A 144,179-nucleotide genomic window follows, 5' to 3' on the forward strand; every position below is an offset into this window, starting at 1 on the left:
ATATCAGAAAAAATAACAAGCAAAAGAGGTTAAAAATTGCCAACAGAATTACTTTGAGAGAAAATTGCATCTATTTGAAAAAATTTGTTACTTTCTGCAGGGAAAAAAAATTTGTTGACATGGAATTAATACCCCAGATGGTTTTTATTTCATATTTCTTGTCATGGTAAGGCATTAGCTATGGTATTTTCTAGCCATATGTCATTTTGCTGGTCAAATACATGAGACAGCTTTTTAATACAAAAATCTTACCTCTGCTTTGTTAAAAAACACACTTTCATGGCAAGCTCCTTAAAAATGTATTTGATGCAGACAACATGTCTGTTTGGATGAGGGTTAGAAAGATGTTATTTTAAAGAATTGATGTGCTTATCAGATTTTGAGCAAAATTCCCTGTACAGGGTCCCAGGTCCTTCCATTTGACTACAATAAAACTGCAAAGGCTGAACAACTTCACCAGCCTTTTGTTATTTGGGCTAACCAGACAACCTGAGTGCATGTGAAGGCTTCTTTGGATAAAGACAGCAGTTATTGCAGCAAGAGGAGTTATTCCTGCCTCCTCCTCTACATTTACCAAGCTGCCGTGTTTCCAATATCCTGGAATAATCTTCCCCAACAACACAGCACCAGCCAGTAATTGGCATCTAATAAGAGACCAAATCACAGAGGTTTCTTGCTGCTCAGCCTTGCATTCTCCACCCCATCCCACCAAGTGTGTCAGGGAAGGGGAAGTGAGCAAGCAGCTGCATGACAGTCAGCAGCCAGCTGGGGTTAAACCATAACAGCATTGTATTTCTATATTATTTCTAGGAACTGAACTATTAAAAAGAATCTAAAATTCAAAGAGTCAAAATTAAGGTTAGTTTTTTGGGAGGGAAGGGGGCTAGTTTAGGGTTGTTTTTGTTTGTTTGGTTGGGATTTTTGATTTGTTTTGTTTTCATTTTTATTTTTGTTGTTGTTTGTGTTGGTGTTTGGGGGGTTTTTCAGTTTTTCTTTTTGTCCAGGCATAATTAACACCCTTTTGTGTACCTTTGTTTAGTGTGTTACTATAGAAACATTCACAAATACTGTAAATATATATTTCTAAAGTCAGAGAAGATCTCAGTGCAAAGACTTGGGTAATTAAAGGACACGCTTCACACGGCAGCTTGGGTTGGCTTCCTAGTTGAAGGTCAGAGCTATCATCGCCTTAAACTTCCTTCTGCATGTCCTGATCAATCTGTCAGAACTCTTGTATGTGCCCTTCAGTGTGAACAGAAGCTGAATTTAACAGAGAGCAGGTAATCAATAGCAGTTATGTAGTGTAGCAAGGTGAGAAGGCACATTATTTGTGAAGGATGTTTAAGGAAAAAGAATGAATTATCACCAACAACCAGCTATCCCAGGTTAAAGATCAATTAATAAAACATTGTAGTTCAGAAACACATCTGAAATTAAATTCTGATGGGAAAATTCCTTTATTTTTTTCTACTTTATTTTTTTATTGGTAATGCATTAACTCTATACTAATACTTCCTATATTCTTTGTAAAGACTAAGACAATTTATCCTAAAGAGTTAAAGATTTTAGATCTCTTTTCAATTAAAATTAATATTGCTACAATATGCAAACAAAAATGACAATAGATGAGTGCATCAATAACACAGCTGACTGCTAAATACTTATTGTCACATAGACAAATACCAACTGTTTCAGAAATAATTTTCTTGGACAATCTTTAAATTTTTGAGTTTCCTGGTTCAAGTGACCTCATAATTTATCTTACTGAGATACAAATGAAAAACTGGGATACAGGTTAAAAAACTCTGCAGGAATTTAGAAGATTTTTATGTGCAAAATGCGTCACCTTGGGGTCATATTACAAATTAGAGATATAATGTATTGGAATATGGTTTTGATGGTGCATGTGCATATGTAATGGAAAATCTAGGAACTCATTCTGTGCACTTGTGAATTGTTTTCCTTTCCATAAAAAGCCATGAAGAAGTACTAGCTGGGTGGGAATGAGACTTGTGCAAGTTTGCAGTCAATTCCAAACTCCAGGGACTGTCCTTGAGAGATAAACGTTTGCATAAAAAATTGACGTAATTTTGATTGAAAAAAGTGAATACAAAACCAGGGAGGATGGGGGAAAAAACCTATCTAAACAAAAAAAAACCTCTGAACATCCAAAGAGAGGCTCCCTCATGCCAGTGTTGTTCCAGCATTGTTCTGTTTGCAAACCAGTAAAGATGTAATTTATAAGAAATTGAAACTAACTGCTGTGCCTGCAGAGGTTAATGATTGTGATAAGTTGATCCAGTGCCTGCATTGCCACGTGTAACTCTATTGTGACCCAAAGCCATGTTGGCCAAAACATTTGAGTTTTAACTCCTCTGATTTCAAATGGACATTGGAATTCTAACTTAAACAACCATTGCAGTTAAGAAAACAGATTTCTTCGTATCTCTTCCTCAGATGCTCCAGAAAGTCTGGAAAACCCCATTTTATTTCTTATAACAATTACAATTTGGCAACCCCTTACTTTTCAGATCTTAATCCTAGAACAGAAAGATCTGCTTTTTTTTCTTTTTTTCTTTATTCTTTCTTGCATTCCCTGCCTATGCTTCACAAACCATTCTATGGTGATCTCAGAAGTAATCTCTTTCTTGGGTTCTACTTCCTATACCTCACATTTTTGAGACATAAACAAATGTTTTTTGTTTTTAAGGAAGTTCTAAACAACACAGTTTGTCATATTGGGCAGGGTAGTCTCAATCTCTCTGCTTTGTCAACACTGAAGAAGAATGTACTGTGCCACTTATGCCACTTATCCCCTTTGCTCTTTTCCTTGGGCATCTCAAAAGGCTCAGTGCCATCCTGTGTGCCAGCTTCCATTCTTTCCAAGGGAAACAAAGGGAAGGCAAAAGAGGAGGAGGACCATTTTTACTTAACTCAAGGCTTGTATCCAGCCTAAAGTTCCACTCCAAAAACTGAAATCTCAAATCTAGAGGTGTCCAAGTGTATCCTTGACCCCAGGTTAATTTTAGCTATCATGCTAAGAACACCTACAGCAATAATAAATTTTATTATATAATCTGTAACATATTTGTAGTTTGCAACAATTAAGAGGCCAAATCAATAAATTGAAAGTTATTTTCTATATCATTGAATGAACTTGCAACACTACAAAAAAGACCATCACAAAATTCCATGTACTTCAGCAAAATTGTCCTTCAAGTAGTGTTAAATGCGCCACATTTATGTCTTAATTACTAAGACATACAGGGAAGATTGACAAAATATGCTTAAAACACAGAGAAGAGCAGCAGCAAAACCAACCAATTAAGCATATACTGCAATAAATAAAACAATTTCTGAGGATTTCTCTCTAAAAGAATGGTACTGCATAAAAGACACTGTATTTGCATGTCTTCTTTGTTTTAGACATAGCATATGAAACCTTTGAAAGTTTCTCTGGACAGCATGCTGTTTTCTGTACATCCTCTTCGGAAGTGCTTTAATGTATTGTGCTGCAACTCACAAAAACCTCAGAGCTGAAGTGGGGCACAGAAATTGCCTAGGGAGTTTATGATGATACAAACAACCCTTACCTATAATCACCTCCTAGAAAGCCCCTGCCCTGAGCTCTCTAGGGATTCCAGCCAACCCTTCTCCTCAATTTAAAAAAATAAAAGACCTTATTACTACCATTCCCTAAGCATTTCTATCATTGTTTTGCATTGATTTAGCAAGAAAACTCATGAAGCTATTTTATTTGGAGAGATTCCTAGGTTCCCCTGGCACAAGTAGCTGCCTTTGCAGTCTGACTTGGGGAATCACTGTCTGTCTGGCAAAATGCTACTTCTTGATTTACAATCCTTGGAATGTCAAAGGTATGACAGATTTTAATACAAGTTCTAGTTAAAAGAGGAATTAATATTTACCAATATAAAGGGTTTGATTAGAACTTGATAACATTACATTGGTTTGACAAGTCATTGCAGTTCACAGCATAAGCTGTCAGTCACTAAATCCACGATGGTGTATTTCAGATAGAAACTATGCTATATTATAACAAAATTGAGACACAGACTTTGTGCTATTTCAGTAGTAATATTTAAAAAAAAATCTCAGAACTGAAAAAGTCCAGATGTGAAGACAGCAGATACTAGAAGCTTTCATTTTACCCCACTACAGGACAAGGAATCTTAGCAGAGCTGGTGAAATATTAAACTGTCAACACGGCAAAGATCTATCATATGGAAGGGATGACCAAGTACCAGCTTCTTGTATTTTCTGACTATTTGGAAGGAAAATTAGGACATCTGTTTGCTTTTCATTTGGGTTAAACTAAGCTCTATTACATTAACATTTAATTAGGAACGGAAAAGTTGCTTACTGCTTTGAGCATTATCCTTGAAAATGGTTGAGTTAAAGCCATTATGAGCATATCTGAAAATGAAGTTAGCTATGCTGGTAATTAGAGACAGCTAAACTGGTGTTAGAAAACAAAGTCTCCCTAATTTTCTATTCATAACTTCTCTTAAATTCTATAAGATGATGCATTCTACATGAATGCTTTGATCATTTCCTTCATGACAGCCACAAATGACATATTTTTCACATTCGGAAATGCTGACTTTTGTTGCTCGTTTAGGTTCAAGGTGGCCGAGTCTCTCCTCATTTCTTTAGCATGACTGGTGTTTCTATTGCCTCCAGTGCTCACCAAATGACTCCCCCATGGGTCACATCCATGGGTATAGTGGTAAGTCTTGATTTTATGAGAACTCTCATCCTATTTGCACCATATTGTTCTTTTGTAATATACCTTTCAACTGAGAATCACAATGCTTGATTTCTAAATTCCAAATGAAGGGACAGAAAATACTGTGAAGCATATTTTAATTGCATTCTGCTGAGATGAGAAAACTACTCAAGTTTGGCTACCTGAAATACTTTTTGCAGTATGAATTCTTATAGCAAATATAATTTTAGAATATAAGTGTTTCTGGTACTTTATTATGATGTATTTCCTTTTCCTTGAATTACTTTTCCCATGCTTTTAGGAGGGAGGGTTTATGTGTTTCAAAATGGCAGTTTAATGGAAGCTGACACTGACTAAGCACTGTGTGTCTCTAACACAGAGATCCTTTTGTCCTTAGACTAAATGAGAGAATGTCAGAGAACTGTTTGAGCACAAGGCAACAGACATTTTTTCCTCACAGCTGCTGAAGCCTGTGAGAAGAGGCATACAGACACAGCATTCCCCAAAATACCTTAAAATGGGTTCTTTCATTAATACAAAGGCATTCAGCCTCAAAGCTGACGTTTGCTCTTGCAGTGCAAAATCCAAGTAGAGCAGCAATGAGATTTTATTGCTGCTTTTTCTCAGCTTTCCTTTGGTGCCTCTGTTTCTCCACATATGTTTTGCAACAACAGATTGATCCTTGCAAACAGCATGTACTGCATGCCATGAAAGGTACTGTATTGCTAGAGCAGGAAGAACAAATGTCTGTGAGTGTGTTGGTTTTGGCTGGGGTAGAGCTGTTTTCCTTGACAATGGCTAGTGTACGGCTGTGTTTTGGATTTGTGCTAAACACAGGGTTGATAATTTAGAGGTGTTTTTTTTATTGCTGAGCAGGGCTTAGAGCCAAGGCCTTTTCTGCTTCTCATACTGCCAGGCTGGTGGGGGGCTGGGGGTGGGAGGAGACACAGCTGGGACCCCAGCTGACCACAGGGACATTCCAGACCATATGGTGTCACACTCAGCACAGGAGCAGGCAAGGACATTTGGAGTGATTGTAGGAGGTTAGAATATAAGAAAATAAGCAACAAGGTAGTGTATAAAGTAAACTTACCCCTAAAGAGTTGCAGCTGGGCTAATTATTAAAGATTAGGAGCAGGCCTGACTTTAACAGGCCACAGCTGTAGCCAATCAGAGTGCTATAAAAGAGTGGTATAAAATTGGTTGGCTGAGGGGACTTGGAGTTAGTGGCTGCTGTGAGAAGAAGAAAGAGTCAGTGCCTGGAGGAGCTGCCTATGAGAAACATCAAGGAGGTATGAAACTCTTACACTAAGGAGACAACAATATGAACTCTTGTGATATAAATGACAACAAGTGATGCTGTATTAATTCCTTGTCTTGCTTTCTTGTGTGTGTGGTTTTTACTTCATCTATTAAACTGCCTCTATCTCAACCCACAGTTTTCTAACTTATTCTTCAGGTTCTCTCCCAGTCTCACTGGAGAAAGATTGAGTGGCTGCATAGTGCTTGGTTGCTAAGAGGGGTTGAAGCAAGACAGAGAGAAGCATGCTTTTGTATCTGATTTTTTTAAACAAATCTAGAAACTAGAAGTATTTCCACTATAATCCTGAAATTTTTGATTAGGACTGGAGAAACTGGAGTTTATATTCTCAGATCTCAATTCTACTTTGGTCCATGAATTTACTGTACATTACTTACTTCCAGGGCTATTTTATATGAAACAAATTTGATATTTCTTTTTGAAATCTTGTAGGGTGAAATCTACTATGTTTAAGATAAATACCTTGTATCATTTATTACAGCTTCATCACAGACTTTGAAAAAAAAGCCTTTCACAAGAATAAGGAAGAAATGCTTCAGCTGGTAATCCAGCACTCTGAATTTCTGACTGTGAAATCTTATCCTAAATTTTTCAGGCATGCTGAAACACCTTCACTCCAAATTTGCCCTTGTGATGTGAAGTATCCTCATTTCATGTGCAGTACATGCCTACATCTTCATCTACAAACAGCAACAATCTGCAGTTAATAAACAATGCAAGAGGAGGTATTCAAACACCAAAGAGCAAACACTAAAGATTGTACTTCATGTTGGCCTTAGAAATCCTGGTAGTTCAGCTGTGGAGCCATCCCTTACGATGAGATACTTTCAAATGAGCAATATGGCAAAAACACAACACTGAATATTGAAGACTATTCAAAAGTGGGAACTAGGAAGGACACTTGGGGTATTAAAGGGAGCCATAAATAACCTTGCAAAAGGACTGTGCTAGACAGAGGAACAGATTCTATGAAGCCTACTCAGTCAATGAATATAAACACATAACCTCTTTCTCCCCACCTCCCTTTTCCAGTGCTATTGCAGAGATTGCCACCTAGAATAGACTTGGAGAACAAAAAAATTTTAATCTAGCATTTCCTAAGTTTAGGTGATTAGCAAATAGCTAACCCATTAATGCTGGTTTTGACAAGAATGGAGGCCAAAAGTTGTGAAACCTTGCCTGGTAGATAAATGGTACCTTTCTCAGCCATATGTCTTACAAATGATCCCATACATACAGCTATTATTTCACTCAGACACTGGAAGCTCAGCAATTGTTCATGGCCTCAGTGAAGAATAATACCTGTCATGCAGTTTCATTGCTCTGACTTTTAACAGACCTGTTTTCAGCTTGTCTCAAACACTGAACAAGTGCACATGAGGAAGCACCAGAAAAGAATAGGTAAGATAAAAGACCAAGGACACTCACATTTCTCTCTATGTAGGTTTAAAACACCTCAGAACTGTCCTGAAGAAAATTGCTGCTAAAATTGCAAATGGTTCTTTACTCGTTTGTGAGAAAACACTGAACAGTCTGCTGCTTTTGGCTGGTATAATTTTCTTCACAGTAACAAGTAAGGGGCTGTGCTTTAAATCTGTGCTGGAAAGAGTGCTGATAATTGAAGGATGTTTTAGTTATTGCTGAGCAGCCCTTGCACATTGTCATGGCCTTTTCTGTTTCGTCAGCCTCAAAGAGGTTGAGACTGAACAATGAACTGGGAGGGGACACAAGCAGGACACTGACCCCAGCTGACCAGAGGGACAATCCTACACTGTGCAGTTTTGTGCTCAGTATATAAAGCTGGGGCAAGAAGGAAGTGGGGGAAGACACACTGGGAGTGATGGCAGTGTCTTCCCAGGTAAGGGGTACGTTTCTCCTCTTCCGTGGGACACTCTCAGAAGTTACCTCATCACCTCCTCTGACTTGCTTACCTGGTGATGCAGGAGTCTCCAATCTGTCCCTCATCTTGCACAACCTCTCCTCAGGTTCAGGCAGACTGGCAGTATGAACACTGCTTACACTTCCTTATTCCTAAAAAGCAATAGTGTCATGCTTTTGACGAGTCTCTCACAATCCTCAAAAAAATGCAAATAAATCTAATAGCCTTCTCTTTTATGTTTCCTTATTCTAGGTTTTCTCACAGAAACAAAGAAGTGTTTCCAAATGCTATTTTTCATAAAACCAGTAAAAATTTTGGAAAGGATTCTCATTAAAATCTTTATACTTCTGACAAGTAAATGTGTTTTCTGCAGAAGTCCTAGTTCCAGCATCATGCCAAAGCAAAGAAAGCTTTCATATGTCTATTCTTTCTGAAACAGGAAAAAAACCCCAACTGGTTTGGCTGCGAATCAGCATGATTATTGTTAGTTGCACATGCTGAAGACTTTGTTTTCAATACAGTATGAAACACTATCACTGTTTTCTCATTTATTTTTTACCACATTTTCTTTCTCTTCTCAGGAGAGAAAATACTTGACACAAATAGAGGAAAAAATACTCGACACAAATAAAAACTGTTTCTTCCTCTTTAGTGCCAACAGAATTTCAACACAAGACAGGCTTCAAGTCCTCTGCGTGAGTTATCACACTTTTAGCTACCAGAAACCTCTGAAACAGTTTAAAATATCAATTGGTATTTTGCTAGATATGGATTTTCTACACTTCTAAAGCCACCTGACTTGCTTAGTTAACAAGGTTACTTTTCTACTCTGGATACTGGCCCTGAACGTTGAAGATCTAACATAATACTCTGCCTCCACGTAACAGACCTTTACCCGCAGTTTACTTTTGTTCAGTTATTGTAAAAATAAACAGTGAAATACTTTTTGGGCCTGTAATCCCATGTCAACCCCTGCCAAAGCTAGCCACCAAAATTAAAAAATGTTGCCACAATTTAGACCGCATGAGGTGACAGCAGAAAAAAAGACAGTAACAGCTCAAATAGAAAAAGTATAAATGAAAGAGACATTAAATAGCATTCAGTGCTTCCAGATGATGCACGAAACAGGCTGTAATGATGTGCCACAAAGTAGAAGTTGATGCTTTGAAATTATTAGGGAAGTTACTGTTTATACAAATTAATGTCTTACCCCAGTAGTAGTTGACCGCTTCCATGGGGAACTATGAAACAAGAGAAAGCTATTTTTAATCTGAGACATTGCAAGCCTTTTTAAGTAGTGGACAGCACTCCTGCTCTGCCTGAAGTAGTGTGTATCTGTATCTTCAGAGATGCCACGAAAGAACAGTTTTCTCAGTCAAATGTTATCCATTCAGGAACATACTAACATATATTTTACTTAGGAAACCTAACATACTGAATCAACAAACTTCCATGCTTGAGCTTCTTCCATGAATCAAAGATGACAAACAAAGCCCTATCTTTTCCTTAATTTACACACAGCAACAAATAAGTCTGGTAAGTTATGGAAGTTGTAACATAAATGTATAAAATGACATGGTGAAATTGATCTACAAGAATGTTCAAAAATGAACTGAACATTTTGTTCAATCTACACCAAAATGCTGTCCAGATCAAATTAGCTTCTGATCCACTGGAGATCTATTTCTTTTACCAAGAGGTTCATACAGGTTGGGCATTGGGGATGTATGGTATTCAACATCTATGGATAACATGAATTCAAGCAAAACTTACCTAGTAACTAGAGTAATTGAACAGTTGCCAGTACTTGTCAACAAGAAATTTCTGACATTACGATCACAGGGATCACATTTAAGCCTGAAAAGAGAGATGGCAGCAAAAGCAGTTTGTATTGGATATGTGCAAGTAGACCTCATTTGAATCCATTTAATCCAAGGGATTGCTTGTCTGTGTGCAGATGAATTCTACCCTTATAGTTTTATTCTTATAGGGTAATTAAAACTGCTTGTGCTTTGATAAAAAAAAATATCAATAAAATTAGATAGCCAAAAGAAGGTATTAACAACTTGAGAATAAGCATTTCATAGGAATGCAAAGTAAATTACCAGGATTCTTTTTAACCTACACAGCCTCTAGGTAGGGTGCTAACTTCAACCTCTAGCAACTATTTTTTTGGAATCTGCTTAGACAGGAAATGCTTTAACCTAATTTCTACTACTTCTCTTTTAATTACAGTACTCTAGAGAAAATTTTTATCACTATAGCAGAAAATAATTTTTATTCAGTTTTGCTAAGATTCAATATAATTTTGCTAGAGTGAAATACAAAAACCTAACTCAAGAACAATTAATATTTTGAATAGAGAACTCAAATAATCCAAACACAGTTTTCATCACAGTACAGTATTTAATGACAAAAATCAGGGTTTCCAGTAGTGAGTCGAGAGCAGGTCCCACTTTTTTTTTTCTCTCCCCAGAATGGCACAAAATAATTTCTACATCTTTGAGAACTTCCAAGGAATTGGTTACAATAGATATCAGCAAGTATTACAATTCTGGCAAATCATGACAAAACCTACCTACCTTTAAGATCAGTTTTAAGAGCACACATTTTTGTTAATATTTCACATAACACACAACTTTTGCTAGACACAAAAGTAACCTTTTAAGACAGAGTTTGCAGTACAGCAGTCAAGTCTAACAATACATAATTTTTATTCTGTTTAGAACTTTAAAAAGATAAAGAAACTAATATTGTTACAATTTACAAATACATTCTTTCATATGAAACATTAACCTGAATCATATTATATGTTATGTACATGACTAATAACACTAGGTTCTATACACTACAAGCTAAGTTCCAGAAGGAAACTGCAATGCTCTAAGATTTACCTTTGGATAAACATTTATACACCTTGATTTTTTTCCTAAAAACTACCAGACCTTGTAGTTTAATGAACAGAAAGAACAAAGTAAACAGACAAACCAACTTTTCCTTCATTCAGAAGACTTAGGTTACCTAAAGTTCCCACAGTAAATGGCTTTTGATGGTTGGATTAAAGTCCTGAGTTATGATAAAAACCATACACTTAAGTGGAAGATACGAAACAACCCATAATGCTGAAAAACTCATGTGAGACTAAAGCAATGTTTTAGTGCAGTTCAGCTCACAAGAGGTCTGGAACTTAGCAGTGCAATTATGATCTTGTCCTGTCCAGCTGATATTTATGTAAACACTTGAAAATATATGCCTTTTAATCTAAATTTAGACAGTTAATTATTTTCAGGTTTATCTGACCTGGGTTTTAGACATTTCTTCTAATTATTTGCAAGCATAGAGGACTGGCTTGATGGCATCAGCTCAGAATCTACTTCCTTCTCTCGAGAGAGACTTGCGAGGTTAGCAGCAGAATATAATTTTAAAAGAATGGAAAATATGACAAGAAGATAGCTATGTGGTCAAAAATGTTCTCCCTGACTGGTCTATAATCCATCTTAAAAAAAAATAGCCTAACATTTTGTATCTAGCACAAGTTTAATTTCGGTTTAAAAACCAGACTTTTTCCCTGGTTAATTGCAGAAATACCCAGTCATTACAACAGCATTCAGATATTTCCAAGGCAAGCATTACTTACACACAGCTCAACAGAGTGTTCAGAACTTGTGTTGTTAATGAACCTGTTCTGATTTATAACAGAAGTGGCCAAATTCCCTTTCAGTGGGTGCTAGATTTGGTAACTGTTGAGCCTGATGCTAAATAGAACTAAATGATCCTATGGTACTGCACAAATGACCCATTCTCTGTCATGTGAAATTCAATAAAAAGCTTCATACAAAACTGTTTAAATTTCAGGGAAAAAAACCCCAAAACCCAAACAGATGTTAAGTTTGAATGCAGTCAGCTAACTAGACAGTGTCCTTAGTTCAAACGAGAATACTTTCCTAAAGGCAAGCATCTTTTTATGAAATGGGCATTTCCATGAAATTTTCAGTTACTTCAGATTGCAGTAAGTAAAATATTCTCAATTACTACAGTAGCTTTTATCTCTCTTGCAAGCACTGCTCTGAGGATTTTAGACTGTTGTGTCATTAATAATGCAAAAATCATATTCTACAATGAATACAGTACATTCATATAATGCCAGCTTTTCTCTGGTAAGATGAGGGTGAACATGAAGAGCAGGCATTTTCAGAAGATGAAGGCTGTACCTCCTGCAAGGATTTATTTTCTAGCTTACTGGTTTAAGAAAAGAAAAAATCAACATATTTTTCTCTTTTCATTCTTGTAGCAGATTAGACCATCTTAAAAATGTTAAGGAAACAGCTGTGAAGGAAAAAGGTAGCCTACTTATTTTTGTAAGAGAAACACAGTGCATATATTTATATAATGAATGCAGATGAAATAGAGTCATCCTTCCAGTGACAACATATTGAAAGCTGAGACTCAAACTAGAAGTTGATTCTAGTGTACCAAGACATGCTTATTTGAAAGCCTCTATATTAAAAAATCAGACAACTTGCTAACAGAGAAGGCATTAAAATCAGACACATTTCTGAAGTGTTCCAAAAACTAGAGAATTTATGAAAAACAGATGTCTTGAAAATAGTGCACTCTCATCTTCCCAGGCCTTTGCATTCTCATTTTCATGGGCCTTTAGCCACACAATCACGGGTAAAAGGAAATGCTATTTTATATCAAGATTGCTGAATTGTAGATTGTGTTTGAGGCACAGCTATGTGCGTATAGATGTACAAATTACTTTTTTCCTCTATTTTGAAACCTCAAGCATACATTCTCTAGGTTTCAGCATACTATTCAAATAATCAATCTGAAAGTGAAAATAGGAACGTGTAAAATGCTGATATGAATGAAATTCAGATATGCACTTCTGAATGCTGGTGCACATGCACGTCCTACATTAGAAGAAACAATTTTTTTCTTTTTCCCAGGACATAGCAGTTTGTCCTCCATTATAGCTACAACCCCAGATGTTTAATTCTAATGTTCATTCACATTTGGCTGATGCTACATTAAATGAAGAAAATTATACCCCTTCTTTGGATTTTATTTCCACACACATGTCCACAATCAGTTCAATCTTTCTTTTTATACAAACATGGAAGAATATTACTATTTTAATCCTGATCAGCTTGTCATTTGGTCCTTTTCCAATGTCTGCTTTCACTCCTGTAACAACTGAAACACAGGTAGAAAGTACCGCAGGACTGTGTAGCAATATTAAAAAAGAGGAACAGAAGGAAGTCAGAAAAGTAGAAACGCAACACTTTTTCCTGCACAGAAACTGAAAGAATGCATCTCCACTGAACGGGAAGGAAAAAGCACACAGAAGACTGAATCTCCTGTAAAAGTTGCTGATTGTAGCCTTTTCAGCTTCTCTTGAGAAGATTTCAACTTTGGGCAGTATCTCAGCATTTGTGCTTCATGGCAAGCTGAAAAAGGAATAAAAAAATTAATTAAAGAGATATCGCCGAGAACGAGAGCTGTATCACTCTAATGTGGCTAGTGTGGATAAGAGGAGTTTGTAACACAAATTCTTCAAAAGATGCCTGAAATCCATTAACTTCTTTGCATAGAGCTATACAGTCATTCCCCTTCCTGGGACACACAGGCAAAGCCTCTCTCTGCCATGCTGAGGAGGCAGGATTTATCTGCTTTCCCAGCTGTGTTTCCCTATGCTCCATTATTTTGCTGTCTGAGAGGAAGGCTAGAGCAAGACACCAGAAACAAAGACATGCTTAGAAGAATAGTAATTTTGACCCAGTGATTTTGATTATTAACTACAATCAGAAATTCCAGACAAGTAATTTAAAACACGTATTCAGGAGCTCTGCCACTACAAAATGATGAAAAATAAAGGACTGATTGCCTTTCCACCTCTGTGATTACCAATTATTTCCATTTCAAATAATTCAAAAATGCACTTAACTGGGAATGAGAGGGAGAAGAAAGAGATGAAGCGACTTAAAACCTGTAAAAAATGCATAGACAAACACGCTTTGCAAACCAGGCAGAGAGCTTAGGGTTAGGTTCCATATAATAAAAAATCGCTATCTGTAGATAATAGCATGCTAACAAAACTGAGATGAGTGAGCTGTCTGGGAAATCACCTAGAAATCAGAACTAGTAGCAGCAGTTAAAATTCACTCATTTGCTAACGGTGAAATGATGACCAATAAATGACTCAAACTAAACTGTCATAAACCTTTGATACTCAAGGATATGGTTACAAATATGCTTTTAAAAGAAATTAATGTTTGTAGTGATATACTAGAATTGCATTTAAGCACCAAAGAACTTAAACCAACACTCTCCTTTCTTTCCTCAAACAGAATTGTTTTTTAAATGTGGCAGGCAACTCTGAGAAGTTTTTCTTTTACATAATTTATAACTTTGAGATCCTGAACAGTCACCAACAAATGGAAGGGATTTTTTAGAGGCAAAGAAGGTGAAGAAGGTGTCACGAAGAGGATTCAATACCTACCCTGAGCTAAGTTCAAGCCTTTATACAACAAAGTATAGATACATGCTTTCATTCAACAAACTATGACAGCCAAATGTCTGACTTTATCCTGCTGAAATCTTACCTTATGTGCAGTTTCTGCAAACTGCTGAGCACTGTTTTTCAGCTCCTCTGTCTTTTCTTCCGCCCGACCTAGCCTTTCACCACGCTCATTCAAGGCCTGACTTGCCTTCTGTACTGCGCTCGTCACACTGTCTGCTGCTGAATGGAGTATGCTGTTTCCTGCAACACCAAGAAGCCATTAGAGTACTCAGTAATAAATACAATTAATTGAATTTATAACGTTCTAGAGCTGGTTTGCCATTTGGACTGGCCTTACTTCACTATAATCTCTTGAGGTGTTTGTAGAGAACAATGAAATCTCCCCTGAGCCTCCTTGAGACTAAACAAGCCCAGCTCCCTCAGCTGTTCCTCAAAAGACAAGTTCCCAGGACCTCTCAGGGCCTTGTTGCCCTTCACTGGACACACTCCAGTACTTGAATGCCATTTTTAAAGTGAGGGGCCCAAAACTGAACGTGGCACTCGAGGTGTGGCCTCACCAGCGCCGAGTGCAGAGCGATGGTCACCGCCCTGCTCCTGCTGGCCACACCATTGCTGATACAGGCCCGGATGCCCCTGGCCTTCTTGGCCACCTGGGCCCAGCCCTGGCTCACACTGAGCCTGCTGCTGACCTGCACCCCAGGCCCCTTTCTGCGGGACAGCCACTCTGCCCAGCCTGCAGCACTGCCTGCGATTGCTGCAGCGCAAGAGCAGGACCTGGCACTTGGCCTTAGTGAACCCCATGCTGCTGTCCTTAGCCCACTGGCTGAGTCCGTCCAGATCCCTCTGCAGAGCCTTCCTTCCCTCGAGATCAACACTCCCACCCATCTTGGTATCACTGTAAATCTACTGAGGGTGCCCTCAATCCCCACATGCAGATCATCAATAAAGATGTTAACCAGAACTGGCACCAAAAGGGAGCCCTGGAGAACACTGCTAGTGATGGGGCGCCAACTGGATTTAGTTCCATTCACCACAACTCTGTGGGCCTGGACATCCACCCACATTTTTATGCATCAAAGAGTCCACCCATCTAAGCTGCAAGCAGCCAGCTGATCAAGAAGGATGCTGTGGTAGATGGTGTCAAGCACTTTACTGAGTCTAGATAAACAACATCCACAGCTTTCCCCTCATCTACTGAACAGGTCACTTTGTCATAGACAGACATCAGCAGAGTCAAGCAGAACCTTCCTCTCATAATCCATGTTGGCCGGGCTTGATACCCTGGTAGTCCTGGCTGTTTCATTTTTTCAACAGTGTTAAAACCAAACATATAATGCTCTTAAATGAGTTATTGTGGTAAAGGTATGAAACAAATTCAGCACAGTCAAAGCGAGCACTATAGCACATCTGCTGTTAAACTCTGTTGTTCTTACCAGCATACAAGGACAAGTGAAAATAGACAAAAACACACTGACTGCTTTTCTCATTAATCTGAGGAAGTGTACCTACTTCAAAAATATTATCGGGTTAAAAAATCAAATCCAAACATCAATTTAAAGGGCTACTTTGCTACTAGTTTATTGTAGTTTAGCCCCAGCCAGCAACCAAGCACCACACAGCCCCTTGCTCACTCTCCCACCAGCAGGACTGGGGAGAGAATTAGAAAGGTAAAAATCAGAAAACTGATGGGGTGAGATACAGACAGTTTAATAGAGAAAGCAAAAGCTAAGCACTAAAATAAAGTAAAACAAGGAATTAATTCACTCCTTCCCATGGGCAGGCAGGGGTCCAGCCATCTCCAGGAGAGCAGGCACACAGAAACAGTTCCTCATGAAAACAAACGTGATTACCCCAAACTTCCTCCCCTTCCTCCTTCTTCCTCTCACTTCATGCACTGAGCATGATGTCATATGGTCTGGAATATCCCTTTGGTCAGCTGTCCAAGCTGTGTCTCCTCCTACCAACCTCCCATGCAGGCCAAACTTCCTTGCCAGCATGGCCAGAACAAAAAGTAGAAAAGGCCTTGGTTCTGTGCAAGCCCAGCTCAGCAATAATAAAAAACATCTCCATATTATCAACCCCATGTTCAGCACAAATCTATCACATTGCCCTGTACCAACCACTGAGAAAAAAATCAACACAGCTGAAACTAGCACACAGTTTCATTAGAAAAAAGAACAAACAATCCTTTCAGACTCAGTTTTCAAATGATAATCCATTCCTTAGAAAGGCCAAACTAACAATGAATTGTGAAGCTAAAGGCTGCCCTGAGTAGCCTGTGAAGCACAGTACAAGCTGCATATGCAGGAATTCCTGAGATAAAGAAAACTGCCTTGCAATTTTAAGCTAAAACTCAACTAGTATTAAACTATGGAGGTGAGGGAGAGACTTAAGAACCTACACAAAGTGACTCACAGATGATGAGTCAATATGAGAAACAGCCATAAAAGAACATCCTGGCCTCCTAAATACCAATATTGTTACATTTTACACATCAGGAGTTAAAAAAAAGAAAAAAAAAAAGTAGATGTGGAACTGCTGCAGGTTTGGTGTTTTTTTTCTATTGTTGCATTTAGAAAAGGAATATAATACTGGCATGCTTGTTGAAGAGATAAATATCTAACAATATTGTGAGCTGGAACTTTGCAGATACAGAATAATCTTTTCAAGTGATCTCCTTTCAGACACTGAGGAGTTTGATTGTAAAACCAAACAACTTCACATCCTGCACACTTTCTTACTTTGAAACTTCTCAGTCAATTGCTATTTTGTTCATAATTTTTTAAAGGAGATTATTATTTTGGCTTCTGTTCAGGCAGCTTTTCAAATAAACACATGTACTGAGCAACACTGCACTGGAAATAGTTTTCCTTTTTTGGTGGTGTGATCTAATGGCTTTGGCCTCTTGTGTCGTGTTAGTTCTCTAGGACAAGAGTTTTAAAAGCTCCCAACACTGAATTAAATCAGTTTTTTACAAGATCACAAAGCCTCTGCTGAATTCAAGGAAAGCAGGCTACATGGACAAACTTATAAAACTAAGCATCTTCTGAAGTTTTAAAATGTGTTGGGGAGTAGACTAACATATTGCTGACCTTCTATCATGTCAATAGGTAACTACAGAACAAAAATATTTTTCATTTTCTATACTCCTAAAAATATTCCTTATTTTCTATACTCCTACTGTTTGTAGATTTGTGGCCAAAGATTGGTATCTCTTGCTCCACGTTGTTTTCAGCACAGAAGAATGAACTTGAAAGTTTGGCACAGTGACAGTAACTATTTTTCCCTCTAGCTAACACAATATTGTGTTCTCTCCAGGTAAGATCTGCTGTATTTTCTCACAGGCAGTGACTTGCAGAGAAGCTGCTATTCTGAGACTGTTCCTAAGAACTACTTCTGGAGTATCCTTACCAATGGAATGTCAGTAAAACAATAAAAAAAATCTGCGCTCATCTATGAGCCACTCAGAAACCCACATGTCAATAGTCTATGGAATTTCATCAGTGTATTTCTAGAGCATGTGTAGGTGGTTGCTGGTATGACTGACTATGCCTCATCCCTGTATTAGTATCACTGCAGGAATAGCAAGCCTTGCACTGGACATATTGGAAAATCATTCATATGAATAAATAATCTACAACCTGGAAAACTAAGCTGTTCTTCAGGAGGTAACTACTCTGATTCAAAATATCCTGAGAGATGTTTTCCATGCTGATGGATTCCTTTAGGATTTCATTAGTAAAGCTCCTCATACTGTCTTTCACAATATCCTTCTAGACAAAATGTCCAGCACACAGCTGGATAAAGAGAGCATATGATGGGTGAGCAACTGGCTCATGGCTCAGGTGCAAAGGGTTACAGTGAATGGGGTGACACCAGGCTGCTGACCTGTCACAAGTAGGGCTCTGCAGGGCCCAGTTTTCAACATCTTCAAAAAGGACTTGGATGCAGGAATCAGATGTATACTAAGTTTTCAGATAATACTAAATTGGGAGGAGTTGTTGACACCCATCATGGCAGAGAGGCCCTGCAGAAAGACCTTGACAAATTAGAAGGCCATGCAATCACCAGCTACATGAAGTTCAACAAAGGAAGGTGCTGGATTCTGCACTTGGGATGAAGCAACCCTAGATTTATGTATAGACTGAAGAACAAGATGCTGGAGAGCAGTGCCATGGTCAATGTCAAGTTGAATCTGAGCCAGCAGTGCCCTGGAAGCCAGGAGGGCCAGGGGGCATCAGGCACAGCATCACTGGCCAGGCAAGGGATGGGATTGTCCTGCTCTGCTCACCTCGAGTCCTGTGTGCAGTTTTCAGCACCACAACAAGCAAAGGATGTAAAGCTATTGGAGGGTGTCCAAAGAAGGACTGCAAAGGTGGTGAAGGATCTAGAGGAGAAGCCATACGAGGAGTGGTTGAGGTCACCTGGCTGGTTCAGCCTGAAGGAGACTGAGGGCAGAACTCACAGCAGTCTACAACTTCTCCTGAGGGGAAGAGGAGGGGCAGGCACGGACTGACCTGCTCAGTTTAGTTTGGATATTAGAAAAAGGTTTTTTACCCAAAAGGTGTTTGGGCAGTGGACAGGCTCCCCTGGGCAGTGGTCACAGCACCAGCCTGACAGAGCTCAAGCAGCATTTGACAACGCTCTCAGACGCATGGTGTGACTCCTGGGGTGTCCTGTGCAGAGCCAGGTGCTGAACTTTGATAACCCTTGTAGGTCCGTATCAAGAGGCTCTTACACCCCAAGAAGTCAGCTTTAGGACTTCTATCATGCACAATGAAAAATACATCCTTTAGCCACCATGCCCAATACCTGAAAGATAGAGGAATACTGTCGTAATCAAGTATTCAAAGAAACTAATTGGTCTCTAGAGATACCATTATTTAGATTGCATCATTTGTTTTATCACACATTCATAAAAGGTTCATCACATTCTTTATTAGCCATATCAAATATATTTCAGCTCAATGCAGAGATTTATCTCTAGATTAGTGATCAGACTCTACAGTGACTGATTTGCAAACACGGGTATTCAATTTTAATTGTACGTGCATTAATAAAGCATTTAGCAACTACCTACTTCTGAGAAGGAAATAAATGCAGTTAGCTTTGATTATTTGTAATTGGTATTCTTGCTATCACTGTTCATTTTCTCATTATTGTTTTCAGTAAATTTTTCTTATCTCAAGCACTAATCTTTGCCTTTTGTGCTTTCTGCTGGAGGGCGAGGGGAAGTGAATGCTGTCACAGTTTTGGTTGGAGCAGTAGAGAGAGGAATACCATTCCTAAACCACAATGCTACTATAAAAAACAAAATACAAGACTAAAATACATTTTGCACTGATCTGATTTGAATGTTCTCTATGTTTCAAGAAAAATTCTGAAGATGTTAACAAAAATCAGTGGACAATTATGAAAATTATAAAAATGCAAGAATCAGCAGACATTTTCAATAAAATTTTTTGGGCAAAATAAATATATAGTGATACTTAACTAATATATTTTCCAAATCTACAATACTATTTGTGGCTTTGGGGTTTTCTTGAGTAAAAGAGTATCTTTATATGTATCTTGACTAAATTATTTCCATAAACTTCTCCAAAAAAGAACCACCCCTACTTTTAGCTCAAAAACTATCATCTCGAACATATCAAATACATCTGGATGATTTCTCGTGTTTTAACTCCCATATTTAAATATATGCAAACCAGAAACACAAAAATGAAAGAAAATCAACATAGCCTGAAACACAGCAGACTATTAGCTGACAAAAAGTTGAAAGCAGCACATGAACAGAATGACTTCTGCAGACCATTGGAAATAAAATTTCATTATGTTGTGAAGATGAGGTCTTAAAAAACAAACAAAAAAACCCCCCAAAACATGACAAAATAAATTACCTGAATAACCTTAAGGGTTCAACATTTTTATTGCTTAGCAAACACAGTGTATTCTCATTTCTCAGTGTGGCTTGCAAAATCTTAGATCAAGAAAAAGCTGTATTACAAAAAAAACAACCCTTATTGTGGTTCTGCAAGGCACTAGAAAAATCTCTTCTCTGGGCAGTTAAGTAGCACAAGTTTTCCTGCTACAGTCATAAGTAAAAGGAAGTTTTATCTCTGATGCTAGTGCCTTTTTATTTTAAACAGTGATATAGGGGCCATTAGAGTAAAACAAAAAAGAGTTTTTTCATTGATGAGGTATCTTGATAATTAAAATACCTCCTGCTCTCTTGAGATTTTCTTTTATTCAGTACTCAACAGCAACAATATCATGTAAATTATTCATACTTTTGAACAGCTTAACTAATTACAGAGTCAAATTCCAAGCAGTAGAATCAGAAAAATTACTTTAGCATTATCTTTGCATCATTCTGTTATAGGAATTTGTCTCTGATCATTACTCTGGTCAAAATCTTGTTAATCTTGGGGTGAGGGCAAGGTATGTGGATTATGCTGTTACTTTTACTGCATTTTCAGCAAATTGATTCTTTTTAAGCAAATATCTTCTTATAGATATATCCCAACAAATTAAAATCAGTATTAAATTACATTCCATCATGATGATTCATTTTAAATGGGGGGATTGGGCTTCCAGCCCAAGAAGGGACCTCTGATCTCCAGAGGGAAGAAAATGGGAAAAACTTCATCTCTGAAGATCCAAATGTGAAAAAACTTTGTATGTAATAACTCTGAAAACCCTGCAGGAAGAAAGTCTGATTTGTTCTCTAGAAAGGGTAATTTTCTTGGGGAGTATAAAATCAATAATGCCCAAAAACCTTACTGTGAAGTGACATTTACTCATTATGACAATTTTGTGTTAAAGAGGCTTACTCTGGAAAAGTTCTGGAATTCAGCAGGATCTCATATTACAGCCAACCTGACAAGAAGCAGAACGTGTAATTAAAACAAAGAACAGCAGCTATGCACCATGCAAGCTTCTGTTTGTCAATGAGCTGGCAAATTTAAATATTAATCTTAGATGCTGCTCCCCTGGGGTCACAAGTGAGAGCTGTGAGCATCGTGAACACCGAAAAAACTTGCAAGCTTTGCTGATTTTGATCAGCTGACAGGTAAAATAAGTGGAAATGGGATAACTCCCATGTCAGTTTTTACTCATATTGATGTCATTCTATAAAGAAAAAATGTGAGGGTTTTTTTTTGTTAAATCCTTCCAGCCATTTCTGCCATTAATAAAATGCTGTACTTACTACATTTCTTCATGACCACACACTGAAATATTCAAACAAACAAGTTTGATTCAAAAGTGGAGTATTTTTCCATAGGGAATATTCAGAATGATGGAACAGATTTCATATAGAATAAGAAAATCCCCCAACCAATGACTACTATGAAAAGTTATATTTAATATTTAAAAGAAAAAAAATCTATTTTTAATGAAAGCCTATGGTATAAATGATGCGAAAAGAATCAGTCACCAGCCTGGGCTAATGCTCAGTCCCTGAGCAATGTCTACCTTGGGAAAAGGTAGTTTCCCCTCCAGTTTTATTGCTGAGCATGCTGTTACATGGCATGGAGCATCTCCTTGGTCAGTTTTGGTAAGATTCCCTGTTTGTGTCCCCTCCCAGGCCATTTTATGGGGGACAAGGCAGAAGGAAGAGACCATGAAGGTCTTGACACTGTGTAAGCACACCTCACCTAAAACACTGGTGTGTTACCAACACAGTTTTGGTCACAAATATAAAATACAACACTGTACTGGCTGTTATGAAGAAAAACAAGCTCCATCACAGCCAAAACCAACAGAAAGCCGAACACACTTTTCCCTGACAAGGCAGTCCAAAGTGTTAACACATCTCCTGATGCAATTTTGTTGTATTGTTTCAAATTGAACTCACTGAAGTATTGACATTTCTTTTAGAATGGGCAGGAGAGTTAGAGAGCAACATGCCCTGAAAATGAACCACAGGATTCTGTTAAACAAAGGTAGTTCCTGCAGACATTGTGTCAATACTATTGATTGAGCTTCTGCTTAAGTAGTGTTAATTATTATTGAGAAACATAATGCATTAACCTGCAACAATGGAGGTATGGAACACAGTGTATTTGTCAACACATTCCTATTTCTTAATGAGGTAAGTGAGTTTGAAAATTCTGTGTTTGCCACCTAAACAGCATATTCAAAATCACCAACTTCTATTACCACATAAACTGAAAATAAAGTTATGGCTCATGAGTAAGAATGAAAACTGAGTAAGAACTGTTCAAGGTCAGGATAAAATCAGTCAAGAGCAATGGCTGCAAACCATCAAATGAAAAATGCAGCATCAGACCTGACAGCAACTAGCTGTGCCAGCCCTTCCTCAGGGAAATGCAGGAGCTATATGGACAGTATTTTAGCACCATCCCAATCACCTAAGACTGGTATGACTGACATATGTTTATGTCTGAATAGCTTTTTCTGCTAATTATGCACATTACTCTCATCTGTTTCAATCAACCACTGTCAATAAAAACCAGCTTGAACATTGCTCTTATAGACAGCACTTTACAAAAACCCAATCTCTTCCTCCGCCTCCAAACTGTACTGAATCACTGAAAACAACACTTTAGAATGAAACAAGTGACCACAGAAAGCTCAAGAGGTAATTACAGGTTTTGCTGATCTGAAAGTTTCTCCTAAGTCTGTCAAGGTTCAGGCAACTCCCACACATTAGCTATATTCACCAATCAAAATCATAGATTTTGTTGGAAGAAAGAACTATGCCATAAAAAAAAAGTTAAGAGCTGCTCATTACTACAACACAACACTGAAGACATGAAGGCAAACCTCTTCTACTGCTAAGACTGTCGTGAAACTGCTGACAATAAAGAATAACTTAGTCTGGAATGATACCCAAGAAACACCACAATAAGTATAAAGGATTTAGTGAAGTCTAAGCATCTAACTCAGGATGCTACATAATTTCAACATCAACTGATGAAATTTCAACTGATGGTCTACCTCACACATCCATTAGCTGCCTCTCCTTGCTGAGTACATTTATTTTGTTGAAATCATCACTACCACAGAGTTACATTTCCTAGACTAACATTAACCCATGGCTTTCCATCACATCTGTAACACAACAGCTGATTACAAAGGTCCACAGGACAAACATGTTCTTCCCCTCCTTCTTCACTGTTACACATCCTTTCATGCATATTGGTGCTGTGATGACAGCCTTGGTTAAGAGCTTCTTGAATAAAAGAGGGAAGAGCTACTAAAAAGACCCAAACAGAAAAAAAACATCTCTCGCTGACCTCTCTTAAACAGCCATGTGAAAGCCTTGTTAAACAGCTTGAGATAATAAGAAATAGTACTTCTGTGATTGTAATCCTGTAAGATGATACACTCTTACAACTTAATGAATTCCACACAAATTGAATGTTCTCTAGATAATTTCAATATTTAAATTATCATCCAGAAAGGATGCCTAAGTGATCTGAAAGACAGTACATTTATAAAAAGTACAATCTTCACTGGATTTCCAGCTTTGAAAACTTGAATCTGAACTTAAATATGAACATCAATTTCTCAATTTATCTTTCAAACATAACTTATTCCCAAATTATATTTGACCATAAAATCTAGAAGTCTCACAGCCTGGACAGCAGGATTGCCATGGACTTTCACTTTCTTTGAAAGTAAACAAAACATTTCTGTAAGTCTTTGCACCTGAATCTGGAAAGTTTATAGCCTTCAAAAAGCCTGGCAACTATTTTGATATAAGTGGTACATATTCTGCACTGAATTAAGCCTTTACCAATCATGCAACATTAAGAATCATTGTACTCCCAAGGGACACAATCAATGTGTCCTTTGATTTTACCTTTGTAAAAATCTTATTCTACCCTGAAAAGAAATATAGGTTTCAGAGTAAGAAGTGATCCCAAATTTAAACTGGTTACAGTACTTTCCCCTGTTCCCATGTGGGCTAGGCAATTTCTTCTGACACATCTGGATCTTTTAATATCCATCAATACAAAAACTGGCCAGGAACAAATTTAAATATAAAAAGGCAGGCAAATATTGTGTATTATGCTGATGCAAAGAGACTTAAAAATTCATCTAATCTGGTATTTTGTTCAAAGGATGTAAGACAGAAAAAGGAAAAAAAAACCCAAACCCAGTATATTATGAATGCATTTTAAACCTCAGTAAAACTATTCATATTTGACCCATACTTTTCAGTCTTACTGATTTGCAATGAAATAAAGCCTATAATATCATAGTAACATATAATATTTTATACTGTAGCATGTTCTAATACAACCCCAGTTTGTCACTTCATTGCTTCTGAACATTATTTACATTGCCCACAATTTATTTTTGTGTATCTGAAATCTTGTACTTTTAGTAAAAAAGAGAGCAAATTTATCTCAACTCTTATATGAAGAAAATGTGTATTTTATTCCTGCTAGTAGTTAAATAATACCTATAACCTTGGGAGTTAAACAGATGCTTGCAAGTTATTTCTAACAATAACAAAGAACACTTTGTGCATCACAACATTATACTTTTAAAAAGGTTCTACCAATTACAGAGGATATATGAGGCAAAATGATCATCCTGACTGTTCAGCATCTTCATTAGCAAGCAACAAAACAAGATAAGCCTTATTGACAACAGAGATAAATTTCTTCCTCTGCTCTCATTAGCCATGTCAGCTCCTTAGATGTGCAAGGTACATTTTAAGATGGGGAAAAAAAAATTGTAGAGCAATCACAGTATCCAGGTGCTCAACAGCCAACTAACCGTGGGCTGAAGCTCACAGTGAACAAAGAGAAGTCTGCTATGGTCCCTGAAGGGAGATAAGGGAGTCTGAAAGACCTTAATTTGCTATGCTATGAAAGCATATGCTACTAAACACCTGTCCAGGCCAGCAATGATTCTCCAAACTGGCAGCCTTTAAGTCAACACTGCAGAGAACTTCACACTCTGCACCTTCCTGACCAAATCAATAACCAGTTTTAAAGCACCACCGTAGCACCAGCCTTAAAGGAGAAGGAAGGAGGGGAGAAGGAAACAGAAAGAATAGTGTTAATACAGGTGTGCAAACTGAGGGTATCTACTGATTTCCAAAACCAGCACCTGGCCGAGGTAGTAATTTTGTATCTTTGCCAAAGGTAAATAAAAGCAAACACTGAAAAAACCCATTTGATGTTAGTGGCCTGGCAGTGGAGAGGGATCAGAAAATGTTATACAGATCCATCAACTATATATTATTTAATGAAGAAAAATATGTAATGCAATGAAGTCCACAGTGAGTGAAGGTGATGTACATCCAATCTGTTTTGCATTTTATGAGTGAGTTTAAATACTGTAAAGAGAGAGACAGAAAAATCAATAAATAACCTACTTAGGAAATTACTATCATAACACAGTGGGCTGTCTGAAACAATCCTTTTTTAAGTAATTCTGAAAAATGCAACACTTTGACCTTAAGACATCACCAAGACTACACACTGTGTTCTATTTATTAATATTTTATATTAAACAATAATGCTAATCCACGAATAGCAAAATATCAAGTCATTGAAACTAAATTCTGTGAGTTATTTTTCAAATGGCTTAAGTAGCCTGGAAGACATTTTTCTCTGCTACCTAGACAAATGGTCTACAGCTCTGTATTTTATATTTACCTCTTCAATGTCAGAAATCTAAAGAGCTTAGAAAGCTGGGTTAGGAGCAAACTTTCATATACATGTACATTTGGAGAACAAATGAAAGATCCCAGACACTTAAAAACTAGGGTTTTTTTTGAATTCAAAGAAGAGTAGAGACTAACATTCTATTCCAATGTGGATGCTGAATATATATAAATAAGCTAGGATAGAATGACAATATCAAGGGATGGAAAAGAGAGCGAGAATTAAAATGTGCTATTTTAAGCATCAGCATTGCCAAAAGACTTAAAAAAATAAATTATGTACACAGAATTGAAATAGAGGAAAGAGATGAAAATATGGAGCATTTTATTGTTCAGCGGTAAAAAAAATTAATAGTGTTTCTTCTGTTAGTAAATAAGACTATCCAAACAAGGTCATCTGTCACAGGGGTCACAAGGGTTGCAGGATGAAGAGGGAGATGAGAATGTTGACCTCATGTTCAGAAGGCTTGATTTATTATTTTTTGATATATATTACATTATGACTATACTGAAAAGACATAGAAGGAAAGTTCTCAGAAGGCTAGCTAAGCTAAGAATAGAAAAGGAATGAATAACAAAGGTCTGTGTCCAGGCAGAAAGTGAGAGCAGCTCTGCCATGAGTGGTCAGTAAATCCAAACATCCAGCCGAGACCAATCACGGATCCACCAGTTGCATTCCCCAGCAGCAGATAACCATTGTTTACATTTTGTTGCTGAGGCCACAGCTTCTCAGAAGGCAGAAAAATCCTAAAGAAAGGATTTTTATGAAAAGATGTCGGTGACAGTCATCCACTTTCTTATGTCAATATGGGAACTGTGAAAGATAAAGAGAATTCTAAAATGCTTAAGAAGAGAAATGACCTATGCTATCAAAGTAGAAAGAGAGCCATTATACATACTGAATTGATACTACTTGTGTCAGTAGAAGAAGTTCAGAAGACTGAAAATGTCAACACTAATGAATTGCTGCTAGTCATGAGGAACTACAATGTACTAAGTTTAGAATGATTTTTGGAATGGAGACAATGCTGGACAACAAGTACAAGTTAATTCACACTTCCTGCTGACTTTGTTCTGATACGTAGTAATGCCAGTGCCTTATGATTTTTTATAGGGACTGATAATGAAAAACATAGTATACAGGATTTTCATAAGAAGATCAAGAAGTGATTCTTTAAACAGATCCTTTCTGACAGACTGGAAAGAATTAAAATTCAGAAAGGTAAGAAAATGATAACTCTGCAGCAATTCATTAAGCACAATATATGTCTGCTTATTTCAGCAACATATTTGAGCGAGCAGCTGTGTGATTTACAAACAAGACAAGGTCAAATATTGAGAGCAATGTCATTAGGAAAAAACCATTATTTAATGCTTCATTTGACTTTTTTGGACTCAAGAAACCTGAGAATTTATGCAAAAATTATTCTCAAGAATCTACGAAGTTCAGAAATACTGAGAAATGTTTCTGGGTTCATTCAACAAAGTGTGTTCCATAGAGGTATTTTGAATAGTTATTACTATTGATGTACCACATGCATTCACTTTCCAGACTGCGAGAAATGCTGCATTAAATGATGTAACAGTGAACTAAAATTGAAACATAGGAAATACCAGGTTGCAGGAACAGAAAAGGAAGATTTTAGGTTTTTAAACAGGTTTTTGAAACATTTGAAACCTGGGCATTCAGGCGGTGGGTTTTTCCCTTTTACCAATGTGTCCATCAACCAAGGTTGGTTTTTTTCCTTCTTTGTGAGAAATAGAAAAGCAATGCTATTTTACATTTCTAACAGTTCTGAAGTCATTATGAACATGGACAATCACCTTTCCACATCAGAGGTCAGCTAGATTAAAGGAAGTTTTATATAGGACAAAAAACTCTGTCTGGTTTTGCTTGGTTACACACAAAGGTGACCAGAAAATAGCTTTCACCAATCAAGTAATGCTCAGCAGCACAAAACAGAACTGACATCCATCTCATTTTAGGCAAAAACTGATGAATTCCAAAATGCTGTAAAATATATATTCAAACCTAAGCCTATGTTTTATCCATATAAAAATTTATCTATGTAAGTATAAATATACTGAGTATGTGTAAATCAGACTTGCACCTTCAAAATCTATCAAAAACACTAAACTAATGAAGCTCGGTGAGGTAAAACAGTGAAAGATATCTTAGTAAAAGAAATCAGGGTAAAAGTGGCAGTGAATAGCTCTGCCACTATGATCATAAATTACATTGAAGATAAATTCCACCTCTGGGTAAGAAGTGCCTCAAAATTCCTTGAGGGGGGCTGAAAGGACTGACAAACTGAGCGTGTCATAACTCAGGTGTGCTAAGACCAATCCATGAGTAAAGAAGAAAAACATCAACCTTCAGCTTACTTATCATCAACTTTCTATAGGAAAGCAAAGCAAATAACATCTACCTGCAGAGAGTATTTGAAACATGTTGCAACCTTTTAATCAATATCATCATTAGTTTATGAGTCCAGGCAGTTGTATTTCATCTTAACTGTACAGCTGGAGGATGTGATCTCTAGTGTTCATTCCCTGTAACACACCATGGGGCCAGGCTAGTTTCCCTTCTCACAGGTAGGATTTTCATAGGTAAGGATTTTCTTATTTTCTTTATACTTTTTTTTTTTTTTTGGTCATTATCTGGTCTGAGTGCTAATAAATGTTCAAATTAAAAAAAAAAAAAAAGGCTGTTATTTGTAGTTTTCCAAGCCAAATACATTCACACACTTTGGGATTCTTCTAGGGTTCAACACCATCATAGCATTTGATGTCTCTGCCTTTCTACATCAATACAGTATTAAAGTTTACTCAAATTACTGAAATTAGGAAATAATTTTCCCTTTTACAGATTTCATTTGTCTGTCACCCAGGACTGTTTTTTTTTCCTTCTTTAAAAGAAATAGAAAAGCCATTATGTTTTACAGTTCTAGCAGTTCTGGAGAATATACACAACAAGGATTAAGAGATGAATGGACAGGTCACAAATTCCTTACAGAAAATCTTATCTTCTCCCATTAATGTCCTTAATTACTGGCATTGATGCCAGGACAGGTTGTTACTATATAATAAGTATTAGTTATACATTAAGAAAATACCTAACTAGGATCAATTTCAGATTAACACAATCTATACCCACTTTCCAAATGGAAAAATATATTTAAACTTGTAAAACTTTAAATTCTAATCTAATACATTTATAATTAATTCTAAGTAAGCAATATTTTCAATAATAATTAAGATTTATACTAAATGACAGTCTAACCAATCAGACACTTTCAGAATCAGTAACGATAACAAAGCATAGAGCCCCAGTCTGGCTCTGTAAACATCAAAATCTAACAACTAGATAAAAAAAAAAAACAAAACAAATAAAAAACCAACCAATTTCTATGGCAAACAGCAATATTCTGCATCTTGAAGAGAACATCTTACTTAAACCTTCAGTCTTCAGAAAGTCAAGCAAATATGTTGCTTAATGCTTTCTACATTACCTTGTCTCAGAGTCATACGTATCAGAAAAAGGAACCAACCTTTATAATGATAAATGTCCCTTCTCAATTTATGTATCAATGGAGATTTTGCAAAAACATAATGTACTTTTGTTTTCCTTACAAGTTTCCTCTTTTAGAGTTAATTTAGAGCTCAGATTATATGCCAAATTTCTATATCAAAAAAGATCTCAACTATTCTTATTAATTTGAATCTCAATACATGGCTTACGTGTTTAAGATCAGTAAAATACATACAGTTAAGTAAAACTGCAAAGCAGAATTAATCTTGACATGAATATGCAGGACATAAGAGCAAGCATCTGAAATAGTCTTAGGCAGCAGAAAACACTTCTAATATTTTCATCTCTAGAATGATAATAACTGAGTATTTGGTATATGCTGGCAAAAAATACCTAAATAGACTGAAAAAAAAATGTTTCTGTATGGGAACATAGCTAAATTTGATTGGTCATTTCAAAACAGCAAACCACCAAAATAACAGATAACTGCAGATAACTCACCTTTGTAGTTATTGTTTTTTGTTAGTTTTTTAATTTTTCAAATTCATTTCTATCAGAATTAATTTACATGTGAATGTCTGCAAGAGTAGTATGCTCAAATATACATTGTTTTCAATGTCTTTCAGGTGAGAACTGAAACAAACAACCAACTACCAGGTATCTGACAGAAGGGAGGGCAACAATTGTCTTTTTTCCCATCCTAATTCACAGAGTCATATAATGGCCTGGGTGGGAAGGGACCTTAAAGATGGATCTATTTCCAAACCCCCACCATGGACAGGGATGCCACACACTAGACCAGGATGCTCAGGGCAATTTCTAACACAGGTTTTTGTTTGTCTCCTTTAGTCAGTCATTAATCTTGCTGTGTATGGTAAACACCACTATATGCTTAGCAGGTCTCAAATGTGGTAAGCCAAGATGAGTAATACTGTATGGGAAAAGTACTCATTACCATTCCCACACTGGCATTTTATTCTTGGAGGAAACACAGGGATTCATTAATAACTCCTGCAGGGTGTCCTACAGAAAAGGTCACAAAGGTAAAGATGCCATCATTTTGGGTTTCCAAGAATATTTTGATTAATTCAGCAGAACAATTGTTAAATATCAATGTGTAGAGGTAGGACAAAGCTTAAAACCAAATGCATTTCTAATATGCATCTAAAGGTGGCAGCAAATGTTTGTTCTTTATTATAGGGCCCGAGTTAATCTCTGAAGAGTTTCAATCGCTGTATCTCAAGGTTCTATCCAGAAATGAGAACCAAATGCATCCTCAGTGTCAGTTCAATGCTATGTCAAGAATCAAGCTGTTCCAATGAACACAACCTCTAAGGGTTTCTGCACACCAGCCATCTCCAACTTTGCTTTGCAAAAGCAATACAACCTGACTAACATGGCCACCAAATAACATAACACAAAGATACTCCAAATTACACACATTCCAGTATCAGAACCTGTATGGCATAAATTTACACAAGGGGAAAAATCAGTCAAAAAAGGCCTCTAGCCCCAAAGCCTGCCTTTCTTCTCCACAATAACATCCAGAATGCATGTAAGCTATGGACAGGGCTCACCTAAATTCTAAACATAAGACAAACCTGAAATATTTAGTTTAAGACACTAGTAGGAGGAATCTTGTTACAGTCTGCCTAAACTGGAATTTTTTCTTTGTTCTCAGAATTAGCCCCCACACCATCAGTCAGTTCTCATTATTGCTGCAAGTACTGATGTCATTAATCAAGTTACAGAAAATAGTCTAGCGTATTTAACTCTGCAAACCATAATTACATGACACACAAATGAAAATAAGGCAAAAAATGATTCTGCAGAAGGAGAGTCAGTAGCAGGGCTCTGGTCTATAGGGGGAAACGCATGGGTATCTGTGTGTGAGAGAGAAAGGAGGTAAAAAGAGGAAGGCCATGAAGAGGATCTGGAATTCCACCAGAATACCCTTATCTACTTAAAGCTAAGCTCCTAAGCACTCCCTGCAGAAACAGGAGTAGCATGAGTTTCACTTTCTTCGCACTTATCCTTTAGGAAGGAACAAGGTTCAATAAGATAAGTAGGCTTGTAAACAATCCCTTCAAGTTCTTTCATCTTCAGTTCCACTTAGGAAGAACTGTTCTTTGGCGGCAATTTTTTTAAAATTTTTGAAAATATGTATTAGCTACAAGATACATGTTACCCACATGCCTATTAGAGATGAGCATATCTATATAATGACTTAAAAAACCATGTGAATGCATGCATATATATATTCTAATAATTTATTTTTAAAAAATTTTGTAGAGTATTAGAAGTTAAATTGTCAAACCATCAAAAAGAAAAAGTATTAATTTCACATCCCCAGAAAGTTCACAAGAATATCACTTTAAATGTTATGCTGCCTTGGCTGAGGGGATGAAGTGACAAGCCTTGAAATCTGACTGCACTAAGATTTAAGTATGATTTGAATATACTGCTTTGACTAGTTAGCAAAAAACACCAACATAACAGCAACAACAAAAAAACCCAAGTTGTAAAATCTCAACTGGATATAATATAGTTCAAACTATATCCTCAGGTCTATGTTCTTTGGTTTGCTTGGCTACATTTGGACATTAATTTCTCTAGTCGGGATGAATTTGAGCTTGACAACACATTTCAACATACATTCCAGAAAATCCTCTTGGCATTTCAGGTTTTGGACTAAATGGGTTTTGATACAAACAGCTGGCTCAGTGAGGCTGACACAGCAAGTCACTTACATTTAGTCAACTATTATTTGGTTTACAGTTTGTACAGGTTCTGTCAAATTTAAACCTACCCATAGGGGTGTATCACCCAGTGGGAGGGAAAAGTTGATAGTGTGAAGAACAGCAGAAGGACTGTATCCATGAGCAGATTCATTAGTTCCTATACAATGTCTATATGCAGCACTGTGTGCGTACATACACAGACCAGACTTGTGCCCAGTCAGAATGGCATGCAAGGAATATGGAAATGGTCATCACCTGCTATTAGAGGATTACTAAATACTCCCATTTTATCTAGGAAGCTGCCAAAGGTAGAATTTGGGTGTGCTTCATGGGACATGGTAGAGTCTACTGTGTGTCGAAAAAGTAGAAGTTAAACATCTATTTATGAACCTCAGTGGCAGTTTTTTCCACTCTGATGACACTTGTTCAGAATAAATTTAATACTGGGTCAGTTGAATCAGGAACTCGATTTTGGACAGGTCAAGCTTAAAAGAATAACACAAGTTCAAAGGCAAAATGAGTTTTGCTTTATTAGTAACAACTTATTTGCAGGAAGGAATGAAGTAAGAAAAGTTAGCAAACAGATAACCAACATGAGACTTCATATATGAAATAGAAAAATTGTAGAGTATATCTTCTCCCACTAATGCAGCTCCCTCCTCACCACTACACCAAGAAGAAAACAAAGAACTTCTATTCACATGGAAAAGGGAAGAATGAGAGAACACACAAGAAATTTTGCACATTTTTTCTTAGTTTGACAAGACACTAAAAGAAAACAGATACAGATAAATTTGTCAATCAATAGTTATCAGTTTCAGTACCTAAAATAAAAGGAATGAAAAGGTAACATAAGAGTGTGAAGTGGTGCTTGGTGGAGAAATGCTGAAGCCTAGAAGTTTACTGCTAAGTTAGCATGTTCAGACCCATGATTTCAAGATGTCATTAGGCTGCAAGATTATCTGAACACAGAATAAATCACATGCAAATAATTTCATGTCCAGCTGCAAAGTATTAAGCTTTGATTCACTTACCTCCCATAATTTTAGATTGGCAGTTGATAAATTCTGGCTTCTTGTCTGTAAGGTATCGCTGACAAGTATGATGTAGAACCTGAAAGAATGTGCATTTTTCTGAAGCTGTGTTTGCTACCCATTGATCAAACGCATTTTCAAATAGTAAATCGAATTCTGGGGAATCCTAGAAGAAAAAAAAAAGAAGACTACTACTATACCTGTTTTACACATGACTTAGAGTAAGATATTTTATCAAACATACTGTGTTGCAAAAAGTAGAAAGGTCATGCAACTAATAACCATCCTGGTATTACTGCATATTTTTGAATGAAAAACACCAAACAGGCAGGAGGGCTCTTTTACTGTTATTTTTAATGAGGAGTAGTCAGCTATGACAAAAAGATCTGAAAAAAAATTGAATTTTACATCAAAAAATTAAAAGCCAAATTCTCATAAGAAACCATTGCTATCTTCAGATATACAGTTATTTGTGTCGTCTATATTATGCAAGCATTTATGTCTCTCAACACAAAATTTATGGTCACTCTACGTTATAGAAGATGTGGATCTACTCTCTATGCTCAACCAAACAAATAAGCTAAGTCCTCCAGCAAATAACAAGTCCTAGTTATTGTATTTAAAGCATTTTCATAAAGTGTTGCAAAGGATTCAGGATAACATGAGCAAAAGGCCACTCCCAGAACAAATCACAGTGCAGTTCTATACCAGATTTGGCTGCCAAAATAAAAGGAATTGATGCAAGAATCATGCTATACATTTAATATTTGGGAAACACTGCTTTGCAAGCTGATCTAGTAAATGATCTATTCCAGCTGATAACCCTGAGAATTCTCAAGGAGAGGAGCTTGAAGGAAACATTTCTAAGCTTAAGAGCTTGGTAGGACTTTCAATCTGTTATGTACCTAGCTGCATAGCAGATGCTGTAAAGGGACCTAAAACTCTTATCCCTTACTTCTTTGTCATTTCACTTGCTTTCATAGTCCCTTTACCCACAGAAAACATAACTGCACTCCTTGCATTTCATAAGGCAGTGGCCAAGGGGTTCTTTTTTGTACCAAGTCTTTAGGTAATAACTAGACTTGGTACTAGGGACTTAGGTACTAACTAAGACTTGGCGAGTGATGGAATTTGGTGCACCATAGTTAAGATGCTTAGGTGGCTGATCAGAGCACAGCTTTGAAGAAACAAGGGAGCTAGTCACAAAAATATTTTGCTATAAAAAGAACACAAAATCACTTTGTGAGCACATAATATGAGACACATTTTTAACTTCTAAATATGTTGTTTTAGTACTGGAGAATTGCATTCATAAGCCTAAGACATATTTGTACAACCTCGCCTTGAGATAGCTCAAGGTGAGCTGTATAGCCCAAATTAAAGGAATAATTCCACAATTATTTAATATAGGGCTGATTTATTTTATTTTATTTTTGGTACTTTTTTGTTTAAATCAGTGTTCACTTGCCATTTGCAGCTAAAGGACACTACCACATTTTCTAGCATAAGATAAGGAATGCCAAAATATCTGAGGAAAGGACTGTCCTAGAAAAAATGCAGGATTCACAAGATTTCACAAACTTGAATCTCAGCAACCTCCCCGTACTTACTTCTACCTATTGCTCTATCTCATAGCACAGCTGCATGCCAAAATAGACCCCAAGAGGCTTAAAGCTGAAGCAAACAAGGCTCTTACTCTGCTCTTTACAAAGAAAAGAGAAAGTAGTAAGGAAAGTATGGAAAGATAAGAAGAAAAAATATATAGGACTGAGTTTTAGTCTCCTCCTATGTTTCCCATTAAAATTTACTTCACATATCCCACTTAGCTATTTCTTTTTTTGAGAATTTGCACTTAAACCTGTATCTTATATTTCCAGATACCCTTTGAACAGAAAGAATGCCTGGTTCCCAAATCAGTTAGATAACAGCTCAATTTTCATTCTCTAGAAAAGAGTTCAAACTCACCCGATTAGGGTCTATACCATTGACCTGGCGGAGCTGCTCGAGCATCCACTGCGTTCTCCTCACAAATGACGTGGAGCCTTCAAATTGCTTCACCTTTGTAATAGATGCTTGGGCTGGTTTCTTGTTTGTCACTGAACATATAGAAAAACATATAACTAAAATGGGCTTTGTGATTCAGGAGCATGCTGTTTACTTCACTTATCGGTAGTTGTTTTGCTGGTGTATTTTCTACAGTGTCTCATGAAGCAAATACATGTCACCAATTCTGACAGCAGAATGCATTATCTTTCCAAGATAACATACTGAAAAGCATATTCCTTATTCTCAGAATGGTGGTATGATGCCAAACAAGCTGTTTAGTACTCAAAATTGGATATATTTTAGCCATTATCAACTTAAGTTACCAACATTCTGTAAAAAACCCCAGCACCCAGCACTACAACAAAGGTCTTTCCATTTCATTCTTACAATCACAAAATGGTCTGGGTTTGAAGGGACCTTAAAGATCACCCAGTTCCTATCTCCCTGCCATGGTCAGGTTGCTCAGAGCTCCATCCAGTCTGTGCTAGACATCTCCAGTGACAGGTCACTGACCACCTTTCTGGGCAGCCTATCCCAGGGCCTCACCACCCTCCCAGTAAAGACTTTTTTTCCTAATATCAAACCTAAATCTACTCTCTTGCAGTGTGAAGCCATTTCCCTTTGTCCTATCACAACATGCTCTTGTAGAAAGTCCCTCTCCAGATTTCTTGTAGGCTCTCAGGTACTGGAAGGCTGCAATTAGGTCATTTCAAAGCATTCTCTTCTTCAGGCTGAAAAAACCCAATTCTCTCAGATTTTCCTCATAGGAAAGGTGCACCATCAATTACCTTACTGTTCTCTTTCCCCCATGCTAATTTGCTTAAGTGTCTCATATCCAGCACTGAGTATTAATAGTTTCTTTCTCTCAATTTAGGAAAATAGAGAAGGAAAAAAACCCCAACCATATGACCATGTAAGTATATACACCTTATGAAAAAAACCTGTTACTTTTGACTAAATTTCATATTGCTGATTGAAAAATATAGTACATGTAGGACATACTTGTATAACACCACCAACATTTGTGACATTTGATTGCCAGCCAAGAAACATAGGTATATGTGCTTACTACATAGTAAATCCATCAAATCAGACAATAGTCTGTGAAAAACACAGGTATAAGAATTAAGGAACTAAAATTTTTTTTGACACCTTCCCTTCCAAATATTAGGTACCACAAACAACCATGAATAATAATATTACTTATTATAAACAAAAGGTATGTTAAAAACCACAAAAAAGAAGACTGCACTGATTTTGGAAAAGAATAAAAAAAAGCAATACAATTCTCAAATAAGCGTATCATTAAGTCAGAATCGTGTTTTCAGAGAGCACTTAATAAGGCTGGCTTTTCAACAGCAGGAAAATTGACTTCCTGCAGTAGATGCTTTCTCTAAACAAATATTCTTTTAATCAGTGTAACCCCATGGAAGTTCTATAAGTAGCTTTAGACACTTTCTGTAGTCAAATGTGTATTTTATTTACATGCCAGTTTTCTGTTGCTGTACGTTAAGTCACTCACAAACACATTTCCAATTTCAGTGAAGGAATAATTTGTATAATCATTGTATTGCATAATCTACTAAAGCTGGTGTGTCATCTATTTTTTTCCTACCTAAACTCTTTCCAAAAATAATTTTACCCATATGGTCCACCAAATAAGAGTATTATTGGAAAAGTTGCTTTTCTCTGCTTTTAGATGCTGGCAGTCAAAGAGAGCTTCTAAAATAATCAAGACTTAAACAGCAAGATTGCTTATTTTTGTGCACCCCATTTGCCCAGATATTCAGGAAAAGTAACAGGCTTCCCACTCTGAAAAAGTGTGCATTCAGAAGACAGTTAAACACTAAGTAAATACTGATATAATACCTTATCATTCCATGAAGTTAAAAAGTTAATATTGGTTCTTAGGATGAAAATTTTAAAACACACAGATCAGTGTCTTGTTTTTAAATGTACTTTGGAATACATTAGCAAAAGCAGATTAATATGAAAAGCTCTATTCAGTATCTCAGATTTAGATGTTTTCAGTTCTGAGTGTGTCTGTGAAAGTCCTAACACCAACTTGATAAACAGAATATTCATTCCAAGGAAATTTTAGCAGGGAAAAAGAAAAAAGAGATACTAGCATTCCACAAGGGAGATAATTGTTTTTAAGAAGCTACCTTGGAATGGAAAGCACAGCTGGACTCAGTATATTGATCAGCTTATTGACAAGAATGTAGCAAACAAGTTGCCAGAAATCTCATTGGCAGTGGAAGCACTGAGAGCCAAACTGGAGCATAGTGAAGTAGGTGATTAGAATCTTACATCAAATGGTACAGAACACAGAAGATCAATGTAGTATCAGAAAGGTGGCAGCAAAATTAGACCACAATGACTACTGAAATGCAAAGACTGCTATTACTAAGAAGTGAGATTAGTATTAAAGATCCATTGCTTGCTCCATGGCCCATGCATCCAAATGTAACAATCCCAATAAAGCAGGGGTGTCAGGAAACCTATCAATACCTACAGGGTATATACAGATTCTGCTTCTACTTCAAACCTACACAAGAGTGAGTGCGAAACAAACTCAAAAACTGTACAAGTTTATGTGCCTATCTTCCCTAAATTTACTCTTTGCTTGTATTCAAACACTTTACAGCATTCTACTAGACTAAGTTTCACATATCTTCTACAAATCAGTACTAATTGAAGGTTATTTAACAGTGGCTCAACTTTTATGGCCTATGGATTATTCTCTTTCCATGCAAAATGGGCAATGATCTACTGCTAAATGAGCTTTGTATTAAAAAGAAAAAAATTGTGCCTACTATATGTAAATCACACATATAATTAACACTATCAGCACTGCAAAACAAAAGGTTTGACACCAGGAAATACTACATGTTTTTCCCTCTGAGTCTCACGGATAACCAATCACAAAATGTATAGCCTTAAACTTTAATACAGCAAACTTCCTATTGTTCTGAAGGCTTATACATGACATACATTTAAATGCTCTTGGAAACAGGGGGCATTAATCTTTAAAGGTGAGAATATAAAATTTTACAGATGATATTTAAACACTAAATGTCCAATCTCAGCATCTCCAGAAACTGGTTCACTTGACACATCCAAAATCTACTTTTCCAAACTTCTTTATATAGCACTTTTAATAATCAATAAACAGCAGCTTTGTCTTCATTTGGAGCCATTAGTGCTCTGCACTGCAGTGAAAGATTTACATTACATTTCCAAACTTCATTACCTCCCAAAAATGCCTATTATTGATCAATTATAAAAGCATCTTGATTAGATGACTGTTTCTGTATCATCCACCACATAACTCTGGGAGAGGCCAAGAGGGCTACTCCTCCACGAAGGAATCTACAAGGACTTTGGGTATGTCATCACCTTAAGCAGAAATTCAGTCTTAAAATAAATGGTGCAATCTTCTTGAGAAAACAGCAGCTCCTCCTTTACATCTCACACTCATGATTACTGTGCACAGCCAAACAGATCTAGTTGCATTTCACCTTTTGTGTGGTAGTATTTTAGGAAACATTAGCATTTCTATAGCATTCAAAAAATCAGCTTCTCATGAACCCACCAAACATGCTTTAAAACCATCACTTAGTCCACGACAGCTTGACAGTAATATGGCAGTCACTGTAACTACTGAGAAACCCTTTGGCAGCCAGGAAAACCATCCTCACTAGCTGCTCATTATATTGCTTAAAAAACTAAAGCACTTCACCAGCCACTGACTGGGAGTTATCTTGCAAACACGTAAAAAGTATTTTCTAAAAAAAAAAAAGAAAAAATGTTGAAGTAATTACATATACCTAGACGCATTCCCTCTCCAACAAATCATTTAGGCATTTTTGCTAAGATCTTACATAATCATCATCTATCTTAATAAAAGCCAATATTTAAGTTATGCTTCAATCTTAAGTGGTTTTTTTGTTTGCTTTGCCTTTTTTTCTAAAACTGTAACACTGTGCCTTCAAAATAACAAGCTGTAGCAGTGTGGACAAAATACATTTATTTGGAAGCCATCAATAAATGGTAGGTTCATATAACATTTCTGCATGTCATAGATGAAAATAAGATTTATTCTTTTTAAGCAACATAGAGTTATCAGTGAAGTAAGAAAATGTGAGAAATCAGCTACAGCAATTTATGATGGAAGACTTTGTGAGGTTGGTGACTTTTTTGTATCTTTGTCCAGTTGCTACTCAATTCTGCAATGTTGTCTCAGAGGACAAAGCACAAATAACTTGTAGAAATGCTTCAGAAGTTTGAGAAAGAAGCATTTCTTGGGTTTTCTTTCAAATGTCAAAATACAAAGGCTCGAAGAAAAGGCATTAAGATTCTATGAGGCCTGGCCCCCATTTGCTATTCTTACCTATATAACTCCAAAGCAAAAGGAAAGAAAAGATGATCTATCTCTATTCCTTCAGTATAAGAAGGTATTTCTGTCACTAAGATAACCTTACAATTGTTTTCCCCTCATTTCAAAATCTTACACTCTTCCCAAAGCAAGGAAATGAAGACTAGGCAGGGGAAAGGACACACACATATTCCCTTAACCCTTATGATGGTAGAAGTTTGTATTACTCTGTTCTGCAAGGCTACAAGGTAGTTCAAGCTACTACTGTTCAGGTCACATGGTCCCCAAAGCATGGTCTTGGCAGGCAACTTCCAGATTTTCCTACAATACCTTTCCAACAATCAGAAAAATAAAGCTGAGATCAAGATGGAGCAAACAGGTGCATTCTGACTTATTTAGGTCATGAGGAGTAAGAGCCAGATATACATGAAACTGTCTTAGTATAACATGTGAATTTTAGGAAAACTGTTTCCAATCTGCTTTGCTACCTATCAATTCCAGCTCCAAGTTTGAGCACCAAAACTCGTAGTGTTTCATGTTTTCTCAGAACAGTTTCAACTAATACTGATTTAATGTGCAGTCTGAATTAATTCTAGAACTTTGAGCCTTCCCACTGTGATTGTCCAACTATTAGCTCTTGCACACCTGCCACACTTCTTAGACCTCTACGATCTATATATAATACAAAAGGATGCTATGAGAAGACTGTGGCAAAAAGAATTCAGACTTATGTTGCCACTTCCAGGATTAATTTTTTTTTTTTGGTACAGAGAAAAGAAAGGATATGTTTGCAGCAAAAGACAGCTAGCCTCACTGAAAATAAACAAAACCAGCTAAAACTGGGGCAGGTTTAAATTCCCGCTTGCTGGTCAAAATGTTCATAAGTTGAGGCCTGACTTCTCAGAATGGCATCTCCTATTTATTTTTTTTTTGCCCATATTTCCTCTTTCCTTCATTTGACAGTGCTGCTTTCTCACCATCTGGGATCTAAGGAGTTGAAAGCAGGGACAAGCAGCACAGTCCCACCTTCTCCACTTGCCAAATAGGACATGAGGATGTAAATGGCCCTAAATACACAGCAGTGTAACCAAACATTAATTCCTTCTGTTTCTTTAGGCACAGCATAATGTTTTGACATCAAATTGGAAGAAAGAGAAACTTTCAGATACAAAAGAGGCAAACTACTCCTAAGTCTAAACACATACTGGTTTTCCCACAGCCCTTCTCAGTAGTTCAGATAACAATGTGCATCATCTGTCTGCTTAAATCAGCTCTACTGCATCACTGCCCATAAGTTGCCAGCCTCATGCTTCAGGATAAAAATCTATGAAATGCCTTTCTCTTAATTAACGTATATTCATACATTGTTTGAAATGAAGTCTTATGTAAGTAATAAATTTTCTTTCTACATGCAAGTTATCTTTATTTGTTGACTGGTAAAAGAAAAATCAAGTACTAAAAAAATTGGTTAACCTGGAAATTCAGGTTAAGATACGTGCTGTATCTTCTTAAGATAAAGGACTAGATAAAAAAGTGTTCTGGTGACTTTAAATGAAAAAAAAAAATTGCTTTGAGTTGCAATGAAAAAATACCTTTTTTTGTTCATGCATATGACACCATGAAGTGTTATAAGCCTGAAGTGAGAGTCTTTGAACATGACTGTATTAATAAAAAACTGCTACTTAGAGGCAGAATGCCTTGCCTTTGGTTCCCCCTCCCCCATTTATTTTTCACAGAACTATGTAAATAATTGTCCTTAAAAACAAACTTTATGACTATTCAAACACCTGAACCCTTCATCATCCATATCCATTGCAGAAGACTCATCTTTTGTTTCTATCAAAATTTTAAAGCTATAAGTATAGAAATTTTTCAGTTTTAAATTAATAACTTGCTTAAATAATTCTTAAAATACTACAGCAATATAGTTTAAGTTACTGATATCAAGGCAACTGCTTTTCATAGTGGCAGTCATATAGACAAATGTAGGTAACAGTGGCAAGAATGGCAGACTTCATTTTGTCACCAGAGAGAAAGTTTCTGCTTAACTGCAAATATCTGCAAAGGAATCTTATTAAACACATTTTCACTTCCAGAATGATGACTGAACTTCCAGGTTTTGTTTGAATTGCCTTTTACTACTTTATATTGCAAAGCAGCCAACTTTCAAACTTTTCCCACCTCCTTTTTCCTGCGCACAGTCAGCTGCATCTGAGGACTCAAGATACTTCTAGTCAAAACCAGCAGATTTACTGTGTGTGTTTTTAGTTAAAACCTAGTTGAGAGGACAGCATGGTGCTCAGGCAGATCTACCAAAGCAGGGTCACTCTAGGGAAGATAATAGATATTCAAGCCATGTCCCAGGGAAGAATGATGAATTTCTCACAACACAGACACCAAAATCTTCATCAGGGGACCTCTCAATTAGAATAGCGCTCCAGCTGCTCCTGACCTAGAGCATTTTATTTTAGTAGTTCACCTTTTCCTGGCATGATAGTCTTGTCTCTTAATTGGAGAATATTTGGTGATTGAGAATTTCAGTTCACTCTATTTTTCTGGATCACTTATACCCTCAATCTTCTTTGCTCTCCTTCCCTTAAAAGGAAGGCAGCATTCTACAAAGACTTTGCTGAATAGCAAGCATACTTTAAAATCACTTTGTAAGCATGTATGCACGCTGCAGAAAATCTCATTTCAATTTATTTTAGAAATCATGGCTCAAGACACAAACCATAGTGAATACATGTGTGGGTCATCCTTTTATCACATTCTGGTCACTTCAGCACCTGAAACTGTGAGGAACCAATTAAAATCAATAGCACAAAAGTACTTGTCAACTTAAGTGGAATTTGGCATAATTCCTGCGCAAGTTAACAGATGTGCATCCTTAGCAGAGAGTACACTAGGAATTACCTCACCAGCCTGAAAACAATGTTTGAACTTCACAGCAAGTGTCCTGAGAGGCAGGAAGAGGCTCTGGAAAATTAAAGCCTCAATTTGTTACTCAGTAACTCATACAAGGAGAATGGTATTTAACAAATAGTGCTCAATTTCTAAGCTTGCTCAAATAACTTGAGAGGCTTCAGGTTATGAAACAAACTGGCCAACAACTTTTAACATCCTACATTCTAAGAGAATCCTGTTATAAGAGGGTAGAGGGTTTACTGGAGCTTTCAAAGTTACTTAGAAAACTCTGTTTTTCTTGATTTTGCACTGAATCAATGACCTAAAATACAGCAGATGAGACTGCTACTAAAAAAATACTTTCCATTAGCAGATGTGAGAAAGGGCTACTACAGTCATCCAAGACAAAATCCCCAGCTTTTGCTATGCAATGGCATAAGTCAGAACAGCAGTGGGCAAATTATTCCACGCACTTGTAACTCAGTCTGTCCGAGAGAATTCTAGAGAACCCTTCACATACAGGTGCTATGAAAACATCTAAATCTCAATATAAGCAACTAAAAATGTCTGTCAGACTTCAACCACTTAAAGCTATGAAGAAATTGAAACACACACGTACACGCATCCCCAAACCAATAAACACCCCAGAAATATATCAGTGGGGAGATACCTAAAGGTACAGCTGAAATGTGATATAAAGCCAAATAAGAAAATAAATTTCAGCTTGGAAACATTTTAAAGTTTTATTTTGGACTCCAGGTCAATACTGAAGTATTATTCAACAAGTCTATGTGGACTGAACTAATTTTGTTCAGTCTGTAAATACCATCAATAGAAGCTACTACTAGAGAGGTACATTCTAATTTCGCTCTACAAAGTAACAACTATCAAAAAAATCCAATCTGAAACAAAAAACTGCCATGAAGCCAGAAATAAACTCATGTCTGTTAACAGCACTACTGCTTGGTTAATTTTGTTTTGAAGTACCTGAACAATAAGATTTTATCTGCCCAAATAGATAAGTATGAATTATCTGAAAGCATGTGTTTTGCCTGACTAAATTGGACCAATTTCCTACCAGAAAAGAGCCAGTGAAAGTATAAATTAGTTGACAGTACACAAAGGATAAGGTAAAGGAAACTTACACTGAGGGAAGTATACTTTTTTTAAAGCAATATCCATACTGTTCCTTGACACAGTACATTAATAACAGCCCTTGAGAGGGGAAAATCCAATTATTCTCTGCAGATTTTGTGTATTAGAAATACATTTATATTTATAGCCAAATTAAAAATGGGGGGAAGGAAAAAAGAAGAGTTGTTCCTCAGATCTGGGTTTCTTCTACATTCAAAAGGTTAAGACTAAAGATATTCTATAGCAGATAAATGCAACAGTTTGAAAGACTGTCTGTGAAAGAAGAAAAAAATGCCCAAAGAACGGGCATGAAACATATACAAAGTCTGGATCAGAGAGAGCTATAATCTCAAATATTTAGTTTCACTGTCTAGGACTCAGCAGTTTGAACTTGAGACACCAGACATGCCCCCTTAGCTTCCAGCCATGCTGCGAATGCTGGTACAAGGTCTACAATGGATGGAGCTGCCTGCTGTCTTGGTGGGTGGTTCTACAGAGAACATTAGTAGTACTGCAGTCAAATTTAAAAAAAGCTCCTCCATAAATCATATATCAGGAGAGAAAAAATACAATGTTACAATAGTGCAAAAAAGCCCTAAACCATATTAGCATTTAGAGGACAGACACTTCTCCAAACTAGAAGTACAGTAAAATGACTTTAAAGAGGGGAGGGAGAAAAAGAAAAAGAAAAAGAAAAAGAAAAAGAAAAAGAAAAAGAAAAAGAAAAAGAAAAAGAAAAAGAAAAAGAAAAAGAAAAAGGCCATAAGAACACAGTCTGGATATGAAGAAATGCTGAAAAATTGCCAACAATCTGAACATTGAGAGAACTGATACTACAAGCAACACTATAATGTCTTGAAGGCTTGTTCCTACTTTTGTCACTATGCATTAATCCAAAATGCAACGGGAGGGGTGTATTTTACAGTGGACAAACTGCTCACTACATCTCCCTGTACTTAACCCTTCTAACTGATTTTCAGCTTTCCTAAAGTAGAAATTGAGGTGCAGACCAGCATATGATAAGGCAAATTTGGTACCTGGCAAGACTGTGAAAATGTGAAAAAAAACAACAAAAAATATTGGCAGGTTTTGTCAATCTTTCTAAAAGTATATATTTGAATTTATGAACTCTAAACACAAGCAGATTGAAAGACGAGCACAACCTGAAAAATGAAATGCGACGTTGCAGCTTTTTTGTCTCGTGACATTTTATCATCTTTTGACCAACTTTTTTCAGTCCCTTGCAGTGCATTGGAGGTAACAGAGTGTATCATATGTACCACGCTACATGTTTCACAAGAAACTCTCCAGCCAGACACTAGAAGGTTCAAACTAGACCAGATGAAAATAATTATTCTGATTTGTTTAAAATGGAAGACCCTAAATGAGGCCACTTCTTGTATCTACCATAATCTGTTGAGAAGACCCACCATACTTGTTGCCTAAATCTTGAGAAAATGGGTAATTTGTGTTCACTTTCATACATCTTTTGCCACACTAAACCTAAAGCAGAACATATCAGGTCCACCCATTCTACAGCAAGATACAGAAACACACCAAATAAAACCATGTCCATCCAACAGTTTCAGAATTAACATGTAACATCCACCACTGAAAAGCAAAGTAAGATTCAAATACCAACTTTAATAAGTAAGACTTGACTGTCAGACTTCCTCACATGGGATATTACTCTGGAAAATTAAAATCAAACACAATTTCTTTCACAGCATAATATTGTTCCAATCTTGACACACTACACTGCTAAATTCTGGAAAAGATAACCAACTAATTTATGATTGAGCAGAGATACTTTTGACAGTACTTTTAGGGAGCAAGTATAAAATCAAGTTTTTTTTTTGATAGAACCTTTCATCTCTCACTAGACGTGTTGCATTTTACAGCATCCTCATTCTTATTTATTGTACTTGTCATTCAAAGAAAAGTCCAATTCAGGACTAACAGAGATATCCAAACTCAATCTTCAGGGAAAAAAAAAGGCCACTGGTACGTGACAGTCTTCAAAAGCATCCAGCTTGTTGACAGAGATTTAATCTGAATTTAACACTCTGCTCTTTCTGCAGAAAAGTGTATGCTGCTTGTACCAATTCCATCATGAAACTCTAAGAAGCCTGTACACAGCACTCAGATTACCAAAACATTCTTGATTTCAGACAGACCGGAACTACTTTGTCAAAACATGCCAGAGTTCCTTCACAGCTGCCTGCCCATTTATACAATTTAGGATCACAAAAGTGAATTTGACTTCTCTCAAGGTCACCTAGTCAAACCCCTGCTCAAACTGGGGCAAACATTATCATTCAGTGAGGTTACTTAATTGCCAAAGACAGTAAATCAAATGAAGAACTTCACTTTCCTATGGGGATTGTTTTTCCTCTCCTGACTTGACAGGCAGCCCTCTACCCCGGCAGGGAATTATTCCAGCCCAGGTGCAGGATTTCACACTTGTCCTGGCCAAACATCAGGAAGTCCCTTTCTGTTTCCCCATTCCCACATCTAGAGCCACGTTATTGAAAGCCACACGAGCCACGTTACTGAAAGTCCTACCTCCCTCCCCTCCAATTAGGCATCACCTGCAAACCTGAGGGACAGAGCACATCCTGTTATCTTAGTAATGGAAAAGGAAATGAACCAGGACTGGCTGCAGAGCAGCTTCCACAGCCACCATGCCACCAGCAGCCATCCCATTGTGACACTGAGCCACTGCACAGACACAGAATCACAGCTCTGAGCCCCGTGTGCTCCTCTCAGCTCCTCCTCTCACCTCATAGCTCCAGCTCTGCTACACAAATTACCCCAGCTGCCTACAAGGACAGGGAAAGTTGTGCTACACGACTCTATTCCCATCTAAGTGAGTGATATTAGATCTACTCAGGTATTCATAAATTCCTTTACAAGCACCAATTTACTGCTGTAATGTAGAACATTAATGTAATGAACTATAGATATTTTGTCTTTTAGTGTCAGCTTAGGTAACACAATTTTTACCTGCACCAATACTTTACTTTAGCATTACTTAATTATTGAAAGCTCAGGGTCTAACACTTAAAATCAGATGAAACATAGTGTTTAAGGGCCTAGTGCTGAGCAGATTTACAAATTAAATTTGATTTGCAATTTTCAATTTAAGTAATTTTTCCTTAAGCTTATAGTGAGAGCTTGAATGAACTCTAAAAATACACAGAAATGACACACTACCCAGAAATAACTCTGTTTTTCAACTTAACTGCCCTCTTCCTGTCAGCATTTACTTCTGATCAAGTTCTATATTCTTAACATTTATGTCAGTCATTTTTACTGCACCGACCACTCTGTAAAAACTGCAAGCACTTTAAGGTAGGGAAATAAAGTAAAAGAAAAAATACACAGTACTTCTACCTGACTATAATTTTTTTCTCTTCCCTCCATTCAAAATTAAACATATAAAGAAAGAGAAGAATCTCCAAACACCAGGATTAACAACGGATTGTCAACATATGCAAAACAATTCCTATTTTTCTTGCATGAAATTTATTACTATACAACTTACATACATTTTTGTATTTGCAGTTGTCTTTGTAAAAAGGGTTTTTTGTCAGTTAGTTTATGACTTCTTGGGAGGTTTTTTATTGTCTGCTTCATATACCTCTAACACAGAAAATTCCCATCCTGAAAGAAAAAGTCCTCTGTCTCAAGTTTTAGGTACAGTAGAGCACTTGCTTGATTTTTCTGTCCTCTAATACACAGTATTAATATCATCCATTATTCTAAGCCTCATAGCTTGTAAATTTGCTGCTAATAGCTTCTTCCCACTGCACAGTTACAGGCAAGAATCACCATGACTGTTGGCTTGTCTGCTGCCTAGTCCATGAAGGCTGTCCTGTAATTAACCTGTTTGAGTCATCCATAAATACTCTTTGATAAAACAAGACAAATGGTGCAGCAAAGAAGAAAATCTGTCATCTTGACTGTAAATGGCTTAGTTTAAATGTATCAATGTGTTTTTCAAGGGCTTGGAACTACACTAAAATTTGCTGTTTAAGACATGAACAGAATGGCTTTAAGGTTTTTCAGTTTCCTTAAGCCATTACTCTTTGTGAAATAAAAGTCTTTCTAAGCTTGCCAAAAGTCTTGAACATATAAAACCTTTATAGTGTAGCTACAGAGACCAGCATCTAGCCATGTTCTCCTCAAGACAATAACTGGCATTTCCAAAATAAAAAAGTCCAATATAAAATTTTATTATAAAAATTGAAATGAAAATACAGTTGCATTACTGAAATTATTAATAGCTGCAGACAAAACATGTGACTGCATCCTGAGTAATATCTTCACAAAGCAAATCAGTATCACTGCAACACATGCACTCATACTCAGCTATGGCAATTTAGAAAGTAAATTCTGAACACTGATCAGTAGGTAAATCAAAGCACTTTCCCTAAGATACTCCATGAACTATTTCTGCATATTCTACATGAATTAAGGACATATTTTAGAAGATACTTCAAAATTTTACTTCATTCTACGCCTCCTTGCTGCCAATCTCTATACTAGAGTATTAGTAATGCTTTGTATTTTCAATGCAGATTAGTAATTCCCTGGTAAATCAATTAATGATACAGATGTTAAGTCAATGTAAGAAAAAAAGCTAATGTCCTTTGAAATTACATTTGCCATGTGATCAAACAATCAACTAAGAACCGAAGCCATAACATTCAGAACATAATTTACACGTATTGACTTCTGAGCTTAAAAGCATTAAGAGAAAAGTATACTTACAGAACAATGGCACATATAATTACTTTTTAAACTTAAAATTCAAAAACAATATGATGAGAGCTGACCAAAAAAAGGGTCAAAACTTCCTGAAGAAACTAATTTTCCTTTTAAGTTGCAGGTTTTGTCAATTAGGTTAAGCTTCAACAACTTTGTCCAGAGATGTAAATTACAAAATTGATCCCTCAAAAACACTCAGTGAATAACACTTTTATAATTCCACAGAAAAAATATGACAGTGTTGACTCAGATTTAAAAAATTTAAATACTGTGAAATTGTAAGTTTCTGGTGTATCACTGTCAATATATTAAAAGCAAAACTGACTTAAGATACCTTATTTTACTGAGAACTTTAGCATTTACTGAAGACAGAAGACATGAAGTCCCTCTCCACAGACTACAATATATTATGCAGTCTGTCCAGCTGGTTGACAGGCTGTCAAGAGGTGTAAGTCCCAGTCCAATCCTGATTTACACACATGGCCTTTATAGCCACTCATCAACTGATGCAATCAATACCAATCCTTTCATGACTGGCTATACCGAGGACTTAAGATTGGATGTTTTATGGATTAAAGAAGCAAAAGAACAACAAAGTTCAGCCAAAGCAAGAAGAGAAGTAACTTCAGCATCATAAGCAGCTCCCAGTGAATGTTGTTTTTAAGACTTATGTTGTTTAAGACTTATTAAGAACCCTCAAATTTACAAAAAATAAGTCTTGGAGAACAGTGTAACAGGATAGTTAGTAAATAAATGTAAGCATTACAAGCAATCTATTTCTAGTTTTTAATGCCTAAATGGCACTTAAAAAGTTGAACCAGGACTTACTTCAGAGAATAGTGACTTACATAAAAGCCAAAGAATGGCTATTTCTAGTAAACAGGTTTTAGACTGCTCTCCTCTGCCCCTTACCCCAACCATCTTGATTTAGATGAGATTATTTTTGTATTTTTGGCAAGGATATATATTTTTGAAGTTATGCCAAAAATTAAGAAAAATGCATATCTTATCTTGAAACACATCATCTTCTATACTCTAACACCCTTTCACATTCTTTCTGAATATAGAGAATTTACCACTGAATTATCTGTGCTTCCTTGTGCCCTGTGCTCCTCTCCTCCCCTTGCCATGGTTAAAGAACTTATTAGGACTGCATAGCCATGATCAGAGGCTTCTTTTCTCAGTGCAACTCTATTAAGACCACTCCCATCTACATAAGAAAAAAAACCCTTTAACCAATATTCCTGTGTAATACCTTTTTCTCATGCAGAGACAATTTTACATATTCAAGAGTGACTATTCTAGCCTGGAAGCCAGCTATACTGCTGAACAAGGTATTATTGGTACCACAGCAACAAATCCATATAATTCCACTTAAAAAGTTCAAGCTTAGAAGCAAAACCAGAAACACTAAACCCAAGAGATGAACGAAAAGGTTTGTAAAGTCTGTGCTACCATCAATTTAAAAAGGAATTACTGATCATTTCAACAAAATAAATTATCCAATACTAAAAAGGAAAGAAATATAAAATAGAGAGAAGAATAAATAATCATTATCTGACAAAGACAGACTCAAGGTGGCTAAAGGAAAATGCTGAGCAGTAAAAAGAACACTGTAAAAGTCTAAAGCATGCTAGTGAAAGTCTCATTTCAAATCAAAGGTTATTTACTTTACTGGGCTCAGCTCTCTGCAGTTTCAGGAAGTGGGGCTGGCAGATGCAGGACTGCAGCCCATCTATCAATTTCTCAATGCTTAGAGCCCCACATTTGTATTACACACCACTACTGTCTGCACAGTTCAGACTCCTAACACTTCCCTTTCCTATCAGAGCACTGCAACAACGGTATGACAATCTTCCTAAGTCAAGATAAAAGGAGAACAGACAAGGAGCTTTGCCACAATCTATGTTCCCCTAATGGTTCTCTTCTGTATCATTTCCCAGCCAGCCAGGCCCAGACATCAAAAGAGAACTGGATCAGAGCTTCATGTCCCTGCCCAATGTTTCAGGAGAAAACAGCTCCTGACCACTGTCATATACACACGGCCTAAGGCTAACATTTTTTTGTTTGTACACATTGAGGACAATTTCATCCATGCAGTGCCAAACTGTGTCCTGCTTCAGCAATAAATAACTGCTTTGATTTGCTCAGCCTGGAAGAACTCACTACATTGCATCAAGACCTGCTTTATTATTAAGATCTATACTTTGTGGTTGGCTCTCTCAATGCCAGGAATCCATTTTTTTGGTACAAATAAGCTCTAAACAGTGAATAATTTTAATGTTTTGTTTCTTTCAGATAAGCACACACCTTAAGGAGACCAAGGTAATTCAAAGCAAGCCAAATGTGGTGCCTTTATAGCTGGTTTCTCTGTCCTCTACCCACCAAGAAAATACAGTGCACTTCCAGACCTTTTCCTTCTAGAAAACTCAGAGTATTTGTTGAATTCCTTAGAAACAAAAAAAATTAAACAGAATGGCTGCTGAAGAATTTCTGTTAGACAGGGGGAAAGCATTTACTATTTTTCCATAGGAGCAATAAAAATCAAAAATTAGTCCCTGCAAAGACAAACCCATTCAACAAACCTTTATTTTCCTTTCTTTTGCATACTAGAACCTTACTGAATAAATAAATTTCAGATTAGAGTTATAAGTTGGAAACAGAATTGAAATTTTAAAAAGGGTTGAAATAAAAATGCAAAAATCTTTGTACTTAAAAAAAACCACACAGGGTTTGCTTCACACTCTAAAGACTTGCTTTCACAACTTTGAAGAATTTACAATATGAGCATATTGTCAACAGCTATCATAATTTCTGCAGGTCTGACCCTGTCTCCCGGTGAAGGTTGGAAAATCATCTGGATATTTCCAAACCCCAAGACTGTAGCAATAAAGCTATCATATCACATAAGTTGCTCTGGAGTGAAATTTAAGAGAAATTTCCTAGAAACACAAGTTTTTAAAAATTATCAGTATTCAATAGCTGACTTGCCTAAGTATACATTAATAGTGGCAGTTAGACACAGCACCTTAAAAAGGGGGGTGGGGGAAGGGAGGAGAAACACCACAGCCCACCCTACAGGCTAATTCTCCTGCTGAGAAACCTTACCTTGTTTCACAAATATTAACTTCCACTACTTTTCCATCTGGTAGTTATTCCCAGTTAATGACCCGTTGCAAATACAGCCATTTCAGCTTACACAGAACAGCATTCTGCTACTAGATAAGATGTTCTACTAAAACCAAAGTTGTTGTGCTTTACCCCAAAATACATAAATAAAAGATCAAGAATAGGACCCCTTACTATAAGGGGTTTAATTCCCCATTCCATCTTTTCACATGATCATTTGAGAACTCAAAAAATTTAATTAAAATTACATATTGAAATCATCACACCATTTCTATTTGAGTTCTTCTTTACTTGGCCTTTTTTCTGTCACTGGCTTTTCAAGAAGCAATAACTTGTCTTTCAAAACTTAAGTCTCTGTTCATGAAACAGTAAATGGGACATGAGAATACCCGAGAACCACTGGGACACAGTAATTAGTACCTGTCATTTGATTTGCCTAACTACTGCAAGAGCTGTTTGTTCATAACACTTGCTGCAAAATCTCCCGTGGCATCAGCAAGAGATGCTCACTGAACCCTTTGGTCCTGCCAGGATTGAGAAAATTGAAATGGTTTTCTCTTACATGAACTAAGGTCTTAAATCCACAAGATTACCTATGTATCCAAAAAGGTTTTGTCTGTTGGAGACAGCTATGTACAAGCAGTACATTGCAGCATCAGCTGGTTCAACAGTTCTTAAGGGAACACATCTGCATCCCAGTTCTTGGTTTCCCACAGACTGACTCTATCACAGCTATACAGAATATGCTATTTGGTACTAAAAGAAAGGAGCACTACCTTAGAAAATTTAGATGCTACAGGGACAGGTATTCAACTACTTAATAATTTGGCACTGCTAAAAGTGCAGGGGTGTGTTCCTATTAGCATGTCAGGACAAAAAATGATGGTAATGAGGCCTTCAAAAGGCTCTTTAGAAGGCAATTTAGCCTTTTCAGAGATTTACTGAATGTGGTATAATTGCAAAGACTGCCAACACAAGAAGTTGAATGTGATCCAGAATATAGCCATAGAAACTACACCATGGAAAGAAAGCAAAGGCATTTAGACTAAAAGGATACAAGGACTAAAATTACAGGGGAAGGGAGCAGAGCAGCCTTATCTCATTTGAAGGTTTCCATCTTAGCATCTTGCTCTCCCTAGTAAAACTCAGCAGCATGATGCACAAGAAATACAGTAAGGATGAGCAGACTTTTAAAAGAAGCATCTCAACAGATTACAAATGCTCAAGGATTACTGGACAATTACATGGGAATAGTAAGGTCTCTAGGTTTTAATTATATTTTAAAGGGATGTCTGCTTCAGTTGTATTTTGTGTGCCAAGTTATGCTGGAACATTCCCTGATTAACAGGTATTGAATATGACTAGAAAAAGTATAAGAATACAACCAGGATCAGATTACTTTAAAGCAAATAATTAAATCACACCAATGTATCTTAAGGAGAGCTGAAGTGCATAATCAGCCAAGTGTTGTTTCACAGCTACAACACCCCTACATACCAGGCATTTAGAAAAAGGAATCTAAAAAAGGGGCAGAAACATTTCCACACTTCTATGTTGGTCAAATTATCCAGACATAAGTTACTCATTTAATTTTAAAAAGACCTTGGAGAAAGGTCATCCATGCATGTGCCCACCCATAGGAACACACTCATTAGTATTGTACTCCTATGACAAAGGGTGCTATCTGATGCAATAGTTCTGTTTTAGAGAGAAGCAGTCCTTTACTGATATCCCACCATAAGATACAAGGATTAGAATGTGACAAGAAAAATAATTGCATATGTTCTTCCCAACTCACCTGATGCTACCAATCAGAATCAACATTTTCCCTTAGAAAGATAAGGATATATTATACATCTATTTTTGAAACTCATGACATGTTAATTGCCAAGCATATAAAAATGAATATTTTTATTTATGTAAATTTTTTCAACATTGATGTAATACAATGTTGATACTTAGTAAGTCTTCATTCAGTGACAATAAAGTACAATAGATTCGAGGAAATAAATAATATATTTCACATAAATCTGGTAGAAATAAATGTTTTAAGACAGATATCCTCTTTACAATGGGCTAGCCATCTGTGAGGCTTAGGTGACTGAACCAAAACACTTATTTGGGTTGATGTAAATACTTTTGCTGAGAATGCTCTGCTGCTTGTGAATATATTCATTCATATAATGGGCTGTTATGTCACTAAGTTCCTCTAAATGTATATCCTAGTATATATAACTGATTCATCAAGGGGAGCCTATGGAAATTACTATTTTAGTTATAAGGGGGGAAGCACATTTGAAGCAGCGGGGTAACACCACTTGTCGCTGCTTAGGAAAGCCCTTGCATAGTAAATAAGCCTTGTGAATTTCACTTTGTTCCTGTTTTGCTTATTAACATATAATATTTTTATTTTTTACTTTTAATAAATGCAGAACTTGTTTATGAAGACACCATTTGGTCTCAACAAATTCAAATACAGCTTTGGCCAAATGCATGGAATCAATTTGTTCAGGATTTGCACCAGCACCAAACAAGAGCGACAGTGCAGAGGCAGCAGAGGTCACGGTCACAAGTTTGGTACCTCTATGCCATAAATCAGGTACTGCTGCCAGGTGCCTCCTCACATTGCCTTGGCTTTCACTCTGTCCCATGCCATGGCTTTCAGTCACAGGTGGAACCACACTGCAGAATGAGCAGGATGAAAAAGAACACAGGAAAAGAAAAAATATTTTTCAGTTGAATCAGTTCTTGACCTGGATCAGTAATATGACTGCACAAACTGCAGTGCCATTTGGAGAGGGAGAGAATGGGAGAGAATGGCAACTCCTTAAAGAGCCACCAAAGAAATAAAAGTAAAGATTTATGCTGAAGAACTTGCTTTACAGATTTTTTTTCAGACTTTATTTCTTGCTCTGTTTTTTTTTTTTTTTTTTTTTTTTTTTTGGTTTTTTTTTTTTTTTTTTTTTTTGTTTGGTAATTTTTTTTTCATTTTGAAACATCCCCTGGTACATTATTGAGCTAATTCCTTTTCTTTCATGACTTGGACTATATCAGTCCCCACTAGGTTGGATAAAAGCTGACTAAATCAGTTAAACATCAATTTGGTAGACAGACATTTTTCTAATCTAATGTTTTGTAAGTTCTGGTTCAAGCTGTCATCCACCTGTTGATTTAACGCTTGTTTAAAACTATTTCAAGTGTCAAAAAGTAAAAACAACCAATACTTAGCAGGTTGAGTGAGAAGCTATGAAGTTGTCAGAAGTTATACCACATTAATACACTTTCATAAAGAAAACAGACCATACTAATTTAAAACAGTTTTGTGACCTGTGTTTCCTATAATACTTTTCAAGATAGAGTTGGACTCTATCTTCTGACATTCAATTAATTTAAATATTTACCTAATAACTTTATCCGAAATTATGACAGCTTAACATATGAGATTAAAAGAAAGGGTCTATGTCTTTCAGCAAACAATTAAATATGAAGCTATCATCAAGCAGCTCAATTCCTTCATTTTTATAAATGCCTTAGGACCCTATCCACTTTCCAATTCACCAAACAATGTAGCACAATGTGATACCATTACTAAAATAGCATGCAAATTTTGTTCATGTTTTACATCTTACCTGTCTTTTACTGCTAGGTCAGCCAGACATTTCTCTCCTTAACAAAACCACTGACAACAGAACACTAAGTACAGTCTCCCATGGCAGCACTGCCAATTAGACTTGGCTGTAAGAGTTACAAAAGAAAGACAGCACGAAGTAGATAATTAAAACCTTACAACTACCAGCACAATAGGCACCACTGGATATATCACTAAATTCACCCAAAGTACCTATATTAATGCTGAGGCAAGTTCTCTGGATTATTGCTAGAGATGCTGCTGCTCAAACAGGAATGCAAACACATGGCTTTATGAAGCTGCTTAAGATACTGTGTTTCACATATGCCTGAAGGGTATCCACCAGTTGCATTTAATTACAGATCAGGGTAAGAAGATAAATCACTCTAATCTGGAAAATCAAATTAAAACACAAATACATTCACACTTTGTTCACAGAATTTAAGAATGGCTTGGATTGTAAGAAACCATCAGAGATCATCTAGTTCCATCTCCCTCTGCTGTGGGCAGGCTAGATCAGGTTGCCTAAAGTCTCATCCAGCCTGGTCCTGAAGACTTCTAGGGATGGGGCATCCACAACTTCTTGGGATAACCAAATCCTAACACACAATATATGAGTATACTTTTCAAAAATTCTACTTAAGTATCTGTGATCTGTTGCAGATCAATTATTTTAACATTATCAAACAAGGCTTTTTCAGGATTTTCTTCATAAACCAAGTCAGAAAGCTGAAAATAAAACAAATCTAAGCAACAGACCTGCCCTGCACTCAGCCTCAGATACATCCTTCTTTTTTTCCACCTTGAAGTCTTCCCTACACATAAGATCAAGACTTTTAATATTTGCAGGTTTCCCCACACAATTTGCTGCATTAGGGGTGAGACTAGGGGTTTGAGCTACATACCAGCATCCTGAGAAACACCAGTGTGTGCTCTTTCATGCCTATTAGTCTAAAAATTTCATGTATAAACACACAAATTCTGTTTAAGAATGCCTGGAGTCCTCCTCAACACCACAAAAATCTCACTCAAGTAATACTTCACTGAGAAAGATAGAGAGCTATCAGAGTTGCATGTACTTCTCTCACTGAAGCAAGTAAACATGGATTCAAAAGCCCATGGCCTGGAATAACATTAGGAATAACATTAGCTAGTTCAAGTCCCTGGAGTAGAAACATACTGATACTTGGCTGAGTTATTCTCCCTCCCTGCTTGTACCTGTTTGAGAAAAATGAGTCGTCTCAACATCTACTTCAAGTTCCTATAATTCTTTACCTTTCCACACACACAGTTCAGACCAACTCCTCTGTTGAACAAGTCTCAGGAGGGGTTGTATCTTGAGAAGTTAAAAAAATGTACAGTATTACTGGTAGTGTTTTGCAGGAGGGATAACTCCTCAATTTTTAAGATTTTCCATGAGCAAGCAAGAAATTCTGATACCCTACGTACTAAAGAGAATGAGATTTTTTTAACAGATTATTTTCAAATCAGAATCTTATACAGCACATACTACCATTGCTCTCAGATTAATATCTCTTTCAGGGATTTCCTTTACCAATATAGTATACTAATCAGTTGGCTTTAATAGGAATCCCAGACTTTAGTAACTCATTATTTGATCCTATGATGGCCAGCCTTAAACTTAATTTAAGAGACTATACAGCAAGTTCATAGTGTATTCTTGCTGTATTAATGATTAAGAACTTTAGAACTGAACACAAAATGAAGAAAAAGGCTATATGAATTGCATCTGTATATCCCAGACTGCAATAGATTTCTCTTGCCATTGTTATTAAACCTATATTTATTTATCTTTCTGTAATGAATACATAATGAAAAGGATTCAGTAACATCAGCAGCAGCTGCATCTTGAAAGGTTATACAAATGTTACCCACAGAGATCCTATAGAATATGTAATACAAACAAGACACAGTAAAGACTGATTATCATATGAATGACCCTGCAGAGTTAAAAAACTCCCAGCAATGCATAAGCAGAAAACCATTAAATTTTATTACTGCATTATGACAATGCTAACCCATAGACTGAGGTTTTACAGATTACACAAGTGTAATCAATTGTACATCACCCATTTACTGGTACAACCCAAAAGATGGGGAAGACAACAAAGTAATTTTGAAACATTTTCTGCACTTCAGAGCAACAAAACAATCCCAAAGGTTCACATATGAAAAGGGCTAACATGTGACATCACTCTGCATTTCCTTTGAAAGTACATCCAGTTCTTTAGAGATGTCCATAAGAAACACTGTTTCCCGCTCATATATTATACTGACCCCTTCCAGATTCTAAGCCTTACCAACACATGGTTTCCATCTATTGATAAACATCAGTTTAGTACATCAAACTCCTTTTATAGGCCTCAGTTTGCTTTTTCAATTCATTACTGTACACTGAAAGGAATGCCATCTCATTTATTACTATTACTACTACTACTGTTCACTCTTTTCCTACTGTATTATACTGGTGAAGAAACTCCTGCAGATCCTCATGGCATTTGAAATATCCAGAAATAGTATCTTGATGACTTGTTAAATCCCATTTTGGATGTTCTGCAGCCATCATAATTTCCAGTGAATAATATTCTTTGTGGCATATTATTCAGTGAATAATATTCTTTCTAATTTATGCTGGTTAATCCCTTAATCCAGATTGCATTTCAATACAATGACTACCAAAAGCTAAAATAACAAATCTGTGTTAAAATAACAAATCTGTGAGCACATGCCCTATGAACATGTGCTCAGACCCCTCAGAGGTTCTGAGCCTCATTCACCGGTGGCTGATGATTCCACTTAAAAAGATGTGGCCAGAGAGCAGGTATGAGCAGAGGAGTTACCCAGCTGCACCTTAAGATGCAGGCTACACATTGTACTGAGCACACCTTGCACAGCATGGCATCAGCTAGTCCTGACACTTCCAGACACCTGTACCTCTCAAAGATCCTGCAACTCTCAAAGATCCTGCTTCCACTTGCTTTAAAAATGAAACTAAGCACTAGCCAACACTTAGGTAAGAAGGCAGTACCACACCTTGTGGAAACACAATCCTACAATCAACTACATTATGATTTGAGGGTTCTTGTAAGATATCTTTTGGTACTCACTATCCAATATGACAAAACTAAATTCTGTACAAATTGCAGCCACACCAGTGTCAAAGAATTAACCTGGAAAGTTAGACAAGAATTTTTAGATTTATACTGGAAATATCAAAAGTGAGCAGTCTACCCCTTTTCTTTACAGTACTAATTACCCCTCATGAAAGCTTATAGTCACTTAGCAACTTGGTGGCAACTGCCTTTGTTTCAAGAATATTGATAACTAGATTATGAAACTACTGATTCAGTAAAAATAACATCTTAAAATAAAGGACATGTCAGTCAAGTTCCTCCTATTCTAGGAAATTCTATGTGTACTCTGAGTCAGATTGCTTTGACAGATAAAGCACATAGTCACGAAATAGCTTGACAAAGCTGCATTTGCCTATATTAAATTTTCAGAATTTTCTGAATATCAATTCCATCTAGTTCTTGAGATATTTGTAGTATGTTCAAAATGAAACAAACCCCATGCTTTAAAAAACATTTCTATAGTTAGGAAAACAATTTTAATATAAACCCTCAAACTGATGCATTCCTGTAATGATTAAATTTAATTGTCTGCTTAGGCAGCACTTTAAAGCTGAAAGAATTTTCATTTCTTCTATTCTATTTTCTATATACATGCAGATGTTTGACAAACTGTGTTATTAACATGTCACACTATTAGAGATAAAGTATTTTATGAGAAAAAATGAAGTCACCATATTACTGATTTTTTTATCTGTATTCTTTTGCAAGAAATGCTGTGAGAAAACTTATAATAGAGGAACTATGTCTAAAGCTAATTTTAAAACATAAGAAGGTGTATGTGTTGAATTTGTACCCCTTTCTTCCATATTTACTTAAGCCTCAACACATGGACAATGTAATAGACTATTTGTTATATGTGACAGTATTTGTGGAAGACAAAAAAAGCTGAAGAGGCTGCAAATTCTCTTTTCATTGAGATTAACAGGCGAAAGAGAATGAAGCATGAATGATAAAGCCAAAAAGCTTTCCTAGAGGGAAGGAGTAATACACTTAAACAGGTGGAAAGCAAGCCAGAGCACAACCATAGGAGTTTACAGATAAATGTCAAACATTTAAAAGAATACAACACAGTTTTTTCCAGTACTCCATCCCTACAAATGTGTCCTAATGGACATTCACTACTGACAAAAATACAGCCCTACAAGGCTGCTCTAGTAATCATTATTTCTTCACTGTTCTGTGAGCGTCTTACTTTTTTCAAATAGTTTTAAAATCTAGCTCTATTGCCAAAAAAATTCCAACCATTTTGTAGGAACAGTTTCTCTGCCCTTCTGTTATGTGCAGAAGCTTTCTGCACAGAGCTGAAAAGCAATTCCTAGGACTGCTTTAATCAAATATTACACAATTCAACTGGATACCTTCTGATCTCCTATTAGCCAATCACTAACAAAGCATGGAGTTCCCAAAACCTGCCAGAAATATCAAACATCCAACTGAAGCGCAGACAAAGTGGTCAGGGAAAATAAGAAATAGGAATTATGTACTCCAAGTGATTCCTTCCTCCTGAACTTGGAATGTAGCCAAGTGATAGCATATCAAATTTTCACGGAAATGGCATAGCGGAAGCCTGGGTTTACAGCTGCAGCAGGACTCTAGAAACAAAGGGAAAAACAAAGAAAAAACAAAAATATGGTCCAAAAGAGCAGATGAGGTTTTGAAACTTGACTGCAAGATGGAAAAGCCAGAAAGTGGATTCTTTAAAAAGAGCAGGAAGATAAAAGAGGGTGGAATAATCCCATCACGTTAACAATCAGCAACATTACTAGTGTTAGGAACAGAAAAAGTTGGCATAGGCAGAGAGAATTAGTGCTATGTTTTGTTTCAAGAAAGGAGAGATTTTTGCACAAAGCTGGACAGCTGGAGATTGAGTTAAGCAGAAATAGAGCCAAGGGGACAATGGCTTGCTACTAGCGAATATTCACATTCAGGAAGGAAGTGCGCAAAATTAAAACAAGAATTAACTTGAAGTGAAACAACTATGGTTAGCAACTGAAACTTCTCCAAGAAGCAATAGCCATGGCTAAATAATGCAATTGATATATCATAAAGAAAAAGGCATATTTTAGAAGTGGAAGTAACAAAACAGAAACCTTGCCAAAGTAAAACTTCCACAAATCAGAGGACTAAAAGAAGTTGTTCACAACTGATTTGTTTTAGAATTGTAGCTACTCACAGAAAGAGGGAATTTCAAATATTTTTCCCATCTTCTAAAGGCATTACAGATATGTGAAAAGGGGAAAGACATCATGAAACCAAGTGGATTGCCCTAAATAATGCAGGTGTTTTTTAAAGAGAGAAAAAAGCAAATGGAAAAAAAGAAATACTGTTTGAACAGGTCCACATCAAACTGACCTGAGAATCATATGAAATTCTTTAAAGAAGTGACTGAGCTGAATCAGTGAGAAACCATGGGTTATGGATAAACACAATAGAAGAAGCAGAACAGCAGATAGTCACAGATACATGTAATTTTTACAAGATTTTCTACACATCATTAAATTTCCAGTCTAAAGCAGTAGTACACCTCTGGTCACTGAAGTCTTCGAGACTGTGCTACCTACCTAAATGAATAGTTACAACTATTCTTGACACCATTTCTACTTGTTTAGGCTGCTGCTCTGGATAATTCCAGCAGACAGTCTGAGCAACACCAGTGCCTCACTATACACTATTTTTTTAGTATATTATTGAACAAATAAAGACTGGACCAGATGATTATTTTAAGGCTCCTTTCAACCCGGGCTATTCTGCTATTCTCTGATTAGTGTAACACAAGGACTGAAAAATGATTAAACAAGGAAACATTTTTATCATATTTAAAAGGCAATTAGAGCCTTTAAAGAAAAGTTGTTTCTCATCACACGGATCACAAACTCTCACAACCATTATATACTTTAGTCCTCACAGTATCTCAGTACAGACTGAAAATGCTAACTTGCACAATGGCAACTCATGCTCCAACACATCATTAGAGGCAAGAGAAGTATGCAGTTCAGCCAGCTGGTGTAGTTGCACACGTTGATTCTTTCTGTTCTGTTCTTCCCCTCCTCACCCTTCTCCCTGGCCAGAACAAAAGCTATTTGACCTAGGCACAAAAATATTTTATTAGGATACGTCAGGTTCTAGCTGGAACACAAACAAACCTCACTTTTAGTTAAAAATGATATTAACACCGATCACAGAACATATCCCTGGAGATGTGAACATGTTACTTCGTGCTACAGTTTGGCTGACAAGGTGATGACTGCTCAAAGTTGGACTCAATGACCTTAGAGATCTTTTCCAACCTAAATGGAATTTATGGAATTATGTGATTCACAATACTTCCAAAGTACAACACAAAATCCAAAGGCAAACTTGTAGGCAAACTTGCTTACTTTTTTTTATCTCTAGGTGGTCAGGGGAAAACAGGAGAAAAAAGGAATACCTATTTTCAAATTAAAAAAATAATTTAGGAGTCCAAATGAATAAAATATGAATTGCTTTATCAGTCAATACACACAGTGGTTTATGAGTTTAGACTCTTGCTAATGTCACTGTAAATACCCTGCCTTCTCCCAGTTCCTAAAATATTTCAAAGCATCTCCTTGACCCATTTTCTGTTCCCCATACTTAAAGACAATTTTTGTTTTGTTTCCCAACTACCTTTCATTACAGATTGGACACTGGGAAAAAATGCAGCATTCCCTGAAATGGTACAGCTGAAGGATTGTTTGCATATTTGTATGGCAAACTTATGTGTGCTAAACCTAAGAAAACTACTCTTAAAAGAAATAATGATATATGCGTACAAAAATAAAGGCGAACAGAAATTATTCCAGAACTTTTAAGCATTCTTTACCTAGATGTTGTTTTCTTTTTAAGCAAATTCAACAAATTTCAGCTGCCTAAAATCTTCTCAGATAGTATTCTAGACAACTTTAGATATTCCCAGACACTTAAATTTTCTTTAGCAATCTGTCATTAATGCAAGTGAATAAATATAGTATCTGAAGGTCTAAAGCTTTTGTTTACTTCAGCTTCCACTTTTTTTGCCTCACTCAGAAAAAGCATATTTTGCATAACTGCTTTAAATACATGTTGTAAACCCTTCTCTTGCTAGAAGTAAGAGAATGTTCTTTGAACGTTCTATTCCCTTCCAAGCCATTGATCTAGTCACAGAAAATTGCTCTTGCCATTATTATGTGTGTTCCACACTATCTGTGTTCCACAGAGTGACATGAGGCACAGGTTTAAGAAAACTAACACAGCAGGGGCTGATATCATATTATCCAGGAAAAGCATTTCCCAGTTATTTCATCCAGCAAGACATTTATGTTGCAGCTTCCCTTCCAGCTGAGCCTGTCCTCCCAAGACAGGTCTAAGTAGACAATGTGAAAAGCGAATGAAATGCTTAAAGTAATTTTCCAATAACTATTTAGAATTAGGGGCTAAAAATGCCCAAGGAACTTTACTGCCTGACAAGTATGCTCTGCAATGTTATAAAGTTTTCTCAGACTCAGCCCCTGAAAATTTCACCCAAATGAAATTTTGTTTAAAACAGTAACATTAAAGAATTTGTAGGATTTTAACTTTGTCACTCCCTGAGGCTATCTGAGAGTTACTGTGTGCTGCTGAGCTCTAATGAACAGAAAAGCAGCTGACTGGGTGTGCCAGACTTTCTCTATGAAGTTGTTCCAACTAAACAGTTACTAGAGATTGTTTTAACTTGGACTAATGGGTAGGCTCCTCCCTGATACAAGGCCAACAAAACTTTGCATAGTTTATATTCTCTCAGCCTCCCCACCCTTCATATGTTGTTTTTTCCTTCTTGTTAGGATATGCATAATCAGAGTACAAAAACAAGTTACTAAAAATCTAAATGCAAGTAGGCTGGAGGAAAAACAATGCCTGCTGTAAATGCAGAGCACTTGTTCACAGTAGCACATATACATGCATACATGAGAATATGAGCTTATTTTTAATGCAAAAGTCTGAAACATTCAGATATTGTAAGAGTAAGGGACGATCAGACAGACTTAGCCATTAACTAATTCCACCCTACTGCGTTTTTCAGGTCTGTCTTGCTACTTGATTGGTATATGAGCTCCTGTGGCAGCAGTTTGCATAAACTGGGGACACAGGCTAAACAAACCAGAAAATCAATCATCAGTTCTGATCTTTTTTCAATTTTACTTGCTTTAAAAGGATTATTTACAGATTAAAGTTCCAAACAGAAAATATTTAGAGATCAGAACTGCATTATTCATCTTTCTCTTTGTCAAGGCAACAATAAAATCTACCTAATGATAGAGAAGCTTGATGCAGTATTCTGATCAGCTTAGCAGTTCCTTTGTTAAGTATTTCTTACGTGCTGCTCCACGCTGAAAATTATTCCATAGTACAGTATTTAAAGGCCAGATGTATGGTGCAAATTTACAGGCTTTGACTCATACAGCTTGGAGTACTATAAAAGGATAAGATTTTAATCTGATGTTTATCTACTAAAAGAGTCTAATACAGTAAGCATTGGTCAGGCAGAAAGAGAACTTCTGGTTTTGTTCACAAGATGATATTACTCCTAAGAGCAGAACTATACAGCAATCAATATAAATGCTTTCTAAAATGCAACATCAAGGGAACATTCCAGATGTTTTCTGCCCAGTATGATTCAAGTTCAACAATCCATAATGCAGTGAGTCAGGGTATTATACATACTACACTCCAGCACTACAAAAACTAAGACTGTTCAGAATGAATCCTATTGCAAAGCAAAACACAGCAGTTTTAACTGTTATGGTACCACAAGAACAGCTTCTGCCAAAGCTACCAATTAGGGGATACTCACACAGGTCTTATGTGCATGGTTGCTGTACTCCAACTTGAAGGGACAGCTACCATGAACATTTGTTAAGTACAGCCTTACTTTCCAGCTCTGCATTTTTATCACATACAAGATAGCACCAAACCCTGCCAAAAGCCTCACTTGGACCAAGAGTGAACAAACTGTTTCAAAAGACATCATGACATTCAAACATTTTAACCTGGCATTAAACTTGATGCAAGCATCTGCCACGTTCTGGGCAAAACATGGCACTGAAATACATCATCACCACTGAAGTAAGGTGCTGCCAGCTCTTGAGGAATACAAACCTACCCAGCACAAGTAATTACAATAAATGGATAAAGCTCTACACAGCCCCCTTTCTCTTTGGAACACGGAGATGAGTGAGGGAGTCTGCAACATAACTACTTCATGTAGTAATTTTTGCATACCTCCATGAAAATGCCCACAAAGTCCAACTAATAATATCATCAAGCTTCTTTTATGATGAATGAGGCAACAAGCAGCTCTCACTGTACAACTTCCAGTCTACAGTTTTACAACCAATTTGTTTTATGCATAAATCTTGTTGCATCAAAACTGGCTTTATATTTATGAATATTGAATTTATTCCTTTTAATTATTGCAAATTTACATACGACTGAATAAACAGATCTGATGCCTCACATTTTCCAATGTCTTTGTTTTCAATGTCTTTGTTTTGCTCACATTTTTTCCTTTCTCATTTTTCCAAGATTTCTCATTTGAGATTTTGGAAATCTTTTCAAGGAGTTTATGTCGGATTGAGGTGGAAGGAAAAACAATTTCAAGAGACCAAGTCAGAATAGAATTGAAAGCAACATTAGTAACAGAAATTCTGTGTATTCTGAATAGAATTGAAAGCAACATTAGTAACAGAAATTCTGTGTATTGACACATTTTTTTAAAACGGCTCAGAGAGTCACAGAATCATTTAGCTTGGAGAACACCTCAGATCATTAAGTCCAACTTTTGACTGAACATCACCATGTCAGATATGCCATGGCACTACGTGCCACATCCAGTCGTTTCTCTTGAACACCTCCAGGGATGGTAACTCCACCACCACCCTGAGCAGTCCATTCCAATGTTTAAGAAGCTCCACTGTGAAGAAGTTCCTCCTGATGTCCAGCCTGAACCTCTCTGGCATAACTTGAGGCCATTTTCTTGTCTTATCACTGGTTACCTGGGAGAAGAGGCTGACCCCCACCTTGTTACAACCTCCTTTCAGGCAGCCACAGTAACATCTTCCCTGAGCATCCTTTTCTCCAGCTTAAACAACCCCAATTCCCTCGGCTGCCTCACAAAGGAATTACCCTCTAGAACCTTCCCCAGCTCCATTATCCCCCTCTCTGGACATGCTCCAGCACCTCAAAGTCTTCCTTGTAGCGACAGGCCCAGAACTGAACACAGGACTTCAGGCGCAGCCTCAGAAATGCCGAGTACAGAGGGACTGCCCTGGTCCTGCTGCCCCCACGGTTGCTGATACAGATCTGGATGCCATTGACCTTCTTGGCCACACACCGGAACATGTTCCTCCAGCTGTTGACCAGCCCTCCTAGATCCTTTTCCACATGACATCTTCCCAGCTGCTCTGTCTCCAGCCTGTAGTGCTGCCTGGGGCTCTTGTGCTCCAGGATCTGGAACTTTGTTGACTCTCATACCACTGGCCTTGGCTCATTGATCCAGCCTGCCCAGATCCCTCTGCAGAGCCTTCCTGCCCTCCAGATGATCAACACTCCTGCCCAGCTTGGTGTAGTCTGTAATCTGTCTGAGGATGCACCTGATCACCTCATCCAGATGATAAATTAAGATATTAATTAGGACTGGGTGCAATACTGAGCTCTGGGGAACAATACTGATGCACAGTAAACTGCTAAGCTTTATCATTCTGAAGGAATTTGAGGGGGAAAAAAAAGTGCTGAACAGCAGACACATAACCACGTCTTCAGCTTGCCATTTAGAAAATATTTCCTACATGTGAATAAGCTCAAGTAGGGTATTGGGAGGATGCACAGGAACACACATACATTCCTCCTCCACCTTAAAAAGAGAAAAAAAGAAAGCAAACCAAAACACACAAATCTTAAGACTAAATGCTTTCAAATACATAATTCTGTAGTGTTGCTGTAAAAAGATGCCCTCCTACACAAAATTCTTGTGGAAAAGGACTGGTTATATTACGTTGGACAACTCAGAATCAGGAGGGATCAGAGCATCAAGACATATTAAGGATACAATCAATAAATGCATCCTACCCTCCAAAGTAGTTCATCATTTTCTCTTCTATTTCAATATATACAGAAAAATCAATAATGAAGAAGAGAAGGTTAATCTGGCTTCCACTCAAAATGCACCAATCTTGTTTTTCAAAGACCCTTAAGAAAGGATTTTAAAATCTCTTTAAAATTATGAGCAACTGATATTTGACCTTATAAAATTCCTCATGGGAACCTTGGAGCTAAAATACCAGAAGTACCTAACAAAGACAAAATATGTTCTGACAAAGGAAGGAAGAGAGTCTTGGTTAAGAACTATAGTCAGTATCATAATAATTTATTATAAGTAGATGAAGACAATTATGTTTTGTTAATATTAGCACTAGAAGTTATATGCTGTATGTGTACATTTAATATATATTTATTTAGACACACATAATACCGTACATGAATATAATGAATGTAACCACACTGTGCAACAATTTGAAAAACATCAGTGCTTTCCATTATCCAACTTATGGCCAGTTTAAAGCAGTAAATTTAGGTCACTGAACACACAGCAAGAGGAGCTAGACATTATTTGCCCTACAAATATCCGAACTATCAAACCTTCACCTTAAAGAAGCCATTACCAAGATAAGATAGTGAAGAAAGAAGCTTGTTTGTTTTTAAAAAATTAAATTTTCACAACAAAACACAATATGAAACTTGCATTGGACTTTGTTCAGTCCTTGCTGAACATCCCAGTCTGTGCCCAGATGTCCAGCATGATCCAGTCTGGGTCCATGGGGCTGGGCAAAGCACCACAACTGGCCTGCAGCTGTCTGCAAACAGCTGTCCAGGTCAGAGCTTGCAGAAGACCAGACCATCATTTGGCTGGTGTGCCCTTCTGGGCTGACCAATTCTCTTATGTCAGTCATGACCTTTTTTGTATAAATATTCAAATACACAATGGAATCTGACATCTAAGTGGGTCAGATTGAAAGTCAATATGATGAACACTGAAGTAAAATTCTCACAACATTTAAACAGAAGGGAAAATACCAGCCATTGGCAAGTAGGCCAATGACCTATATTTCTAAGTGACCGTTTAAGCATTTTATCCTTAATTCAGAATTCTAAATAAGGCTAAGAACTATTTTAAACAATTATGTTTCAATTACATAAGACAATGACGACAAAATTAAAACTTAGACCTGATCCAATAACTCTCACTAGGTCTGCTAGTGTGGAGGAGGTGATAAATATCCACTTTCAGCTTTGAATTTCTTGTCTTTTCTCTGTGTTAAATCCTCTTTTACATTACAAAAATCCCAGTGTTCATTTTCTCTGTTCTGCCTACAGCCACCCCACCTCTGTGTTTCCCATCTGTCTACTCCTTTCTTGTTCTTCTTCAGCTAAATAACTCCTTAAAGTCTTGGCTCTGTTTGCCAGTTTAACTTGGCTAGCTCCAACACTAGGCTTGAAAGCTGCAGGTAACCCAGCTGCTTGGCTACCACCAGGCTATCAAGCAATCTTGCTACAGCTTTCTTAGCTCAATCTTGCTACAGCTTTCTTAGCTCAATAAGTTTCAGATTACAGGCTTTATCTATGCCTCTTTCAAGCATTAATGTTTACTTCTAACATCTCAGTATTCAATATTGTACAATCAAAAAACCCAGTACATACTTCAAATACCAATACTAAAGAAGAATCTTCCTTACTCTCCATCTTGTGCTGCTCAATATTTGATTCTTTTAAAGGTTCACTGGCCCATCTCTGAGGCTAAAGGCATTCTCCCTGCTCAGCATCTCTATCCACGCTTCCAGAAATTCAAATAAACAACTATGATAAAATGTCTTTTCAACACCAAAATTCAGTTCAACACTGAAAGGCAAACATTCAACTCTGGTTATAACAATTTGTGTAATTTCTCAGTTTCAAAGTGAGCATCAAATAGAAGTAGCTGTCACAGTGGCTGATGTTTCATTTTCTGTACCATATCTTGGATGAAACTACAACTAGACATGATGTTTTATATTTATATCCCCTAAGGATATAAGGAGTCAGTTTCTATTCTTTCAACTGTCAAATTCTGTTCTAAAGAGTAAATTATCAAATTCCTTTCAGCAAAGGCCAAACTGAATAAGTCCAAGAAAACTATGAACACAGAGATATTCCGGTCACTTTGTTTACCTAATACATAGCAAACCTGGGACAAGAGTCAAAGGCTGATAAAGGCATTTCCAGGGAAGAGGTTGCAACACTCAGCACTAAAGCACATGAAATGTTGCCTGAAATGTAAATACAAATTCAGAGGTAGCCACCATTTTGACTGCTTCACAGTGTACACTGTACACTGCCTCACATTACATCAAAAAAGGAAGGTAATCAGGTATATTCTGCTGTCCCAAGATACAATCCATCTTGGAACCTTTGGGGCACAGCTAAATTGCCATGACTACATTAACTTAGCCCTACTAAGCAGAAACTTTTTCTGTTGCAATGTGCTACAACTAAAAGCATTGTTACTTCACAGCCATTAGGAACAGGCAAAACTCACAGTTTATCCCCATCACGATTTCTTTTACACAGTGGCAGAATCACTGGCTCCCCAATGCGTGGTTTTGCACCTTTGATGATTCTAGACTACATACATAACTGCACTTGACCCTACTGAATTGCATAATCTTGCTGAGCAGGCTCTTTGGAATGTGACATCAAACACAGCCAGGCAGTCCTCTCCCATGTCACTTTGTTGCCTATTGATATTACCAATCATACTGTACTCTCATAGTATAAACTATAAATGTATATGAGGAAACCTGGTCTCAGATCAGTGCAAAACACCATGAATAGTGAGCCATATGTGAGGGTTCTTGCACTATCAATATGCAGCTTTTCAGTGTCTGCCACAAAGTAATTTTATTTAGATCCTGAATGCTTCTCCTTATCATGAGTTGCAAACTCTGCTTAAGTCAGGACATCCACTATTTCTTCCCTACTCATAATATGTTGTGGCAGTAAAACAATAAATGCATTTAAGACCATTCACTGTCTTAAAATCCATGTTGACTGATATATGTGAATATGGGGTGGGGAAGCAGAAGGAGGGCTAAGTTTTACAGAATATCAAATAACAAAAAATAAAAGACAAAAAAATCCATCCATAGAATATTTAGCCTACAGAAAATTGTAAGCATAGAGAACATCTCTAACCTTTAATCATGAACATGGGTATCAAACACCTGTGTATCCCAAAACTTACTGCACAGAATGTGATTGCTCTTTACAAGAAGACTTAAGAAAAAGAAACTGGACTGACATTTGAAAAATATGACTGCCAAAAGAAGAGTTTAGCTTTGCTTAAAAACATTAATGATTTGAACATTTCTTTAAGAGTTCAAAGGCCTAGATTGGTTTCCTCTACACCTTGAGAAGACTGAAGCATGCAGTTCTTACATTAACACAGAGTATTCCAACCACAAGTCTATGGAACAGCCTAGGGGAATAAATTTTTAAATCCTTCCTTGAAGTTCTCTATGTGGGGAGAATGGCTGAGGTCACTTGGCTTGCTCAGCCTAGAAAATAAGAGACTGAGGGAAGGCCTCACTGTGGTCTACAGCTTCCTCAGAAGGGGAAACAGAGGGTCACACATTGATCTCTTCACTCTCATGGGCACTGATAGGACCTGAGGAAATAGCATGAAACTCTATAAGGGAAGGCTTTGGCTGGGTATCAGAGAAGTGCTCTTTATTCAGAGGGTGTTCAAGCCCTTGAACAGGGCCCCCAGGGAACTGGTCACAGCACCAAGCCTGGCACAGTTCACAAAGCATTTGGAAATGCTTTCAGACACATGGTGCCATTTTTGGGTTTACCAAAATGCAGGGCCAGGAGTTGGCCTTGATGACCCTTGTGGGTCACTTCCAACTCGGGATATTCTATGATCCTACAATGACAAGCAGAATACTCAGCTGTAAATGAAAGGTCCTCTGTTTTGTCTCGTTGACCACGGCATGTGTGTGGAATTCCTCTGCAGCTTGTATTTTAACAGAAGTATTTGTACATATGTATCTGAATACATCTCAACAACATTCAGTAAATGTACACTTTTTGGGTAGATGTGCGATGTGATAGAACAGTAGTAGAGTCACTGAGTTTTAGCTCCTGTGCTTTGAAAGTTTTAACATTATTTAAAAAAATAACACCACAATTTGAAAGATTCATGAAGCTCTCATTTAGTTCAAACATAATTGTACTTTTCTGAGAGTCACATTGCTTTTGGCCACTAGCTGTACTTCCAGCAAGATGCACACACACAAAGGGAGCAACTGATATGCCTAAAAACATAAGTGACTAAATCATCGTAAATACCAAAGGTACTCACACACACTCAGCTGGCAGTCATTGAAACATGGCATAAAAAATTACATTGTATATCACTTCAATATCCTGAAAAGTTCATCTTTCTAAGAAATATCTTAATCTGGCTAAGGAAAGACTGTTACTGAATATTCTATTTGTTCATACTCTGCAGCTGTGCTGTGAGAACACCTAGGGGTTCTTAAGCAATGAAACCGCCTGTTCAATTTATTATAGTACATAAATATGAACAGCCTAGAGCATGTGGTTCCTCAAGACAAAAGGTACAAGTGCTACAATTCTCTCATTACACTATGAAGATTCGAACAATCCAGCTCCTTATGGCTACAGACAACAGTTGCTCAGTTAATCAAAGATAAACCTAAAGAAATAACTGGATGTCAAAAGTCATTAAACTTACCTGACAGGCATATGTATGTTAAATATTCACCCTGACCCCCAGTAGCTAGAAAAGGAATCTTTTTTTTTGTTCTTCTTTTCACTTGAACAGCTCCCAGCATCCTTTCATCATGTGGGGCAAAAATCTCTTTGCTGATTGCAGATTTAGCATTCATCGTAGATCACAAGTATAGCAGACTGGTGCTCTCTAAAAATAAAAATCATAAATAAAAATAAAATATAAAATCATAAATATAAAACAATATTAGAAACTCTCAAGTTGTATCAAAGTCCACAATATTAGAAACTATTAAGTTATATCAAAATCTACTTACTCAGGCATTAAAAACTCTGACCTTCAAAGAAAGTTTTTAATGCCTCAAAGAATTTAGAAAATAATTTCCTATTTGTAAAGGCAGAATATTCAAAGTATTTAAGTGTCTTCACTGAAGTTCTCCACACTTCTTAAATTTGCTCATACAAGCTTAGCTGATTTTGGGCAGAAGCACTAGCACTTCAGTATGTTGCAAAATCTTCTCAGAGAAACACCCTGTTTAACTTCATGCAGCATAAAAGCTTCATTAATTCCCCCTCTGATAACTGAGGGAAACTCAGATCTGTGTCCCACATACACAGGGAAAGCTCTGCAAGGGCTTAGGGAAGGAGCACCGTGGTTGTGCTGGCACAAAAGTCACGTTCACAGAGCACAGAGACAGCTTCAGACTTGGTGAGACTGTTCCTTCGGGAGCACTGCTCCTGGTGACAGCACCTGATTGCACAGCTCTTGCCGCTTCAGCACCTCATCCCCTCAGCTCTGGAATTACTGACTGGGCAACTGCACAGGAAACAGTGTCAGAGACACCATGGGCATCAACACAGACACAACCACACCTCTACTTTTGGGCTGTGTCATTTTGACCCAGGTCAGTTCCTCTATGTGTTTCGTAACAAAACAGCAAAGTTGATTTAAGAGAGACGTTTGTCTCAGGAGAGACATACACATTCATATAGGAAAAAAATATTGTAGAGAACAGGGAGGGAGGAGGGAAGCTGCTTAGTCATGTACATCCCAAAAAACAAACCTCACCACAGCCTGGAGAGCCTCCCTCTAAAGGAGGGAGAACTGAGAGGCAACATTAACAGGTTCTTTGTGCAAGCTGTAACTCCCACTGGTTCTGCACTGATAACACACACACAGGCCCCCATTCACAGAAACTGTTGAATCACACCTTTAATTGTCCCAATGTAATGGCACTCCAATGCACATACATTAATTTACACATTTCTGTATTACTAAAACTTTCAAGCTGACAGATCTTTTTGACATCCTTACTATGAAGATGATTATACTCAGGTCTGAACTACCTGATAATTCTGCCTGTGGGATCATTTGATATTTGCCATAATTTAAAATAAATGTCAATAAACTACAGTCAAATTAGATTATGAACCCAATAGAGCCACAGATCCATTATTTTTTGTGCACATACTATCAGCAAGGTAATTGCCTTAACACTTTCAGTCTCAACGTTTTGTTGTCACTACTTATGACATTCCCTTATCTTAAAAAAATGAGAAAATTAAAAAAAAAACTACATATGAGACAGCACAACTTAGTCCAAACTTAATTCATCACCTGCTAATTTTGGGATGCAAACAGAATCCTGTGCCATTTTACATGAACCTTTAAAAGAGTGAATTGGATTTAAAAATTTTCTCCATCAAAAGAAAAATCCAGACCAATTTCAAGGGATCAAAGAATGCACAGCTCCTGACAAGCTGTGATCTTGTAAACCCCAACATCTTAGTTACCTATCCTTTAAAATGAATATATTCACATGACAACAGAATCAAAAGAATAAACTTACATGGCAGTTACTTAGAAAAAAGTTCTGAAAGAAAATGTGTTGGTTTCACATTCATCACATACTTCTCTCTTTTTCTGTGTTATAGAAATATTTGCAGAGTACATCATACCAGCATTTAAACTGTTGGAACACTGCAATTAGTTTTGGGTTAATTTTTTTTCTTTTTTTAATTCAAGGCCACTGTTAACAACAATGGATTTAAACACACAGACCTCCTCCTGACTGAACTAGAGACTGATAATCTTTGCAAAACCCAGACTTTCATGTGCCTAAAGAATTTTCAATGATTAGCTTTTTGGGAAAACACACAGAAGTACTGTCAGGTTAAAAGACACTCAAGTGACATTCAACTGAAAAAGTGCTTTCCAGATTGCAATGATTTGATGCTGTTAATTCTGCAACTGAGTTGCTGAATAGATGTTTTCAGAAATTTTCTTAATGGTCACGGACTGTAAAATAAAATATGACTTTAAAGATTACTCAGGTAATGCAAGTTTTTCTTACCTACAGTATCACAAAATGTTAGTGGTTTATTGCTGCATGCTGCCACTGGCTTTGACATTAAGCTGGTTTGTATACATTTACCAGCAGCTGTACACAGACACAGCAGATACCTGCACTGTAACTGGAACCTCCAACTAAAGTGTGGACTCCTGACTTCAGAGACTGTGATCTTGATCCTTCTGTTCCCGGAACTTGGGCTCACAACAGCTTCAGAAGCCATATTCAAACAATTAATCTAACACAGAGCGTACTTGACACAGCTGCCAAATCTGATGTGAAAACTGACACTAACACAAACCACAAAAGCCCATTTATTTAAAGAAGAAAATAACTAACTGTGCCTGTGTACAAACAGACTTCTGAGATTGAGATGTCAATATAGTTTAGATGAAGTTGTTTTTCATAGGTCAAAAAATCAGCAGCTGAATTCAAATAAGCAACCTTCACCTATGCACTAGTAGAGGTATGCAGAAGACGTCTGTTTAAATTAGTAAAGCCTTCCAATGCTCCCTGTTTTCACAAGTGGAGATAATACTCTCTGGCAGTTTTACTTAAAAAATCTGGCAGTTTTACTTAAAAAAAAAAAAAAATACACTTCCTCAAGGAACACTATTAAGTCGCATTTTTTCCTATTCTCCAACAAAATCCCTCTTTTCCTCAAAAAAAAAATCAAAACCAAACCCCTGCCTGTACATGCACAACTTTATGTTGTATATGCATATTTCTTTGCACAATTATGTTTTCTCTTGGTGCACATTCCAGGACAAATTCAAACCATCAGCAGTTTCCACTCAAGGCCCCTATGAACTCATGCACTGGAACAAAAATTTTTTCCTCCCATTTGTACTCAAATACAAAATAAAATCCTTAAAGAAACTTTGTTGGAGGATCTCTGAGCACTCTCAGACAGTGCATTACTGCTTGCAGCATTGTCCCCTCTGAGGTAAAGGGGGATTTAAATGTTCCAGTAAACCTAACAGTTCAGAAAGAGACCACATTTCCTACCTCACATGCTTTGTTCCACATATTTACTTCCACTCAAATTATTATACTGATGCTTTAGGCTAAACAAAGACCCCCTTTTTCTTCTGCAATTTTTCACTCCATCTACTATAGCATTATGGAACAGAATGTCAGCATTTACACTGTGGCCCCAGCACAAAGAAGAAACACAGAGAGGAAAGATTCCTGTGTGGATTTGAAAAAGTGCCTGCAATGCGCTGCTCATTTGCATCTTCTCACATCTTTCTCTACTACAGTTCTTCTCCACTATATTTCTATCACTAAAAGCTCCCTCTGTGAACAGCTGACTATTCCTCTAGAAGTATGTGAGGGGGCAACAATTAAAGGCAATTTCTTAAAAAGAAGACTAATAAAACCAAGATAATGAAGCTGAATCCTTAATGCATCCCACGTGTTCAGTAACAAAAAAAAAGCTGGACAGTTTTCTGGTCAGCCAGAATCTCAGACTGTTTTCAGGCACACAGCCAGCAAATGGCTAATTTATCTTTACACCCACATGTTTCATAGGACTCTATGCAAATAAGTGGAAAAAAGGGGATTTACAGTATCTTTGTTGAGGGTATAGGTATGCAGAAAGGAAATTAATCCTCAAGATTCAGAATTCAAATAGGAGTAAATTACAATACAAAGCAAGAGCTGGAAAAGGACATAAAGGTTTCAAAAAGAAAGGAAAAAAATGTTCAGTATGCTAAACCTGGCTGTTTTTAAGGATCTTCAGTTTAATCACAAACAGGGAAGGGCTCACAGGACAGGCTAACCACTGAAATGCTGCCTGCAGTGAGAAATCATCTGAGCAACCAACTATTCTTGGAACAGTAACTCTAGCAAGCACTCAAATCTGCTTTTAATAAAGCAACTATCCTGAAAGATGACATTTACTTAAGGAAATAATTGCAAGACACACTGTTGCCAAAAGAACGGCTTTTGCTATTGTGATACTTGCCTGGTATTTACTTGCTGGAAGTGTTTAAACTACTTTGAATATTACAGGTCATCAAAATCCTGTATTTGCTGTCATCTCAAACAAATAGCTAGTACAATTCTGAAAAAAAGCAAAAAAACCACATTTAAAACCCAAGGAAATTTATTTATAAATCTTCAAAGAACAAATATTAAAGCACACAAGTTTTGAAAGTTGGTTTGCAATACATTTATTAATTGTAATTTTATCGTAGAGGAATAACACCAAGTTTAATTAGCTCTGCATACAGGGATCAAATCAGTTGACCAACCTTATTCCAAAACAGTCAAGGTAAAATCTTTAAAATGCTTGATCATAAATAAATCAGATCATCTTCTGTCATCCTATTTTCAAATCTAACTTTGCTTGAAAGATATTTATTTGAATTAGGACAATAGCAGCAGCCACTGCAGCAGCCAGAAAAATTTCATTACTTCCCATTAACACAGGTTTACGACTTTTAGAAGTATTTACTGAGAAAGCCTCAACCATTCTCCAGAGTTATTTGTAGGCTGTCACATTTCCAATTTATTTTTCCAAATAACTTCTCAACTAAGACTGGTTCATTTCAATAATGTATTAATTTTAAAATATGAAAATCATTAAATTAGAACTGTATTTGTAGCAGTTCAAACTAGAAACAAGAAATGTGTTTTCACTTACATATGTAATTACAAAATAAACTGCCCAATCAAGCTGAATAGGACATAGGCAGACTTCAGAGAGCAGCAGCTCCTGAACACAAAACTTGAATCTCACATGCTAAAGCAGTAACTTCTTTCTGTCTTCTAAATGAAGGTTTATAACATAGCCCACCTAATCCAAGACCAACACATGGCAGAATTTACTGTAAATTTGAAATACAAGCCTTAACTTTGTTTTTAATCAAGACATTGTTTGATTACGGGAATTTTGCAGCATTGTTTACTGAAACCTTCCAGAAGCCTTGCTTGAATCACTGAATTTCTCAAAAGCTCCTAGAATAAGAAAAAAAACCATGAAAGACTATACTGACTACCATATTATGTGGCCTGAGAACATGTGATGGTTTTGGTGAAGGAAAAAAAAATTGGAGAGGAGAAGTGCACATTAATAGGATCTTACAGTCAGACAGAAGCAGTAAATGCCTCAATGCTCAACACATTTCTTCACCTGAGGCAGGCAGCCTGAGGCCCTGGGCATTTCCTAAAACCTTTCATTACAAGAGAAGTTGATTTGGATTCTGTGCAAGTAGTATGGACCTACAGATTTAAAGAGATAAAGAGCTCTGAATGGAATGCATATTTATAAAGAGACAGTAAAAAAAAGGAAGGTACTTTTGAGTTTATTCAATCTGTAACACAATCTTAAAAAAAAAAAAAAAACCTAAAAGTTTGGTACACCCTCCTCTATCACCTCACAAAAAACCCAAACATCTCCTTACAAAGACAGATTATCAGGGACATCACAGAAATCCCATAAATGGGCAAATGAGAACCAGTCCCACTTGGATGTGGAAGGCAGAGCAGCTGCTTTCATTTCTGCACTCTGCTCTGCTGAGTGAAATACATACACAGACCATCATGGTAAGTAATACCTTCCTCATGGCAAATGCAGCAAAAGCAGAAGATGCAGTATCACTTCATTCTTTTGAGACTGTGCCCCTAAACTGTTTCTAAATGGTACAGAAAATTAAGTAGGAGGTGACATAAGGCACCAGAAACATACTGAGGGACGGGTTACTGTATATTCCACGTCATATATCATGTTCTGAAAAGAAAACATCAATTCCACATCTAGAAGCTAAGGTCCTAGTAAACAGTATCATAGATTCCAGTTCAAAAATTGATGTAATACTGAAAAGAATGTAAAATACTGCAATCTGGGAAAAATCCAACTCAAATGTAAGACATAACATTTCTATACTGTGATTCTGTGTGTGAATAGCTGCAGGCTGTTAGTAGATTATTTTAAACAGGTGTGCAGAAAACAAATATATATTGAAGAACTGCAGCAAATCAAAATTAATTTCTGCTTATGTTTTCACAGCATTCTGGATCGAGACTATATTCATAAGAAATTAATAAAATAATAATGCAAGAATCAATGGACGCTGATCCTTTCAGCATTTTCTTAACTGCCAAAAGCAGCTGTGTTCCCTAAATGTGCCTTCCCCTGGAACTGGCATGAAAAGCAGGAGGTGTTTCTGCGAGTTGCCCCAGGGAGGCAAAGGCATCTCTGTAGAGGAGGTACAGCCCTCTCCAGGTCTTTCTGAGTAAAGAGCAACAGTTAGAGAGAGACCCAACTCAGATTCTCCTTGCAAGAATCCCACAATCTGAAAGTCATTATTATTTCAAGAATGTAAGAATTTGAAAATAAAGATGGACAACACCACATTAAACAGCACCCCGCAATCTACAAAACTGTCTACCAAAAGTCAGTCAGGAACTTCTTGGAAGCCTGTGCTAGAGTCATCCTTTTTTAACAGGAACATTTTTAATCACACAGATTCACCAAGAAATTTAGGAACTACCAGATGTTATAACAAAGCCACAGAGAGACGAGATTTGCATTTCTAGAAACTTGCCCTCAGGACACTGGGACATTCACAACAGTAAGAACTACTACTTTTGCATAACAACATTGCACATCGTAGTCTTAAGAGGTTAGCTTCATTCTTATGACCTTTCAGAAGTGCTTACATCTTAAGACCAATTATTACATCCAGCCCTAGACTTTCATTTGCAGGAGGAACTGCCACAGTTTCTTCTGCCATTCCTCACAGATTTCTTCCTCCAAACACCTCACCTCTCTAGGCCTTTTCCCTTTACCCTAGATCTTTTCTGAAATGCAATCCTTAAGTCTGGACTCACAGCTTCATTGACGGTACCAGAGTCAAGTGAAAGAACTATTTGTTGTGTCTTCGGAACAGGCTCCCCAGGTAAATGGCCACCTTACCAAGCCTATCAGAGTTCAGGGAGCATCTGGACAATGCCCTTATCACATGGTTCAGTTTTAGATAGCCCTGTGAGGAGAAAGGAGTTGAACTTAGTGGCCCTTATGGGCCCCTACCAACTCGAGATTTACAGACTCCTATAAGGAGTGAGCTACTGCCTTACACAGCTACTGCCATAAATAGTCAGCAAAACACAAGAGCTTCACTTCAACATCTACCATGTTCTTCAATCTGTTTGTGGGAAAGGAAAAAAAAAAAGACATTTGACACCTGAATAACTAATTATTCCAACTTAACAGGGGATTTTTGTATTTACTGCTTTAAGGCTATTTATCCTACTGCACAACAGTTTTATAGTCCAATTCTGTCTTTTAACACTTGCAGTTCTCTAGATTGACACCCACCAAAAGTCAGGAGATACATTCTGTGTGCCATCACTTGGCACAGTTAAAAGGGTTTGAGACATAACACAGCTTTCTTTTGCTCCTCCAGTAAGAACTAGAAAGATACCAACACCTTAGAATACATGTCTAAATCATTTGTTTCTACATCTTATGCTACTTTCATGTGAACTCAATTTCCTTAGTTAATCCAATGTGACTAATATCACATGAGACAGCATCAGAGACACCATTAAACCAGCTCCAACTTATTCACGTGGCCTAATACTTTTATCACAAACCCAAATCAACTGATCTGAAGTTGCATTTGAGCTATTATTGCTTGTTCAATTGTTTGTCTGTATTTTGGCAAAGAAAAATCACTAAAAATGAAATTAAAGGATACTGGTGAGAAGGAGCAGCCATGTTCCTCAAGGAAAGGAGAACTAGTTGAAAGGGCTGTAGTTTAGAACATGCACAGCTTCTTTTAGTAGTTTGTGTTGTTTCTCATTGAACTTATGACCACCACAAGCACTTGTACTGGCAGAAATTACTTATTTCCTTTTGTACTTCTCTTCCTTATGACAGCATAAATGCTTCTGTGGTAGTGCACTGAACTAGACGAGAATTAATCCAGTTTTAAGCTATCTTTAAAAAATAGTGATTTCTTTTGGTTTTACTCAGATCAAGCTCCCTGATACAGTGCACTCCACAGCTCTGTGTCAGCACACAGGAATGAAGTGCAGGTGGTGAGATTGGGGCTCCCACGGGCCACCAGCAGTGTTAGTTTACAAGGATCATGAAACTGTGCTTTAAAGAGAGAAGAACCCAAAACGTCATGTACTTTCATCAAATATTGAAATCACTGACAGAAGACATGGCATGGAGCCAATCTAGACAAAATTTTTCAAAATCAAAACTTGCTACAAAGAACCAAGCTTACTAAAAAGTGCTAAAACAGGAGCTCATATGGGTCTTCTTGAAAAGAAAAAAATGGGGCTCAAGATAGTATACAACTTCTTGGTATACTGACTCCATTATTTGTTGGCTTAAACAGAGAGGCAGCAAAAGTCATGTTAAAAGTTTGTCTCTGTTACACAGCTATCAGAACTGTTGCCTATAGGAATATACAAAACAAATGATGCAATGCTATTACTGCAGTATAGCGCCCATAACTACAACACACTAACTCACATCACCTACTCTGTCAAGACATTTCACAGGAACCAGATTCTGACTTATTAAGTACTCATAACTGAAAAAGCACATTAAATGGATTCATAATTTAGTGTACAGGCTGCCAGAGAGACAGGTTATTCCTACAGCATCAGCTGAAGGTGTTTTAAAGAAAAAAAATATAAAAATCCACAAAACTGTTTGAACTGACGGCTGGCACATAGTACTCTTACCATTTGCTTTCTCCAACTAGTATAATTCAGTACACTCTGAAATCAGGTTTTACAAATCCTCCCAGTTCCATTTCCATTCCTCCTCACATAACTGATATTGGTACAAGTTGCAGTCATCCATTAAATTAAATATCCCAAAAGAGAAGGAGGGAACAAAGTCAGGCCTTTCAAGCTATATATTTTCAATTTTCTAAACTGCAACCTGCAACACCCACACCAGAAAAAAAAAAAGAAAAAGTTCCTTTTTTTACTTTAATGCTGAGGAAAAGTACAAAAGCATAGTAATACATTGGGACTAGACAATAAAAGATAACATCGAGGTATTAAAGCATTTCATTTCATCCATCTAAGGTGAATCAACATTCCTTGGTAAATATAAATAGTGGGGTTTTATCAATCACTCCAAATGCCTAAGAAGAATAACTTACTAGCAAAATGCATAATGCTTTTAAGAATGAAATGTATGCAGTTCTGGGGACATTAAGATATCTGTAAGAGCAGACACACCTCTATGACCTACTACATGAATGTTTTTCTTGAGGGAAAACAAACACTGTAAAAGTAGTAAACCATCTGTTGGCCATGTGCTGATACTTTGCAGCAGTTAAATAAATAGTTTTTCTTTCTGGCAAAAAACACAACCTGAACACATTTCTGACATGCTGCATACTTCTTTCCAAGAATCTTCCAGCAGTTACAAGGATCAGTCACTTCAAAATGGGTGAGTTCAACAAGGCTTGCAAAATTGCAGAGTGTTCTGCAAACTTAAGAAATTACGAACAAAAATAAAATGGTCTGATCCAGTGTTTTGCTCAAGGGATGTTATCAGCTCAGAAATGATTAAAGTGTCATCCACAGCTTCTAGCCCCCACTATGTTTGATACTTAGCTCTGCTCTCCTGGCAGAATCTATTTAAGAAAACCATAACTGCAAACAGACCTTGCACATTTAAATTTATGGAGTTTTGTGGGGGTTTTTATCTTTGGTTGTTTGGGTTTGAGGACTGACCTGTTCAATCTTAGAGAAAGCTGAGAAAAACCTAGAAAGGAAACTACTGGCTTTTCTCATCTCCTCTCAAGTAAGTTCTCCTTAATTATTTTCATGGTAATTTCCAATCAGTGATCAGTGGCAGAATTGTTTTATTTTAATAGCTAGAAAGTTTCCATCAAACATGGCAATGCAGAAATTTTGTCAAGTGATAGCCTCTTGGGAAGAAGACAGTCTTCTTTCAAAATAAAAGTACTTGTTCCTTGCAGGGAACAAGTAGGAACTTCTTGAGGTAGGGGAAGGTTTCATCAGGTTTATGGATGCGGACATACCATTAAGTTTTAGATTAGTATCTCTTACAGATCAGTGTGGTATTAATCAATGTATGGGATACCTGTAAAACACACAGCGAAATTTTCCAGTTCTACACTAAATTCTGAGAGCAACAGTATAACAGCACAGTGAAGGATGAAAGAATTATGGTAACCTAGACAGCCCAAGCAAACGAAAAACATCCTTCTCTATTTCTATTATGTTTTTTTATAGTTTGCCAAGGAAGAGACTGGAATGCCTTTATTTGAAGTGAAAACATTAGGAGAATCATGTCTGTTCTGCATGCCTGAAACTAAGACAATGCAACATGAGGGTGTGAGAAGGTGGATGAAGGAGTAACACCTACATTTGCTAAGAAGCATCCTGTCCAGGGAATGGGGATGCAGCAAGACAATTCAACACAAACTCCCTGTGTCATTCACTTCATACATTTAGGAGAGGTTCCATGCTTATTGCACACAGATCTTAGACTTACAGGCACCAGACATCTACCAATTTCACATGTCAAAGTAAGCGGGCTGTTTAAAAAAAAATAAGCCAAACAAAAACCATGACAAAATATACAATGTATGTCTTCCTTCAGACAAATCCCAGAAGACACCAGCTCAATCAATGTATCAGACACCCTTCCAACTTAAATGTCAACCACCACTTTGCAATGAATAATTTATGCAGTCTCTAAAGAGCAGGCACAGCTATGGACCCTGAAATAATATAATCTCTCAGTATATCTCCACAGGCTTATGAAAAGGTAATTTTAGCACCAAATGCACACTTGATTGATAAATACACATTTTAAAATTGAGTGGCATTTTCAATTTTCCCCTATGAGATTAGTATGTATAGTAACTCACAAGGTCTACAGCAACAAATTCTCTGCAACAATTCTGTGCCAAAATCAACTTCATACAGCCCACATCATATTTTACATGGCCAAACCCCTAGATAAAATGGCATCCAACCAAAAAAATAAGCACAAATTCCATACAGAATTATGATTTTTACTCCATAAATACATTCTGCGCCAACAACAGGAAGAAATATATTCCATCTTTAACTAAGACATCTGAATACAAGGTAAGGGAAAACAACTGACAGCCACATAGGCCTTGCTGTGGTGTGCAGCCTACAAAACAAATTCATGTAGATACAGATGTGTTTATCTCAAATCACTCTTTTTCTACAATAAACAGCCTTATGAAAATCTTCCTCCTATGCAAAGCCTAACCACCACTACACAATAGTAGCAACTCATACAATTGCTCAAGGACAGAAATTTCCAGTTACAGATAAGAATACTGTTTCTCAGAGAAAAAAATCTAGTCCTGTCCTCAACCAAAAGAAGTTTTTCAGTAGTGGCTTATGCCAGATAAACTGTGGGATGTTACCAAATAAAGGGGTCAACATCCTTCATCTCCCAGTATTTTCCTGATTCATTAGAACACTCAACCAATACTAAAATTTGCAGCTGCACATTAGTATCAAAACAGTGAGACTGTGGAAGGAATATGCACTACTCTTGGCAGTAATCTACAGTTCACTGGGTTAATTCATTCTTCAAACCTTACCCTCATCTCTGCACATTCCTTTAGAACCAAGCCCTAAAATTACATTCTTAGAATTTATTATTTTTGAATCCTGACTCCATTTCAGAGACAATAATACATCCTGTTACAATGAACTTACAGACTCATCTGCAGTTTTTATCTTTTTCTTTCTTTACTCAACAGGATCCACAACCCCTACTAATCCTAACACCACACTTCATTAAAAGCTATTAAACTACTTTGTCTTTGTAATCCAACAATCAATGTAAGTAGTTAAATGCAGTTCCATAATTCAGTAATTAACTGCTTACATACAGCACCCAGAAAAAATTTTAAGTACATCTTATGTTAAATCAAGTGGTGTTTTTGCTATAGGTTTTTCCTTTCATATATTTTGCAGACATAGTAACAACAAAACCCATAAAATTCATAAATGGTATCAGTAGCATTATCTCCAGACTTGTAACTCCTCAAAATCACCCATCTAGAAATCAGGTACATTAAAAGAGAATGGTTAATCTAATAACATGAATGATTCAATCAAGCTTCACTTTACCCTTTACTTTTCATTTCACATAGTCAGTAGGTAAATAAGCATGACTTTATAACCTGATACTTGGCCATTCATTAGACTTAATCACTCTTACAATTTACTTCAAACATATTCATTTCATAATGGCTAACGCAACAGTCAAAGAAGCTTAAGAACTTACACAGGTGGCTTTAAATTCACAAGACACATTTACAACTTCCAACACCTAAAATATGCTTGCATGTTTAAGGTATATAGGAACTTATTAAGACAAACAATGTACTTTGAGAAACTGACATTGAGGCTTATTTCTGTGGCTTGTTGATCCACACTGAAAACAGCACTTTGCCAACATTAAGTACATAATAAACAAAAGGCTTACTACATCTGCCTTAAAGCACTAGCTATCCAGATAGGCACCATGAGCACAGGTACAAGGAAGGTAGGATGTATGTGAAACAAATACATTTTTTTTCAAACAGTATGGGTACAGTTACAGTCAAGAAACTTCAGAGCAATCCCAGCTTCTGGTGAAGAATAGATGGGACACAGAGAATATCTGTTGAAACACCAGTAAAAATCAAGTATAACTCCAAGCACAAGACCTTGATTAAGAAGCATTTGGCAAGTGACAGAGTAACAAACTACTTTACCACAAGAGATTAACAAAGATGTCTCCACATTCCAGACAAAAGGGTAAAACTTCTTTTACCCACATAACATAATCATCTCTGAGCAGAGGCAGAAAGAACCCAAACTCTACCAGAGGAAACAAACTAATAACATAAGTAAGTTATTTATAATAATTTATTAAATAACAGAAATAACATAGGTTATGATAAAAAGGGGAGGGACAAAGCTCCACTTCTCAAAATGCTACGATGCCATCAGAAGAGAAGCACATTGCACTGGGAGTACGTATCTTGTCATTTTGTTCAGCCTCCACAAGTCTCCTCTCAAGCACTGAGGAAGATGTTTCTTTTACTACAGAAACTCCTGTGCTAGTGGAAGCCAAGCCTCTCCCCTCAGAAGCACTGAAGGTGGTTCTCACAGGCCATTCCATAGAGTGTCAGTGTGCATGGTGAAATCCAGGACTGGGCTTCACCATGCTGGGCTACAGCTATGGCAGGGGCTGGCGAGATAAGAAAATGTCAAAGACTGTCAAGAAGCAGTTCAGTCCTGTGCCCTAATAGCCTTGCCAAGGATAAAAGTAACAGTTCTTGCTCCAAAAGTCTTCCTCCTCAACTTCTATGCATCTAGGACATATTAACATATATAAAATAAACTTTGAAAATTCAAACCCCCATAGAAAATTCCACTCTGAAGAGGAAATAAAACTATGCAAGGGCCTATTACTAATAAATAGAGCACAGAAGCCCACTGCTTAATGAGATTGTCAAACAGAGAATCTCAGAGTGAGAATATATGCAAGAGACATGGAGACAGTGCCACTGACCACCACGGTAACAAAACACCTCAAACGTGGGATCCAGCAGCTAAGGTACAAATACTAGACTCTTTTAAGGGCCTGAGACTGGATCAGTTTCTATACAAATCAAATTTATAGAATTGTATAAAGTGTTAGGAAGGAAAGATCAAGTGCAAAGTGATTGCGCTAACATGACTGTGTGCATTTCTGCCAACAAAATTATTGACTGTTCTCACCTTAAGAGCTACAGCACCAAATCCAGAGAATACAGCTACAATAGCCTTGCTAGACAGTATTAAAAAACCTGCTACAGCTCCTATAAAAGTTAAAAGGAATTAACTGAGTCAATTCAATTTGACTGAGCAGCAAAGCACTGATCACTTCAATTTCTTCTTGTAAGTAAATAATAACTTAGCTAGATAAATAAACTAACATTTCATAAACAAAACCTCAGAAAAGGCAAGTGCAGAAGAACACAGTTTCATTTTCAATGACTATTTTCCATCTCCTAGCGCCGTAAGACTGCTTTTCAAGTAAGTTACAGTTAAAATCTTATTTCCTTTTAAACATTTATGGACTACTTTTAGTCAGTCAACTCAATTTTTTTCCCTCAACAATGCTATTTACCCATATATAAGTTTAGGCCAAAACTGAATTGGCAACAACATACTGCTCCTTACCACTCCTGACATTCTTCATTTCCTCTCATCACATTCAGATTGTTAACTTTTACTAGTATAGAAAGTCTTGTCCAAGTCTCTGTAATGCTTTATTGGAGAATAAAAGGAAACTGCTCTCCTGGAAGACAGTTCCCAATATCATAAAGGCATAAAAGTAGGTGGCCATGTGCAAATGTAAAAGGAGGGTAAGCTTTACTAACTTCACAAAATATTTTTTTCTTCCTGGAAAACACAGTGAAAATCCTTAAGTCTTCTGGTGATCTCATTGCGCTGAGACCAGCACAGTTCCCAAACCCATGACTCATTCCAATCCCAGCAAAAAAAACTGCTGGAGAGACAGATGTTTTGTTTATGAATTAATTCCTTCAGTACGTCCTGCTCATAATAAAAAAATAATCAGGCTTTACTTTGTATGCAAAAGATAAAGCAGGACAGTCCTATTGCTGCATTACTCTTTTCTAAAGGGCTCCTCTCCAGCTCCCTCCAGGTAGCCATGAGCCCCACCAAGCCAGTCCCACCTGTGGGCCCACACCCCAGCCTGGCCTCAGGCCATCCCTACAGCCCTGTGAGACCCAAGTTCCTCTCAGCAGAACTTCTTCTGATCCAGCCCCCCCAGCTGCTGGTGGGCTGATACCCCAGCCTGGGCTTGCCCTCATCCCCAGGGAGGTGCCCATGCCCCAGGCTGAGGCCACCCAACAGCCCGGGCCCCAGGGATTCCTCACCACTCCTGGTGCCACAACCACAGGGAACCTCCAGCTCTCAGGGCACCTGGGCAGGTTTAACAACGTGAGAAACCAAAGATCAACTTAAACCACCAGCAGCTGTTTGCACAAGGAACACCAGCAACAGCTTGAGTAAACGCACTAAGCAGCAAACAGGATCCAAAGCCTGTGCTTACTCAAGCCTTTTGCAATTATTCCAACTTCATAAGGACAGGGGAAGGGAAAACAAAGGAATCAAGCAAACAAAACTTATTTTTACTTGCTTTTAGAAGGTTTTAAGTAATGGATGGCAGATAATGAGAGTGACTACTGCAGAAGGTACCAGGCAAAGCAATGGGAGTAGAGAAGCACAAGGAAGGAAAGTCAGAACACCTAATCATTGCCTGCACACAGAAATGCAGCAGCAGTAGCCAGCTGGAGTTTTCTTCTTCAAATAAAAGGTAATTATACAAGAGACTGCCCAGCTCAGCAGTGGGAAAGAAGACAACATGCATCTGAAAAGCTACACCACTGAATCAAAAACTTTCTGCTTATATGTGTACAGCAAGGGCAGCAAGGACTTCAAAACTGCAGATGGAGATCTTCAGAGGGAGGGCTGCAAAACTTCTGCAGAATGACAGCAGCAGCCTGATTTAAGGATGACCTAAAAAGGCTGTAGCATCTCCCTCAGTCACCACACCTCCTGTAGGCAAGCCTCAATGCACAGGGCCAAAGTAACTGATAATGTTCTTTGAAACACCAGCATCACAAGGACATACATAATCCTGCTGACAAGCTCTGAGCTGAGACTTAGTAGAAAAGAAAAATGATACAAGCAATTCTAGTCTAATAAGAGCACATTAAAAATTGCTTCAGTGACACTGGCAAGAAACCCAAATTAGACAGGAGGCAAAGGAGCTGCCAAGCCTTGCCAGTTCTTCCACTCTAAGTCAAGACAAAAAGATAAGCACTTCAACAACACTATGATAATTAGAGAGACATATACATCCTTTATGTGTCAATAAAAATTCCTGGTTATTCAAATACAATATGCATAATAGCGCTCAAACTACAACTCATCAACATTTATCAACATCCTGGGAGCATAATCCCATTCTAGTAAGATGATAAATAGAGCAGGCCAAAAAGGAGAATTATGCACAAAATGGTCTCGCTCACAGTTGAGAATGGTTCCTGTTCCATATGGGCCACCAGTAGGCAGTCATCTGAATTTAAGACAGTAAACTCAAAATTAAAACAGAAAATAAAACCTTGAACCTATAACCACATCTGAACAGAAAGAAAAACAAGTTCAAATAGTTAGCATTGCTATGGTGTACACATAACAGAGGAATTAACACTTAAAATCAGATTTTTGAGCAATTTGTGCAGTGGTTCAAAAAAAGTAAAAGCAGTTTCACAGATACTAGAAGATGTAACTAGCAGTAAGAGACTAGGCTACAAGCCTAAATAGTTTAGTTCTATTTTTCAAAATGCTGGGTGTATAAAAAAATAAGACTGAAACTTCTCCCTGAACAGTTATGAGAAATTTTGAGGTAATATTTCAAAATACACCTTGCTGAATTTCAAAGGCTTATTTTCCACAGGATTTTCCACAGGATTGCTCCCTGTTTGGTCAGTGAATATATAAAATGACAAGCACAACTGCCCGTTGTAAACAAGCACTCTTATACCCACTTACAGATAAAAAAGATTCTTTACAGCATTCTCTGTTGCATAAGGAGGCGACGTTTTGAAATTCAAAGCAGAAAATATCAATAAAACCTAAATAAACAGGTACCAATGACAGGCATAATTTCAATTAAGACTTACTTATAGTAGAACATCAAAAACAATGGATCAACTCATTTTTGGTGACAGGAGAATGAGGCAGCTTTTGTTCAGAAAGAAGTTTAAACTCTACGGAAACTCAGGAAATAGATTTCAAAAGTATTTCAAAAGATCCATTCCCTACTGGGGGTAACTCAAACATACATTATTTAGAACTGATATTTCTCTAAGCAGTTAACACCAACTCAAGGTAACCTCCTGTGGGAAACAGTAAAGGTAAGAAGCTTTCAGAAAGCTGGGAAAGCAGGCCTTAGAAACAGAAAGAACAGAGAATTAACTGCAGCTGCAGCTAATATTAGGTAAATAGTAGTATAAAGGTATCTTTTTGCCCCAGGACATGAAATCAAGAAATGTCATTGCTACATCTGTCTAAACCAAAGGAAACGCCCCTTAAGCATACAAGATATAAATAAATGGAACAAGTAATTGCTTGGCCTGTTTTAATATCCTTTAGTCTAACTTACTACTAATGTCATTTATTTATACCTCAGCTGCATCTGCATAATACTTCAAACTCACAAACACTGCCAGGGTGCATAAATGCATTAAAAAATAGTAATGAAACTAGTAATCTAACATTTCAAAATCAGAAGTCCCTATCTTGATAAAATTAGTTTGAACAGCATTAGAATTGGATAAAATTAGTTTGAACAGCATTAGAAGAAATACAGATTTAAATCTTTGAAATCGAAATTTAAAACTGAAAAAAGTAAGAGCTTTCCATTTAGCACATGATGATTCTGTCATTTAGCATCTGACAGATCAAAAACACCACATATCTGTCCATGCAAAGGATGAGCACTTACTTGGACATTTTGGTCGCAGAATGCACAGCTCATATCTGACAGACGGACACGTCCTGTTTGCGCCACGCTTAATTGCAGTGCTCTGCCAAGCATTCCTCTCTTACCTGAGCATTCCCTGTTACACACCAGGCTCATGCCTGTGCTTGTGACACATAAGCATGAGGTAACTGCAGGGCTTATGCACAAGATAAAGGTATGCAACAGACTCATGAATCATGGGTATCCATGCTGGGATTGCTCAGCACTTTTGCAGCAAACCACAGACAGTACAATGGGCAAAGGATAAATGGTGATCCTGACAGTGTTTTAAGATGGGCTCCTTGGAATCTGCTGAAGAGATCCTACAGACCCATTAAAGGCAAGGGGTTTGATATAATCTACAAAAAATTTGGAAAATTTGTATCTATTTAAAAGTGGATTTGAAAACTGTCACTTACACTCAAGCTGTCATTTTCACTCAAATAAAAATCCACAATGACAGCCATCAAGCATTCCCAAAGGAGAAGGAAACTAGAAACATAGAGCATATTCATAAAAAGAGGTTAGGTGAAGAAATGAAACCAGTCAAGTCTTTAGTGACAGTTGAAATCAAATGAAAGATTCCAACTCCTATTGAGTTTTCCCTTACAGTTATTAATTTTTTCAAATACAAATTACAAGTCTTTAGGCAGAAAGCTTAATTGCTTGCTTTGTATCAAGCAAGTTCCAGACAGAAACAGACAGTTTTTCTTCTTTTCCAAAATTAGGCTTTGACTGAACAGAATTTCTGGGATGATGAAACATGCTTACCAAGCACTGCCAATAGTGAAATTCTGTGTAACCTCCTTTTGGTTTCCTTTGAATTACTGCACATGTGAATTAGTTACTTGAAGAACAGTAAATTACATTAACTAGAAGGCATCCTTAAATAGTATGAAAAAGCAAGGTGCCAGTTACCACCTTCTAACACAATCATACAAAACAAAGAGGTAACTCAATGAGCAGAGAGCACATCTCTTCCTTCAAGCCAGAGCAGCAAAAGATATTATCAACTTCACCGACAAACTGTTACATTTTAGTTGGTCTAATAATACGAAATGCTCCAAAATACAAAATTAAAAAAAAAAAAAACAACAAACAATTGAATGGTCAATCCTAAAGTTATGAGTAGTAATGCTGTGTCAAGTACATAAACAGATGCAAACTGAAAGTATACTGAAATGAAACACTAGATTTGAAAACTCACATTCATAAATTGTATCCTTCTGGCCCATATAAGATTCCCTCTTCCCATTTTAGTTCAGAGACAGCACTCCACATACTATAACAGAGGGCTTAACATAGGTTAATCTCCAGTATACCCACTCTATTGATAACCAACAGGGGAAAAAAAGGGAAAAAAAGAAGCAAACCCATATGCAAAGGTCAGATTTCCAAGCCATTCTCACCTGAGTAGAAGGACAGTATCACAGGGGAAGGTTCCCTTTCTCTTCCTGCTCTATTTCAAACTGACCTTTCTTTGATTACCTTCATAAGCTTGTTTTGCTAAATTGGAATATTTACAAACATTGCTGTGCCCACTGGTGGAAAACGGTAGGCAAAAGGATCATCTTTGGTCATTCTGAATCTTGAACATTGAAAACAATGCAAAAAAGAATATCCAGAAGAGCATCCATTTCTATTTCCATAAAATTATGTACAGTATCTGCACTACCAGTGAAGTCTAGAATTTAGAACAGCTCATAGAAATAGTATGTATTAGGCAGCCACCACTGGCATTATGCAAGCTTCAGTGTGACATCAATGTTCTCCTTTTAAAACTCAAACCACTAAACAGGATTGATGCCTACTGACTTGTGGATTAAAAGAAACTGCTTGCAATGAAGCATTTGGTTGACTTAAGAGATTGCATTTTTAGAAAGCCATTTTCTGGCAGTCTCACTGTTGCGCATATTAACAGAAGATCTCAGAAATCATATTCTAAAAGAGGAATTGCCACCTCCACCTTAGAAAGGAAAAAAAAATCATCCCAACTAACTTTATCAATGTAGTCATAATTCTAGTGTCTGGCAGGAACAGTCTGTCTCTTACTGTAATGTTTCCTCTCATTATGTAGTTCAAGAAAAAAACGTTTGTCTCTATGCTAAATCAGCCCCAATATCCTTTAAAATTATCCAGGCACATGATTATTTATTCACCACAGTACTACTTTCTGTTCAACACCTGTACTTCAACTCCATCAAGCTGTAACTCCTGTCCTGTGCCAACTCCATCAAGCTGTAACTCCTGTCCTGTGCTTACTGTTTCAATATAGTTTTGAGGAATGTCTTGAGCAATTCAAATCTGCAAATTTCATACCACAACCTGAATACACAGAAGTGATAATGAACTTAGCTGGTTACAGGAGATGAAATAACTTCCCAATTTATGGATCTCCAGAGTACATTTTTTGGGGGGGGAAGGAGACAGCAGTACTATGCAGGTGATACAGAAGAAAAGAAATTAGGAGCAAAGTGTTGGATCTGAATGCCATACCTGTGGAATATTACCAATTCTGATCCACACAAGTCTGCTTTTATTAGCTTTAGCCCAAAGAAAACAGAAAAAGAAATTACCTACTACCACTTTTTACATAAACTTAGTTTCAGTAAGTGCTTACACTATGTGGTGTCTGATCTTTGAGCCTGTGTCCTCTAGTTCACATATATTGGCAGACTACATTTTGGAGTATTTCAGTCTTGTTTGAAGAACAAGGTTTTGACGAGACAGAGAGATCTAGGACAGTTTTCCAGCTCTAATAAAATGCCCTCATTGTTATTGATCAATAACACGCTTTCAATGACAATAGGAATTATGTCATTTTTCTTACCTTCATTTAAGGAGAGGCAGAAACCTACAACACTGCAACCACACATGACAGAAATCGGTGGTACAATCCCAGTATGATTTCAAAATGTGAATAGAGGGGTGCAGGTGAAAGGCAGAAAAACATTCCCAACTTGCTTCAAGTTACCCAAGTTTCATGAACAAATGTGAGTCTACATATTTCAGAGCTTTCAAATCTACACTGAACAGTCTACTTGAAATTAACATGTTATTCCGGCAATCTCTGCTGTAATTGACAATGAAAGATGAATACAATCTTGAATCTTCCCTTCAAGCCCAGGTAATCTTTTTTCATTTGCAACTTGTCAACACCCCAAAGATATTAACCATAGTCTTCAGCCCTATTCCCAGGCTACACTATTGCTGGGACAGAAAATTGCAGAATGTTTTCATACAGTGCTTTCAAACCCAGTCAGTGTGGACTCTGAAGTTCTCACAAGAAGGTTACCTCATTCTCTCTTCCCTTGTACTGCAAAGATGATGCTAACTGCGCTTCACACACAGAAAGAACTAGGTCCTTCAAACATCAGCAGGTTTTCTCTGCCTTCTGTTATGAGAACTCACCCCTCCCAGGATCTTATCTCCCAGTAGTCAGGAGGGTAGTGCAGCTGTATTCACACTGAGGAGATGTGTTCTCAGTGTACCAGTACATTTGGTGACTTTTAAGTTTACTCTAAGACCTGTCAGGTTTCCTAAAATAACGTACATATGTTTGCTGAGCATTCAAATGTGAGCAGTATTCCTTCTAGCTTTTGCAGATCTATTAACTGCTTCAAGGTATCTGACTCCCCGTAAGCCCAAGGTACAAACACCAGAGGAAAGGCATAAATGGAGAGTCAAATTGCTACTCACCTTATCACCAAAAGTTCCTGCTCTTCTACAGTCAAAGCAGATAGCCTTGTTAAATAAACTAAGTAAATCAGATTCAAGATCAAATGCAAATGTTTACTGTCTTTTGTCTTTCCTGCTATACAACAGAACTATTTACCGCTCTGATGCCTTTTCACAACTGTAATAAGAACAATTCAGACCTAGTACTTCCTTGTACACAGCTCTGGCTTCACCAGAAACACAATTCCCTCCTCTATTAATTCCTAAAAGGAATTAAAAATAGCTTTACTCAGGGGGTGTAAGCCCTGCTACAATACAGTGGCAAGGCCAGAGAATTGTGAGAATGTACACTGAAGTCAGAAGGAAAATATTTTTAAGCAAATTAGCATCAACTAGGATTGATTGTTCTAGATTGCGAAAATCTTACCCAGATTATTAATACACTTCTGTGAGTACTGTGATCAATATTCTTTACTGAAGTGTGCATGGCATTCTACACCTTGTTAAATATCAAGGTTTTGTACATTTTTGCTGGTAGTTTAACACTTATCTTTGAAATCTTCTCCTTTCAATATCAAGCTTTCACACTAATCATGCTGTAACCTGAGTAGGCAACCTGATGCAACTAGAGTCTTTTTAACCACCCATACCTATGTGAAATTTGGTGAAGGAATGAAACAGAAGATAAAAGAAAGGCAATCTGAGTATGTAACACCAGAACAATGAGAAAGAAACTTAAGAAAGACGAAAACAAGAAAAGGAAGGGAATCCCTACTGATTTTTATATAAAAACAAATGTGCAACAATGACAGGACAGACAAAAGAAAGGAGAAATGTTTTCTTCCAAGACAATCAGTAAGTGTCATCCATTCAACAGGGACCCAGAATCCTGTGAGGCACACAAGTATCTTTAAAGCTAATGACGGTCTGTGCTCATTATGTTCAACAACTGGAGAAATCCCTGGGAGAGATCTTCAGGACGGGCAGGTAAAGCCTCACAGATAATTACTTATATTTAAGAGCTCTTTCAGTAGCTTTCCCATTACGCAAGGATTCAGCCATGCATTTTATCATAGATGTTATCACTAATAAAATAAAACACAGTATAAACAAAAGACAAAGGCACATCAACCTCGAATGAACCAAAAATTTCCCACACCCCACAGAGATAAGGCAGATCCGTTTGATTCTGCACACATTCACTTTGCAAATAACATTTTCATCCTTACCCAGGAAGTATCAGCTATCATGTTACCATCACAATAGTTTCTCAGGGTTGCCTATGTAAGTTTCAGTCTTCAAGCAAAATAACCCACACAGAAACTCAAAGGTCTGAATCTAAGCCTTGGTAGGTATAAGAAATACTAAGAAGTTGCTTGGGGTTTTTTAATAGTGAGTTTACATACAATGCAGATGTACAGTATACATTTCAGGGGTGATGCTGAGTCACAATATGAACTAACAGCCTTTATTCAGCCTGACAAGTACAGCAAGGCCACCAATGAAACACACTGTATACAGACAGGAAGAGAAGTTTCAAAAAAAGGACCCACTAAGCAATATCCTTATTAAGGTCTTAGTGCACCCTAAATGGAATTTAGATGTGTTTTCTTCCGGTCATTCATCACTAAGGTAGCTGAACTTAGTCTTCCATAAGTTCATATACTTCCAAGAGTCCAACAGAACTAATAACTTTTTAAAAAGTGGGATATTATCAGGATTGCAGTGATTAAAAATTTTTACTATTCTTGTCTACATGTTAGAACATTTTTGAAAATGAAAAGAAGAGTCAACTACATTTTTAAAGCTAATATCCCAAAATACTTTGGTCAGGGAGAAAAGGAGGGAAGGGGAAGCTTAGGGTTTTGGTTTTTTATTCAAAAAAGTATTCACATTACTCCATTTGCTGAAAAAAAGAAAGAAGCATTTCATTTGCAAAGTACACTTGTGTTATAGACTACAAGATCTATTAGTATTTTAGAACCTTCTGTCTCTCCAAGAAAATTTCATACAGAAAGGTTTGCAAGGACAGGCAGCTCTGTAAAAATCAAGATCTATAATAAAGGAGTCATGAATGTAGGCACATAGCACATGGTACAAATATTGCTCTTACAACTTCTTAAAAGGCTTTCATCTAGCTTTTACAAGGATACTAATTTCTCAAAAGCTACATCATTATAAGAGCTGCTTCTAAATCCTCATGAGAAAGATTCTGAAATTGAGAAAGGGAGTATTAAGTGCATTCTGTGCTTTTATCTACTATGCCTACTGATGTTTTAGTCTTTCTTCAAAGACCAATCTTTTGTATGGCCATCTGCACAGCAAGTAAAGAAAGCAAGAGATGTTTTCCCAAATAAAGATATCACAAAACTGTGGGTATAGCCTTAAAACCAGATGCATACTTGGAATTCTTTGCAACTCATTAGTTTTAGTTGCTCGCTCAGCTTGACAATTCTAGCACCATTTGTACTTGAGAGACTATTTTATTACTGTAGGAAAGAACAATTTCATAGGACCCCCAAGAGAACTGAGAGATTTCCATCTGGAATCAAGCAAGGATCTACTGCTAATAAACCTTCCAAAAATGTTTTTGCCTCAGATGTCCATGTGGACCAAAGACCAAAACAAAAAAAACCAAAATATTGTGGTTATGCAGAGATGCGAATTCACCTCTTAAAAAGCAAAGATCTCAGGTACACATACATATGTAATTAATTTAGAAATAATGTAAATTATGTACTAAAGATAACCTTTAACCAGTAATTTTAAAGAAATACAATAGAAAATTCAAAGTATTATATATATATTGCCCATACTTAAAGTGCTCAGACATTTTAGAACAATGAAAAATGCCAACCAAAAGTAGAAGCAGCCCTTCAGTGTCCTGCACCCTGTAATACAGATAATCCTACACTGAAATCAATTGCTCCATTCAATGAAAGATTAAAAGATAACAGATGCATTTCTCTTGTGTTTGAATGTACATTACTCACATTTTAAGCTTAATGGAATACAGAATACTCTGCACATAATAAAGTATGTTAGACTTGCCAGCACCATACGGAGGCAAACAACCACCCACAATTTCAAATTTGTCTTTTTCTTTTCAGTGACCCTTCAGCACTGGCAAAGCATTGGCTTCTTTTGTTCCACAACAGAATAAGAAGCAACCATTTAATTACATATCTAACATAATTCCAGGTCTTTCCTTATTCTATCTACATTTCTTCAGACTTTTCATTTTAAGATGTTCAGAAACAAGTAATCCAGCTCTGCTAATTTAAAAGCATTTATTCATAACAGCTATTATTTACTCAATGTGTGTGGAATATTTCACATGCTGTCACAGAGTGCAGTAACATATCTGGAAAGATCCAGAACATACCACAGTGGCATTTGTAGAACACTTACCTTTCACCCCTTATCATCAACAACTTTGTTGTTTCATTTAAAGTATGCAACTCAGAAGAAACATTGTGAAAGGGGAGTAGAATTGCAAGTGGAGGGAAATGGAAACTACAAAGTAAGTCACACAACTGCAGAGCTATGGAATGGCTTGGGTTGGAAGGGACTTAAAGGTTATCCAGTTCCAGCTGGATAACACATGGTGCCTCATGTGCAGCCTCTCAGCCAGCAGCACCCCCAGGTCCCTCTGGGCAGGGCTGCCCTGGGGCTGCTCATCCCCAGCCTGTGCTGAGACTGGGGCGTGCCACAACCCAGGAGCAGCACCAGCACCTGCTCTTGTTAGAACTCCTAAGATTCCCATGGGCCCAGCTCCTGAGGTTGTTCAGGTCCCTCTGCATGGCATCCCATCCTTCAGGTGTGTCAACCACACCACTCAGCCTGGTGTCACCTGCAAACTTGCTGAAGGTGGACTCAATCCCTCTGTCTATATCAATGAAGAAGATACTAAATAACACACTTTACAGATCCCTAGGGAACACCACTTGTCACTGATGTCCCTTGTCCCTGAGCAGTTGACTACTGCCCTCTGGATGTGACCATCCAACCAATTTCTTATCCATTTAACAGTCCACTCAGCAAATCCTTCTCTCTCCAGTTTAATGAGAAGGATGTTGGGGAGGAGCATGTCAAAGGTCCAGATAAATGACATCTACAGCTTCCCTTGTCCACTGATGGAGTCACTCCAACACAGAAGGCCACTTGATCAGGCAGGACCTGCCCTGGATGAAGTCATGCTGGCTGTCTCAAGTCACCTTCCTGTCCTCAATATGCCCTAGCATGGCTTCTAGGAGCATCTGTTCCATGACCTTCTCAGGCACAGAGGTGAGGTTGGCAAATTGGTAGCTTTCAGGATCCTCCTTTCTATCCCTTTTCAAGATGGGCAAAATTCTTCCCCTTTTCCAGTCATCTGGGTCACATCTTACTCTTCCCAAAGTCACCTTGTTTCTGAGATAAACTAGAAAAAGGGTAATTATTTAAATGAGGAAGCAAGAACATGAAGAAAGGTGACGACTCACCTATAAATAGAGGAAATCAATCTCTAGTCAACATTCTTTGACTAAAGATGCCAAAGTTAATGTTTAAACTGACACATGACAGGGAAATACACACCTATTAAGGCCCTTAAGAAATCACTAGGGACTGCTAAATGAGGTTTGAAAGAGAACAGCCCCATGATTAAAATAATGTACAAAGGATGCTAAGATAAAAAATAGTGAGAAATGAAGAAAAAAACAGACAAAATTATAAAGGCAGAAAACAAAGAGTGACATTAGAAGGAGATTAGACACAGCTGAGACCATGCTACAGGAATAATCCTCATCCATGGAAGACAGCTGAACCAGTGCTACTGGTTCATTAATAAGATAAATACCTCCCATAGCTCCCACACCTCAGAAGACAACTCATTGCACCTCTCTGTGTTTCAGTGGTACTGAACTCTCATTTCCTCCCATCTCAGACATGTTTCTAGGGGAATTGCTGCATTTCCTGGGAATCCTCTAATATCTCTTTTCTATTTTCAGGAAATTTTATTCAGCATAACATACTACAATACAGTATATCACAGTCTGGATTCCACTTTTCTGAACCCCTACTATCCCCTCCTCAGCATAGCTCACTGAGTGAAACGAAAAGCACTTTCCTCTTACTGCAAGCTAAATTATGTATTTACCCCTCTATCAGAAAAGCAAGGTTCCCTTTTAGTCATAACAGACATCAATTGTCAACCTCACCTCATGCCACCCTTTTGAAAATGGAGGGAGGAGAAATGTTTAAATGAAAAGGCAAAAGTAAGTATGAGTGCTCATGTCAAAGCTGGGAACATCCTGAAGTTCAGATAAGCCTGTGCTGTACAAACATGAAATAAATCCACATAGTCGGGGGAACATAGGGAAAAACAACTTGGGATTTACTGCTTTGTCACCAGCAGGAAGTGAGAAAATGCTCACAGCCACCAAACCAGCTCCCTAGGAAACATCCAGACACTACACCTTCACAAGGGTGGCTTTTATTGCTCCACCTGTGAGAATTCACTTCCTTCTGTGCAGAGACATGCACAGACTATGTGTGGGGTACATGCACAAACTATGTCAGACACAGAGGAAGACACAACAGATGCACCATGAAACAGACAGAAGAACAGTCCATATACACCACTGCCTGTTTTACTCTAAAAACCTAAGTAACAGGTTTGTTATAAGTGGGAAAGGGAAGATGTTTGTGTTATATATTGGGCAAGATTCTCCATGAGATGAATTCACAAATTTTTAAGAGGCCTTCAAATGCACACAGAGTTGATTACAAATTTCTTACTGCTTAAAAGATAAAGTCTGATACACTGATAATATATAAAAACAGAACTAGAAAGAGGTCTTATCACAGTTTTACTACAGATATCACCTTGAACAACTCATTTACGATCATTTCCTTCTGCAGAAAATGAGGGGTCACCACACCCAGCTCATGAATGTATGGGAGAGTTTGGCATCTGCTAAGCACTTATGGGACCATCAGGTCAGTGTTACAGGGCCGCACAAACGCATTCTTCAACTTAATCACTGCTCAGAGAGAGCTGGAAGGAAGCCTCACTTAGCACCCGAAGTGGTACCTGGGTTACTGTCAGACAATCCATTCCTGCACTTTCCACTGTAACCAAATAGAAGAGAAAAAGCAAAAACAAAACTGCACATTTAGCTTTTGAATTAACACCAAGCCTACTTTCACACACAAAACCAGTCAGTATTACCAAGTTAAGATTTGAAGACATCAGCTATTACTGTCTGAAACAAGCTAATCACAAGCTATGTCAGCATCTTGACTATATCCTGCTTCACAAGTTTCCACAGGGAACAAACACGAAATAAGTGTCTGATACTTCTGGAGAATTCGCAGTTTTCTTTACCCAAACATCCAGAAAACTAAACCAGCTCCCTAATAAACTAGTGGAGAGGAACAGAAAGCAGAGTTACAAACATGGTCTTATCAGTCCCTTAAGAGGAATGCAGAAGCACTGTTATTGCACTCCAAGGACAACAGGATCAAGCCTTGCCTCAGCCCAGACCTGCCCACTCTCACAAATAAGCAATCATTTCTACAAGAATGATGAGAAGATTTATACAGAAGTAACTAGGAATAGAACTGGACCCACAAGCATCTGGAACCATCATAAGCCCTTATACTCCCACTCCAAAACACTGTTGTATCTTTCACAATAACCACCACTGAAAGAAAAAGAAGGGCAGTTTAATGCACTGTTCTTTTACATGACATGACTAACTCCAGTATATCTCTTAGCTTACACAGCTTATCCTTAAAGTTTTCTTTTTGGGAGGTTGAAATGCATAATGTTTGCCCCCTAAAAAAATTAAGTTACTGAAGTCTAATATTTTTTAATTGCATACTTCTTGTCCCCTAAAATGAAACACTGTTTAGCAACCAAACAGAACCTGAAACTAGTCTTTTATGTAATCTCACAAGGACCTGAAGGTGCCCTATACATGGCTCCTATCTACTAAATTCCTGTATCAAGGTATAGGCACACTGGTTTCTTAATCCTTTAAAGGCTGTCACATTAGCCTTTGGTCAGATAAGGGCTCTGAGTTAAAATATCATTGGACACAAGGAGTTTACTTTTAAGACACTAAATGCCATATTTCAGATCCCATCAAATCATTAAAGTAAGTTAGAAGTCCTAAGTCCTAGCTTCCTTCTGAAAAATTTCACAGATAATCAATTAGCTTACCTTCCCAAAGCTTTCTCAAGAGACACCCCCAAACATCTGATTTCCTGGGCTGGGGACAAGAACCATCCACAATTCAGTACGACCTTGGCAAACTGGGGCGAGCAGGGACAGTGGCGTGTCAAGATGTGTAAATGCGGTGGAACCCAACAGACACAGCTACCTTCAGCTAACGCAGCAGTGACAAAATTGTATTGCCTTACTCCCAACACACATAAAAGCTATTTCTTCTGTTCATGCTTTTTAACACTGCTTACTGAAGTAATGTCATTACTATTTTGTGAAACACTACAATGCTGTGATTCACGCCCCCAAGGCTTTCAACTCCTTCCACTGACTTGACAGGAAATGTGGACACCTCAGGTCAGAAGACAATCAGGTGCCTAAGTAGACAGCATTAACTCACAAGTCAATGCAGAACTGACATAAAAGAGACTCATTTTAAGCCCAGATTCAGTCAAAAACACAATCTGTGTCTAATTAACAACTCTGCAAGGTAAAACTGATCACCTATGGCAAATCCTTAATCTTGTATTTGGATATTTAAACAATAGTTTATATACTGTAACAGCATCTCAGCATCTATGAAACACATTACCCAGCCCTATAGTTACATACTAAAGGAACATCTGAAGCCTTACTAAATACACAGGAAACAAACATTAAAGAAACTCTGTGGGACAAAGCTTGCCTACCTGCTCTGTTCAAGTCCCAGTGAAGTCAGCTACAGCCTTTAGCTTCCACAGGAGTCAAATTAAATCAGAATCTTCAAAACAAACACTTCCATTGTGAATTTCGGTATGTATATTTCAGGCCCTGGTAAACTGAAAGGGATCCAAATACCCCAACTTATAGCAAACGCAGTCTGATGTTATAGCCAAACTAGTCAATTGCCCAGAAAAAGAAACATGAAAACATGTAAAGATTCAGTCTTGGTTACATTTTTCAATTACAGATCATACGTTACCAATGATGTGGGAAGCATCCAGCACCTCATATGCTGTTGAATCATTCTTTGCTCCTCTGACAGTCACTTCTGAACAGCTGAAAATGCACACAGGCTACAGTAAAACCAATGTTTTAAATAAATAATTGACATATTAATTTTCTTAAGTTGTGAGTTTTACTAAAATCAGTCAAGAATAATGTTTTTTCAAAGAACATATTGAAAGTGTGTTCATACTGAAACTGAAATTCTGTACTGATCGAGACAAAAATTAATAGCTTGGGCACAATGTAAGATGATTCTTAAAAGGTCCTCATTTAAGGTTCAAAAAAATGTAAGTTAGGAAAATTTCAGTTCCAGTAACCAAGAACTCCATTCCATCTGTGAATGTGCCTCTGACTTCACTCAGCTGTCTGCTTACAAAACAAAATCTTCTTTGTTTGATATCCCCTCATACTAGCGAACCTCTGTATTTACAAGCTGCAACTTCCTTTCTATATCTCACAAAACAAATCATGGAGCATCCTGAGTTGGACCCTCAAAGATCATGAAATCAAACTCCTGGCCTTGCACAGACAAGCCCAAGAATCACACCATGGGCCTGAGAACACTGCCCCAAAAAAGCTAAGCTTAACACAGCACTTCTCCCAAAGAGAGTGGTATAATAAAACTGTAAAAAGGAACTTCCAGAGGTCCCATCCAAAATCAGCTGTTCTATGATTCTTCTGGGGGGTTTTTGTTTTTTAAAGTCAGACTGCTTCTTTAAGGCAACCCCTTCAGCATAGATCTAGATTTTAATTGGTAAATTAAAATTGTAAATTTGTAGTTTAAGCACTCACCTTTAAATCTGTCCTTAAGACACTAAAGGCATCTCAATTCAAGTTTTTTGTTGGCCCTTTCCTGTGGAAAGGCACCAGACACTTTTTTGTCTCTCTGAATCTTGTAACTTTCATGCAACGAAAAACGTGGCAAAGGCCCAGGTGCAGAGCCCAGCTGCAGTGGATGCCTACCAGCAAGGAGCTGGTGGCTAGCAGGAAGCCAGAAAGAAGCCCCTTTGCATTGTCACACATGAGCAGAGCACGTCTCTGAGCACCCGTCCTTTCTCCACACTGCCTGAAAGCCTAAGGCCCCAGCATGGCATCCCACAGACTGACAAGTGTTTGCTGTTAGAGGGTAGAGTTGATTGTTAACCTACACTGAACAAACTGCCACTTCAAAAAACTGCTTGCCGTGTTTATATTTAAGTCACAGAGGTGCTTACAGACTGGTCACTAACCTCTGGGTATATCAAAGCTCTTGGACACTTTCTTATACTGTCAGGAACCTGCCATACCAGCTCAAGTAAATAACTAACAGGAACTCACTCTATGTAATTCAAATCTGTCAATAACTGATCATATTTTTCCATATATGATTAACAATGTTGAACTGAGCATTGTGTAGCTTTAAATGAATACAGAAAGTTGATATGCTCATATAATGGCCCATTAAAGGCAAACAATTCAAGAGGAAGCACATGAACATCCTAGAATTTCTATTAATTACCAAGAGGGAGTTTTCCAAGTGTATACTGCATATGGCCAGTTGTTTGCTCTTCCCCTCCTCCTAAATACACTAGCAAGTGGAAAGGTAGGAAAAATATTAGATTACATCTCAATTTTGCACCTCAACAACCCTGAAGAAAACCTATAAGTAAAGTTAAGGAATTACTGTTTTGGCTCTCCAAGCAAGTATTCACAAGATACAAAGAGTGTTTTCTAAAACAGCCTGCAAACATAGCACAGAATGGCCTGTGAAAAGGAGACCCAAACCCAAAATGTGTTAATAAAAAATTTGTTGGCCAGCACAGTTGGCAAGAAGAAATTAAAAGTATTTCTTTTTTGCAGATGAATTGCAGGCAAGCACCAAATTCTAGAGAAGTTACAGTTCCAGTTTTATCTCATGGTGATGCATCAAGAAAAAGGAATTGTTTCCACAGCAGCAGAATCTTAATAATTTAACCATGGCTTAAGTAGGAGTATGTTAATTTCTTATATTGAAATCTACTCCAAAACAAGTTTATTTATTACTGTTATACATTTAATTGCACTGTTTTATGCACAGACAAGAAAAACTCAACCTACCCAGAAACCTGTTTTCCAAAGTCTCTCCATGCTAAGTGTTTCATACAGATATACATAATCTGGGGGCTTGCCCTATTATTAACGGATCTGTCTGTAATTACACAGAGTGTCTCACACTACTTAGAAACTTCACATATATAAAAAACATGTGCAATCTCTCTGAAGAGATAATGAAGTGAAAGTGTCTGAAGTTTAAAACCACACAAGACAGTAAAGGCAGAAAAACAAAAAAAAAAAGATTGCTGGAGCTGGCACCATTCTCATGTCTACAGCAAGACTAGAACCAAGTTAAAAGGGCAAAAAACCCCCAAGTTCAGCTTTTAGTGCTGGACTTTAATCCGCAGTTCATGACCTTAAAAACCTTCAGTAACTTGGATTCACAGCCACTGGTAAGAATTGTGCACCACTGAGCAACCTTGAACTCCCACAGTGCTCCTGTTTCACTGAGGAAATCAAAATGCTACAGAAGTGTCTGCTTTTTTTCCCCTTGGGGCTGTTGACAGTAGATTAGCACTGTTATCTACATATAAAAGTCTGAAACTGACAACACACACATAGAGAAACCTGGGTCTTCCAAGCATCAGAAATCCAATACAATTGCTGTCTTGTAAAGAACACAGGAACATTACAGTCCAAACTGCTCCCAGACCTGCAGCGCTTCAGCACAGCAGGAATCCTTTCCCAAAACTATCTGCAAAGAAAAATGATGAAAGGGAAAGTAGGAATATGTAATGTATCAAGCTAACTCATAGTCATGCAATCCCATTTACAAAGGAATCTTTTATACTTATGATAAAGAAGCCCCACAGCACTGTCTGTGTCAAAAACCTCAGGTGAAGAGGACGTCTGCCTAAGCTTAATATGGAAAAAAAGGCAGCTTAATGTTCAACTATGAGCTATAGAGCACCACAATGAACAACATGCCAGAAGTCAGCTGGGCCTCCAACAAATGTATACTGCAAAAGAAATTGGACTACTGGGAAAAGATTTTTCAGGATGGAAGAGGATACTGGCAATTTTGAAAGAGTTTGAATACAATTATTTCGTTAAATGGTCTGATATCTTTTTGGCCCTCAGTTACCCAGTGCATATATTTCATGAGTCTACTTCTGCTATATACAGCTTCAGAAATGCATTTGCTTTTGAAAAATCATCATTCCTTTCTGTGATAGCAGGTTACCCAGAGGAGAGAAAAAAGTAGTAAGAGGCAATGTCCTTCCTCCCGCCTCCCTAAAACCACTTTCTCCCTGCACACTACAGCCTAAATGTTCTATGACATCATTTAGGCAGGAAAACCAGTAGTCCCATGTCTTGTTAACACAGTTCTTGTTTTGAATTACTATTACTATTTTCCTCTCCTTTTCTCCAAGCTTAAGAAATTTGTTGGGGATAAGATTAAAGATCTGTATAACCAAGGAATGCTACACAACAAGAAACCGTAAACAAACACACAATGTTTATTAGAACTGATAAAATACTAGATACAACCTAGTTTGCATTTCCTGACTCAGAACAAGAAACAAGCAAACCAAAAGCCTAAATTTAAACATGCTTCTATACAGTTAAAGCAGAACTAACTCTGCAGTCATATGCAAAAGTGTATTAATGAATTCACTGGCATGTCTGGATACAATATAAATTAATGTCAAGACTTCTTATTTCATCCATTTTTCAAATCCCCAGCATCACCAGATCACCAACCCAGGACTAGGAAAATTAAGTGTTCCCCTGATGGACTTGATTTTTCTCTGCACACATGTTAGCTATGGCATTCCTGCTTGGTTAAAAACAGAAGACAAGTTTGTCTTACCACCATAATATCCGAACACCTGTGGTTAATACACTTTTGTACAACCTTGGCAATGTTAGCTTACCAGCTGGACACTGGAAATAGACATTAAGTTACAATGAAAGAAGAAAGAAAGAACAAATGCACTATTACTTAGACAGCATGCTTCTCCCCAAAGGAAACTAACAGCTACTATTTTGCAGAGCTGGCATTTAATAGAATTTAATTCATTATAAAACAGAAGATATCCCATATAGTCTTATATGCTGCATTTTTTAAAAAAAAGGTATTTTTAAGTTTTCTAAAATGTATGCTTTAATCTAATAACAATACTAGAAACACAAGAAACAGCTATTGATGAATTCATCTTACTTAAGAAGTGAACTTCTAGTAAAAGAAGCCTTAAATAGTACAAAGAAAGAATATTCAACTAGGACAAAAAAAAAACCTTCAGACTGAGGACTTTATAAATGGATTATATTATTTTCACTGTCCAAACATCCCACATCCACACAGGACTGAGGTGATCTGAACACAAATCTCAAAGGAAAAAAAAACCATAAAGTACTTCTCTTTGCCCTTTCTATAGCTCATAACACCATGTTATCATCACACTTCCCTGACTTTACATGTTCCTATCCAGACCATGTCTAGGAGACACTCAGAAACCTGAGAATAAATGAAATAGAGATGAGAAATCAACATGTGCAAGTTAACAGAAATCTCAGTCACCAAGAAAACACTCTTACTCAAGGGAAAGATACCCCTTACTTTCCATTGCACAATTCTTCACAGCCTTTTTTTTCCACCTGGAAATTTCTTCACCTGAGGAAGCTATCACAAAATGGTGATTGGGCTAACTTCCAAAATAGTGCTTTCACTCTACACTCAAAATGTTACAGTACATTTTATTTTCACTGTTTTACCTCAGCATATTTTTAAAGGTGCCATGCAACTTTTAAGGCATAGTCCTGAAAAAATCAAGAGTAATAGATAGGAAATTAAGGCAGCATGACTACAATGTAACTGCATTTCCTCAAGCAGAAAGGCCTTAAACATTTCACTGAAAGTGACTTTTTCAAGTATTTACCAAGTAGAGCAAGATCAGCCCCAAGGGGGACATTCTTCCTAAGGGCAAGAAGCTGTAAATTCCTATTCACAGAGCATGGGGAAAAAAATAAAATAAAGCCCAACACCTCATTATGATTACTTGCACTCAAACTACCACAAGTATTCTGTGTTCATTATGTTTTGAGTTCTTAGGACCTCATTAAAATAACTTACTAGAATTACAGAAAAAATCAGAGGTAAAGTGTGCTTGGAAAATACAGATGTGACAAAGAAACCTCTGGGTTGCTAACGCAATGCATCACCAGCAAGATACAACTTCCCTGCCCTCAGCTTACTCCTCCCTTACAAGAGATGACACGTTACAGACCTCCCCTGCTGTTAGTCACTGCAGCACTGATTAGATGTCATAATCAAAAGAAAATCAAGATAACTTATCGTCATCTTCCAGTATTTTAGGCTGGAAAAGGTCCTGTCTGCCTCAGTAACGTTAAGCAGAGTCGCCAGATGATCCCCATCACATGAGCAACAACTCTTAAAACTCTGAAGAGACGTGTCATGGGTCTGTGGAGCCCGTTCAAGCAATGAAAAGCAGTAACACTAGCTCTGACTCACAAAAGGAAAACAGCCAAGTTGAAGACATCCTAAGACAGCTTATATTTAGAGAAAGATAGAGGGATTTGCAAAGTGATGCAATTCCTTAAACATAAGCTCCTCTGTTTGACAGGGGACAAAATATGATGAAAAAAGAGTAACACATTTCTCTAAATAATGGTAAATATTTCCTTGAACTTCAGATTTCATCAGCTGTGGATTATCCATCACAAGTGGGTAATGACTACAAGCTACTGTAAATTTTACTTTTTTCCATTAGCAAAGCTGGCTCAAACAGAAAGCGGGGAAGGTGGTGGTGGTCGGTCCACTGGACTGACAAGGTTGCTTTTGAAACATCGTGTTGGAAGGGGAGCACTGCATCAGCTTAACATTTACTGGCCGGTTCTGTGCTTCTCTTCCATCACCCGCAGAGCCTCCCGAGGACGGTCCACAGGGACCGACCACTGCCGGGCTGCAGCAGCGGCTCCAGGCAGACTTCGGGGCCGGTGTCGGAGCACAGCCTCCCGTGCCGGGGCTGCAGGCCGGCCCCCCCGCTCCCGCAGCCTCCGACGGCGAGGGCTGAAGGGCTGCGCTGCCGGACGCGCCGCCCGCCTCGCCCCAGCCGCGCTCGGCGGAGCCCCGCGGCCCCGGCCGCCCCGGGAACGGCCGCCTCGCCCCGGGGTGCGCGCCCGGCTGCCTCGGCCCGGCACCCCCGGCGCGCCCAGGCGGTCCCGGCGCCGTGCCGGGGCGGGGGACGCCGCCGCGGAGTTGATCACTAACTCGCCGGCCCGCTCCCTCCGAGAGCTCCGCCCGCGGGCGCCGCGCAGCCGGCAGCCCCAACGGGGCGAGCGCGGCGCGCCACCGAGGGAGCCGACGGGCACATCGCCCACCCCACGGCCACCGCGACCCGCAGCGCGGCGCCTGCCCCCCTCCACACCCACCTTTCCGCAGGCTCGGCTTGACTCCTCTCTCTTCTCTCCCCTCCCCGCCGCAGCGCCGTGTGCGGTGCGCGGAGACCCGCGCGGAGCGGAGCCCGGTGCGCTCCCCCGCCCTGCCCTGCCGTGCCCCGCGGCGGCGGCCGCGCTGCCAGCGCCGAGGCGTGAGGGCGGCCCCACGTGCGCCGGCTGCGCCAATCGGGGCCGCCCGCGGGCCGCCCACCGCCCCCGCCGCCACCGTCCCGGGCCGCCCGCGAACCGGCGGCGTGGCGCGGCGGGGCGGGCGGGATGCCGGGGAGAAGCGGTGGCTGCGCGGGCAGGAAGCTGGCTTGGGAGGCAGGAGGAAATAAGCGCGTTGGAGCGGAGTTTGGGAGCGCTGAAGGGAGGGAACCCCAAACGCTGCTGCTCGGGGGCTGCGCGCCGCCTCCGCGCCCGCGGGGCCGCCGTGGGGCCGGGCTGGCGGCAGCGCCGCTCCGCGAGAGCGCTCCGCAGGACAGGCGTGCGCCCGCCGCGGCCGGGAAGGCTCCCGCGGGCCGGGTTCCGCCGCGGCCGGAGTCCCGCCGGAGCCGCTGGGGCAGGCGGAGGAGCCCGGCGCCGGAATTGAGAGTTTAGACGGGCAAACCTCCAAAATGAACGTGTAAAGCGCCCTTTCAGCTCTCTGGCGAGTTTCGCAGCGCTAAACGTGCTGGGAACAGACACGCGTTCTCACCTTGGCACAGAGAGCCCGCGGGCGGGAGTCGGGCTCGGCTCTTCCCAGCGGCCCGCGGAGATCCCGGGAGCGGTCAGGTGTGCGATCGCTGCCAGGCCCCCAGCCGCGTTCCTGGAAGGCATTGTCTCCCGCTAAAGCGTCACACGAATCACAGCGGGCTGTTCCTCCACGCTCGGAGGATAAGGCTGGAAACAAATTCTGCTCTTGTATTTCTACATTGGGTGTCAGTGACGTGTCCAGATCCTGGGCCACACGCACTGCTGTGTGTCCACTGTGGCAATGCTGGGAATGTAATGCTTGGAAATAATGAACCAGTCAGTTAGAAAATAAACATTCGCAACATTGCAAAATATTTTTGTACTCTATTTTACAATGTTTAACGCTGAGTTTTTGCATGGTTGTCATTGTGAACTGTAGTTGGTACAACTTCCGTTAGTGAATAGAAATGTAAGCGGACTGTTTCCTCAGGGGGTGTGTGTGTTTTGATCCTGTCATTTAATCAATGGTTGTTGATGCTACATAGTGGCAGTTCCCTACAGCCTCAGTTTTTCAGACCATTACACTCACTTGTGCTGCTGTTCCTTTCGATCTCTCTTAGAAATGCTGTGAAATCCATTCAGTGACTCATATTAATTCCAATAAATTTTGCATGGATATAATGGAAATAGGTCAATCTACTTTTGTAGGCAACAGCCTCCTGCAAATGTCTTCCTATTTTATGTATTAGAAGTTCAACCTCCAGTGGCCTTCAGGTGCCCCTCTGTATTAAAACCAATTTTTCAAAAGGGAGATCCCTTTTTTTCTGTGAGTATTATGGCCAGTAGAGTTCAGTGTCTCCAGCATCTGTGAATTTCAGGCCAGATGGATAGGCATGAATGGAAAACAGGGACGACAGGCCACAGTTAGGAAAGGCAAAGTTGGAAACAAGGTTTGGTATTTTTTTTCTGATGAATCTGAGCATTGAGGCCTTCAAAGAGTTCAGCATGACCTTTTTTAGAAAGATAAACTTGGGAACATCCAGGTAAGTGATGCATCTTTATCTACTATCCAAATACTGGGTCATTTAAAATGTTATTTTCTAACTTTTGTGCAGCCATACAGACTAGGAATGCTGAAGTTACAATGGGTATTGCCTGATTACAGAAACCAAGAGAAAAGCTGAATATGTCTTCATGAGCACTAATAATGACACTTTTCAGCCCTTCAGCCTTTCACCCGTTTTTTCTTCTCTTTTAGTGTATTTTTGCAAGCTTTGGGTTTTGGGAATTTTTTGTTTGTTTTTTTTTTTTTTTTTTTCATTTTGTTTTTGATTTTTTCCTCTTCTTTTGTTTTCTGGTTCGTTTTTTTTTTTCCCCTCTTGTAGGTTCCCCTCTTGCAAGCAATGTGTTTTAGGTAAGAGTAGAAATTAAAGTTCCAGCTTTTATTCTTGCAGCTACTCAGACTTTTCAAATTTGTCTAATTTTTGCTTCCATTGTCTTTTGAACTGATAGTATTTAATTTGAGTTACTGGACTGATGTTGCTAGAAATGTATTGATGTAAATTGTATTGCTGGCCTTGAGTTTATATTTAAGCATATAGCTTGTCATTTCCAGTGACATGTATGCTTGTAAAATGTCTTCAGTGTCCTTGGGCTTGTCAGGCTGAGTGGCATGCTTGGGCTCAGCCATTGTTCTCCTCCTATGGCTGGATAAATTTATTAGTTACAGATTTAGCATACAAAAACTGTCCAGCAGCTTTCAACCTTCATGCCAAACAGGTGGGTTGCAAGTGAGTTTCCACATGGAAAGCAAGGAAAGCAAGTGGGTTTCAACATGGAAGCAGCCGTAAGCAACACAAAAAAATGTGTCAGTCAACCACATAAAATTATTTAAGTTCCTAAGGGGTCCAGTTAGATGAATGAATTTGAAAGGTTAATCCCACTGCAGTATTCCAGAATTCTTCACAGAGCTTACCATCTTGATAGTAGAACAGGACATGTTTGTGTCTCTCCTACCCCAATTCATAGTCTGTTATCTCAGTACAAACAAACCTCACCTCTAACATAAACATTCCTTGTAGCAATCTCTGGCCAGGAGACAGAGCTTGAACCGAGGTAGTGATAGTGTTTTAAATAATTTTAAATTATTGTACCAAAGCACATCTCTAAGAAGAATACTATTTGTAGGAGTGAGATCTGAGAAACAAAGTCAGAGCTTGCCTGTATGTCCTGTAATCCTGTGGGATCAGGAGAGAGGTCCAGATTCAGAAAGGTTCCCTCTTCATCAGTTCCACTGGAATAGAGATGAAATAGAGATATTGGTGGTTTTCTGTGTGTAAGACTCATCTGAGTATTCAAAAGCAAACCTTAGCCTTTGCTCCAGGAACACATAAGGCTATCGAAATGGTTTGTGTGCAAGATACTTAAAATTACGTTTAGATAATAAACTGTTTCTGAGAAACATGACCTCAGGATTAAGGCTAAAGAAGTGATTTGTGGGCCTAGAGAGCAGAAGTCTGACTGTTGCAGTTATGCAGTTGAACTACCAGAATGTCACTGATAAGCAGCTTGATAAAGGACTAACAAGCAGATATTTACAATTCCTCACAGCACTAACAGTGCAGGATACCCGAAGTCTTATATAGGAAATAATTTTTAAATGCATTATTTAAAGATATGTAGCATAAACTGAATGTACAAGGCTGCTAATGACAAGTGCTGGGCCTCATGCTTAGTGCATAGCCAAAGTCATTAAGCAATTTAAGTGCTTTACAGTGGCAAGACAGAGAAAATGGATCATAAGAAAGTGTGTGATACAATTTCCTGATGAACTATATAGAGAGCAGAGCTGTGTCCTGGACTTTAGAATTCTCAGGTAGGAGCCAGCACTGGGTTCTGAGTCACCTGCATACACTGCCCCCCCAGCTAATTGTTCTAGTCCTCAGATCATGAAACCCCTCATGGCAAATCCACCAAGTCTGTGGGTGGAAGTAGAGAGAGTCAGGGGCTGGGTGGTGGCAGGGGCAATCTCTAGGGCAGGCAGAGTTCCTGTTGCCTACTGGGAGAGCAGCCAGGCTCTGAGTCAAGAGGGGCCCTTTGAAGAGCTGGTGGCAGGAGGGGTAAACCCTTGTGCAGCATGGATAAAAGCAGAAGCTACTCATCTGTGACCAATGCAGAACTACAGCACATCCCCACTGTGTCATCTGAAGGACCACCACTGTTTTTCTTTATGCTTCAGAATAAATAGGTTGTGTTGTTTCTTCCAATGATGAAAGAATGCCTCCATATGTAGAAAAGTGGACAGATTTTCTTCTGTATTTTTGTGAAAGATACAAATAAAATTTTAACATAAAAAGATACTTCCCATGATCCTTGCTGAGTCGTATTTTCTTGCAGAAGTCCTCAGTATGAGCAAGTTTTGCTAAACAAAAAGAAATTTAATACAAGCCAATCCAGAGAATTAATATGATTTACTACAGTTTGCAAAAAAAAAACCATTATGTGTCTATGCAATGCAAAATTGATGTTTATAATAATAGATAGAGACTTTTTAGTGGTAGTAGGGTCATTTGACGAATTGCTTCTAGCCCTTTCTTACCAATGGAAGGAGCATTCAGGAATTCTGCACTTCTTTCAGCAGCAGAATGCATTGGCAGGTAGCAAAGGAGGCCTTCCTTCTCTCTTATCTCCAGGACTGTGCCTTTCCCATATGATAAAAACATATCTCCCCTCAAACACCTTCTTGAAAGTATTCCTTCTGTGCAGCTGAAAGAGCAGCCACAAGGACTGAGCATAGGAAGCAAGACAGGCTGAGCAAAAAAGCATGTCAGGATATGGGATATTCCACAGCAGGATCTGTGGGACATGTAAAGCAAAGGAGGTTCATTGTGGGCCTCTCATCTTATGGCACCATAAAACAAGAGCAGGAAGTTTCACTACTCCAATATGTCAATAAAAGAACAGCATATGGAGAATGCTGTTCCACAGTCAAAAGATGGTTTTATTTTCTTTAAGACAGACAAAATGAGGCAAGAGAAATAAATATTTCACCATTTTTCTGTTCATTCTTTATTCACTGATATATTCTGGTGTTTATTAATTTCCTGTTTACACTAAAAGCAATATCTCTAACTGCAAACTCAGATGTCTAAGCCTGCCAATTGAAAATTAAAATGTTTCATTAAGTAGGAACACTGTCCAAAATAAATAACCTTTAATTCAAATTAATTAAGATAACATCAAGATATGCAGAGACATAGATAGATATGTGTGTATCTATATGTGGACAGTCCAAATCCCTAATTACTGGGATACATTAAAATTGTCCCAGTTCCTGCAATGAAGGTACTGGATTGTGTTGTCAGAACATGCTTGGACAAGTTTAAAAATAACTATGTGAAAATGAGGTGAGTAATTGCCTTCATTGACCAGTGGTGGCTCAGAAGACTTGCAGGCACAGCAAGGCAGAGCAGGGTGAGGAGGCACAAGTGAGCCTCAGACATCTTGGAAATGTTTGTGATATTTTCCTAAATTTCTTTTAGAATATGCACTTTTCTGAAAAGACATACAATGTGTTAGGCAGCAGTGGAAGCTTTTCAGAGATTTGATTTTTCCATGCTTCTAGGACTGGAAAGACCCTGTCATTTTATTAGATCTGGTTGGCTTAGTCACTAATTACAGGTTTCTTTTGACCAGTAGATAAAATCTGTGCATAATGTTTATGATTATCAGGGGAGTGACATCATGTGCTGCCTGGCCTAGCACAGTATATGACCTAACCACAGAAATTCTGCTGTGATTTGTAATAGGGTATGGGGAATGCAACATAAAATTATATATCATTTGCACAGCATGCCTTACTATTTATCATCACTTAATGGTTAGTATCATAGCCATGTGGACAGTGGTGTTAAATATCACGGGTCTGAGTATGACATCCAAGGACTTTAGAAAGGTTAGAAATATGCTTTCATGACAGTTAATTTAAAAATTTTTACATTTTGCTATTTGCTTTGGAGTCAAGAGTTCATAGAAAGTTAACAGCAATTATTTGAAAAAATACCCTTCATGGTAAAGGGGAGAAAAAGCAAATAGCACTGCATAATTTACTGTGATGCCTGTACAAAGCCCTTGTGTAATGTTTTATCAGCTCCATAGTATTCTTTGCTAAATTATGTCCAAGACTAGATAATACAAATGAAAGAAACAAGTTTATTTTTCTATTCAGCTTGCAGCTGTGAATAAAAAAACGAGAAAAATCTGATTGCTTTGGGAAAGTTTTGTTCTTCTAGAAAACCATTACTTCGTGTTATTTCAGTGATTATGAACCGTAATTTTGTTTAATATGTAAACCATTATATGGTTTATATTTGAAATATAAAATGGACATGAAATATATTTCCTTCAGATAGGTATTTTTTTTAAATAGTATATTTGAAATAGCTTGATGATAATGAGAGGTAGTTTTAAAGACCATAGATGTATATAACTGAAGATATGTGCCACTATATGCTAGAGAAGGCATTGAAAATAGATTTCTGGAAACTGTAGTCTTTTTATCAATATCATATTGTTGGTTTCCCAATTGTTTATGAAGATGCAGTTTTCAAAGCCTCCTTAATCTGACTTTTATTTTTGCATATGCAAGTGACAAAATTAAGGTCAAACCACCTTGACTTTCAGTTGGCTTTGAAAGCTATCTGAATGCTTTTGCTTGTGTGTGCAACTGCCTGGACTCATACCTAATACATATATATAAATATATATATACAAGCTCTCTGAATTTTAATTAAAGGAAAATAATTTAGGCAGAGTCTTGCATTCCATTTAAAGTGTAATTCTATGAGACAGTCAAAGCTATAAACACAAATATTTACAGAAAATTGTCAATACAAAGGAATCCACATTTAATAATACATTGTACCTAAAAAACAAGCATCTCATATCTCATGTCTGATTACAATTCAGAATTAGAAGAGTACCTTGTACTTTCTAGTTGTGAAATTAACAGATTTTCTAATATAAGTGGAGCCATGGATGAGAGATGTGGATAACATATGCTCCAGAGCAGTTGTAGATATTTTGAAGGTGAAAAGAGTGTTTTTAGTGAAAATCCACAGGTAATGACAGGTCAAATTTACCATTCTAAACCAATAAATGGAGTTACTCCAATTTTTGACAAATGGCATGCATAAAAGTTTATAAAGTATATTTTACCTTTCCGAGTAAAGGCCAGATATGCAAAACACTGCATCTTAGACTTGAATAAACATTTTAAATGCATAAAATAATACACAAGAATAAGAAATGTAAAGTTAGAAGTATATTTTAAAAGTGTGGCCATGATTTCAAGGCAGCTGTTAGGTTTGAAACAGTACATTTTGTTCTGTAACTTTGTGGTTAAGGGGGGCTTGTTTTCTTAATGAGATTTACTGATGTAACTATAATAATTTTGCCTCAACTACAGTATTGTCCATAGACACATCTGTAACTAAATTCTTGGGCATGAGAGTGATGGTACTCTCTCAGAACCAAGGGAGAGGTTGCTCAGGGGAGCAGTGGAATAGCCATCACTGGAGTGGGCAAATCTGTCCTTAAAGTGAGCCCTGCTTTGAGTTTGGGAAAAATTACCTCTCAAGGTCTCAACCCAATAATATTTTCCAGTCACTCCATGACTGAGTTAGATTCAAGTGTCCACCTGAGGAACTGGGAGTAGGATCTTGAATTTTTTGTAGGAACCAGCCCAGACATTCTGGATCTGGATTATTTTGAGGCTAGCGCAGACATTCAAAACCTGCCTGAGAAGGTTTTATCCTGACACAGCCCTGAGTGGGACACGAGGAGATGAACCTGGACTGCAATACCTTCTGCAAAGCTGTGCTCTGTCACCATGGTGGGCAGATGCCTTTCTCAGAGACTGAGAAAGTTTCTTATAATTCTTGTAACATCCCATGTAAAATCCTTCAAGGATTTCCAAACTGTGTATTTCTGAATCTTCAAAGCAGGAGTAAGTCATAAGAAAAATTGAAAGGACTCACTTACTTATAAAAAAAAAAAGGGAAACTTCTGCTTATAAATACTCATCATAAGCAGAACACAATGAGAAGGCATGCTTTTGGATTACACACTGAACTGTAAAAATTTTTACTCACCAATATTTCTCCTTATATTTTATTTTTTTTAAGAATCACCAAATTAAACCATAAAAAATCAGAAAATTAGTATCTGCAGAGCAGTGGATTCAGCATCAGTCAAAAAGTGGAAGAACATAAATCTTTGAGAAGCTTTGAGATCTTGCCAGGCTTTATTCTCCAGACCTCAGATTTGTTGTTCTAATGAGTTTACTTCCTGCAACCAGCCTGAATAAAACACAAGAAGGCAGATACAAAAAATCGTTCCAAAAATAATTTTGCATTATTGCTCTTTGAACTGTGTTGACAATTTTTTTTTTCTAATACAGATTTGTAAAATTAAAATAGACTTCATAGGGTTTTATCTTTGTTTTTCTACAACTGACCTTATGTCTGCCTCTTGTAAGGACATATTAAATTGAAAATAGTTTCAAAATTGTCACAGACTTAATGTATGAAGTAGTGTTAAATTCAGGGATAGATTTGAGTCTTGCTGTAAAATCAGCCACAGGCCCTGTTAAGGCATTTAACAGTAAAAGATGTTCACTGTTTGCCAATTCCAGAGGTCATACTGAAACTAGGTTAGAAATAATTTGTGTGGACATGCTGCTTGGATAAGGATTTATGAAAGTAGGAGAATGTCAGAGAATGATTTTTAGAATAGTAAGGATTATTATGTAGAAACCCACTTGCAATCTGAAAGCTGTAAGATGCATTGCCCAATTATCGACAGTAAATTATGTCTTGTATTCAGAGGCAGAAAGAGTAAAATCAGAGGTCTTAACAAGGAAATTAAAAAGTTATTTAATAAAAATGTTTAATGTTTAAATATGTATCTATATCCTACATTTGCATATATTTCTGTGGGGATACTATTTAAGATTGTCACATTCTGAAATAACCACAGTTCTTGAGGATTAAGTACAAGTGCCCTGAGACTTTCTGCAGCAGAGGTGAAAAAGCCGCTCGCAGGGGGGCGTAAGCAGTGCAAGGCCAGTGCATCCTCTCTGTGTCCCACCAACCCTGCAGGAGCAACAGGGATTGCACAATCCTTGCTGCAGAGCCAGGAGCCTTGCAGTTCAGTCAGCTCCATCTCCAGCCATAAAAAGGTTCCACTGCGTAGAAAAAAAAAGAAAGCAGCAAGTGCGAATACTTAATAATTTTTGAGTTTCACTTTGTGTGTAAGATAATAAATTTTCAGCCCGTACATAACATAGTACTCAGCCTCTTTAGCTATTAAAAAAATCAGTCAGGTGAAATGGCTTTGTGTACTCTGACAAATAATTAAATGCCCAATGGATAGTTATGCACTCATAATTAGCTGATTAATGCCACCATTTCCTCTGGGGACAAATGAAACCATATTTGTCAAAATAAACAGCTATGCATGTGTGCAGACACACACATATGCATGCACAGAAAGGTAAGGCAATAGATGTTCAGTCTGTTTATTTCTTTCAAAGATGGAGTCTGATCAATACTGTGGTTTTGACCCTAAATCACTTACCAAATAATACAACTGATAACACCATGAGGTTTCTTTAAATACTAAAAATGTTGATTCAATATCTGTAGCCAATATACAGACATAATCAATTTGGGGAGAGGTTACTGTATTAACAATACTGCATTTGAGGGATTTGAGCACATGTAATGGATAGGTACATTAAAAATTTATAGTCTTGAGATTTAAATAAGAATACTTTGCCTTAGTGTTAGAAAATTATTTAAATTGCACACCCATTTATGGCCAGTAATGTTAACTTCCCAAGAAGGATCATAAACTCTCCAAGTAATTGAAGTTTGGTCTTCTAGATATTCAGGTAATTTTAAAGTGTGGTTTGTTCTGAAAAGCTTTCAGTCTCTGTATAATAGTAACAATAGACAAATTTCCTTTCATTTAATTATTGATGTAAACATTTCTTAGCATAAGGTAGGAAGAACCTCTTTGCACTTTAAACTTTGTCTTGATTAGGCTTTGTGTTTAACATTTCTAATAATGACCTATTTTTAATGGATTCTAAATTATATCTCTTCCCTAACTTTAACTTTCTGCAAACTAAGAGAAGAAAAAAAAATAATAAAACATCCTCTGTCAATAAAAGAAAGAGATAACATAATATGAAAACCAAACAAACTCTTGAATAAATTCAGTTCTCAAAGCACATTGAGTACTGTTACCAGAAGTATTTCCTGTGAGGCATTTCAACTAATTATATACAAAATATTAGAATGGCTTTCGTTTGATAATTTGTTAACAAGTTCTGTTGTTACTTAACAGAAATAACGATGAAGATATGCAATGGATAAAATCTAGAATTTGGTTCCTACAAAATAATCCCTCCCACCTCCCCGAACACCAAGGTTTAGTATCATATCTCTAATTTGTATTAACACTTCGTTTTGTTACTTATTCTGCTTTTGAGTCATGCTATCATACAGGATAACTGAGAAGAGAAAATCTGTGTAGAAAATAAGAGCATTTGAGAAAAAAACTTACTGTATATAGAATTAATGTGCTTTCCATTGTTAGGCCATTTAGTTGTCATCTGGCACAGTGTCATCATGTGTTTTGCTTCACTGCCATACTATTTTTAACTTGCATATCTCTGGCAAACAGTTAGGATAAATTCTTTTTTTTATGAGCACTTTAGTGTTTAAATAAGCAGCTCTAAAATGAGCTTTCATTGCACCCATCCTAAGTGAAAAAAGTGAAAAAACTGTGGATATCTCTTGTGTACTTTTGCTTTTGTATCTAAAGGTAAACTTTTTGGTTTTTAAGGTGAAAGAAAAATAAATGAAATATCCACGTTGTGCAACTTCTGCCTCCTGAGGCTTGATTCCTTCTAAAGGGAAGTGAAGAAAGTAGTCAGGCTAAAAATACTTAAAATAAAAAGGGCAGTTGAGGAAGAGAAAACTGTGAAATTATACACTCTTGTTAATGTCCAAATCCTGTTTTTTAGTGTTCTGTGAATGAGAATGTTACTGCAGCTAACTTGTGTTTTTCCATTGCATATCAATGTTGATAATCAGGATGTGCTGGCCCTACTCTGAAATGTGCACTTTGACTTTGCTCTGTTCTTGTAGCTCCCTAATTTCCATGGAGTTACTTCTTGTTTGATCTTGTAATCTTCTCAAAATTATTTTCTCCATTTTGCTCTGATGAAAGCAAATACTTTGCTTGTGTACCAGTAAAACATCTTTCTATGACTGGAAAAACATTTTTTTTCAGCTGTTGTCATACAAACATATATATATATATATATATATATATATATATATATATATATATGTATAGGATTTTAAAACCCCCAACACTCTTCTACTGCTTACAGTCAGTAAACCAAATTCACAAGACATTTTTTCTTTTCAGCTGCAATCTTTTGTTTGCATGTGTTTAATATTCTTCTGTGCAACAGTGCAGATACAAGTATTTAAAATGGTAAAGCCTTCTCCCCGAGATAACCGGGTACACTGCAGCAATACAGAGAATGATATACAAAGAACTGCACTGTGCCCTTTTAGAAGTTAATGCAGTTTAAACTAAATAAATTGAAAACGTCATGGATCCCTTGACCGTTTTCAGAACATATTTGGTTTCAAAATACTGATATGTGATTTTTTTCTCAGGTGTTAATACTGAGAACTCTGAATCAGGGAACTTTAGCTAGAAGGAGTGTTTGACATAAGAAAAAAATGAAATTAAACTAGGGAAAAACTTTTAGGAGAGAAAGGATTTTGTGAGTACCTAGGGCCATACATTCCTGTCTGTAAGATTTTCTGTGCTGTTTAAGTGGCCTGGAAAGGCCCAGGGATGGCCTTGAAGAGCCCGGCGCTTCAAATGACGAGGAGAGACTTCTGATCTTGTCTCGGTCTTGGTGTTTATTAATTGTTTATCTAAAAGATTTTCTTTCAGTCCAACAGAGGTCTGCACAGCAAGTCAGCCATGGGCACACTCCCGAAGCCCCTGGGCGGTCACTTATCTTTATACCCTAAGTTACGTGTACAATATTTATCATTTCTCCCCAATACCTTCTACCCTTATTAACCGGTGCACTTCTAGTAATGACCAATCCCCAAGTGCCACCACCACCACAGAAGATGGAGGCCAAGAAGAAGAAGAAGAAGGACAGGACACGCCCCAATTCCTCCATCTTACTTCTTTAGACCCCCCTGTACCAAAATCCTAAACCCTGTGTTTTACACTTTAACTAACTTATCCCTTCACCATTCACCCAGTGGAATCCTCCCAGTCCTCATACAGGTCTCATCTCCTGTGTAGGATCAAAATCCTGCCACCAGACACTTCTGGCAGCATTCCGGGACTCCCGAGCCCCCCAAGGGTGGTCTCGGCCTCTCTGCACCTCCATCCTGAGGTGCTGAGATCCCACACCTGTCGATTTAAGAGGGATCCCTATGGCCTCAGCTCACTTAGTAGTGCAGATTTGAATAGGAGTAGGTAGGAGTGCAGAAAAGCTCATACTATGGCATTTACATCTGCACGCTCTGTGGGCATGTGGGAGCCATTCCAGACTGCCTGGTGTTTTTCCTCTGCTTATCTGCATGGCACACTGAGGAGGCTTTTGGCAGCTGGTTCCTAGGCTCTCCTGTTTCTTAGCTCTGCCCTGCAAAAATAGCCCCTGATAAAGAAACATCACTGTCAGGACAGCATTGCCTTTCAGCCCCATGATTTCCAGCGTACCCTTTAGAAACCTTTCTGGTCTGCAACCTGAGAGCAGCTGGGCTTTGGGAATGGAGCTGTGCAGCCACAGAACATCTCCCAGCTCTCCAAAAAGTGCAGAGTGGTAGGCAGGGAACAGAGCTGGCAATGCATCTGACTGCCAGATGTCTCTCAGAAACACCCAGACACCAGCACCAAGCAGTGCCTGGATGGAGCCTGGGCACAAAACTGACTGAGGGCTGTAGTGTGGCCGTCAGTGAAGGGGCAGCTTCCAGAAGAGAGAGTCGATGCCCATGCACATAAATCCGTGCCGAGCTCCCCCTGCAGCTGGGGAGGTAGACAGGGGCATTTCTGGCCATCAGAAGGGCTACTGCTGAGTATCGTCTGACAAGGAAATTCGGGAGGTGGCATTCACCAGTTCAAAAGCTCTCGCCCATCATCTTGGTGAGTGACAGGTACAGAAGGGATCATCTTTGTGCTTTCTCACCCCAGTTGTGTCTGGGTTACGAACATGATGCTGCCTGTCATGTCTGTTCTTTTTAATTCTCAGTTCTTCACCAATCAGCACCCAGAAGAAGAAGAAGAATCACTAACTCAAAACCTAACAATTTACTCAGATTATAACTGGTCTAACCCAGGTGTTCTGGTGTTTTTTATAGATGCCCCAAGCTCTCATGAAGGAATTCTTCTAAAGAGCTAGTCATCCTGACAGTCCAAAGCAATGTGACATTAAAATCAGTCAATATTTATTTCACTTTCTACTTTCAAGTTGTTAGTTAAGGTGATTCAGTAATTTTTTCTATGACTCTATAATAAAATAAAAATTTTATTTAGTATTTATTCAAATTTCATGATGAGTAAAGAGATTTTTCAATACATAAGGATTTGTTTAAAAATCCAAAATGTCCTACAGCTCTGAGACTGTAATTAGATTTTTCAAAAATCACCACTGATCAACTAATTGTTGAAAATGCAAAGTGAGCTGAACAAAGAGTCTGTTTTGAATTTAGCTATTAAATATTAGAATGAGCTTGTTCCCTAAAGTCAAAATTATTGAAGAACTTTACATAAATATACAGATACTGATGTCAATACTTTTGGACAATTGTCAGAAGAAATAAGAAAAAAAACTCAAACCACCCACTATTGAGTTTTATGTAATTTTTATTTACAGATCTTTGGAAACAGAATATAGCAACAAAGGACCATAAGTGCATTTCCTTAAAAATATACTGCCACTTTGTAGTGTGCAAAAAATATTTAAAATAGACAGAGTGAAGAGCTTGCAGATATCAAGGTAGGTAGTTATTTTTAGGTAAAAATCCCACAGAAGAAGCACATAATATTGAAAAACACTGAAACATACTCCCAAAAATATTTTTTTTCAATGTCATTTCAAGGGGAAGCAACTTAAAATACAAAAAAGAATTCACGTTTTTAACTGGGAATTGACATTTTGTGTTAACCAATTAGCTGGGAATTGACATTTTGTGTTACAACAACTTGTCTAGGATAAAAATTGTATATAGACAATAAATATTATTATGTAATGTGATTTTTAATTTAAAAACATATAAAATCATATATAAATTTATGCTTTTGCTTCTTAAGATGCCACATTGCAAGTGCTTGCTTCTCATGTGGGGGATAATTAATTCCATCAGAACCTAATTTTGCTGACTGGGCTGAAAAAAACTACTTCCTAGTTTTTTGATATATCACATCATATATGAAAACTCTTTCTCAGATATTTAAAATATGGTTCATTTAATGTAGACACAAGAGCACTAGGCTTTTCTTTCCAAAATGTAGAGATCTGCAAATAAGATGCAATTGCCTTAAAAACGCACAGAGTCTATAATAAAGAACATACACTTGCCTGATCAAATGGAGGATGGGACACAAACTCAGACTCAGTTTTCATGGTGAAACAAGTCTAACAATAGAATCTTTTACATGATATGATAAAATCATAACACAAAAAGTTAAAAGTCCATACTCAGATAATGAAGAGCACTTTGAATCAGAACTGTATTTTTAAAACACCTTCATAGGCTACTGTGTCTGACACAAAAGTTATTTCAGTATATGGTCATACTCTGAAAATGTTTCTTATATTTTCTTAGATGATGATAGGGGACTATGGGGGTTTATTTTTATTTCCAGAAGGAAGTTTAGATGCTGGGCTTTCAGGTAGCTGAACTCCACATTGTAGATTCAGGTTTCTGGAAGAGCGAGCGTGGTTATGTTAGATATTCCATTGCGTAGGTGGAAATGTAAGTATAGGAAAAGAGGAAAGGAAGGGCCTTAATTTTCTATTCTTGGTCTCAGAAAATCTACCAATTTGTCATGTTTGTCCTAGTGAGAATGGATAGTGAGCTCTTCACAAGCTCCTTGCTCTCTTGCCGTTGTGGAAAGGACATCTGACATAAGTGTCCAAGTGTCTGTACCTGAAACAGAGATGCTTTGAGTGCTTCAGCTCCCTAGGCCAGCTGAGTCATCACATGCATGACTTACTACTTGGGAATTTTTCAGTTGGTATGCATTTTTTCATAGTTCCTTCCATGTGAAATCCCTCTCCATATTCTTTCAGAGTATCCCCACATGCTCTGCTGCATTTGGAGAAAAATCTGGATGAATTCTTTCCTTGGGGAATTGCTGCCAAATTCAGAGTTGTGTTTTGGCCAGTCTGAAAGTGGGAAAAAGAGAAGAGATATCTTGAGAAAAACATGAAAAGGCTTGTGGGATTGACAAGGGGACAGAGAAACAACAGCAAGTTTTCTAGAACATGTTCTGGCACCAGCCTAGGCAACATCTTCATCAAACCTTGGAGTCCTTGGATGCATTTTTATCTGCAGTCTACATAGAGCAGATTGCTATTATGTACAGTTCCAGTTTTAGTGAAAGTTGGAGAAAAAAGGTATGGTGGTAATCAAGGCATCTGTGGGGACCACCTAAAAACTTATTACATGCCAAATATTCCCATGTAAATGGGATGGAGGGCATTCATATCCTGAGGACAAAAAAAGACCTGCACATGCCAGTGAGTTGCTAGATACCAGAAACGAGGGGGTTTGCATCAGCAAGGAGAGGAATGTTTTTATTCAGTTCCTGTGTGGCTTTTCTGGTGCTTGTAAGGACATCTGGGACTGACGTGGAAAGAGAAGAGAGGGTCATGAGGAAGTCACGATCCTTTGGGGACACTTCTGCAGAAAGCAGGTACTGTTGTCAGATGGATGCTGCTAACACTGCAGAGATGGACTGATAAACACATCTGAGCCTCAGATAGTTTGGTAGAGTAAGACACAGCTATGGAAGAAAAAATTACCACTGATTTCACTGAAACAAATTTTCTCTTCATGCTCTAGGCTATGAACTCGTGGACATTCAGCAATCTCTTCACCACTCTCCCAAACACTCTAGGAGTGTTTATAGAATGGCATGGGTGGAGAGTCTGTTCACAGCAATTATCTCTGCTTCAGCAACTAGAACCACAATTCCTCACACTCACTCTAAGTGCTATAATTATCTCTCAATACTTGGTGACTAATTCAAAGCCAAGCTCTGTTAGAGGCTGCCCAAGTAATATTTTAAGTATATTTTTAGAATGCTTGTTTTTTTGGTCAGAAACAAAATAAATGAGACTCTGGTAGTTCTTACTACCTAACTAATACACACCCTGGACACAAATGCAGCAGAATTTAATTCTATCTTAAGTCAATGAAAAAAGCTGTATTCTGGCAATACAAGCTGCATTTTCTATAGTCAGTAAGGGCACTTTGCATTTCAGTCATATATTAATCTGAAGAATTTAGAAGTATGTTGCTAATCGATCTCTACCAGAGCCTTTGTGAGAATAGATGTCTGTTTCCTAAAGAGCTTAGATTAAGGCAAAAAGATAAAAAATGGGAAGAGAAATTAGAATTCTCTGACTCAATGACTAAATAATCCTTTTTTCCTGCATACTTTGCAGACAGTAGAGGTGTGAAATACTAGCCTAAAAGGTAGTTTTCCTTTCTAAATCAAGCTAAAGGAAAAATAACATCTTGTAAGAAAAGCCTGCAGAATTTTTAGTGTACAAGACAGCATAGCAGGTCACAAATATACTTCCACAGTTTATAAAAGCATCAGTGTAACACTTTCCTGAGGCAGAGACAAGAACTTTATTTTCCCAGCATATATATATATTTTCCCCAGAGGACATCTAGGAGTCTGATATCCCTCGGTGAATACAAAGGAGACAGAGTTTTCTGAATGCAGACTGCAGGCATGCAGCCTTTAGCAGTTTACAGTCCACTGAGAGCAAAATCATGAATCTCATATTCCTTGAGAGCCCTTGCTCTGCTCTGACCCATATGCAGGCCTTCTGTGGTCAGAAGAAATTTATATCCAGATTTTGAAGCCCTGACAATAACCCATTTCAGGCTGTAGAAATAGCTTTTTACATATCAGTTTTTTCTAGGTGCTTTGACATGATTTGATGGACTCACAGCTTCTGGGGCTGCTCTTTCAGGAGAAAGTACAGTCATCTTGATTCAGTCTCTACTATAAAGGCAGGAGGGTAGAGCACAGTAAATGAAAAATAAACACAATTTTTTTCCTGTATTAAAAAATAATAGAGAAAGATAACTTTAGGATGATAGTTCCACTTATAGCTGATAAACATAAAATGTTTCTTTTAAGCCTCAAGTTTTACTGATCTTCCAGAATCCAAAAGAGAAAGGATAATATAAATACCCTGGTTCTTGTGCTCTTCTGCATGCACTCTCAGCCACTGCAAGGATTAGATAAGCATTTGCACTGACCCTATGCAATATTCCTTTTATTTCAATTTTCAGCTCTTGCATGAAAAGTCAAGAGAAACATAAAATAAGAACACTCACAATAAGAAAATGCAAAACTAATAAATTATTTCAAGAATAATGATGTACAAAACTGGGGAAAATAATAAAAAATTCACAAAGAAAATTAGATTTATTTTTTAAATTTAACATTAACGGTGTAATACCAAAGGGAGAGGCTAACAGAAAGTAAGATTTCTTTCTTAATATTTTTAAGTAATTCTATAAAAGCATATATTATTGTGCAGAATTAAGTAGTTTAATTCTTACCATCATATTCTGAACATATTTAATTTTCTTTCTATAAAATTATGATCCCTGTCTGGATCATAATTAATATGAAAGACTTTCTGTGAGTTACTTGTAGTGTTAGTCTTTAAATACTCTAAAGTACTGGAGTGCTCAACCCAGTGACATATAGTTATTTATTTTACCTAGCATTTGTTTCACCTCTCTGTACTCTGGAGGGGTTTACAAAACAGGTAAAGGCTCCACCATGACACACTGTAATCTGGAATATGGATTAGTATGTTTATATTTATATTTAATAGTTTATATCTCATCTCAACCTGCTGCTGCCAGTAGTATTGCATAGCTGCTTAGCTTGGATTTGCAGAGACCAGTCAGATATAGCCACATACTTATTCACACCGATAAAGAAAATTTGTATTGCAGTGTTATATATTTCATTATCACATGATAATAGGATTTCCCCCTTCTCTTTCCTTACCTTTTGGGAAAACATAGAAATTTAGTGGCTTGTAGTATAAACCTTAGCTTTTAAGCTTTCAAGCTGACTTCTTTTCCATTGCCTGCAGTATTTGCAAATGTGCAAAATGATTCCATATAAATGGATGTATGGAAGTATAGCAAGGATGATTCCATATAAACTAACTGCTGTATTTATTTAAGTCTGGTTCATTTCAAATAAGCAGCACAGTCAGATATGAAGCAAGCAAGCAAATAAGGAGTGACCTGAAGCTAGAGAGCTACCTGGTGAGACACCTGTGCAGTGTAGTTTAATACACATATCTGGAAAATTACAGCCTCGTGCTTACAAGGTCACAAAAGAATTCAGCATATTAAGTTGTGTAAAATTTTTAGAAACACCTAATAGCACAAGTCTTTACACAAAGTAATCTGTTCATGGACAAGGATCTCAGCTGGTATTCATCTGACATATTTGCAATTTCAAGCATTTTTGAATGATTAACCCCTCAGATACTGTTATACTAAGGAAGAGTATAATTTACAACCCCAATTTGTCCAATATTCATTTTCTCAATAATTTCTAGACAGATTTTTGTAATTTCACAAGCACGAAAATTTTTCTTTCCAACTCATTTCTCTTCTTCACCTGTCAGATTTACAAACTCCATCTGGAATCTGAAAAAAGCAATCTGTTCATTCCTTCCACTCCCCTTTTAATGAGGACTCTGCAGACAGAGAGCTAAGCTGACAGTGTGGATGATGTAGAAGGAAAGCTGGAGACCAGCTCAGCTCGTTCTTCCATAACTGTATTGATACCATAGCACAGAAGTGGAAAAAAAATTAATGGAAGTACATGTGACTCCACAGCATCCAAGGGTGTAGATGAGAGTAACAGGACAATAACATTATTTGTTTTCCTGACCATAAGCTCTGCAGATTGGTTTATTGTTGTATTCCGTTTTATCACATTCTCACGATGCCAACAAGTAATGAACCGTGAATGAATTTATTTCTTTATCTGCATCAAGAAGAAAACATCTCTGTACAGCTTCAACAACAATACAAGAAACACCACTGTAGGAGACTACAATGTCTTTCTCCCTGGAGAAGGAGAGCCTTTTTCGTTGCCCATAGAGCATTGTTAGACTCAATCTGATTATTGTGTTCTCTTGTGAGTAGAAACACACATTCAGTACCTAAGTATGAAAAAACTCCAACAACGACAACAGCAACAAAAGATCTGATTTATGAAACCACAAAATAAATAGGAAATAAAAGATATCTGTCATCTTAAATGACAAGCTCATACAGCTAGCCTTTTTTGGGACAGTGCCAGTTACCTCCCACATACGTGACTGCAGCTCTAACATTAAAAAAACAGACATTCAAATCATGTAAATATAACCAACTTTCTGAGATACAACAAGTATTAAACAGTTTCACATTCATTCATTTGAAAGCATATTGGAAAAATAAATCCAATCTGCACTGACATCTGTTATTTTACAGTTTTTCAGTTAATGTAATACAGCTAGAAAGTGGAGTATTTTCCCTTTCTGAAAACTGTAAATATTCTTTTCTTTATGAGAGAAAACAAAGTAATTTACTTGGGTGAGTTAAGAGGTATTCAGGGCCTGCTCTCTTTACTGTGTTTGGCGTATACTTGTGGGCAGAATGAACAAAATAGACCATATAACAAATATCTGACAATGAGAAAAACAATTAAGAAAAGATATTCATAATGAAATTCTGCAGTCTGTAGTTCCATTGTGTGAACAAGAATTATTTACCTACTAAAAGCACAGAGAGGCAGGTAAGAAACATAATTGGAATTGTTAAAGGATATTACTTGACTTATATCAGTGAATAATAAGAAAAGTGTTAAAATACATTTTATTTTTCCATTTGCTTGACATATGTGCTAATGGACGGGGAAGGAATTCATATTACTTCATTAAATGACAGCTGTTCCCTGTTCCAATATGCCACACAAGCATTTAAACTCAACAGGGTGAACAGTGCCACCTTCTGAACCACACGGGATGAACCACACGTATTGGGTGGTTTTGTTAAAAAAAAGAAAAAAAAAAAAAAAGTAAGGAATGTCATTTCTTTTCTCATGATTTACCAATATTTGTCTATAAAAGGAAGCTTTTGCCATTTCATGTTGAGAAATATTACTATTAAAATTACTTCATATAGGAAAAAAGCTTTTTTTCTTAGGAACATGGATACATTAAAAAAAAAACCAAAACACCACAAAAACCCCCAAAAAATGAAACACAAAAAAACCCACCAGGTAAAACAGAAAATAACAACATCAACATGTTTTGTTTTTCCAGCAGCAGAAGAAGATTATTTCATTACATATTTATGTTAATTTTTCCCTTTTATTCCTGGGGAAAAGTACATTTATATATTCAGCTATTTTTTTTAACACTCCCACACCCTCAAATTTTTTCCATAGATTTTCATTTTGAAGCTTATTTTCTTGGTCTTCTTTGTATACAGAAGCTAAGAGGCCTCAAAAAGAAATTTTGGAAAATTTGGCTACTGCCTAAACCTGCTGCTTTATATTTTTAACTTTGTCACTAATATATGCATCACAGGTATGTGAACTAGAATGACTCTGAAACAATTGGCATTTTGTCCTCTAATATCCTATCAAACTCCCTTTATCATGGGTATAAACAGCTTTCAGTTATGTGTAATTCAATATCTTCTCTGAACAAGGATTCATGTAGTATTAGCTAACTTCTAATAGCTATTAAGCTGTAATTTAGAAATGAATCAGTTGTAAATTTCTGGTTCTTGGTAATAGTTCTCTGCAGATTTCTTCCATAGCATTTAGCCTATTAAACAGACAAAAATATTTCATAAAAAGGACATTTTAAGAAATTATTTGCCATTAGTTTCAGTACAATAGATTAAAAGACATTCAAGTTCTAAAGATATTTCCTTTGGTTTTATTTAATGTCTAGAAAGTCAGCCCTCTTGGGGGGATTAAACTTGATTTGCTCAGATAAAAAATTATTCTAGTATTCCATATAATTTAAGGGCTTAATTCACCACTTGAACAGCTTTGTCATAGTACAAATGACCTTTTTCAGCTCACAGCTTATTATGATAGGTATTAAGAGAAGATAAAAACCAAAGGAAACAACTATTTGCAAATTCTCATGTTAGATATTTATTATAAATGAACATTTTTATTTAATCATTTGGATTCCATTACCCAAGGAAATAGTTTTGCTTCAAAAATATTCAAATAAAATCTGACTTGTTACAGAAATTAATAACATAATTCATAAATATTTATAGCTTAATTCCAAGAGTCATTATAAATTTAAATGGAGTCAGCACAATTTTAAAAATAGTTTTATAACTAATCTACCTTTCACATATACACAGAAATGCCCTTCATCTAGTGTAATATAAAGCTCATATTTTGAGATTTTTTTCTTATAACCCATATTTTTTACTGATTAAAAAAGTCAAGCCTTATTTTGTCAAGTTACAGCTCATCTATCACTGTAGATCAGTCCAAAGTTACCACTGTTTAGCAAAAGCCTTTGACAAACAGGCTAGAATTCTGAAAATATGCACAATTCTTCCATTTTGACCCCACCTTTTTTTTTAAACACAAAAAGTTTAGTCTGTTCAAGAAATGCTGTAATTTCACTTACTGTTCTCTAAGCGCCAGGGGAACAAGTTTTCATTATTCTCACCAAAAATAAATGCAAGCCTTGATGTAACATTTCAAGGCCCTCAGGTTTTGTTTTTTGGGAGAGAAGGCTGATCTAGCAAAGGGCCATGCATCCAATTCCGTCTCCTCTCTGTGCATTCAACCCCTCTTTACCTGGTCACCACAGGCAGGATGGGCACAGCTGTCAGGCTGCTGCTCCCAGGGCTGCCTCCTGCTCCGTGGCTCTGGGCTGGAATGGGCTCTGCTGGGGGCAGCAGAAACATCTGGGACAGGAGAAACTCCTTCAAGGTGTAAAGAGACCTTTTTGCCAAGAGGATCAGGGTGGCCCCAGATGCTGCAGGCTCCCCAGTCTGCAAGATGCTCAGGGCTGCTCCTAGCCTGGAGAAACCTGGTGAAATGAGACCTGCTCTGAGGAGGGGGCTGGGATAAATGCTGAGGGAGGTGCCTTTCAACTAAGGCTGATCTGGTGTGAGAAATGGCCAAATGACAGTAGTCAGAAGAATGAGGTGAATGGTTCCTTCCCACACTGGAAGGCAAACATCTGGATGAGCAGGTTAGTTGTTCTGGTATCAGTGTCAGTACCCAATCCAGCAGTTACCCTTTGGTCATAAAAAATTTATTATTTTAGTTCTTCCAGCATTTATCAACCCTGGAAGAACTAAAATATACATGAACCAGAAAAAAATATACACGAACACAGTAAAATTTCATGAAGCTATCATTATTTCTTTATATTAAGGTGTGATTAATAGAAAATTATTAGGGCCTTAAATTTCCACAATATGAAATGAACTTCCTATGATAGATTGGAAATTGCATTTGCAAACCCTATGTACTATGTCTGTTGTTTGATTTTTTTTAATTGCAAGCACCAAGTTGTCTGTTTAGTACCTTGAAAAATACTCCTGCTCTGCTTTATCTATTCTCCAGCCCTTTTATTTTCTATATATTTAAGCTTCAAACCAGTAAAATTTATATTGCAGCTGACACAGCTGTCTCTAAGACCAGTGGATAGTTAATCTCCAGAACTCCTGCAGCTGTCCTTGTGTTGATGTTACAGCACAGGACACAAAGCCACTCCTCACCCACTCACTTGCAGACTTACATACTGAGCATACTCAGTTGTAGCCATGGTAGACTTGAAATGTGACAGTATAAAAACATGGTGCTTTAGTGCCAAAAGGAGCAGATACCATTGTTTTCCCCAACTTCATACATTATGAGAGAACAAGCTGTACAGGGAGAAGTTCTTAAAGGGCTACAATGCATTTTTACCTCTAAATATATGCATGGACAGTATTTTATATGAGGAGGCCTTGTGCTTCAGAGAGAAGGTAATTCTGTTTTTAGCCTAAGCCTGAAAGATATTGAAAGGAGGCTCCAACAGTATGGAAGCATTTTGTATTTTCAAGTATTTGGAAAATGGCTTTACATCTCAAAACACAGCCTCTATAAAAAGCAGAATAGTATGTCCTCTGTGACTTCTTAAGAATAGGAAACTGAAGCCAAGTTTTTATTTGAAATCCTCTTTTAAATTCACCTAAAAAGTCTCAGCCATTCTACCAGTAGTAAAAAATAGACTTAAAGAAGTACTTCAGCTCCAGTAAGCCCCACAGCAAAGAGCATTCCTCATATAGCAGAATGAACTGTAATGAGTCTAGACTAACCCACATCTCAGTGTAAATGGCCTAACACCTCACTCCTTTCTCTGTATGACCATGTGTAGATCCTAAGATGGCAGTATCACTGAATAGATGAAAATCATGGAATCCAGGCTAAAGTATAAGAAAGAAACCTGTAATATAGCAGAAAAGAAATCTAACTGTAAGAGAAAAGTAAGATTGTGGTAGGTTATTCATTCTGAACTTTACTGCATATTTGTCTGATTTACTTGCCAATATAATCCTGCAACAAATAAATGCTGCTAATAAAATCTCTAACTGTCATTTTAAAAAATATTTGAACCAGCACAGTAAGCTTATACCACAATCTAATTCTGGCAATTCTCACAAGGAAATTTCTCAGCAGCCATTTCAGCAATTACAGGTCACCACTTCCACCAGAGAAATCCTTCTCACTCCTTACCTGTATGCTCCCTGCTCTCAAGGCTCAGATGTGTCCAGAATTTGTTCATGTGTCAAAGTAGTGCACTGGATGCAGGATCTGATCTGACAGAAAATGATTCCTTTGCCTCTTCTCCTTCTTTCCATTTTTATCTGTGCAGCTCTCTTGCTGCACGCTGTACAAGCACACCCAGTCATTTGTGCTGGTGTAAGGATGGGAGGAATGAGAACAGGAGCATGTTTTTAGTGGTGGCAAGGAATGCTCTTCCCAGTATCTGTGCCAGCTTACATGTGCTGAAGATGTTTATTGAACAACCTAGCTGACTCTTCAGTAAATCTGATGTAAAATTTAATTAGTGCTTTGACTCTATTCTTATATGCATTTTCAGCAATATTTTGGTAAAAACACTTATGAATTCTATAAGTCACCAAACTGACTAAACATTATTGATATATTGAAACTGCATATATAGCATGTGTTTTAATATACAATGAAAATATATGATGCATAGTTTGCATCAGAGAAAATATATGATGGAAAATTTGCCCCATTTTGCAATAACAACCAAATTTTTGGAATTCTAGGGATTTTACTCTCTTTTTTGGAAAAAAATATTTCTTTTCTGTCTGACATTACCTGCTGAACCCCCTCAAAGTATAACTGTTCCAGATATAAATCTCTTACTCCTCTTTTTAAGCCTTCAACCTTCTCACTTTCTGCTCTGTCAGCATCATTATTTCAGAGAGTTATTATTTTAGAGTCTTGAAGAGTTATTCAAGTATCAGAAGTGCTTTTCTATGTAATATGTCTTAAATCAGATGAAATAATAGTTTCTCCTACAAATGAAAAACAATGAAAATTTTAACAATGAAAATTAACATATGAATTATATACAATGATAATTAACAATGAAAAACAAATGAAAATTTTAAAAAAGACAAAATAGTATGGAAGCTTGCATTTAGCATTGCCAGTCCCTAAAGCTTTCTAAAGCTGCTGAATTGTCTTACAAATCCATTTGGGTTCCACATGGAGTTATATTTTTGTTTATTTTTTTTGTTTAACTTACCTTTTATTGTTTGTACTCCAAAGTTTTTCCCTGAATTAATGAGGACAAGATCCTTACTTGTTATACCATGAAACCTGAGGCTCCAAGAGAGCACAGATGCTAAGTGCTAGAGTTAAAAAAAATCCAAAATCTGCTAGGTAATGTTGATGTCTAGGGAAATCACAAAACTGCCATTTTATTAACATATAGCTGTTATTATAGCCAGGAGAAAAAAAAAAACCAAAATGCTGGTAACCAGGAAAATGAATACAGAATTTCAGATACCATCTGTCTGTGGCTCAATAGTTCTGCTTTCTTGGAAGCTCTATTTACAGTGCTACAAATGGTGTCTATTTACTGTAGTAACAGTTATGCAGTTGAATTTCAAAGTTCACATTAATTTAAGAACCTCTTTAAAGTTTGATCAAATCTGGGAAAGCATCACCCTGGAATGGGGAAAAAAATGGATGCATTCCTTAGATGAGAATACTGATTATCTTTTAGCATAACCTATCACAGAGAGAAATGAGGTTCAAGAAGTGTTTGGACAATGTTTTCAGGCTCATGATGTGATTCTTCAGGCGTTTCTGTGCAGGGCCAGCAACTGGACTTGATGTTCCTTGTATGTCCCTTCCACATAAGCTTATCCTAAGAATTTGTGATTCTACCAAGGTCATGTGTTAGAGACTAAGTTTCTAGAAGGTGTGTAAGAAACAAGGTAAGCTATTAGCATTATAGAGGAAGGATTCTTTCTTTAAACTGAGCTGCTTTAAATTTTCCAGAGCTCATATGCAGAGTGAAGGTGTCAAGTTGAACGTAGGCAAGTGGGGAGAAGCAGTATGTTGTAATATTTTTCTCTGTTTCTCACTATCTGAAATATTATAATGGGCAATAAATTAATTTTCCTCAAGTCAGTTATTGGTAACTGATGTCCCTGTCTTTATCTCGTTACAATCTTTTTTATCCTATTTTCTCCTCATCCTGCTGAGTAGGAGGAGGGAATGAACAGCCAAGTGGGAGTCTGGCCTTTAGCCAAAGTTAACTCACCATGTGAAAACCAGTTGAACATAGTTTGCAACTTTTCTAACAGTTCTGCTTGTGGACACCATCTGACTCATCACAGCTACTTACAGAACCTTTGAAAAAATGCATCAGAACATTAGAAATAAGTCTCCAGGTTGCTGCACAACTACATTAAAATTTTCCCTAGAGTGTTTATTGACACAATAAATATGTTGATTAATGAACTCCAGTTAGAACTAAAAATAAAGATTCAAATATTGTTATCCTGAAATTTGCATCAGGGTACATTTCCACAGAGAATTTCTTTTGTAGACATGTACAATGGAAAACTTGGATTTATGCATATGTATATTACGGTGATAATTTGCTCATGGTATTATTGCACATAATTTTTGATGCAGTTGTGCTCCATGCACAAATAAATGTTTTAATTTACAGACGTATGTTCAGTGCTGTGCAGAAACTGCTTGAAGAGGAAGCTAAGTCAAAGAAAATTATATTCTGTTTTGGTTTCTGAGCATAGACAATTCTTGAGAAAGAATTTTTCTCTAGGCATGGAATACTAAAGCTGATCTGAGCTCTCAGAGGAACATGTTTATTTGTTGCTTGATCAGATAGTTTTGAACTGTAGTTGGTGCATGCAAACAACTTTGCATGGGATTATATTAGAAATTAATTAATAAAATCTGGGTACTTAGTTTTTAAAATCATTTATTAGCTGCAGGTATCTATGACCAATATGGGAAGAATCAATTTGCTTTTCAGAACTAGAAGAGAAGAAGAAAAATTATGTTTATATTTCTAGAGAAAATGCATTTTTTCTAGGAATCAAAGTAGGCAGAATTCTCTTTTTTCTGTACTAGGCATAAGAAAGCATGTTGCAAAACTTAGGGCTGGGCATACCTGTTGTATGACACTGGCCAAATCACTTCATGCCACTCTGTGCTCCACTACAAGGTGGGATAAAAAATGTTTTGACATTTATTTCCAAAAGAACATGTATGAATTAATAGCTGTTATTAAAAAATTTGTGCGAAAATTGAACTGAAGATAGACTACAAACCTGTAAGAAGAAAGTGAAAGATCTACCTTGTTCCTTAACAGAATTCCTGTTTATTTGCATAATTTAAATAAGGCGAGGAACATACCGACAAAAGCAATCAAGGAAACCTTTTCTCCAGTAGGTTGGATGTATGCTGCATGACCAATCCTCCTCCAAGCCTCACAGTTAGCAATGAGACATTGAATTGTCTGAATTGTCTAGCAGTGAACCCATTGTTACAGTGCAGGGGCAGACTGTGGGCTCTAGGGACAGCCACATTCCCCTGTCACCTTCACACTGAGCATGGACAGGGGAGCAATTAGTAGGCACAGACGGGATATGAGCTGTTGATCACATTTTTACACACATAACTACACCCAAAGTCTAATCACAAGCTCTCACACATGAGAAGAAACTGCTGCGTGAGAATCTGATAAGCGTCACAGCTGGCCAGCAGCAGCTTCAAGTAATAAAAGTCATTAGGATGAGAAAGGTTTCATCAAAGTTCAAAACAGTTCTTTGATTTCTCCTGAAATATTTATTCCAATGCTTATTTAACTAATTTAACTAACTATCCTGATTTAACTAGTACTATTGGTTCATAGGTCTTATGAAAATGAGAGACTGAATACAGAATTCTATATGAACTGCATTAGTAAACAAGCATCTTTCTTTGTGGCCCAACTGCAGCAGTTTAATTTTAATATCTAAAATATTGGTGCATTCTTGTCTGTAAAAGCAGATATAGCAGCTACTGCCAAATTGGGTGTTCCCTGATGTGAGGTGTGACTGTAGGTCTGGTAACTCAGCAGGAAACAGCTTGAGGAAATAGGAGTAATTTAAAAAGTAATTTATTTCTTTTTCCTGCACGGTGGATCTCTGAAAGAAATAATTTAATCTGCATCAGTTAATCCTGTTTATTGACTTACAAGAAAATTATGCTTTATTTCCTGCAAGTTTGGTTCAGTTACATACTAGAAGTAGTCTAGTGTGAGAAACACCACTTCTTTGGTGACGACTTTTGAAGAAATTACTATTATAGAAAATCTATTATGTTAAGTAGAAACATTTCCAGTCTGAGTCACTTTTCTTGATAGCAGAGGCATATTATTATCCAATAAAATTATATTTAATATTCAGCAACACCCTAAAAGCAATGCACAAGAAAGTCATTATGTTCCATGCTTTTAAAAGCTCATTGAAATAAGACATTAATGTTTTCAACCTCTAAAATTAACTTTTGCAATCAAGTTAATCCATTTGTGGTCATTAGTTTCACTTATCGCCATTAAAATTTGGGGAATGCTGAATGTATTTAATATATGGGCTGTGTAGTGAAGCTATTGGTTCTACTTTTTTAGTAGTACCAATAAAGAAAAAGGAAGTCTGTGCTCTGGGACAGTGTCCAAAAATGGCTTTTAGATAAATCTCTACTTAAGGTAATGATCAAGGAATGGAAAGAAAATCTATTGTCTGAATTGCTGCTTTAAAACTACTGCTACTGAGACTGGGGCCTTTGCTAACAATGCAGCTTCTCAATGTAAGATCTTCAGAAAGAGATCAGGTCTGTATTTTTCTCACAAAGAATAATGCAAAGTTATGTTTTGTGTCTCCAACTGATTTCCTCTCTCATTTTTCTAAAATGTTATATTCAAGAATGCCTTGCAAATCCATAAGAAGTTCCACTGCAAGGAAATCTTCAACTACATTTGCAATTCCTCAAATTCTGTACTTTTCTCACACTACTTTCTATTTTTCTTTATCCACAGAAGTCCTTCCTTCTGATATAAATGAACATAAAGCATTTACTGTGGGAGCATTAAGTTGATTTGATCAGATAAGGGTCTGGTCCTTGAACATGGGTGACTGCAGATTTGAGAAGCACAGGCAGCACTCTGACCGCAGCAGATTTCTGTTGTGGGGCCTGGCACTTTGGCAGGTTTTCATGCACTACCAGCAAAACAGGACTGTGGCTTCTCTGTGCTGTTTCTAAGAAAAAACAACAAAAAGCCAGTGCTCAGAAGGTGCCTAAAATGACATTTAAATGTTTAGCTGTTTAAACACTCAGGCTGCCATCATGCTTGTTCCTGTCTGCAGATCTTGAGGATAAATTTCCCAGTTTTTTAGTTTTTTACTACAAAATACTTCAAAGAGAATATTACCTCACCTCAAAGCTGAAAAATACTCCCAGAAAGGTAAAAACTTAATGCCTATTATATCCATCTGTCTCTCAGAACATTTCTTCACCTCTTATACCAAAATATAACTCCAGACACCAGCAAAATCACAAGTCCCTCACATTTTCCTCACTGTTTCTCCAACTCTGTAGGTTTACTTTTCCTTAATTTTTACTTGACAGGATATTTGAGAAGAGTGGTATTGAATTTTTGTGTTAAACTAACAAAGTAATTTTGTTAATTATTTGAAATTGCATCTAGCAATCATCAAAAAGTCTAAGGAGGTCAAAGTTTTAACTATGGAATTTTACTGGGGAAATGGCGCATCGAGGAAGATAAATTTGATAATTAAACACTTTCAGTATGCAAGGTTGACTTTAAGGAGAAATGTTTCACAGATCTTCTAAATAACAAAATTATGTGAAGCTACAGGTCCTTTTACTGTTAATTTTTTTTTGAACCACAAATTGTTATTTTACCTTTAGAACAGAATATACTTTCCCAAAAGTATAAAACACAGAATATAGAATTTGTACCATATGAACATTCTGGAAGCAAAGAATCATCAGATTTTGAGTCAACCTTGGCTTATATTCAGTGAGTGAGACTTTTGAAGATGGAAAACAGGCAAGATTTCTCTTGAAGCATGTTCATGTTGAGATAGTACCAATACCGTATAAGTGTGTGAACGAACACAATATGCCTACTAACTTGAAGAAAACTCAGGTGTTGATAAATATTACCCTCTTCTGTTCTTTTTATCTTCCCTTAATGTTGTACTCACAGGAGATGAAAGTATAAGATTCAGAAAGTCTCAGAAAGTGTAAGATTCCTGTCTTACAGAAACATTAATTGTGGAGAAGAAACAGGCGCCGAGTCCATATGTCTGAAAATTGAAAGTGAAACTGACGTTTAAGAACATTTGCAGGATGAAAGCTTTCATAATGTTTGATTCTGGGCATGTTCCTGTGTGCTTGACAATGTGTTGCCATTTTATTAAAACTCTTTTGAAATCACAAGGGTTTTTAGTGTCAAATGTAGTAAGTTTGCAACTCACAGGCACACTGCAGCACCAGCCCAAGCCCTGATAATATTCAGTAGGACTTGTGTGGTGGTTTAGGAATGATATTGCCCAATTTAACACTCCCACTAAACACAGGCACCTCTCACTCCCCTGTTCCTCCACCCCCTGGGCTGGAGAGTAGAACTGGAGGCACAAAGGACAAAGATTACAGGTTGAGATAAGGACAATTTGCTGAAAACCACAGGGAGATAAGAAAACAAAGGTTAACAGCCGCAGCACTAATGAGAGAAGGTGCAGAAAGGAAGGATTCAGGAAATAATCCCCCTACAATAAACAACACCAACAACTCCCTCCTCTATGTTTTCTTGACAGGAAGGGATTCCTTCTCCCTGGAAGGGGCTCTCTTCCCCCCACCCCTGGCAATGATGTGAGGTGGTATAAAACAACCTCCATCTCCTGGCCATGCCCTCTCCCAGGTACTGCAAAAATTAACCTGCCCTGTCCACAACCAGGACAATTTGTGTACGAATTATTTAGGACATATATTCTCTTAGCCACATTTAAAAATAGTAACAGAGTTATAGAATAAGATAAGTTGAAGAAGACCTATAAGATCATTGAGTCCAGCCATAAGCCTGGCACCACCATGTTCACCACTAAACCAAGTCCTTAAGTGCCATATTGAATTAATGGTCTACATAAGCATCAATTTACATCTCAGGTCTTAAAAGTGTTTTCACATACTTTCATATTTAGAAGGATGGAGCCATATTCTACCCTATAACCCTAGCACAACAGTATTAACTGGTATGAATGATCATGTCTGCCTTTGAATTGCAACAAATCTCACTTTGGTGACTGCAGGATTGTGAGGTATTTTCTGTTAATTGGAACAGAAAACATATGGCATGTTTCTGACATTTTCTGAGACACTCTTTTGCATGGAATGTGACATAAGTGATATTCTGAATTATTATCTGGAATTCTGAGAAGATTTTATGTTTATTTATTTCAGTCCGTTTTATTGAAAATTAAATCATACTACAATCACAAATTCACAACCAAACAAGTTTTGTTTAACCTGAAAAGTATATTAAAACTTTGTTATCTTGTCTTAAAAAAACTTAGAAATGTGAAGGTTGAAATTCGCAGTATCCTGCTGAGATGCTTTTGATACTTAAGGGAACTAGATCATCCTTTGCCTAAAGGAATATAGAGGAGAAGTTTGACTCTGATCAAGTGTTTTAAATGAGATTTGGATGTGTAAACTAAAGAGCTGTTGGGATACTGGTAAGATCACCTGGAGCTGAAAGGCTGCAGCTGAAAATCTGACTTCGAAAAAGGAAACCAGATACCCCCCCCCCTAAAATCACGTTATGAAAAGCTAAGCTGTCCATTTAGGAGACAGAGGAGTCCCATAACTTTATTTGAATAAAGAGAGAAGTCCACTGGAACACATGCCCATGGGGTTTTCTCTCGACGTTTTAGAGGGTGCAGCCTCCTTTTATCCCAAACTCCTGGCCACATGTTGCCCTCTTCCTTTCCCCATTGCTGAGGGATTGGGAAGCTACAGCCTTCCTGAACTGCCTACCACATGTTCCCCTCTTACTCCCTCCTTGAACCTGTCATTTTACCTCAAAGTTCAGAAACTCAGTCTTGTGCAGAACCTTGACAGTTTCAGGAGCTAAGCTGTGCCGGCTTTGGAACCAACCTGCTGCTTGAAGTTAGCAGAGACAGTAAGGCCCATTTCAAACATGTTAACACCTGTACCTTCACCTGTAGAATTGCTTGTAAATACATTAGTGCACATTCCTTGCAGGAGAACACCCCATGCAGGAGAAAGCCCTTGTCAAAAAGGCAGTTCCATGATGAAGACTACAATCTCGCACATGTACGTGTTTTGGGTGTTTTAGGCACCTGGACCTCTCTCAGAGGTCCGGGTGCCTAAGACACCCAAAACATTTCAGGGAAGACTTTCTCCTATGAGTTCATGTGAGACTGCCCATCAGTTCCAAAGCATGTGTTTCCTGGGAATTCCAAACCTTGTTATGTCATTATCCCAGTTCATTCTGTGGCAAATTCAGAGTCATGTCTTAAGCATTGCTGAAACCAGGTATCAGAAAGTAGGCAGACATTTTTGGAATTTGACTGCAAGATTTAGGTGTAGAGAGGAGTGATATGGATCTCACCCACCTGTAGAAATTTGCAGTGTAAGTATAAACATCTCTAATACTCACACTGTCTCATTGCTCCTGCCACGTTCTTTGACAAAGGATATCTAGTACTCACCTGATTGTTTAACATGGGAGACTTTCTGCCCCAAAGAGCATTAAATCAGGTTACAATTCCTATTATCTAGCTTTAGTAATCTAGAAAATACCTTGAAGACTAAGATACTTGTCAGAACTGTTTATAATCAATGAGGAGAGCTGGATGATCACAATAATAGTTTATTTCATCTGTCCTCACCAATTTCAGTCTGAAATAAATGTTGGAAATGTTCCCCTTCCAAAAATTAAAATTAAGCATTAAATATCACTTCCACAGAAAATGGACCACATTATTGATTTGGGATACTAGATGAGCTACTGAGTAAACAAATAAATGCATTTGATCCTAATTTCATAGAATCACAGAAAGGCTGATGTTGGAAGGGATGTCTGGGTGTCATTTGGTCCGAATCCCACCTTGCTCAAGCACTGTCACCTATGGCAGATTTCCCAGCATTATGTCCAAACAGCTTTTACATTTTAACAAGGATGGAAAGAATAGATCTATTCAAGGATGGATTTCAATAGGTATGTTACATGCGCTAGTTTCATTTTAAATGGCAGTTGTAAGAGATACTAGATTTATTTGCTTTTTGGAGAGTGAGGTTTGGACACATTCATCAACCATATTAACACATATTTCTTTTCAGATGAACACATATAATTTGAATTGTTCTTAGGAACAAAGACACTGTCCCTGATAGAAAAAAAAACCCCTGTAAAATAATGATGGTAACTGGTTGCATTCATTGAATTGAAAAAAAAAAAAAAAAGACATAAAGGAGTTATGGTAATTTAACTGTTTTTTCCTTCTTTTATACTTTTTACTTCTATATCCTTCTGGTAAGTTTTTTTTTTTTTTTGCTTAAGAATTATGTTACTTAAACCCCTGGGACTCTTTGTCAATAAAAGAATGCTCTTTAAAAAAAACTCAGTGCCTTAGTCTAGTCTAATAAAAATGAACCATGGGAACTAATTGGGATGAAAGAACATTAATGCTATAATTCTGAGAAAGCTTTCAGCCTCTGTAAACAGTTGCCTAATTGAAGATTAAAAGCATTGCACTATAAACTAGTTAGGATTGAAGATCTCTGGGATTATCATAGGTTGTTTATTTTTCTGTGCTTTTTCCTATGTGATTTCACTAAAAATTTTGATATCATGAGATAAATTAATATAATTTTCCTAACAAAGTACAATATTATGATATTTTTGACAAAATCATCTTCAGGCTAAGAAGCCTGAAATTTTGTTCTTTTTATAGGTTAAAAAACAGATTAGTTTGCTTCACTGAAAATAAGTAATTGTACTTAGTATTTAGATAGCAGTTTGAATATTAGGCTTTAATACCTGAGTAATCACTTTCCTGATTCAAATTCTTGCTGATAGACAATTTGTCAAGAAAATTGCCTACCATTCTGGAGTGGAGAAATCATACTAATGGTATAGAACAGTATCTTGATTGCTGGCTTGTATTTTGCATATAAAAAGATAAGTTAGATGTGGGATAAAGATCTTGTCCAAGACTGCTTCTGTTTGATTATTAGAATTAAAGTTGAGAGATTACTTCATTGTGCATTATTTATTGAGCTGTTAGAGGAATTAATTATTTCAGAAGCAATTAAATACTTGCAAATATAAGGAGACAGTGTCAGTACAGAGTCATTAGTGATTAAGTTTCACCATTAAGTGAAAGCCCAGCACTGTCCCAGCAAGTACCTAGTTAAGATACAGCTTGTTTTTGAAGTTTCCCAAAGCATAAGGAAACAACTAGTAGAAAATAATAAAATAGCATTAGAATTTGCATACTTTTGTGGTAGCCCACAGCACAGATTGCAGCTAATTTTCACTGAACGGCTTCACAGAATTAATTATTAGGACCTCAGCTAATACTTAGTCTCAGAATAGGTTCATAATGCCAATAGCTATTTTGTGCTGCTGGGAAAAAAATAGGCAGTGTAAGGCAACAGTGTGAGATGTGGAGAAATAGAAGTGTATGTAAAAAAGCCTTATTTAAATGTTCTTCCCTTCACCTTGTCTTTTACCTGATGCACCCTTCTGTCAACACATCAATTTTCAGTCCCAGCACTGTCACCTATTTCATGGGAATTTTCTTACAGAGTTGGGGAAATGGAATAATTTAAAACTCGTTACTACAGTACCATTTCATCTTGGAGAAGGATTGATCCCACTGGGATTCTGGCTTTTGTTCTGTCTGTTCCCGGTGCTGTTAGTTCCAATATTGCCTCAGTCCTTGCTTGGGTTCACATAGGGGGCTCTCTGTGCCTGCCTGCACTGTGAGCCCAGAGTAGCTCTCAAGCCTGGAAGTGTAAGCTTTGGACCTCAGTGATTGTGTTCTCTCACATCAACAAATCCTTCACCCACTGAAGATAAAAGTTCAGTAACTTAATTGTTCATAATCACCCTGTGTCCTCCCACAGTTTCCTCCCACCATCTGGCTGATTCAGGGGACCTCTCTTACTCTTCTCACCTTAATGCATTGGGAATCCACATCAAAATTTCCAGTAGACAGCTTTCTGCTCGCATTTGGGGAGGCAAGTAAGAGCAAATTAAGAGCTGGAAAGAATAAATAGATTCCAGCATCTTCATACCAGGCTGAAGGGATTGTTGCAATCTCAGTTGCTGAATTATGAAGAGCACAGCAATATACTTTGAAATCCTTACAGTCAGACAAACTTTAGAGACTTGTTATTACTTGAAGTTCAGGCAAGACTAAGGCTGAAAGATCATAGCCAGCAGCAGCAGTTCTTCTTGCTCTTTTTTTGTGTGTTTGGTTTCAGCAAGACCATCTTACAAAGTTATGACAATTTAAAGATGTATGGGTGTGGCCATTAATTCTTTTTGCCATTTTGACCTTATAATTTTTACTATAGATGTTCTACAATCCTCCCATAGATTAACTGAAATCTCACATACAGACAAGCTTATGAAAAATTAAAAGTCTTTTAAAAGAGAAGTATATTCAATACTCTGTAAATAGTAATAACATAATTTTTATTTCCTCCATGAACTTCAGTTTAAATAGAAAATTAAAAGAGTCATTATGTCCCATTAGTTATTGGTTCATGAAGAATTAATTATGTAGTTGAGATGGAATGGTATTTTGAATTCATTTTTTTATTCTGTGGTACCCTAAAAAGTAAATTATAGGGAAATTTTGACATTTGATACTACAACAGGTTACAATCTTGCAGTAGGTTCTACACATTTCTAGAAGCTTACTCTTTCAAACTGTGGACCAACATTTGTGGTGTTGATTACAGAGAACATAAACTTTAATTTTTTTCTATCTGACAGGATTAATTACTAAAAAATAACTCCTGAGAAAATGTGTTTTGTGAGTAGTCTGTTCTGCTCACAGAATGAGTGGCATATGCTTATAAAAGAAAGTCCTGGGCTACATTTGCATTTTTTTTCTTCTCAAATATCTGCACTTAAGTTTAAAGGCATCTGTAAGCTTTTGCTTTTATCAATTATATTTACTCCAAGGTTCAGAAGATTAAAATTTGGAGTATCACTCAGAACAAGTATCAGTATTATCAGCTGCTAAAAGAACAGAGCATGAAACTGGTTAATACAAAACAATAAAATTAATGAAAATAGAATTGTCATCAAAACTTTTTCTCCTGAAAAATGAACAGCGCAGGCCACAAGGGGAAAATGTAGTCTGACATTACAGAGTTTAATCATGTGGACTGTACCTCTGCTGAGATAATATATAGGACACAGAAGTGTGTGGAAAACTGACATTTTTGTACTTAAAGACAAAAGGCATTTTTTCCCTTAAGGGAAAATACCCCAGCTGCTTAGCATCACAGAGGTCAGGCTGGTTACACAACAGGAGACTTGAGCATGTGGGACCAAGTCTTCCTCAGGGGGGTCAACAAAACCCTCCAAATTTGATCCAAAATACGCTCTTCTAGAAAATGCATCAAAATTCTCCACAGGAGAGAAAAGACAATATGAAAAACATTAAGTCTTCTGTAAACGTCAGACTATTATTTCTGATCATTTTGAAGTAAAAACTGAGACAGGAATGTCAATAATTATATACACCTCAAGAAAGCCTATA

General features: G+C 37.4%; 1 protein-coding gene and 1 long non-coding RNA gene across 6 annotated transcripts; one reads left to right on the forward strand and one right to left on the reverse strand.

Annotated features, from left to right (window-relative positions):
- The first annotated feature begins 5,956 nt into the window (after window positions 1-5,956).
- Window positions 5,957-9,394, forward strand: LOC132074789 (uncharacterized). The gene is made up of 3 exons (XR_009418652.1): window positions 5,957-6,039; window positions 6,550-7,469; window positions 8,200-9,394. It is a non-coding gene; the product is annotated as an uncharacterized LOC132074789 (long non-coding RNA).
- A 939-nt stretch (window positions 9,395-10,333) lies between these two features.
- Window positions 10,334-108,556, reverse strand: STXBP6 (syntaxin binding protein 6). 5 transcript variants are annotated; one of them, XM_059474033.1, is made up of 8 exons: window positions 107,689-107,817; window positions 101,195-101,271; window positions 75,720-75,818; window positions 71,404-71,589; window positions 35,399-35,529; window positions 33,434-33,599; window positions 14,556-14,713; window positions 10,334-13,400 (listed from the first exon to the last, which is right to left on the reverse strand). In XM_059474033.1, the coding sequence occupies exons 4-8, from the start codon at window positions 71,555-71,557 to the stop codon at window positions 13,377-13,379; spliced, it is 633 nt and encodes a 210-aa protein (XP_059330016.1). In that variant the 5' UTR covers window positions 71,558-71,589; window positions 75,720-75,818; window positions 101,195-101,271; window positions 107,689-107,817; the 3' UTR covers window positions 10,334-13,376. The 5 variants fall into 5 exon arrangements, with proteins under 5 accessions (XP_059330016.1, XP_059330015.1, XP_059330018.1 ...); XM_059474032.1 differs by lacking the exon at window positions 101,195-101,271 and having other exon boundaries at window positions 107,689-107,901; XM_059474035.1 differs by lacking the exons at window positions 75,720-75,818; window positions 101,195-101,271; window positions 107,689-107,817 and adding an exon at window positions 108,392-108,556.
- Window positions 108,557-144,179: the final 35,623 nt, after the last annotated feature.

Source organism: Ammospiza nelsoni, chromosome 6 (assembly GCF_027579445.1).
Source record: "Ammospiza nelsoni isolate bAmmNel1 chromosome 6, bAmmNel1.pri, whole genome shotgun sequence".
Classification (NCBI taxonomy): domain Eukaryota; kingdom Metazoa; phylum Chordata; class Aves; order Passeriformes; family Passerellidae; genus Ammospiza; species Ammospiza nelsoni.

Bases quoted from the DNA above. Each gene is read 5' to 3' on its own strand.
- STXBP6 (XM_059474035.1), bottom strand. From the start codon at position 71,557: ATGAATGCTAAATCTGCAATCAGCAAAGAGATTTTTGCCCCACATGAT. The intron at 14,714-33,433 runs GTAAGTGAATCA...TTGGTGTTGCAG, and splicing joins CCAATCTAAAATTATGGGAG to GAAACAGCATACTCCATTCA. The intron at 13,401-14,555 runs GTAAGATTTCAG...TTCCTTTTTCAG, and splicing joins TTGCAGAAACTGCACATAAG to CTTGCCATGAAGCACAAATG.